Source organism: Bos indicus x Bos taurus, chromosome 7 (genome assembly GCF_003369695.1).
Source record: "Bos indicus x Bos taurus breed Angus x Brahman F1 hybrid chromosome 7, Bos_hybrid_MaternalHap_v2.0, whole genome shotgun sequence".
NCBI lineage: Eukaryota > Metazoa > Chordata > Mammalia > Artiodactyla > Bovidae > Bos > Bos indicus x Bos taurus.
Genome location: NC_040082.1, coordinates 66,863,713 through 66,996,802, shown reverse-complemented (window position 1 = coordinate 66,996,802; position 133,090 = coordinate 66,863,713). Strand labels below are relative to the sequence as shown.

The 133,090-nt window shown below is 57.0% G+C and overlaps 11 protein-coding genes and 2 non-coding genes across 45 annotated transcripts in view; 8 read left to right on the top strand and 5 right to left on the bottom strand.

Moving 5' to 3' along the window:
* The window catches only part of PWWP3A (PWWP domain containing 3A, DNA repair factor), a 17,423-nt gene extending 8,431 nt beyond the window's left edge, over positions 1–8,992 (top strand). For 3 of the 4 annotated variants that reach the window (XM_027546599.1, XM_027546602.1, XM_027546601.1), the window contains 7 exons: positions 933–1,009; positions 1,464–1,524; positions 2,796–2,871; positions 3,136–3,186; positions 3,644–4,080; positions 5,081–5,169; positions 7,633–8,992. In XM_027546599.1, coding sequence (XP_027402400.1) covers positions 933–1,009; positions 1,464–1,524; positions 2,796–2,871; positions 3,136–3,186; positions 3,644–4,080; positions 5,081–5,169; positions 7,633–7,687 — 846 coding nt within the window. In that variant the 3' untranslated portion in view covers positions 7,688–8,992. The remainder of the gene's footprint in view (positions 1–932; positions 1,010–1,463; positions 1,525–2,795; positions 2,872–3,135; positions 3,187–3,643; positions 4,081–5,080; positions 5,170–7,632) is intronic. The other variant, XM_027546600.1, reaches the window with a different exon arrangement.
* A 2,881-nt stretch (positions 8,993–11,873) lies between these two features.
* TRNAF-GAA lies at positions 11,874–11,946 on the bottom strand. Its single transcript has one exon. It is a non-coding gene; the product is annotated as a tRNA-Phe (tRNA).
* A 96-nt stretch (positions 11,947–12,042) lies between these two features.
* NDUFS7 (NADH:ubiquinone oxidoreductase core subunit S7) lies at positions 12,043–18,533 on the top strand. Of its 2 annotated transcripts, none has more exons than XM_027546597.1 (9): positions 12,043–12,177; positions 12,331–12,430; positions 14,070–14,103; positions 14,989–15,057; positions 15,434–15,551; positions 17,013–17,192; positions 17,277–17,323; positions 17,783–17,871; positions 18,370–18,533. In XM_027546597.1, exons 2-9 carry the CDS (start codon positions 12,415–12,417, stop codon positions 18,465–18,467), a joined length of 651 nt encoding a protein of 216 aa, XP_027402398.1. In that variant the 5' UTR covers positions 12,043–12,177; positions 12,331–12,414; the 3' UTR covers positions 18,468–18,533. The 2 variants fall into 2 exon arrangements, with proteins under 2 accessions (XP_027402398.1, XP_027402399.1); XM_027546598.1 differs by having other exon boundaries at positions 12,075–12,124.
* On the top strand, positions 12,079–12,152 carry TRNAN-GUU. The gene has a single exon. It is a non-coding gene; the product is annotated as a tRNA-Asn (tRNA).
* A 414-nt stretch (positions 18,534–18,947) lies between the features above and the next one.
* On the bottom strand, positions 18,948–21,987 carry GAMT (guanidinoacetate N-methyltransferase). The gene is made up of 6 exons (XM_027546596.1): positions 21,742–21,987; positions 20,616–20,761; positions 20,435–20,498; positions 20,085–20,152; positions 19,771–19,881; positions 18,948–19,294 (listed from the first exon to the last, which is right to left on the bottom strand). Exons 1-6 carry the CDS (start codon positions 21,920–21,922, stop codon positions 19,154–19,156), a joined length of 711 nt encoding a protein of 236 aa, XP_027402397.1. The 5' UTR covers positions 21,923–21,987; the 3' UTR covers positions 18,948–19,153.
* A 7,203-nt stretch (positions 21,988–29,190) lies between these two features.
* DAZAP1 (DAZ associated protein 1) lies at positions 29,191–48,199 on the top strand. 5 transcript variants are annotated; one of them, XM_027546591.1, is made up of 12 exons: positions 29,191–29,373; positions 35,568–35,608; positions 36,068–36,234; positions 36,514–36,579; positions 37,879–37,989; positions 38,777–38,825; positions 41,779–41,861; positions 44,006–44,159; positions 44,975–45,004; positions 45,101–45,241; positions 45,850–46,026; positions 47,285–48,199. In XM_027546591.1, the coding sequence occupies exons 1-12, from the start codon at positions 29,345–29,347 to the stop codon at positions 47,455–47,457; spliced, it is 1,221 nt and encodes a 406-aa protein (XP_027402392.1). In that variant the 5' UTR covers positions 29,191–29,344; the 3' UTR covers positions 47,458–48,199. The 5 variants fall into 5 exon arrangements, with proteins under 5 accessions (XP_027402392.1, XP_027402394.1, XP_027402393.1 ...); XM_027546593.1 differs by lacking the exon at positions 47,285–48,199 and adding an exon at positions 46,612–47,263 and having other exon boundaries at positions 29,195–29,373; XM_027546592.1 differs by having other exon boundaries at positions 29,203–29,373; positions 37,882–37,989.
* Positions 48,200–50,572: 2,373 nt separating this feature from the next.
* Positions 50,573–52,427, top strand: RPS15 (ribosomal protein S15). Its single transcript, XM_027546589.1, has 4 exons — positions 50,573–50,767; positions 51,152–51,237; positions 51,966–52,200; positions 52,282–52,427. Exons 1-4 carry the CDS (start codon positions 50,765–50,767, stop codon positions 52,393–52,395), a joined length of 438 nt encoding a protein of 145 aa, XP_027402390.1. The 5' UTR covers positions 50,573–50,764; the 3' UTR covers positions 52,396–52,427.
* Positions 52,428–56,247: 3,820 nt separating this feature from the next.
* Positions 56,248–82,377, top strand: APC2 (APC2, WNT signaling pathway regulator). 3 transcript variants are annotated; one of them, XM_027546586.1, is made up of 15 exons: positions 56,248–56,378; positions 63,005–63,163; positions 63,319–63,409; positions 63,503–63,683; positions 64,506–64,614; positions 64,741–64,854; positions 65,429–65,506; positions 65,662–65,760; positions 66,250–66,640; positions 67,432–67,527; positions 70,029–70,168; positions 70,511–70,588; positions 70,729–70,845; positions 71,137–71,351; positions 75,302–82,377. In XM_027546586.1, exons 1-15 carry the CDS (start codon positions 56,325–56,327, stop codon positions 80,208–80,210), a joined length of 6,831 nt encoding a protein of 2,276 aa, XP_027402387.1. In that variant the 5' UTR covers positions 56,248–56,324; the 3' UTR covers positions 80,211–82,377. The 3 variants fall into 3 exon arrangements, with proteins under 3 accessions (XP_027402387.1, XP_027402386.1, XP_027402388.1); XM_027546585.1 differs by having other exon boundaries at positions 64,738–64,854; XM_027546587.1 differs by lacking the exon at positions 56,248–56,378 and adding an exon at positions 59,850–60,090 and having other exon boundaries at positions 64,738–64,854.
* C7H19orf25 (chromosome 7 C19orf25 homolog) lies at positions 82,341–87,364 on the bottom strand. The gene is made up of 3 exons (XM_027546588.1): positions 87,212–87,364; positions 86,981–87,119; positions 82,341–83,770 (listed from the first exon to the last, which is right to left on the bottom strand). The coding sequence occupies exons 2-3, from the start codon at positions 87,108–87,110 to the stop codon at positions 83,544–83,546; spliced, it is 357 nt and encodes a 118-aa protein (XP_027402389.1). The 5' UTR covers positions 87,111–87,119; positions 87,212–87,364; the 3' UTR covers positions 82,341–83,543.
* A 5,321-nt stretch (positions 87,365–92,685) lies between these two features.
* Positions 92,686–98,971, bottom strand: PCSK4 (proprotein convertase subtilisin/kexin type 4). Of its 15 annotated transcripts, none has more exons than XR_003511831.1 (16): positions 98,728–98,971; positions 98,407–98,511; positions 96,949–97,041; positions 96,746–96,874; positions 96,585–96,661; positions 96,400–96,488; positions 96,040–96,212; positions 95,734–95,946; positions 95,310–95,410; positions 95,128–95,231; positions 94,937–95,054; positions 94,437–94,646; positions 94,142–94,266; positions 93,964–94,067; positions 93,684–93,806; positions 93,410–93,538 (listed from the first exon to the last, which is right to left on the bottom strand). XR_003511831.1 is itself a non-coding variant. In XM_027546582.1 (16 exons), exons 1-15 carry the CDS (start codon positions 98,959–98,961, stop codon positions 93,756–93,758), a joined length of 1,926 nt encoding a protein of 641 aa, XP_027402383.1. In that variant the 5' UTR covers positions 98,962–98,971; the 3' UTR covers positions 93,447–93,538; positions 93,733–93,755. The 15 variants fall into 15 exon arrangements, 13 of the variants coding, with proteins under 13 accessions (XP_027402373.1, XP_027402374.1, XP_027402375.1 ...); XR_003511832.1 differs by having other exon boundaries at positions 93,964–94,042; XM_027546582.1 differs by having other exon boundaries at positions 93,447–93,538; positions 93,733–93,806.
* Positions 98,972–100,227: 1,256 nt separating this feature from the next.
* Positions 100,228–105,681, top strand: REEP6 (receptor accessory protein 6). Its single transcript, XM_027546571.1, has 5 exons — positions 100,228–100,622; positions 103,756–103,849; positions 103,940–104,078; positions 104,249–104,417; positions 104,942–105,681. Exons 1-5 carry the CDS (start codon positions 100,508–100,510, stop codon positions 104,980–104,982), a joined length of 558 nt encoding a protein of 185 aa, XP_027402372.1. The 5' UTR covers positions 100,228–100,507; the 3' UTR covers positions 104,983–105,681.
* A 5,712-nt stretch (positions 105,682–111,393) lies between these two features.
* Positions 111,394–119,812, bottom strand: ADAMTSL5 (ADAMTS like 5). 9 transcript variants are annotated; one of them, XM_027546565.1, is made up of 13 exons: positions 119,712–119,811; positions 118,556–118,876; positions 118,090–118,288; positions 117,891–117,982; positions 117,598–117,658; positions 117,345–117,453; positions 115,896–116,023; positions 115,473–115,584; positions 115,056–115,142; positions 114,766–114,929; positions 114,368–114,557; positions 114,223–114,294; positions 111,394–113,875 (listed from the first exon to the last, which is right to left on the bottom strand). In XM_027546565.1, exons 2-13 carry the CDS (start codon positions 118,609–118,611, stop codon positions 113,574–113,576), a joined length of 1,572 nt encoding a protein of 523 aa, XP_027402366.1. In that variant the 5' UTR covers positions 118,612–118,876; positions 119,712–119,811; the 3' UTR covers positions 111,394–113,573. The 9 variants fall into 9 exon arrangements, with proteins under 9 accessions (XP_027402366.1, XP_027402362.1, XP_027402364.1 ...); XM_027546561.1 differs by having other exon boundaries at positions 114,766–115,142; positions 119,712–119,812; XM_027546563.1 differs by having other exon boundaries at positions 114,766–115,142; positions 118,090–118,237.
* Positions 119,813–131,824: 12,012 nt separating this feature from the next.
* The window catches only part of PLK5 (polo like kinase 5), a 4,396-nt gene continuing 3,130 nt past the window's right edge, over positions 131,825–133,090 (top strand). Inside the window, exons 1-3 of the mRNA XM_027546560.1 lie at positions 131,825–131,991; positions 132,596–132,709; positions 132,861–132,977. Of these exons, the coding sequence (XP_027402361.1) occupies positions 131,881–131,991; positions 132,596–132,709; positions 132,861–132,977 (342 nt within the window). The 5' untranslated portion in view covers positions 131,825–131,880. The remainder of the gene's footprint in view (positions 131,992–132,595; positions 132,710–132,860; positions 132,978–133,090) is intronic.

The following is a 133,090-nucleotide window of genomic DNA, read 5'->3' as shown; positions in this document are numbered from 1 at the left end:
ACACCCTTAAACATGGTCGTACCTCCTCCAAGTGCCTGAAGGGTGCACACAGTGGGTCAGGTGGAGAATTTTTGAGCCAGGGCACCACCCACCTGCCTTTGCCCCTTCTATTTTCGCCTGAATTTATCCTGTGTCCTCTTCCAGCAGGGACAGGATTCTCAGGGTTCTAGCTATAGGTCTTTAATTTGGGGAAGAGGCAGTGAATTGGAAGGTCTCTGCCCTGTGGAGCAGCTTTCTTTGCTGTAGTGAGTCTCGGCTCACGCAGTCAGCATGGCCTCCAGGCACGTGACTGGCAGTCTTGGGAAGGACAGGATTAAACCTGCATGGTGTCTGTGGAAAAAGCTTGGCCATGTAGGTGAACCTGGCTCCCCTGCAGCTCCTCGGCAGTTGGGACCTGACCGTCGGGGCTCCTTCCCTTCCTCTAGCGCTTGCTTGCCGGAGGCACCATGTCCCCCTGTGGTTGGCAGCCTTCTCCGTGCCCCTCCCTGTTTACCAGTTCCCAGGGGAGCTTTTGGTTAACTGGGGCCAGCACTGTAAATTCCCAGTGAGTACAGGAAATGGGGTAGTCAGGCCAGCCACCCCCTGGCTGTGGACCTCCCCAAGCTCGCTTTACTTGTCCCCCAGAATGAGGAGGAACGTGCCCTGAGCCTGAAAAGACTCAGCGGGAGGAAGGGCACTCACAGCGGCTGGTTCCTCTTTTATAAAACTGACCAGAACCCACCCCACCCACTTCTGCTCAGCTGTAACAGTGCTGGGAGCCGGGTAGTGCTTGCTGAGCATTTCCTCGTGTCAGCTGTGCCCTGGTCACCCCGGGCCAGCCACCTTTCTTGTCACACACTTGACAAGGTGACACCACGAAAGTGTTGAAAACACAAACACAGCCTCCTGGGTCCTGGGTGCTGGACACCTTGTGTTCTTGGGTCTGCCTACAGGTCAAGAGCGTCAGGCGGAGAGATAAGAAGGCGAGCGTGCTCTTCATTGAAGGGAACATGAACCCCAGAGGGAGAGGGTAAAGCACCGTTATCTGCTCTGCCCAGTGCTCTAGGTGGGGGGGCCCTGAGGTTGACCCCTGATGGAGCACCCCCACAAAGGCTGTATTGAGACACCTGGCCAGACAGTTGGGTTTTCCAGACTGCTTGTCGGCTTCCAGAATCAGCCCTGCTGGATGGCCATTGGCCCCCACAAACCACAGCACAGTTCACTCCCTGAAGGCCTGTGAGCAACCCCCTGCCAGGTGACCATTTGGTAATCCCCACAGACCTTTATCGTGGGACAGAAGCACCGTCTGCCCAGAGCCAGTCTTAGAAACACCCCACTGCCAAGGAGGGGGTGCCTAGGGACCCCTGGAGGTACACCTGGCTCCCTGGGGCCTCCTCCCCCATGAGTGGGGCTCTCCCAGAGGAGGGCTGCTTTTGGGTCATGAGATGGCACCAGTCCCATTAATCTCTGCTTTCTGCTCCTAGTATCTCAGTGTTGCTCCGACGACTGAAGCACTTTGACTGCAAAGAGAAGCAGGCGCTTTTGGTGAGTGGGTGATTCCTTATGCTTCTCTGAGCTGCTGGCTTGGTGGTTGGTAACCCTGTCCCCTGCCCCGATGTGTACTTTCAGACACTGGCCATCGCAGGAGTGGCACTCGGCCCCGCCTCCTCTGCTGGAGGTCATCACCCTAGAGTCTCAGCCTCCAGGGAGGCTGCCCACCATTCCCCCTGACCCTGTGCAGGGTGGCTGTTTGGTAGTGGACAGGGTGCCCCCTGGAGGGGAGGTGGTAGGGCTCAGGCTGAGGCCAAGGGCCCTGAGCTGCCCCCAGATGGGGTTGTGATTCTGTGGACTGCGCTCCTCAGGGAGGCCGCCTCATGGCCCTGTGACCCGCCTGTCTGCGCCCTGGGAGCTGGTGCAGGCAGAGCACTGTGTCTAATTTGAGATAGTGCTTTGTGTCAGCTCCACCTTGATGCCAGCGTCTGCTTGGCCCAGTCAGAGGGTTCAGGCTCTGTATGGGATGAGGCTTCCCTGCTTGGGAAGCAGCGTCTTGGACGTGGACAGTGAGCTAGGGCCTAGGGTATGTGGGGGCTGTTTGGAAGGCCGGCACCTATGTGGCATCCTTGGGCTTTCAGGAATGATGGTGGGGGGCAGGAGGAGAGCAGGAATTGAGGTTGAGATCATGTGCATTAAATACCAGGGGGATGCCTAGGTTTGCAGAGATGGCATGTTGTCCATAAATGACCTGATATCTGGGCATCCCTCGCTATTCTCCTATTTCCTGGAAATGGGCTGTGGGAGTGGCTGTCTGTCCTGGGGCCAGACCCCAGTTGTCCCAAGTGCCTGTCAGCGAGCCTGGCCACGGCCCAAGCACTCTCCTCACCCTAAGTTTCCTGCCTGCTCCCATCAGACACCTGTGGGTCTTGGGCTGGTCTCGCTGGTCCTCCCAGCTCAGGGGTGTCCCACCCTGGGGGCAGCACCCTCCTCCCACCAACACTCTGGGAGGAGTGTTTGTTTGGAGTCGCAGGCGCAGAGGCTTCTCCTGTGGGCTTAGTCTCACACACCCTATGTCCTCTCCTTCTGCTGGCCCATCGGCTGCAGTGGGGTGGGGTCTCTCCGTTCCTGTTCTCAGGTCTGTGCTTCTCTCTTGGCCCTGAGGGCTCGGCCCATGAGTGACCATTTTCTGAGCAGCCTCGGCCTCAGACGTGCCTCGGAAGCCCTGCTCAGGTTCCTTCCTGGCCGAGGGACTGAGGACACAGGATGAGGGAGGCGCTGCCTGCGGCCTCCTGCTGACAACCGCCGTCCGGGTCTCATTGCAGGACGAGGCAAAGGAGGACTTCGCCCAGGCCATCGGCTGGTGTGTCTCCCTCATCACTGACTACAGGGTCCGGCTCGGTGCGTGGGGCTGGGGCAGTGATGTGGGCTTCCCTTCATGTCCCCAGGGTGAGCACAGCCTGGCCCTCAGGTGGGCTTCTCCTCTCCATCCTGGCTCCAAACAGGACAGTTTCCTTTGCATGCAGGTGGTTTCCATCCACAGGGGCTCACTGCCCGGGGCGGGGTAGGGTGCTCTGCCAGTTCCTGATCGCAGTCGAGGTGTACACCCGGCAGGCAGCTTGGTACCGTCAGTCCTGTGTAACCAGCACCCCTCCTGCCCTGCAGGCTGTGGCTCCTTCGCCGGCTCTTTCCTGGAATACTATGCGGCTGACATAAGTAAGTCACCAACTCCTTCAAAGCAGGATTTGCTTCCTAGCCATCGAGAAGCGGCAGTTTCTCTGTCTGATATCTGGATGGGCTGTGCAGTGGGCAGCGCGTCTCGAGCCTGAGGCTGACCGTGCAGCCGCCCCCGAGTCTCCAGGCCCCACGGATCCCCCTGCTGAGGGGCCCCCACCTACCGTCTGTACTTGTAGCCACTCGCCAAGTGTGCAGAGCTGGGGCATCTGGGTGGCTCATCCCCTCTGCCTCGTCCTGGGCATTTTCAGTGGCACTGGTCCTTATGGAGCAGTGCAGATGAGCTGATTTTGGTTCTGTGGGGTGGGCAGTAGGGGGCAGAGCTGGGAAGGGCGGTGAGGGTCCTGTGGGGGTTCCTGCCCAGATGGGGTGTCCTGGCCCCTTCCCACATGGTTGCTGAGGGCGCCCAGTTAGGGGAAGTTTTCTGCTTCCTTCACAGGCTCCCCTGTCCGCAAGTCCATCCAGCAGGACGTCCAGGGGACGAGGTTCCCCCAGCTGAGTGGGGGAGATCCCGAGGAGCCTGTGGCTGGGAGCCCACAGGGCAGGAGGCCAGCCTACAGGAAGGTGCTGCCCGACCGCTCGCGGGCCGCCCGGGATCGGGCCAACCAGAAGCTGGTGGAGTACATTGTGAAGGCACGGGGCGCCGAGAGCCACCTGCGGGCCATCCTGAGGAACAGAAAGCCATCCCGGTGGCTGAAGACCTTCTTGAGCTCTGGCCAGTACATGACCTGTGTGGAGACCTACCTGGAGGACGAGGAGCAGCTGGACCTGGTGGTCAAGTACCTGCAGGGTGTGTACAAGCAGGCAGGCTGCCAGCTGCTGGCACGTGGGCACGGAGACGGCATCCGTTTCATCCTGGACGTGTTACTGCCTGAGGTGAGTGGTCAGTGGGTCCTCCACGTGCAGGGTGTGTGTGGGGGGGGAAGGTCTCCCAGGGCGTGCAGCGAGGTGGAGGGGCCAGGTGTCGTTTTCCATCCTCTTCCCTGAACCTGGTGCCACCTGAGCCTCAGTTCAGAGAGGGCACTGCGGATGGGAACAGAACGTGTGGGACTGCCAGAAGGCTCAGGAACACTGAGCTTTGTAACCGCAGAGAATTTCAAGTACGTTAAAAAATAAAGCAACTCTGTGAACCCTCATGTGTCCATTCCCATCTGCAGCAGTGGCCTTGCTCCATATGCTCCTCCAGCCCCTTCTTCTGGACACACTGTAATGTGAGTGTAGGAAGGGTGACCCTGCCCCCTGGGGACACTGAGGGTTTCTGAGGTTGTCACAAGTCGGATGCTTCTGGCATAGAACAGGACGCTGCTCTACCCTCTACAGCCCAGGACGGCCCCATGTCAGCCGTGCCCAGGTGAGGGATCCCTGGTTGGAACGAGAAGGACTTTGTAAGAATTTTGAAGTGACTGCAATACACTTTCATCTGGAGTAACTAACAGTGATCCTGTGATACCAGACATCTAATGTGTATTCAGTTTACCACTTTGTGTTTTTTGTTTGTTTTGGTTCACTCAGATTTTTACAGCTGCTTTTTGTTTGGCGGCCTGCCTTTTTTGGAGGTGGGGGAGGGCGCTGCTTATCTTGCTTATGGAATCTTAGTTCCTGACCAGGGATTGAACCTGGCCTTGGCAGTGAGAGCACCAAGTCCTAGCCACTTGGCGCCAGGGACATCCTGGGTCCTGCCTTTCTCTGCTTTGAGTGCCATGAACTCTCATCTTGACGATTTCACTGGGAGCAGAGATTTCGCAGATGGTGTGCATGTGTGAGTCCGGTGCTGGGAGGGCCCTGGCGACTGGACTGTCCACCTTTGTGGTCTTCTCCAAGCCTGGTGTGAGTGGCCACACACGGCCCAAGCCTGACCCGTGCTGCCTCTTTGCAGGCCATCATCTGCGCGATCTCAGCAGTAGATGCAGTGGACTACAAGACGGCCGAGGAGAAGTACATCCGAGGACCGGCGCTGAGCTCCCGGTGGGTGGGCCACACACTGTGTCCCGAGGGCTCTGTCTCTGCATGCCGGTGGCTGGGCCTTTGGGCCGCTGGTCTGAGTGGGCAGAGCTGCTCCCACCTCATCTGAACTGATCCTCAGGGCTGACGTCCACCTCCCCCTTGTCCTCCCCTGTCACCTCGCTGCCATGGCTGTTTGAGGAAACCTTGAGATTAAGCGGCAGCTGCCGCCTGCCATCCCTGGCTGGCAGGAAGAATGCAGTGATCAAGATGTTCCTCTACATCCATGGTGAGCCGCCCCAGGCTGGCCTCCCAGCCCCTAATCCCGGCTCTGGGCCTGCTGCCAGGCTGGCTGGGAGCAGGCCGGCCGCGTGGCCCTGACAGGCTGAAGACTCAACTAGGGTCTTGGGCCAGGGCCGAGCAGGCACTCACAATGGAGTCTGTCCCTGGTCTCAGTGGTCAGCTGGCCATCCATGTAACCGCATAGAGAGCAGGTGCTCTCGGAGACCGAGGTCCAAGTGGCCCCTCACCATCCAGTGCCTCCCTCAAGCTCAGGCGCCAGTCAGAGGGTGTCCTGTCTCAGGCGGCGGGGTGGGGGGTGCTGTGTGCTGCACAAGTCACTGTGTGCTGCCTTGGGGACACAGTCCAAGCGGCTGAGCCTGGGCGGCCAGGGTTCCATTGGGCTGGGTTTTAGTTGTCCAGCAGGTCCATCCCAATGTACCCACCTCCCCCATCTTCTCACACCATAGTTGCGTTTAGTTCTTATACACAGGTCATTGAACCTTCACACAGAGACAAGGTCAGGTCTCCTTGTGGGGTCCTTAGGCTGCCGTGTCCCATTTCCCTCAAGGGCATCCCCTTCAGGGTCACGTTTCTTGTTTAGCCTGAGAGGAGCGGCCACTCACCTACCTGATAATAGATAGTCACTTAAGGCCGACTTGATACTTCATCTTCTTTCTTTGTAGTTTATTTTTTTTCCATTGTGGTGAAATATACATAATATTCACCACGTTCCCTACTTTTAAACATACATCGTAGTGGTATTAAGCTCATTCATATTGTGTAGCATCCGCGCCATCTCCAGGACACTATGAAACCGTGTCCCCACTGAACACTCACTTCTTGTTTAAGGGATGACGGAGGTTGTTCGTTTTTAATAGACATGTAGTTGATTTATAACGTTACATTATTTTCAGGGAAACAGTAATTCAGTATATATGTATGTTTGTGTATATATCTTTTTTTTTTTTCAGGTTCTTTTCACTACAGTTTGTTAGAAGATATTGAGTGTAGTTCCCTGTGCTTTATAGTTAATCTTTGACATTTATTTTATACATAGCAGTCTGCATCTGTTAAACTCCTGATTGATCCTTCCCCTAACCCTTCCCCTGTGATGACAATAAGTTATGTCTGTGAAGTCTGTGTTTTGTAAAGAAGTTCTTTTGTGTCATATTTTAGATTCCACATATAAAGTGATATCACACAGTATTTGTTTTTCTCCATCTGATTTACTTCATTTAGCATGGAAATTTCCTGGGTGGTTGGGACACCACATTCTCTCTACTGGGATCAGGTTCCATCTGTAGCTGGCAACTAAGATCTGGCACAGCATGCTGTGTGGCAAAAAAAAAACTACAAATATTTCACTTAGTGTAATAATCTCTAGTTGCATCCATGTTGCTACAAATGACATTATTTTATTCTTTTTCATGGCTGAGTAGTAGTCCATCGTGTATGTGTATACATCTTTATCCAGTCATCTGTTGATGGACATTTGAGTTGCTTTCATGCGTTAGCTGCTGTCAGTAGTGCTGCTATGAACATTGGGGTGCATTATCTTTTGAACTACAGTTTTATCTGGATATTTGTCCAAGAGTGGGACTGCTGGATCATACGGCAACTCTATTTTTAATAATTTTGAGGGGAGCCTCCATCCTGTTCTCCACAGTGGCTGTACCAATTTACATTCCCACAAACAGTGGAAGGTTCCCTTTTCTCCACACTGTCTCCAGCATCTGTTATTTGTAGACTTTTTAACAGTGGCCATTCTGACCAGTGTGAAGTGAGACCTTATTGTAGTTTTGATTTGCATTTCTCTATAATGAGTGATGTTGAGCATCTTTTCATCTGCCTTTTGGCCATCTGTCTTCTTTGGAGAAATGTCTATATAAGTCCTCTCCATTTTTCAATTGCATCATTTGTCTTCTGGTTTTGGAGTGGTATGGGTTGTTTGTATGTTTTTTGGTTATGGAGTGGTACGATCTGTTTGTATATTTTGAAGATTAAGCCCTTGGCAGTCACATCACGTGCAAATATTTTCTCCAAGTCTGTAAGCTGATGGTTTCCTTTGCCTTGCAAAAGCCTGTAAGTTTGATTAGGTCCCATTTGTTTATTTCTGCTTTTATTTCTGTTGCCTTGGAAGATTGTTGACGTTTATTAAAACAAAATTACTGAGTAAAATGAGGTGATCTCCTTTTGTTTTTGCAGGGAAAAAGAAATATTTGATAACCAGCTCCTAGAAGAACGGAATCGGCGATGCTGAAGCAGGCGGTGGCAGTGCTCCATGCCTGCGCTCTGGGGGCCGGGCAGGCCGTTTGCCTCCTTCTGTCTGTGGGTTCTGTTTTCCTGGCTCTTGTGGAAGGTATACTTCCCAACAGAACAGGCTTTTAAAGAAAAGAAACACTTTATTTTTTATTTTATTTTTTTTTAAATTTCACATCATTACCTGTGACTGTACTGTGTAGGTTCATAGAAGGTGCACATTTGTTTTTTATGTTAAAAAGCATTGTATCTGACATTCAACAGGAGTTTTAAAGACATACGAGTGTGCTGCTCCCGGCACAGTGTGTTTTTCCATTTGTTTCTCTCTTCTGTGCGGTTCCTCTCACACTGGCTCCTGAGTTTGCTGTGCCTCTGTTCTGTGTTTTTGAGAAAACCCGGTGTTTATGAGAGGCAGCCCAGAGACCAGCTGCCGTCCGCACTCTTGCCTCTGCTGGCACTCGGGCAGGGGAGAGGCAGACCTTGAACCTCTCCAGCCACTTCCTCCTCGGTCTCTCTGTGGGTTTCTCCACCCAGCCCACTCCTGGGCCGGTGTGACAATCCCTAGTGGTCATTGCTCCCATCCAGCCTGGCCAGGGTCACTGTGCATGTGGCCTGGGCTGTGGGGTTGTGGCCTGGCACCTGCGGAAACCAGCCCTTTGTTTTAAAGCCAGAGCATGGATAGGTCCCCTGCCGCCCGAGGGTCCCAAGCTAGGGGCCCCCACTTCGGAGACAGTTGCCTGAAGGCTGGGTCCTCTGTGCGGTCACAGAAATTCTATACACCACAGATTATGTATTCTAAGCTGACGGAGCTGCTTGTGGAAGGAGACAGCCAGGTCCCCACTGTGATGGCTGCACCACAAAGTCTGAGCCTGGCCAGTGGGGAGAGGTTCTTGTGGGGGTTAGGGAGTTGGAGGGGTGAAGGAGTGGGCCCTGACCAGAGTGGAGTGGTCCAGGAGGAAGGAGGTATAGCCATCACTGCAGGCACCAGGAACCGGCATGTGACCTCTCTGCTGGTTTTGCATGACCCTGAGCAGAGGTGCAGCCGCTGGCCCGAGGTCCGGCTGAGCCACCCTCCAAGGAGACCCCAGGGGTGTCCTGGCTGGGCTGACGTGGAAGGACTCACCCGCTTCTGGAAGGTGCTTTGACAATGAGCCTTCTTGAAACAGGTCCGGGTGGAGAGCAGTACGCTCTTGGGGGCAGGGGACCACATGAACTATTCCATTACCGTTGGGTATTTTTATATATCTGTTCTGAGGTCTGCTTGTGGAACTGAACTGTTGAGACTGGAATTAAAGGCCGTTTTGCAGCCCTGCTTATTCTTTTCTGGGATCCGCCTGCAGCCCACCATGTACAGGCACTCAGGCAGCCACATTGTCCCCAACAACTGCTTCTGGAGGCCCTTAACCCTGCTGGGGAGGGGGTTCCCACACCAGGCCGAGTAGAGCAGGTGTCTATAGATGCACTGTGCCCTGCTGAGCAGATGTGTTGGGGGCTTCTGCCCCCCCCCCCGGTGTCTCAGCTCTCACTGTGTCTTGTGTTCTGTGGATTCTGAGCATGTCTGTCTTCAAGCTTTGTCCATCCACCAGGGCAGGCGGTGGTGGGTGGGACCTGCTGATGCCCCCAGGTGGTATCAGGCAGCGGTAAGGAAGCTGGAGCCAGCTGACCCAACTGGCTCACCAGGTGAGGGATGTTCAGAAGGGCCTGCCAGCTGGCCCCAGCTCCCTGGGGAAGTCAGCACACGGATTGCTTCTGAAGCATCAAGAAGACATACCCAGCACAGCACCCAGCACAGGAGTGCAGGCAGGGGCCCCCACCAGCTGGCCTGTGGCCTCCTGCATCCCTGTCCTCCAAAGCCCCAGATTCCCTGCACCCCGTCACCTGCGGTCCCCCCTCAGCCGTCCTGGGCTCCAGCCAGCTAGAAAAAGCTGCCTGCGCCTCTGCACGGCCACCTTGCTGCCCCCAGGTCTGGTCATCTCCCACGTGGTCACACTCCCAGTCTGCCCTCCCTGACCCTCCTTCCACCCAGACCCCAGAGCTCATCAGTACGCTCTTGCTGCATTTGCTTCACCTGTCTGGCTCCAGCCCGGATGGCGTGAGGGGGTGATCAGACCCCCAATGGAAGGAGCAGCACATTTCAACAAAACTGCTTCCTGGGGAGGAGTTCCCTGCGTTTACTTGGGCACTTCTTTAAGCCCATCATCATTCGGGAAATTGATTAAAACGAGGAATGCCTGGCACACGCGAGCAGGCTGAGAATCTCAAATCAGCTATGCATGTCTGGGCAGTGTGGTCATGGCCTCTCAACTCTGAGGCGGGGCTTCTCCCTCCAGGCTTTCCTGTCAGGGCACCCCCTCCCCCAGCCCCTGCTCGCGTTCCTTCCCCGCCCTGCAGCTTCCCTCTGCCTCTGGCCCCTCTGCCTTCCTCCCTGCTCCTCCTCTAGCCCTGCTCCCCACCCCCACCCCCCCTCCCTGTCTTCTTCATCCCTCCTCCCTGCCTGCCCTCTTGTTTACTCCCTGCCCCATCAGACCTGCTTCTGGTGGGTTGCCTGTTTGAAGGTTCTCCCAGGACACCCCAAGCTCCTGATCAGGCTCTTCCCTCCCCATCCAGTGCCTGAGTTGTCCAGCCCTGCATCAGCAGTGAAACCGGCCCCTGCTGTCCAGAAACTACATTCTCCTGTGCGCCACTCTGTGGTCTCAGATCTCCGTCTGGGGCTGCACCATCTGAAGGCTTGGGTGGGGCTAGGGGCTCGGCTCCCAGGTGCCTGGCTCACAGGACTAGGACGTGAGGAGAAAACGAGCTCTTTAAAGCTGTGACGTGAGGGCGATGTATCCACATTGGTTCCTGAATCGTGAACGTGAGTGTAAGATGTTAGCAATAGGGGACACTGGGTGTTGAGCATAGCAAGCTCTGTACTATGTTCACAACTTTTCTCTGAATCAACAGTTTATTTATGGCTGTGCTGGGTCTTCTTTGCTGTGTGTGCTTTTCTCTAGTTTCGGAAGCAGGGACTACTCTAATCGCAATATGTGGTCTTATCACTGCAGTGACTTCTCTTGCTGCTGAGCACAGGCTTTAGGGCCCCCTATGTCAGTAGTTGTGGCTCTCGGGTGCTAGAACACAGGCTCAATAGCTGTAGCACAAGGGCTTAGTTGCTCCAGGGCATGTGGGATCTGCATGGACCAGGGATTGAACCCGTAACAACTGCATTGACAGATTCTTTACCAATGAGCCACCAGAGAAGCCTCCCGCCCCCCACCACCACCGTAAATTTTTTTTTTTTTTTTTACTTATTTGGTTTTGGCTGTGCTGGGTCTTCATTTTTTAAATTAATTAACTTATTTGGATTTATTTAAAATTTTAAAACAAAAAGCCAGCTCCACAGCCTGGCCAGTCTTGGGAACTGAGGACTTGTAGGGTTCCCCTCGGCCCCACTTGCTCTTTACTCCTGCATGTGCTGGAGATGGATGGTGAGGGCGGCCAGATCCCACCTGCCCCTGCCCGGACCTCTATCGCCAGGCTCCCCGACACCCCTGGGCTGGTCCTCGCCCGCCAGGAGGAGCCCTGCTGCTCACCTGAGTTCCCCCGTTTAAGAATCAGTTTCCCTATACGTAAAATGGGTAGAACAGGTGCCCCACAGGATTGTCACAATTAAACCACATAGGAGGGACTTTCCTGGCAGTCCACAGATAGAGTCTGCCTGCTAATGCAGGAGTCACGGGTTGGATCCCTAGTCAGGAAGATCCCACATGCGTTGGAGCAACGAAGCCCCTGCGACACAACTACTGTCCCGCTCTGCGAAAACAGAGAAAAGCCTGTGCAGCAGCAGACTCAATGAAGCCAAATATAAATACTTAACTTTAAACACACACACACACACACACACACACACACACACACAAACCGGAGACAAAGATGTTTTTGCAAACTCCCTTTTGCCGCTTTTGGTGTTTAGCAGTGTTTCTTTTTACAATTAGCATTCGTTCTAATCCTACCTACTTAAAATACATTGAAAATCGAGGTAGGAGAGGGCGGTGCTTTGGGGCTGGATTCACAGTTTTGGGGATTGGCGAGGCGGGTTTGAGGCCTTTTTCCATTCAAGCCCTCCCGCGTTGGCATAAGCCAATGTCAACATCCACGTATCAGCTCTGAGTCAAAGAGAAGGATGATGCTAGCAGCGCCAAAACTTTTGCCGAAACCCGGGATCGAACCAGGGACCTTTAGATCTTCAGTCTAACGCTCTCCCAACTGAGCTATTTCGGCTGGATAGCAAGGGCCGTCCTCGCGTCCTGACTCCGCCCCGCTCTGTGCGGCTCGCACGCAGACGTAGCTCGGGCCGCCCATGCGGGCCGCGCATGCCTCGTAGGGTCGCGCCTGCAACTCAGCCGCAACGCCGTCTCTGTGGCGCAATCGGTTAGCGCGTTCGGCTGTTAACCGAAAGGTTGGTGGTTCGAGCCCACCCAGGGACGGGCCTTACACTTTTTGCTTACCCGGGTAAGAAGAGAGTGGGCTACCCTCTTCCTTTTGCCAAGGCTCTCCGCCCACGCCTCTGTGTTCTATTTCCGCGTGGGGTGTCGGAGTCGCGCGGCGGTGGGGCGTCCACAGAGGCGGAACGTCCCCACTCGAGTTCCGGTTTTTCCTCACCAGCCGAGCCGCTTTGGGCGACGGCCCGGGGCATCCGGAGCGCTACAGAGGACGGACCGTAGAGGTTGTCTGAAGGCCGAGGCCAAGATGGCGGCGCTGGCGGGTGAGCGGGCCGGGGCGGCGGGGTCGGGGTTTAGGTCGCTCCGGGAGCCTTTACCCTCAGCCGCTCGGGCAAGCGGAGGCCGAGGGTGATGCAGGCTGCCATCTTTGGGAGGAATTCCAGGCGGGGGCAGAAGGGGCCCACATTTGGCCCGGGATCCTGCCCCTGAAATTCCCGGGAAGAGGCGGCGCTGGTGGGTACGGCCCTGACAGGGAGAAAAGTGAGGCCCAGAGAGAGGCTGGGACCCCCTGGAGGTCACGCGGCCTGGCAGGGCTGGAACGCGACCCAGGGCAGCCTGCCACCCTGGGAAGGGGTCGGTCACCCGCTGAGCAGGCGTCCTAACCCTGGCTGCTCCAGGGCCCTTTCCTTCTCCGATTAGCGATTAAGCGCCTAGGATGGATTCCCAGGATTGTAAAGAAAAGTGGGTATACTGACAGCTGTCAAGATAGTGTCTGGGAACCAGGGATCTGTTCGCAGTCCGGGTGCTTCATTAGTCATGCCTGGAATGTCAGGGTCTAGTGGCGGGTCTGCCAACTGCTGTGTCCTTGAAGGAATGGAGTGGGCACCTTCCTTTACACAGGGTTGGCAGCAGTCCCTGTGGCGTAGTTAAGAAACCACTGTCATTTCTGTTGGTGAAATGCCTGCATCCTGCTAGTACTGCTGCAGTTTGGGCTATACTAAGGAAAGGCCAAAATTTTAGTAAGACGTGGGTGACCATAAAACGGGTGTTTTTCCTTTCCGTGCAAGTTCGCCGGCCTTCTGAATCCTTACCAGCAGCCTCTTGCTAAGTCTGGACCAGAGGTTGGAATTCCCTCACCTTGAAGGTGAAGGGCATTTACTGTGCTGTGAGCTTACCCCAAACCCTAACTAAGGTCAGGTTGGGGGGCTGAGGCTGAGACAGAGGCAGCTTACACAGGAGTCTGGAGTTGCCCAGCCTCTGGGACTCCGGAACTCCCAGCCCAGGGCCTGGAGCCTCGCTGAAGTTTATGGATATGTTAATTTGACACACACCTGTCAGTCTGAGTCAAGGCCATGACAGACACTAAGGGAAGCCAGGGAGGCCATCGCATCTGAGGCAGGCAGGCACCATACAAGAACATGCAGATGTGGCAGGATCAGGAGGGCCTAGGAAGCTAGTGTAGACCCAGGCAGTTGAGCTGAAACCCACAAGAAGGGCCAAGTGCTCCAGGCAGAGAGCATGGCAAGCGCAAGGCCCTGAGGTAGGTGGGACACTGATGTGCCTGAGCAAAGGATCACTGGCCTCCAGTGTGGACTGTGTCATTGGAAACAGAGGAATGACACTGGACACTGTCTGGTGTCTGCTTCGTATTCTGAAAGATGGCTTTTTTTGGGGGGGGGGGTGCTATACCTCACAGCTTGCAGACTCTTAGTTCCCTGCCCAGGGATCATACCCGGGCCCCTTGCAGTGGAAGCACGGAGTCCTGACCCCTCGACCACCAGGGAAGTCCCCTGAAAGATCGCTCTGTACCAAACACTTGTTAAATGGAGTCTAGATAGACTGAGGGTGAGAGAGAGGGGGTGCTAGGTCCTGGCAGGCAAATGCCTGGCTGGACACTCCCAGCCAGTGTGGCCTCTGATGCTGCCTCAGCTCACTGCCTCCACCCTGTGGTTCTCTCTGCAGCTCTCCGCCTGCTCCACCCTATCCTTGCTGTGCGGTGAGTGCCTGCCTCGGGCTCTGATCCTGTCCCTCTACCCACAGCAGTGAGGCCCTGGCCGGGAGGGGCTTAGACAGAGCCATTAGGGTGCCTCAGACTTGGGAGGGCCCTCCAGCAGCGCCAGGTTGGGGGTCGCCTGGCCTGCAGACCCATGTCTCCCTGCCCTCGTGCCCTCAACTCAGCCATTACCTGGCACTGGAAGGCTTCTGGTGCATTTGCTGAGGCAGCAGCCCTGTGCAAACCTCCTTGGGACGGGAATGCAGGTGGCTGCTAGGCCCTTGGTGCAGACAAAGCCCAGAAATCCAGCCCCAGCCCCAAGCTTTCAGGGACACAGCAGATCTCAGGGGAGGGTCTTTTTTTTTTTTTTAATACCAAAAACATTTTGTTTTGGGTTGCAGCTGATTAACAATGTTGTGATAGTTCCAGTGAAGAGACTCAGTCATATATATACATGTATCCATTCTCCCCCAAACCCCAGGGAGGGTCTTCTTAATGGAGGGGAGTTGGGGGCTCTGAGGACGGTGTGGATTTGGGCTGATTTTATTTTGATAGGCTTTTCCCCTAGGAATAAAATAAATAATGCAAAGCAAAGGGAAAATGGGAAAACAAGGAAAATTTCAGATGCAGAGCAGGCACTCTCTAGACCAGGGATCAGCAGATTTGTTTCCGGAAAGGGCCAGATAGTGGACATTTTCGGCTCTTTAAAAACCTCCACAGCCACCAAGAAAGTGAATGGGCATGGCTGTGTGTCAGTAAAACTCAATTTACAAAAAACAGGTGGAGGGCTATATTTGGCTCCTGGTCAGTCCCCCCACGCTGGTCCCGGGGTGACCCTGTCAGCAGGCACCCTGGGCTCCCTGTCATGTGTGATCCATCTCCTGACAGCTCTGGCGTGGGTGCCGCTCTGCAGGTGCGAGGGGTCCATTCTAGCATGGCCGCTGACAGCCCGAGCAGGTAAGGCCAGCCTTTCTGGGAGCTATCCCCCCAGCCACTACCCCCCTCCCCCCCACTGGCACAGCAGTGGCCCATGGCAACCCTGGGGCCCTCCCACCACCCAGTGGGGCAATACCAGGGATCCTTGCCCTCAGAGTCCTGCCCAGCCCCCTCCTGCACATCCAGGCTGATGGCTGCACATGTCCAGACCAGGAGCTTCCTGACAAGAGTGTGTCAGCCAAACCCATTTTCCAGATAAGGAGACCAAGTCCCTGAGAGGACAAGGTCTCACTGGGACTGTAGCAAGGCATGTCCTGCCCCAGGCCTGGGCAGCAGGTGGGGGCAGAGGGGACGCCTGCCTGGCTGACGCCTCCCCATGCCATGTGTCCATGCCCAGCACTCAGCCCGCCGTATCCCAGGCAAGAGCTGTGGTCCCCAAACCTGCCGCACTTCCCAGCAGCCGGGGCGAGTATGTGGTGGCCAAGCTGGACGACCTCATCAACTGGGCGCGCCGGGTGAGCCCCTCCCTGTCTCTGTCCCTCAGGGCCCTGCTGCCAAGTGGCCACAGAGTGGGCCAGGCTCCTCTGTGTGGAGACCTGAGGCTCTGATTCTCAGGATCTCTGCCCTTCCTCCTGCCACTTCCCAGAGAGAATGACCCACCTCCTTCCTGTCCTTCTGTCTTCTGTTCCTCTTTTCTCTTTTAATGTAAAGCCCATGTTTTTAACTGGAAATGGGCATGAAAACAGTAGCTCCTTCCCAGGAGGTATCCTAACTTCCACTCACCCCCCATGTTGGCCTTGGGACAGTCTGGGTATCCTCGTGCTCATCTGTGTCTCCTTAAGACACATGTCCTCTGTCCTAGGACAGGGGCTCCTTTCAGTGCCCCTAGGGCGCCCCCCTGGGGAACAGGCCCCCATTGATGGTGCTGTACAGTGTCCATGCAGTGAACACCCGTCCAGACCTGCAGCTCCAGGGTGGCCATGTCATTGTGGCCAGGCACTGTGGAGTCGGCCACTGTGGGCACTGCTCGGGTACCCTGCCATGTTGGGCTGCCCTTGCCCTCTGGATGGCCCAAGCCCTGTCACCTGAATTAGCACATCTGCAGGGCAGCAGGGACCTTGGCCAGATCCCCAGATGGACACAGACAAGCAGAGAGAACATCTGGGGTGGTGGGGGGCAGGGGGTGGTGAGAATCAGACACTACAAGTCGGAGGGAAGTCAGGGTGCGTCCAGGAGGGCTTCCTGGAGGAGTTGGCCCTTTGAGTTCAGGCACTGTTGGGAACAAGGCCCTGCAGGGGCTTAATTGCAGGCTCTAAATCTGTGCCAGGAGTGATCACTGGGCACCCAGAGCAGCATGTGCCATGTTGGAGGCCAGATTTAGGGGAGACTCCAGTACTCTTGCCTGGAAAATCCCATGGACGGAGGAGCCTGGTAGGCTGCAGTCCATGGGGCCGCTAAGAGTCGGACACGACTGAGCGACTTCACTTTTCACTTTTCAGTTTCATGCATTGGAGAAGGAAATGGCAACCCACTCCAGTGTTCTTGCCTGGAGAATCCCAGGGACAGTGGAGCCTGGTGGGCTGCTGTCTATGGGGTCGCACAGAGTCAGGCATGACTGAAGCGACTTAGCAGCAGCAGCAGTGGTTGTGTGCACTGTATCATTAAAACTATTTGCAGTTGGTTTTAGGGCTTTTCTGTTTTTCTTTTTGGTAACGTGGCTGCTGGGAAGCATGGACCCACTGGCCAAACTCACTTTGCCCTCCTGGCGGGCAGTCCTGGACTGGGGCAGCATGCTCAGGCTGGTGACCAGCATCCAGAATGTCTTGGGGGTCTGGAGGTCATGTAGTCACTGTGGGCTAAGGGATCATCTTTGAAGAAAGGCTAGGCATCTGGATTTTCCTTTGTGAAATTGCCCAGTTTCTTTAAACACAGGGGGCCCCTCAGTCTGCTCACTGGCCACCTACCCTGCCCTGCAGAGCTCGCTGTGGCCCATGACCTTTGGCCTGGCCTGCTGTGCCGTGGAGATGATGCACATGGCGGCACCCCGCTATGACATGGACCGCTTTGGCGTGGTCTTCCGTGCCAGCCCGCGCCAGTCCGACGTGATGATTGTGGCTGGGACGCTCACCAACAAGATGGCCCCTGCGCTCCGCAAGGTGGGCCCAGCCCCAAGGCTCACCCTTACTCCCTGTCCCCCACCCCCCAGCCTTGAGCTGCACACAGACCCCTGTCTCTTCCAGGTCTACGACCAGATGCCGGAGCCCCGCTATGTCGTATCCATGGGGAGGTGAGTGCCCAGTGGGGCAGGGTCGGATGGCAGACGCGCCAGTGACACACTGGCCTCTCTCCTGTCTCCTTTCTGTGCTGCCTTCTCACTGGGGTCATCCAGAATGTCCCCTTCTGCCCGTGACAGTCGCGCCCCCACCCCAGCAGCCTGTCCAGTTCCTGTCTGTGTCTGCGGTAGGACCATGGGAGGGACGTCCTGCTCTGGGGGGGCTGCAGCCTTCTCCCCATCTGGCCAGCTCCTATTTCTCCACGCCGTTAAAGGCTGTGTAGTCATCTAATTTCTTGGTGGAGGTGAAATTCACATACTATAAAGTTCACCCTTTCAAAGTGGGGTTTGGCACATTTACAGTATTGTGTACCCATCATATCTATGGAAGAGGTGTGGGTTGGGGTTGGGAGAGGGGAGAGAGGTGGCCACGGTGGTGGGAAAGGCCCTCACAGCCCCGCTCCCCACCCCCAGCTGTGCCAACGGAGGTGGCTACTACCACTACTCCTACTCAGTGGTGCGGGGCTGCGACCGCATCGTTCCAGTGGACATCTACGTCCCAGGTGAGCCCCTCTGGGCGCACAGAACCCCCTCTTCCCCCACTGAGAGGGCTCACCCTGTGAAGCATGAGCAGACCCAGGGTCCCAGAAGAGTGACACCTCAGCCTTTGCCCTCGTTATCCCTGGAAGGTCTCCTCAGCTGTGTGTCTTTGACTTCACCCGGATTCAGCTTGCTCCAGTCTGCCCCCACCTCTTTGCAAGGGTCCTGGGGGGCGGGGCAGTGTGGCCTGGGTGTCAGCAGGCTGCCCATACTTGTCTCCTGGGTCCCGAGCCAGGTCACGTGGGGGTAAGGGACGTGGACAGGAGAGCTCACCTGGGCGGGGCCCTCCCGGCCTTCCCCCACCCACGTCTTGGCCTGGAGGTCCAGTCCTGGGTTCATTCCGTCTGGCTGGCGGACCCCGAGGGTGGCCCCGCCCACCTGCCCACCCTCAAGCCCATCCCAACCGGCATTGGTTGGAGGGGTCAGGAGCTTGAGGCACCGCTTGCACCGCTCCTCTCTAGGCTGCCCGCCTACGGCCGAGGCCCTGCTGTATGGCATTCTGCAGCTGCAGAAGAAGATCAAACGGGAAAAGAGGTTGCGGATCTGGTACCGCAGGTAGTGCTGGCGCCCGGCCGCCCTGAGCATCGTCCCTCCAAGAGGCGGTCAATAAACCCGATCAACCCTCCTTGCGTTCCCGCCCAGCGTGCTCTGTGGGCCTGGGCTGGGGAGGGCGGGGCGGAGAGGGGAGCCTTGCTCTCGTGTGGGGCAAGTTGAGGCCCTGGGAGGGCGTCGAGTGAGAGGAAACAGGATGACGGTAGAGTTGGGGTGCAACCTGACTGGGTGGGAGCAGAGGGGCTGGATCTTGGGGCTGCCACCCTCTGTGGCCCTGACCTAGTTTTGCCTCTTCTGAGGACCCTAGGTGCCCACCAGCGGGCGGGTGGGAGGGGCCATCGGTGATTGATTGTCAATGTCTGCTGAGGGCGGGACGGGAGATCGGAAAATAGTGGGGAATGACCACCGGCTCCAAAAAGCCCTTGTAGCAGATTTTTTCCTTTTACCATTCTTTGGAGAGGCAGGAAAAGTAAAAGCAAACACACACTTGTGTCCCACTGCTGATGGGCCAGACCAGCATTAGCGTTTATTTCATCCCTAGGTCCTCTGGCAGAGAGGGGTAGGGAGGCTAGCGTGGGTCTGGACCAGGGCTGAGGGTTGGAGCCCTCAATTCCGGTCACAAAGGTACTGAGTAGGGGTAGGGGTTCCCGAAACCCAGGGCCCCCAGGTGGCGTGGGCAGCTGGCCCTTGGGCTCAGTGCTTGGTGACCAGGGGCGTGATCATCCGCGGGAAGGCGTAGTAGCGGCAGTTGGCTGGTGGGACCAGCTCCATGACCTGTGTGCGGATGTTATCCCGCCGGAAGCCCGCCTCCAGCAGGGCCGGCACCTGGGTCTCCTGGCCAGAGGGAGGCGCCACGTCATGGGGAGTGGCGAGCAGGGGTGACGCTCTGCAGCCGCCTCTCTGCCAGGTACCCTGGGGGCTAGGCGGGGTCTGAGGCCTGGGTGTGGGTGTCTCCAGGTGTTCAAACACCACTTCCAGGCTGTTAGGGGGTATCGCCTAGTACGTCCTTGCAGATAGAGGAAACCAAGTGGGCAAAGGCCTGAGACAAAGGTGGCCAGATCAATAAAGAGAAGCCTGGGTGCAAGAGGGCAGAGGGAGGGGTGCGGGAACTCTGGGCTGCATCCCTGTATCCCCAGGGCCTCGGGGAGCCACCAGATGTCAGCATGGAGAGACTGACCTCTCCTGATGTACAGGTGGGCACTGAGTCCACCGAGGAGATCAGCCCGTAGGGCTGGCGGAAGCCAGGGACCCTCCCCAGATCACAGCTGCCTCCCCACCCAGAGTCACTTCCCGGGAGGGGGGTGGGGCACCTCAAACATGGTGGTGATGTCTGAATACTTGGTCTTCATTAGCTCTCCCCAGGAGGTGAGGTTACAGTAGGTGAGGACACCCCCTGGCTTCAGCAGGCGGAAGGCATGGTCCTGGGGGTGGGGGTGGGGGTGAACAGTGGTCAGGAAGGGATGTGAGGGTGGGCAGAGGTGTTCCCAGCGGACCTCCCACCTCCTGGCAGGTCAGGGGAATGGTGGAAGGAGAGGTGACCCCTGCATGGACAGCAGGTGCCCCCCACAGGGCTTGCCCTCCATCCTGTGGCTGGTAGCCCACATTCCACCATCAGTGGCCCTACCCGAATGAAGTTGAACTGGTGAGTGTGCCAGGTCTCCTCCGACAGCGGGTATGTATCGTACAGGATCCCTGTGTGGGAGGATGGAAGTCACATGGTTGGGGAGGGAGCCTCACCAGGCAGGGCTGCCAGTGGGAGCCTTGGGGAGGCCCCAAGTGCCATGGCCACTTATACGCATCATGTCTCTTCCATCCTTGAGGTATATGCGCACCTGCATGCAGGCTCCTGGACGTGCATCCGTCCGTGCCTGCCTCTTGGCTCTATGCCCCAGTGAAACATCAAGGCTTCAAAAGCAGGCAGAGGGGCTGGCAGGCCCTGCAGAGCAACACCCCCCAGCTCCCAGAGCCCCTCACCATCAAAGTGACTGTCTGGCAGGGTGGGTGCCACCTCCTCCCACAGGCCTTTCAAGGGAACCACCTTGGGGCAGAGGAGAAAAAGAAGGCTAGGTCAGAGGGGGCCCAGAACTCCATCTGTTACGAGGGAGGGGGCAGGGCCTTCACCCTGAAGACAGGGGCCAAGGGCAGAGAAAGGCACCTTGTGTGGCTGCTGCAGGGCCCAATCCTGGAGCCGCTGGAAGACGCCCTCGTTGCACTCAATAATCCAGTGCTCCTCGATGGGAGCCTCCTGCACCTTTGTGGCTGCGATGGCCATGCCGAAGCCCACTTCTAGCACCCGGCCCCCTAGGCAGACAGAGAGCCCAGGTGTTACCCGCAGGGTGGGGCTGGTGAGGCTACCTGGAGGAGGGGGCACGGCTTTGGCGGGGATAAACATTTGCCACAAGGACCGGGCGGCACAGCATAGCAGAGGTGGGACAGAACACAGCAGCTCTGAGAGGGAACAGCGTGGGCCCGGGCCAGTAGCCAGGGAGGGTGGCCTGCCAGGGAGGCCATGGACAACGACTACTGGGCTGGCCAGGCCAGGGAGCAGGGCAGACCCTGGACCTTGAGCCCTGGCCCAGGCTGTTTACTCTGAGGGTGCTTATCTGAGGATTTGGGCAGTCCCCAGCCCCGCAACAGTGAAGTCAACAAAGGACAAGGAAGAACCAGGATTCGAGGCCCAGGCCTGGAAGAGACGGGGGCGGGGATTGATCCCCTTTGGGTCAAAGACGGAAGCAGAGAGAAATACCCTAACCAGGCAGGGACGCTGGCTGTGCACATTTGGTAGATGGGGACACAGAGGCCCAGAGGTGGCACGCACAGCCTCTGGGGTCGTGGGGATCTCTCAGCACCCCACGGGCTCTGACACCTGGTGCAGGGCCACCTCCAACAGCTGTCTCCTGGCCTTAGCTTTCCCGGAGCTATTCTTAGCTGAGGCGGGCCTCCCGCGACTCCTAGGCAAAAGTCCCCACGTGGGCTTGGGCAGCACCTCGCCAGGCTGCTATTCCCCGTCCTCGGCCTCGCGCGGGGTTGGGGGGGAGGGGCGCTGAGTTCCGCGTCTGAGGACCCATCCCCCGATTCACCCCTATCCCCGAGTCGGGGCGTCAGTGCTCCTGGAGAGGGCGTTCCTGGTACTCAAGGCGCCCGGAGCGCCCCCAGGACAACACCGCGGCCCTTGCGAGCGGCCCTACATTCCGGGCGAGGAAAGAAGGCGCACAGAGACTCCGCCGCGTCGCCGGAGAGCGGGTTGGCCTCGGTCGGCCCCGCTCGCCGGGCCGGGCTACCTCTGGAGGCGGCGGCGGCCGCCAGCGCGTGCATGTAGGGGGTCTCCCAGCGCTCCATCACCGGCTTGCCCAGGATCTGCAGGTGCGTGTCCGACGCGTCGTAGGCCGCGGGCGCAGCCCGCCATGCGGGGCTGCAGTTCTCGCCGGGCGCGAAGATTGGGGTCGCGGCGGGTGCGCTCATGCTGAGGGATAGACCGCGCACCCTGCAAGCTCCGGAGTGGCAGGGCCCCGTCCCTGCAGGGCCTTCTGGGCAGGGGGCGGGGTGGGGCGGGGCGGATGGTGGGCGGGACGGACGGCCCAGGGCACGGGGCGCGAGCTCTTTGCGCGGAGGCACGAGCGGCCTCTAGCTGCCGTAGTGGAAAAGGCGGCCCTCGGTGGGTCCCGGATCCCCGCGACGGTCCCTCCTCCCGAAGCCCAGGCATTGGAGCCCTCGGGGTCCTCACCTTGTCGCTTTCCTGCCTCAGTTTCCTCATCTGTCACCACCGACCGCATCAACATACCCCTCCTTGCTGGAGTGTGAAGGTCTAAGGATTTTCCAGACAGGGTTGGACGTGCTTTAGTATTTACAATTACTCATCCTTCAGAAGTGTTGCAGCGGCTTATTTTATCCTCATCATTTTTATCTTATTTATTAAATTTTTAGTTTTGGGCGTGCCACATGTCTTATGGGATCTTATTTCCCTGACCAAGGATTAAAACTGGGATGCGCAGTGAAAGTGCCACCAAGTCCCAACCACAGGACCACCAGGGAGTTCCCTTATCCCTCCTCACTTTACAGGTGGGGAAACTAATGCTCCACAGGCAAAGCTGGCAACCTCATGGCTGTGAGTGCAGGGGTGCGGGGACCCAGAACAAACCCTGACCACCCTTCCTGAGCTCAGATGACTCCCCCACGCCACCTGAGACCCCAGAGGCCTGATGAGCAGCTCAGGGCACAGAGGCCTCCAGTGCTGGGCCTGAAACACCCACCCCAGCAGTCAGGAGTTGCCAGATCCTCCTCCCCAGGACAGTGGGCAGGACAGCCCACCCCTGCTGTCTCGCCCCAGGGCAGCCTGGGAGTCAGCTATGTCCTCTGTCTGCCATGCTGGGACCCGGCCCCAAGTGGAGCTGGGATGTCCTCCAGGCTGTTCCTTTTCCTGTCTGTCTGCACACAGGGGCCCCCGGGTGTGAGTCTGGAACACTCCATCCCTGCCAAACCTTTTGCACATCCCAGTGAACATGTGGGAAAACTGAGGCCCAGAGAGGCTGAGGTCTGAACAAAGATCCATACAGCCAAAGCTATGGTTTTCCCAGTAGTCAAGTACAGTTGTGAGTTGAACCATAAAGAAGGCTGAGTGCGGAAGAACTGATGCTTTTGAACTATAGTGCTAGAGAAGTCTCTTGAGAGTCCTTTGAATTGCAATAAGATCAAACCAGTTAATCCTAAAGGAAATCAATCCTGAATATTCATTGGAAGGGCTAATGCTGAAGCTCCCATACTTTGGCCACCAAAGAGCTGACTCATTGGAAAAAAATCCTGATGCTGGGAAAGATTGAAGGCAAGAGAAGAGAGCGACAGAGAATGAGACTGTTAGATAACATCATCGACTCAATGGACATGAATCTGAGCAAACTGTGGGAAATGAGGACAGGGAGCCTGGCATGATGCAATCCATGGGGTCACAGAGAGTCAGACATGACAGCAAATGAACAACAACAAGCCATGCCCTTCTGTGTCCACCTCTGGATGGCTGTTAACAGCCCTGACCTGGCTCCAGACTCCTCCCCACAGTCCCTGCCCACCCCCTGCAGAGCTCCTGTGTCCCTCCTGCCCCCAGTCCTTTGCACACACTCTTTCCTCTGCCTGGACAGCTTCTCCTCTCTCCTGGCCTGGTTGCCTTCTCTTTCTGCTTCATGGCTACAGCCACACCTCCCCTGGGAGGCAACCCCCTTCCAGGCTGAGTACAGCCCATTTGAAGCTGTTTTATCTCTGGTACCTCTCTTTGGTATTTTACTCACTGAAGGTATTTCTTTAAGGTGGTATTGTCTGTCTGACCCACCTGGTACACAGAAAGTGCTTGATTAAATCTTGGGTTACTTCGGTTCTCATGTGGTCTGGATGGAAGAGACTCTCAGGAAGAGGCACGGTAAATAGATGTCCCAGGCATCAGGCACCAGGCACTAGGGCTCAGCTCACACTGCTTTTTGTCTCATGTGAGTTCATATTGTCTGGTTATGGCTGTGCTGGGCACTGTGGTGGGGGCTTTGCAGGCATGCACCCCAGTATCCTTAAGCCACCCTTGTACACAGGAGGCATTAATGTCACCCAATTCAAGCGATGCCCCAGAATGCCCAGCCAGAAACAAGGGAAGGCAGGCTGTATTCATTAGCTATTGTTGTTGTTGTTCAGTCAAAGTCATGTCTGATTCTCTGACCCCATGGACTGTAGTCCGCCAGGCTCCTCTGTCCATGGAATTTTCCAGGCAAGAACACTGGAGTGGGTTTCCATTTCCATCTCCAAGGGATCATCCAGACCCAGGAATCGAACCCACATCTCCTGCATTGGCAGGTGTGTTCTTTACCACTGAGCTTCCAGAGAAGCCCTCTTTGCTATCGCTATATAACAGATTGCCCCAAATGTAGCTGCTTAAAGCAACCCAGTTTAGCATCTTTCTGTGGGTCAGATTCAGATGCAGCTCAGCAGGTCCTCTGCTTCACAGCCTGTGGCATGGCTGTAATTGAGAGGCTGCCCAGGGCTGGGAGACTCATCTGAAACCCAGCTGGGGATGTGTCCTCTTCCAGGGTTGCTCACTGGCAGTTGGCTGCATTCAGTTCCTGGCCGCGTGGGTCTTCCTGAATTTTCACCTTGGCTTCTAGCAAGACGGAAGTCAAAACTGTTTACAGTCTGGTCACAAAAGGACATCCCCACACCCTGGCCATGTCCTATTGGTTAGAAGCCAGGTGCACAAGGGTAGGGACCCCAGGAGCCCATGAAGTAGGGGTCATTCTCAGAAGCTGCTGCCCACTACAGACCCTAAGAGGAAGTCATGGTGGCAGAGGAAGGGAGTGAAATGGTACTGTCACCTGCAGCTTTGCTGCCAGGAGATATGGAACCTCCCATGTCTGTCTGGTCAAGCTGCCACCTACCAGTGGTTGCCAGCAAACAGCCGGGACTCCATCCCCAAGAGTGGCTGAGAGCATGGCACAACCTGGCTGGTAAGTCAGCACAGGGCTCTCTGTTCCAGCCTCGGCGGCTGGTGTCCTCTTCTCTCAGTGGAGTGACCACTCTTTCCCCGCTGATGTCTTCAAATAAATGACACATGGTGGTTCCTTGTGTCCACTTTTCTCAAGAGAGCCTAGCATGCATGCCCTGTTATCTGCATTTCGCACACTTGGACTCAGAGAAAGAAGGTGACCTTCTCGGACACAGTGAATCAGTGGCAGAGAGGATGGGAACAGGGGTGTACCTGACTCCAGAATGCAGTCTTCAAAGATGTTTTAAAAGAAAGAAAATATTTATTTTCTGATTAGAAAGGTGACACCGTTGATCAAAACATTCCAACTTATAGAGTTGGCAAACTCTGGCCTGTGGGTCACATCCCCTTTCTGTGGTTTTGTTAGAGGCTCGATAGATAAAGAATCTGCCTGCCAGTGCAGGAGACACAGGAGATGCAGGTTCAATCCCTGATGGGTAAGATACTCTAGAGAAGGGAATGGCAACCCACTCCAGTATTCTTGCCTGGGAATTCCCATGGACAGAGGAGCCTGGTGGGGTACAGTCTATGGGATCGAAAAGAGTCAAACACAACTGAGTGACTAAGCACAAAAGGATGTATGTGAGCTAAAAATGTTTTTTTTACATCTTTAAATGGTTGAACGAAAATCAAAAGTATTTTGAGACACACGGAAATTATATGACAGTCACATTGGTGTGTCTGTAAATAAAGTTGATAGTCACAGCTATTTGTTTCCATATGAACTCTGATGCTTTCCGATTATAGCAGCACAGAGTCATTGCCACGGAGCTTCAGAGCCAAAAACATTTACTGTGTGGCCCTGAAGAGAAAGCTTCCCAAGCCCCCTTCCAGAGCAGCCGGAAGCTCCTTCCTGGAAAATGAAAGTCATCCAGTTATTCAGCACATATCAAGTTCCTCACCCCAGGGGTCCTGCCCTGGCCCCACCCAGAGCTCAAAGCATATTGAGGGATGGACAAGAAATAAATAATAAGTGCATGTCACCTGGCAGCTATGACAAAACAAAATCCCCATGACCCCTGCCCCCTGTCCAGGTCTCTCCTCTACCAGGCAATGTCCATGCCATATATTTTCTCTGTACACAATGTTACGTATAGTTTTTAAATTAAAAGGGTTCAATGGGCTTCCCACGTGGCACTAGTGGTAAAGAACCCACTTGCCAATGCAGGAGACATAAGAGACTTGGGTTTGATCCCTGAGTTGGGTAGATTCCCTAAAGGAGGACATGGCAACCCACTCCAGTATTCTTGCCTGGAGAATCTCATGGACAGAGGAGTCTGGTGGGCTACAGTCCATGGGGTCTTGCACAGAGTCGGACACAACTGAGCAACTTAGGACACACAAAAGGCATTTGTACACCCATGTTCATAGCAGTATTATGCACAATAACCAAAGGGTAGAAATTACCCAAGTGTCTGTCAATGGGTGATGAATAAACAGTATGTGGTCCTTCCACACACGGGGGACTATCGCTCAGCCATGAAAAGGGGTGAAGCACTGACACTCACTACCACATGGATGGACCTTGAGGACATGATGCTCAGTGAGACAAGCCAGACACAGAAGGACACACACTGTTTGATTTCACTCACAGGAGGTCCCTAGAAGTGTCAGATCCAGAGACAGGAAGTAGATGATGGGGCCAGGGACTGGGGGAGGGGATGGGGAGTCAGTGTTTCATGGGGACAGAGTTTCAGTTCGGGAAGATGAGAAAGTCGGGAGATGATAGGGGGTGGGGGTGGGGGCTGCATGACAGTGTGAATGTGTTTAATGCCACTGAGCTCTGTACTGATACATGGTTACAATGGTAACTTGTATATTTTACTGCAATTGAGAAAAGGGCAAAACTGTATTCTGTGTTTTGGGTATGCCTGAACCAACCCATGTTAGGAGTTACATTCAGCAAAGTGTGGACATACCTGTTTTTGATTCACTGTTCACCCTGGGGTGGGGAGAAGGAAATGAATGGGGAGGAGGGAAAAGCAAGCTGTCAAGTTCATCTCTTTAAAAAGATCTGAAGCAAAAGTTACAAAAATGCTAGAATGTGTTGGTTTCAGTGACAGGTACATGGCTGCTTGTTTTATCTTGGGTAAGTGTCTGTGTTTTTATTTTTATTTATTTATTTATTTTGCTGCACTGGGGATCTTAGTTCCCCAACCAGGGATTGAACCCCTGCCCCCTGCAATGGAGGGGTGGCCTCTTAACAATTGGGCTGTCAGGGAAGTCCCTAAAAGTACATTATTTTAAATGATTTATGTCTGCCTTCCTTCATTTGACCACATCCTGTGCATTTCATTCACGCCCTTGTGGTTTATGTATCCAGTCAACAATGGACGGACATGTGAAGTGAAGTGAAAGTTGCTTAGTCGTGTCCAACTCTTTGCAACCCCATGGACTATACAGTCCATGAAATTCTTCAGGCCAGAATACTGGAGTGGGTAGTCTTTCCCTTCGCCAGGGGATCTTCCAAACCCAGGGATTGAACCCAGGTCTCCCACATTGCAGGCGGATTCTTTACCAGCTGAGCCACCAGGGAAGCCTGGACGGACACATGGGTTGTTTCAAATTTTCTGATCTTCTAATAGTGGGGTGTGTGTATTAGGGCATGTCTATCTGTTTTCCCACTTGGGCCATGCTCCTCCCACTCCTGCTAAGCATTATAGGTTTCTTGAGCTGAAAAACTCTGCAAAGTCCCAGGGGAAAGACAGAACACCTCCCTGATGCTACCTGAGCTCACTGCTTTCCCCTCTGCTGAGCCTCTGTTTCTTACCTGCAAATGGGGACTGATAAGTTACCCTCCTCCAGTGGAATCGATGATGCCAACGAGCTTAGCAAATTGTAAAGTGACCTAAGTGAGGTGTATTATAAATGTTTTATGTTATACTGTTGGCCTGACGGAGAAGGCAATGGCACCCCACTCCAGTACTTTTGCCTGGAAAATCCTATGGACGGAGAAGCCTGGTAGGCTGCAGTCTATGGGGTCGCTAAGAGTCGGATACAACTAATCGACTTGACTTTAACTTTTCACTTTCATGCATTGGAGAAGGAAATGGCAACCCACTCCAGTGTTCTTAACTGGAGAAACCCAGGGACGGGGGAGCCTTGTGGGCTGCCGTCTATGGGGTCGCACAGAGTTGGACACGACTGAAGTGACTTAGCAGTACCAGCAGTTGGCCTGACACCTGTTCCTTCATTCCTCACAGTTCATTTGATTTTATGGTGAATCAGTTATATTGTTAGGCTACCAAGAGGCTGAGAAAGTGAGTGAAAAGTCACTAGGCAGCAGGAACCACCATCTGACAACAGCGTACAGGTCAGTTTTTATTATATCATGGTCAGTGGATTGCTCCACCTCCCTTGTTGACACGGTGGGCAGATTATTCTTTGTTGGGGAACTCTCCTGCCCATTGTAGGGTATTTAGCAGCATCCCAAGCCTCCACCCACTAGGTGCCAGTAGCCCCCACAGCCAGTGGTAACCAAAACTGTTATCTCCAGACATAGCTCAGTGTCCCCAGAGGAGGCTGAATCACCCTGGATGAAACCCACACCTGTCGACAAACGAGGGCAGGACCATCCTTGGCACATGGCAGGGGCTCAATGTGTTTTCATAATCTTTGGATCTACAGCCAACTATTGGGTTTGATTCCAGTTTTTCCCCTGAGTGAGTGACCTTGGGCCGGTGATTCAGCCTCTCTGACCGTCGGTATCTTCTTCTGGGGCAGCTGGAGCAGCTGAGGCGCGGGAGCTGAACGTAGGGCCCCTGCTTCCTGCGGTCCGGCGGCGTGAGAGCGTGGCCTCCACCGGAGCTAACTCCACCCGCGTCCGCCGGCCCCCACTCAAGACTGAACAAGGAAGCCGCAGCCGCGCCTGCGCCCCGCAGTGCCTAGTCTGGAGCGCCCCGTCGCGCGCGCGCCCCGCGCCGCTGCGCATGCACACACGCTCTCAGCACGCGCACGCACGCGGCTTGGCCCGCGCGCCCCCTCCGCGGGGCGGGATCGGAGCCGGGGCGCGGGACTCCACTTCCCAGTGTGCCCCGCGGCGACGCTCGCAGCCGCTGAGGAAGAAGGCCGAAGCGCGGCGGCCGAACGGCGGCGGCGCGGGTCCCGCCGCACGCACGCACGCACGCACACGGGTGCACCCCTGGCCCCGCCCCCGGAGGCCCCGTGCGGGAGCGCGCTCGGGCGTGCGCAGGGCGGCGGCGCGGGCGCGGGGGCGCGCGGTGACCGTTGGCGCTGAGGGGAGGAGGCAGCGCGGCCGCCGCCGTTGCGCAGATCCGGGCCGCGGCTGTGGGGAGGGCGCCGGGGCCAGTGACCTTCCGGAGGCGGGAGCGAGCCAGGGGGCCCGGACTCCGAGCGCCGCCGCCGCCGCCATGAACAACTCGGGCGCCGACGAGATCGGGTGAGGACGCGCCGGCCCGCGCCGCCGCCTCGGCCGGCCCCCGCCCAGACCGGCCCGGCCCGTCAAGGTCACGCCGCGGGGCCGCGCCGAGCCGGCGGCCGGGGGTCCGGGGGCGCGACGGGCCGGGGTCCCCTGGGGTGCCGGGCGCCCTGCTGCCTCATGGCCTGGGACCCCGAGCGGGAACCGGGGATCCAGGGAGTCCTGTGGGTCTGGTCTCCCCGTCGCCTCGTGGTCGGAGACCCCGAGGTTCAACCGGAGAGAATCTGAGGAGTCTTGGAGGTCCAGGCGCCCTGCCGCTTCCTGACCAGGAACCCAGAACCTGACCTGGGGGTTCTTGGGGGTCCCCTCTGTTTCATGCTTGAGGGAGACCCCGCCGCCTGGCCAGAATTTACCGTCGGGGCCCCTCGGTCGGAAACCTAGGGGGTCCGGGGCATCCTGTCTGCCCCCGCGCGTGTATTTCCCACTGGCGGGGTTCAGAAGCGTCCCCGCGCCCGTGTTTTTCCTCGGGGACCTCGAACAGGAACCTGGGGGGTCCAGGGCGCCCCCTGCCCGTGCGCGAACTTGGCGGCTCAGCGCACGTGGCGGCCCGGTCGCGGGGGGTTCCAGTGCTGCCGCCGCCCAGCTTTTCCCACCCAGGACTCACAGCGGCGGCCCCTCCACCATCCACTCCACTACCAAGAGAAGGTTTGCAAACCGAGGGCCCGAGGGCCAAGGTCATGGGGGCCTGTCCCCGGTCTGCTTGCCGCGCACCCTGAAGTGACCACCATCTCGGCGCCTCCGCGCCACCTGATGGGTGTCTGCAACTGTTGTTTTCATGTTGCTCGAGCCCCTTCCTGCTCAGCCCCCATCTAAGCCCCATCGGTGTGTTTGAAAGATAGAGACCTGGAAACTTGGGCGGTGGACTGACGGTGGTGCTTCTGAGGTCTTTTTTCTCCTTGGTGTAGCTATTAGCGAGAGGAGGTTTGTTATAGCTAAGTTTTCCCTTTTAATTATAGCCTTGCCTAATGCTAAACGAGCGGGAGAACAGGGAAGCGCTCCCAGAGGAACCAGAAAATCCATTTCTGCCCTAGTCTAGGGGTTTGGTCTAGTTTTCTTTGCAGAATGGCTCCTACAGCATCAGCATAATTTTATAGTTAAATCCTTTTTGCAAAGATGGCAAAACAGCCTGGGCTGGGTTTCCGTGGCCTTGTGTACATTTCTGAGTGCCCTTCGCTTTGAACAGATGCCGTGTTTACAAAATGTTTGATTTGGTGAGTAAGGCATTGTTTGCTGCTGGGTGGCTGGCCAGGCTCTGGCAGCAGGTTACACCAGAAGACAGAAAATGTGTTTGTGGGGTCCCAGATCCAGAGTCCCCACGGCTCTTAGAGCGCCAGAAAGAAGGCACTTAGCTTCTAGCCTGGTCTGGGAGAGAAGTGCAGGCAGGCCCTGGCAGTCTGAGCTGTGTGTAGGGTAAATGAAAAGTTGCAGCACTTCCGATGGGAAACTAGCCTGTGGGCAGAATGAAAGTTGTAGCCCCAAAGGGCCAGACTTGAGGGGGGCCAGCAGTCTCCCTCAGCCAAAGGGATCTTTTTCTGACTTCCTTAGGCCTGGAGGGGAGGGAGCCTCCAGATCTAGGAGGCCTGCCTCTTGTTCTTGAGGAGATAGTCAGGCTGGGCTCCCTGGCAGTTCCCCTCTCCAGCTTGTACCAGCCCCTGGGTGAGGGCGGAGCCAGGATCCCCACTGGTTCTGGAAGGTCCCACCCTCTGTACCGTAGACCCACCCCAGACCCACGGGCAACCTGGAGAGGCCTCAGAGTTGGTAGCAGGATGGGATCAGGGACCTGCCTGGCTGTGTTCCCTGCCCTGGCACCCCAGCAAATCCAGCCAGGCCACCTGACTTCTAAAGCTGTAGATCTTGGGTGTCCCAGGAACTGGTCATCACTTTGCCCCACAGCATTGCTCAGTTTCTGTTTCCTGCGGGAGCCTTGTTTCTGGCGGCTATGGGGAGTGCAGGTCCACCTTAACTTCCTTGTTCTGGTGGCTGTTCCGGTGCAGTACTTGTGACGCCGCCGGCTCCCTGACCACGGGCCCTCTTGTTTGTGGGGGGGACCGCAGTTGCCCACTCAGGGTGGTTGCCACATGGTGCTCAGAGGAAGCAATTGCCTGTGTTGCTGGGATATGACGGTCTGACTGGTCACTGGTGGCACCCACTGTCCTCTCTTGACTGCCTTCACTGTGGTGTCCAGTCAGCCTCTCTGAGTGGCTCTTGGAGGGAGGTTGACAGGCCATGGGGCGGCTCCCCTCCTGGATGGGGATCCACATCCTCAGGAAGTGTGTGATGCTTGGATGCCACCCCACTGGGGAACTGTGCTTCTGCACTGAAGTCCCTGAAGGCAGGCCTTCCCTGCATCTGGATGTGATGGGCTGGGCTTTCAGCATCCTGGTTGTCATAATGGCCCGGTGGCCAGAGTGGAACCAGGGCGGGTCTCAGGGCAGAGAGCCAGGGGGAGCAGCCACTGTTACATGTGGCCTCGCAGGGAGCCGTTGATGTAGTAGCCTGGTCTCTGCCATGGCCTTGGAGAGTCAAGTTGAAGGAGGGTCTTCTGACTGAGGTTCCTGGAGCTGACAGGTTGTGGAGACAAAGAGGAGTGAGTGGGGCTTTCATCTGGCAGACGCGGTTCTGCTGGCGGCCCACGGGCTGGTGAGGAAGGACCCTGATGTGTCCGAAGAGAGGGTTCTAGAGGGACCTGTGAGGGGAGCAGCACTGGGTGTGGGTCTCTGGGAGAGAGACCTGGGCAGGTTGGGGGGTGGGTAGTCAAAAGCTGGAGGTGGGTGGGGGTGGAGGCCATGTGGGGCTCAGGTGACTTAGCTCCGAGGGGTCCGAAGGTAAGCCGACAGTTCCGTGGGCCAGCTCTCTGTGGAGTGGTTGGTGTGGACCTGGAGCATCCCAGGCCGACTTGCCAAGGCCTAAGGGAGGGAGAACCCGTGGCGGGGGTCGTCCGGTGGTGGGAAGGAGGTGTCTCGTGTTCTGGACCTGTGAGGTGGAACAACATCCCTGGCTTGATGACCCTGGGGGCAGGACTGTCCTGTTGAGGTCTCCTGTTTGAAACAGAGTGCTTTTTGAGGCCTGGTTCCCAGTGTGTCCAGGCTGCCTGCTTCTGGGGACTAGGACACGGGTTCGGGGCTGCTTGGACACCTGCACGGTTGGCCATGAGGGTTGGGGGCTATTCCACTTGACCCCTATCTGGTTCCAGACATTGGGCAGAGCCTCCTTAGTGGAGCAGACTGAGGCTTAAGAGGGTCAGGGGACCTGGTCAAGGTCATTCCTGGCATGGCTGAGCTAGAGTGGGGAGCCGGCACTCCTGGTGAGCTGGCCTGCTGCCGCTTGCACCCCTGATGCTCCTGCAGTGCTTCCTCTTGGGGAGTGGTGCTGTGGCCAGGTTTTGGTGAGAGATCACTGTTGGCGGGGGCCAGCACTCTGGCCGGCGAGAACACACTGGTCCTGTCTCGGGGCACTCAGTGAAGGCCAGGCTAGGGTCTCGTGTGTGCAGCCCCCATAGTCCATGAGAGGTGATCTCATCCGCAGGTGAAGGAAAGCCCAGACTGGGAAGAGACCCCCGCCTCACCTGTTGTTTTCGGGCATTCAGTCTGTCACAGAGGGCTCAAAGTGGGATGGCTCCCTGGCTGCAGGAAGGCGTGAACACAGGCTGTAGAGGAAGAGAGGGCCTGCCAGTTCACCTGATGGACCCGGCCTCAGCCCCCTGCCCTCCGTCTGGGGGTGCCTGCTGTCCACTGGGTGGCGCCTGCTGTAGGCAACCCGGTTGAGGAAGCCCCCGAAGGCTGACTTTCTGGCATAAGTGGCACATGGTTGCCCTCAGGAGCCATCCAGGACTAGATTTCAGGTCAGCAGGCGGAAGACGGGGCATGCTGCCCAGAGCCTGCCACCCAGTCACCCCTCTACTGTTGGGGTACAGGCCCAGGAGCCTGCGCTTATCACAGACCACCTGACTCTGGTCCCAGGGGTAGAGGAGGTGGGGTGCAGGGTCTATGGGGGCCCCCAACTTCAGCTGCAGCTGAGGGATGAATGACACTGTTCAGAGTAGGGCAGGGTTGGAGAGGGAGCCACTCAGGGTTAGCTGATCCTTTCACCTGCTGAGTTGCGTATAAATGCTCAACAAGGCCTCAGGTCACCTGGTGCTAAGCAAGTCTGGGCTGGAGGGTGGGCACAGGCCAGTTCCCATGCAGGTGTGTCCGGCTCATCCTGTCCAGGGCCCCTGAGACCACCACGGGTCAGTGAGATCTCCCAGGACCTCCTGTCTGCAGATGGGGAGCAAGAGGAGACAATATAGATGAAGCCCCAACACAATGCTGGGCCTGGGGCTCTGCAGTTCATCCCCAACATTGTGCCCTGTGCCAACCAGGCCCTGGCGCTTCCTCAGTTTTTACCTCCTAGATCTGTAACTTGGGGCCCGTAGAGCAGTGACAGGAGCAGGAGTGCAGTTCCCTGCCCTCCTCGCACGGGCCAGCGTGCCTTTGCGGACGCGCCACCGTGTCCTGTTTTCCAAACACAGCGAGGTGATAGCATCAGAAAGCCCCATGTCCATGTTGGCTCCCTGGCCAACTCGGAGTGAGAGTTCTGGTGGATGTTGTCAGCTGCACAGAGGACGGCCTTTCTCGTCTTTTTCCACTAATGTCTGATTTTGAAATTTAAACATGGGCTGGAGCGTGGACTGGTCAGACCAGTTCCACCCTCTGCAGCAGCGGGGGGTTGGGTGGCTCGAAGGGACACCACTTAGGCCTTCCCATCTTGGTCAGATGCAGGCTAAGCAGGCAGGTATTCCTCTCAGTTGGGGTTTGTCCTGGGTGTTCTGAGAATGCTCAAGATTTTTTTCCTCTCCAAGCTGCTTTTCCATAGCAAACCCATTTGTGCCTATGCCAAAGGCCTGAGCAAAGAGGCGGTCCACACTGGCCTGGGGCAGATCAAGTCCTTCTGTCATTTGCCCGCCTTGGTGTCAGGCGCTGGGGGAGCGGGGCACAGATGGGATTATGCTCCCCAGGGTCTTAGGGAGCAGGAGGAGCCTGCCTGCCCTCCCAGGGGTGTGTAGGGGACGGACGGAATGGTCAGGAGGCTGGGTGTGAGCCTCCTGGCCTCCATCCAGGAACGTGCCCTGAATGTGTATGGGGGTGAGGGGCTACCACCCCGAGTGGGGTGGGAAAATTGTTTCTTCTACACTGAGCCTCTCGACCCCAGGGAGAAAGCCGCAGTGGGAGGGACCCCTGAGTACAGCTGAGGCCACTGCCTTGATGGGTCTGTCCCCGTGCCCCGGCTGCCGGTTCTGGGGCCTCAGTGCAGCCAGCTTCAGGGGGCTGTTTTGTGTCCAGGCTGTGCAAGGGGGGATTGGCTGTGGACCGGATAGCGCCCAGGTGCCACTCTGAGAGTGCCAGTTTCACTCCTTTTTCTGGGGCAGCACGCGGGGTGGAGAGTGCCCTGCCTTGCCTTCTGGTCACACCTGCCCCAGTTGAAGTCCACAGCACGGGGCATCTCTCCTTTCAGCCAGCCCAAGCATGGCAGGCACGGAGGCTCTGGAAACGGTGGCCCCAGGGAGGCCACCAGTACTTTTCCTCTCACATAGTAGGGCTCTAGCTCAAAAGTATAACCTAAGCCATTCAACTGAGTCCAAGCTCCAGGAGCCTCCCCAGCGATTGGTGGTGCTTACTCATGCCCATGTGCTGGGTACCCCTGCTTTGTCCTAAAGCCCCACCACTGCTGCCCCTTGAGTTTGCCATGTCTGGTCTCAGATGTTGAAGTCTTTGGTGTTTGCAGAGCAGTTGGGAAGGGGCTCCGTGATCCCACTCCCGCACTGGCAGGTTTGGGGGTGGCAGTCTGTCTTACTGTGGTTGAGGTCAACATTGTGTGCGGCTCTGGACATTGTGACTCATACTCCTGCCATTTGGGCAGATCCCGGTGGCATTTTTCATGCCGTACCATGGCCGTGCCCCCAGGTGACCACCCCAGGGTGAGCCTGATGGGCAGCACCGCAGGCAGATCCCTCTGTGGTCATTGGCCGTGCCATGCAGCTTGTGGGATCTTGGTGCCCTGATCAGGGGTTGAACCCAGGCCTTGGCAGTGAGAGTGTGGAGTCCTAACCACTGGGCTGCTAGGAACATCCTGGGCAGAACCCTCCTGACCCTGAATGTTTTCTTGTTGAATTGCAGGAAGCTCTTCGTGGGCGGTCTTGACTGGAGCACCACCCAAGGTAAGGGCAGATGGGCTGTGGGCATGTGATCTTGTCTTCAAGTTGTGAGAATTAGCTTTTCAATTCTTGACTTACTGTCTGGATTGCGGCGGGGGGCAGGGGGCACTTGATTGGGAGTAGACTGGGGCAGCGCTTTGGAACTTGATCTTGTGCTGATGCTTCTGGTCAGGGAGGGTGGAGACGGAGCCAGCAGAGTTAGGCGTTTGTGGTGGTTGCTGTGTTCAGCCTCAGGCCTTGCAGGTGTCCCTCCTTTGGCAGCTCATTCTCCTTCCCAGGGAGACGTGGTGCATATTCCCTTCCCTGGCACCTGTCCTTCCCCCTCTCCCTATCCGCTGCCCCCATATCAGCAGGTCAGCTGGCGTAAAGGTTACTGGCTGCACACTCTCCAGGTCAGGCTGCCAGGCTAGTAGCCTGTGACCTGCCTGACGCCTGGCTGTGTGTGTCCTGATCTCTGAGCAGAGACGCTGCGCAGCTACTTTTCCCAGTATGGAGAGGTCGTGGACTGCGTGATCATGAAAGACAAGACGACCAACCAGTCTCGAGGCTTTGGCTTTGTCAAATTCAAAGATCCAAACTGCGTGGGCACGGTGCTGGCCAGCAGACCACATACCCTCGATGGCCGAAACGTGAGTGCCCGACTCTGAGGAGGCACCTGCCGCCTTCCTGCTTGGTGCCCCTGCGCCCCAGCGCTGTGTGGGTGCCGAGGATGGCTTTCCCCTGGGTTGGGTTACAAGAGTTATAACTCCGGAAAAAAAAAGTTACAGCTCTGAGCTTAGACCGGACGCTGGGCCAGGATGTGGCCCCGGCGACCTGATGGGCCTGTACCCCTGACCCTACTGCCGACACCTTCTCTTGTTGGGAGACAAGCCTCCTGTTCACAGCTGGTCCTTTGAAACTTCCGACAGATTGACCCAAAGCCATGCACGCCTCGGGGGATGCAGCCGGAGAGGACACGGCCGAAGGAAGGCTGGGTAAGGGGCGGGGGTTTCCTCCTGCTTGCTTCCCTGGGGCCCTTGCTCAATCAGACTGAGTGACAGCAGGCCTTCCCGTGTGGCGCTGAGCAGCCAAGCTCCTGAGCACTTGGATTGATTCAGTGCTGGGAGCTTTTCATCTTGTAGCCAAGAAGTATCTTATTAGTCTACCTTAGAAACGATGGCTCTTGGCTGTTTGTTGTCAGGAACCTCGTGTTCATCCACACTGACCGCTCCCACTGCCCCACTCAGCACTCTGCTGGCTGTTCCCCTCCAGGGCTGAGGCCTGTCTATTTTCGCACCTCGGGGACCCTGTGAGCCTCCTGTGCCCCCAGGGCCTGGCCAGCTATCACCAGAGTGTTCCGTTCTCAAGGAGAGCCCTACCAGACATGGTGGACTGGTGCTGTTGAGGGCTGGGACCTGGGAACCTTCATTTCTGGCAGGATTCCCAGCTGTGATGGTAGACAGGGCCTCAGACCAGGTGTGTATGTTTCTGAGTCTGCTAGGAAACATCAAACACAGAAACAGTGGTGCAGCAAACACGTGGGTAGAAACACTGCCCAGGTCCTTCCGTAGTCTGCACAGCCGTGCCTCTGTGTGTTTTGTGGGCACTGCGTCCAGGATGCCCGAGGGGACCAAAATCCGTGGGCGCTCAAGTCCCTTCTATAAAATGGCTGTGACGGCGCACATCCTCTGTGCATCTTAAATCAATTCTAATTGACTGCGGTTGCCTGATACAGTGTAAATAGCTGGCTGGCATGTGGCAAATTCAAGGTTTGCTTTTGAAACTTTGGACTTCTTTTTCTCCAAGTGTTTTTGATCCATGGTTGGTCGAATCCCAGATGCAGAGCCTGTGGCTGTGGAGGTCGGTGTGTGCGTGTGCATGCATGTGTGTGTGCACGTGCCCACCTCTGCTCGTGTCTCTGCCACCAGCACCCCCAACGATGTAGTCTGAGTTCCTGGCTGCGGTGCCTAGGGGAGGCAGCTTCAGGGGTTGTCTGCAGAGGGCAGGATCTGGCCCTGAAGGTGAAGAAGGTGGCGACTGTCCTCGGTCTTAGGAACTTCCCACCACCCTTTGGTCACCAGTGGGGTTGGTGCAGGCCCTGCTGCTCCTTCTCTGAGCCGGAGACATGCTGTTTGGGGCACTTGGGCCCCTGGCCCCTGTTGGCCTGTGAGGCACTCCTGGACAGCCTGGTCCCCTACAGTGTCTGGTCTGCCTTCATGGACTGTGCCCTGAATAGCAGGGTGTGTTTGGAGGGTTCCCTACATGGACTAACCATTTTCTCTTTGTTGAAATAGCAGAAAGGACCCAGGAGCGATAACAGTAAATCAAATAAGATATTTGTCGGAGGAATTCCTCACAATTGTGGTGAGACAGAGCTCAGGGAATACTTCAAGAAATTTGGAGTGGTGAGTCCTTGCCCTGCCCACAGCCGCGATTGGGGCGGGAGTGGCAGAGCCCTGTGTCCTGGGGAGGCAAGACAGCGCAAAGCACCCCACATGGCCAGTCACCCGCAGGGGAGTGCTTGCTGCAGACGGGGCCAGCTTCCCTCCTGGGAGGCCCTCGGCTGGTTGTAACCCTGCAGTCAAGAGCACTTGATCACGTCTGGAGAAGTGCTGGACATGGCTGGGTCCCATTCCCTGCCCCCCCCACACACACACCCTAGGACAGGGTGTGAAGGGATTGTTTTCCAGAAGAGCCTAAAATCTTTCAGAACTTCATGGGGGCTTATACAGGAACTGAATTCTAATAAGGCAGACAGGAGGCAGGCAGGGCCTTGGTATTGGGGGTCGGGGAAGGAGGCTATCCCTTGTCCTAAGCAAAAGCACGAGGTCATCTCCAGCTTCCACCGAGCACGTGTTCTCTGGCTGCAGTGTGCTTGTCTAGGGGGTGCCTATGCGTACCCAGGGCCTGGCAAGGAACTTGTGCTGCAGTGCACAATGCAGGAGCATGGGGAGGATGCGGGCCCAGCCAGGCCAGGGGCACCGACCCTGAGTGGGAGGTCCTGGCACATGGAGCCCTGGGCCCCTGGTGACCCACCACTGGTCCTGCCCCGCCTATGAGCACCCCTCAGCCTGCTCACAGCCCTGAGGGTCTCACACCCCAGGAAGCGGGCCTTTTGCCTCGGGACCTCCTGGCTGTGGGCAGACGTGCTGCCTGCCGACCTGGGCCCTGAGACCCCTGTCTCTGTTACAGGTCACAGAAGTGGTCATGATCTACGATGCGGAAAAGCAGAGGCCTCGAGGTAAAAGAGATCGAGTTTGTCCTTGTCCTTCCCCCTCAGATGGCAAACTATTTCACACTTAGGTGGTGGTTGTAGCGAGCCTGGCCTCAGCACAGGGTGACTCGAGACTAGCGTAGTCCTTCCCACGCAGCCCCGGCCTGTCTGCTTCCAAAGGTCAGGCGGTACAGTCTTGGGGTTCTTTCATTTTTGTTTTGTTTTTTAAGCTCATTCTTTGGAAGTTTTTCCAACTTGACATGAATTTCAGCATGGTTTCTGTTTTTAAGCGTGTCCTGAAAGATGAGTGGTTTTGTTAAATGGTGAACTTCCTCAATTATGACCATCTTCTGTTTGAAGTTCACTCAGTGAAGGCGGGGGTTTCATTTCATGTTGTCAGGCTAGGTCTCCCCCAGCTCGGCTTGAACATGGAGTTTCTTTGGTGTGTCCCATGCTTTTTTCTTGTTTTCCTGTTCTTTTTCCTGAAGTCTGTGGGACTGAAGTCTGTGAGGCGCGAAGCTGCCCCAGCTGCCCACACCTGCACGGCCACATTGGTTTGCAAGGCTGGGACACTGGGCACCCAATTTGCGAGCCGTTTTTTTTTTTTTCCTTTTTTTTTTTTTTTTTGGCTGCTGCTATTTGTCCCTGCCTCTGTGTTTTGGTTCCTGAACCGCTTTTGGACCGGCCTCGTGAGCCGAGTGCGTCCAGCCCGCGGCCCCTGCCCAGCCCCTGGAGGCACTGCACCAGCCGCGCGCCCGCAGCATGCGCCCGCCATGCTGGAGAATAGTTTGCCATTTGAACCTCACCCTCCTCTCCCTCCATGGTTAAGTAACGTACTTTCACCTCATGTTAATTAAGCTGTTAAGTCTTAGTCTTAACTTTACATAGACGTACTTGCTTAGTGATGCACTTAAGTGTTTTCATAGAAAAGTACAGTAATGTTAAGTAAGTTGTTTCTCCTTTTCTCTCTGTGAATTATTTGTGATTAACGATATCTCTTTAGATTTCTCTTCTCCAGGTGCTAAATTATATCACACAGGTACAGGCCAGTCCCGCAGTCAGAGGAGGGAGCGGGCTTTGCTCCAGTGGGGTGTAAACGAAGTTTCAGTGTGTTTCTGTTCCGCTTCCTCAGCGGTGATGTCGCCTCTTGACAGACAGACGCATCCCTAGAGGGCCCGCCCCGGGGCTCCCTCCCCACGACTCACCGCCTCTTGCACTCTAAGGACCGCGAGCCCTGTGGCTTCAGACCCTCCTGCACTTGGAGAAAACGTTCACTTTCTCACATGCCGCTCATCACCCATGTTGTGCTCCACCACTTGCCTCCGATCTTGGGGCATCTTGGGACATGGGGTCCTGAGGCTGCTCTTAGATCCCCTGCAGGGCTGCCTGCTGTCCCTGCAGGGCTGCCTGCCGTCCTTGGCCTGGGCCCTGGGGCGTGCCGGGCTGCCTGGGCCGGGTCTGGGCAGGAGGGGTTGGCAGGAGGGCACTCCAGGCTTGACCTGCAGATCCGCGTTCTGTGTGGGTCCTGCCATCCTCAGCCGTGGGCCTTGGCGAGTCCCCGTGGGTCCCCCAGTGCTAGGTGGGCGGAGGGTGGGCACCACAGCAGGAGCAGCAGTTGGTCAGCAGGTGCCCCAGATAGCTTGTCCCCAATTTCTCTTCCTGAGCCTTCCATGCAGCCCCTGTTTCTTCTCCCTGCCTGTCCCACAGTCCATCTGAGCATCCGTGCCCTTCCCAGGGCTTGGTCCCCATGCACCTGGCTCTGCCTCTGCTCCCTCACACTGCCCCTCCACCCCCCACATCCCCATTGCCTGGCCTGTCTTCTCTGGTCTGTTTCTTGTTTCTTCTCATGTGGTGTGTGGGCTCAGGCTATGTGCGTGTGTCATGCTTGGACACACGTATGTGCTAGAGAGCTGGCCCACCCCACGAGGCTGGCGCCCACACTTCTGAGCTAAGCTGCTTTCTTTTCCCGTCTTTGTCCTCTTCCCACCTCGGTTCTGCCAGGAGTCTTTCCCCACGGTCCCTGCGACCATGGCCCCACATCCCTCTTTGTTCAGCCTGAGAGGCCGGGATCCCAGGGCTGCCCCACCCTGTATCCACATCCCTGGAAGCTCTGTGCCCTGCCCCTCCCCTGCACCCTTGTCCCTCCTCTGCACCCCTCTTCTGACCCTCCTCGGCCCTTCCCTGGCCTGTCCTTTGTTCCGCGGGGTTTTCCGGCAGTTGCTGCCATGAGTGGTCTTAGTGCTCAGTGCAGATGGGCCCCCGGGGACGAACAGCAGCCCGAGGGCTGGACACGCAGGCTAGCCGGGTGGCCCGCCCACCAGACCAGCAAACTTCGTTTATACTGCACTCTCTTGTGTTTGGGAAACACTAAATTGTCTTTCCCGTTAAAATTGTCCTTTTGATGACATGGTGCCTCTTGCTCTTGCTGCTGACAGCAGTGTTTGAGCTGCTGGAACCCCTTGTGGCCTGTATCTCTGTGTATTTAGTCCATAGATACGTACAGATATAGACACTGTGTGCATACGTATGGTACTTGGGCAGGACTCCTCGGGCTTACCCAACAGTGTTGGGCAAGCTTGGCGAGGCTCTCACTGTGGTAGAGACGTGCCTCCGTTAACGCTAGAGCAGTGTACGGCTGCTGTCAGCACTAGCGGCCGAGCGATTGCCAGCCGAGGGGGAGGACCCTGGGTTTCAGAAAAGCACAAGTGCACCCATGACACATTTGGGGCTGCCTGCCCGCTGGGCCCTCACCACCCCACTGTCCAGACGGCGGCTAAGACGCACCCAGGGGTCCCAAGGTCGTCTTTGATTTATAACTGGCCACAGCGTCTGGGCTGAGATCAGCTCCTGCCCCGCAGCCTCACACACCGGCTTCGCTGAAACCCTTGGTCGATCCCTCGGCCCGTCCCTAATACTGTTCATCATCCTGTTTTGTGTCACAACACCCTGCTACCTTGATTCACTCTTCGTCGTTGGCTAGGTTTTGGATTTATTACTTTCGAGGACGAACAATCAGTGGACCAGGCTGTCAACATGCATTTTCACGACATCATGGGCAAAAAAGTGTGTAGTTGTAGTTTTATTTTACCTTAAGACCAAACCAAGTCTTAGGCAACCTAGGGATTTCACTGGAGAGGAGATCCCTTGGCAGGAAAAGGGCCGGGCAAGTGGTCCTAGGACCCCTCCTGTGGGTCAGACCTGATTCAGGAGCCCCTGGCTCTAGAGCCCCTGGGGATGGCCGGGGGGTGGGCGGGCTGCGTCCAGTGAAGTCGTGGGTTGCCTCAGGCTTGGTTTCAGTGACCTCTCCTTCAGATGTGTGTCCCCTCCCTGACTGTCCCATGCCGGCCTGGAACGTGCCAGGCCGTGAACCTTTGAGAACTGGTTCCGTGTAAAACTGACGGCAACGTAAACATCCTGAAGGATTGGTTTCCAAATTGGGTCACTTACTGTGAACTCGGTCCGACCACATGCTCCTGGTAGTTCTTAACTCCATGCAGTCAAGTGACCTCTGGTTGTTTCATCTTCATACTGTGTTGCTGCCTCGGAGGGAAACTCAGAAAGTGGCCTGACCCCTCCTCGCCCCGTCTCCCAGGCCCCCGGCTCCTCGTCCCAGAGGCAAGCCCAGTCCCCCCTGCCAGAGCCCCGGCCACCCCATCAGCTGAGACACAGAGGGAACGTGGCCCAGGGTGGCCCCTCTGTCCCTCACATCACAGATGGGCAGCTGGGTCAGCTCCACCTGAGCCTGCTGTGCAGGAGACACAGGCTGTTCTAGGTGCTCATCAATGGCTAGTTTAGGGTTGGCATGCAGGTCTCCGGGGTGCGTGCCATCATGAACACAGGTTCCGAGGTGCCTGTGTACCCTGCTCAAGGTCCTGTGATGGCTACAGCTGGGGAGCAGTGAGGGCCTTCTCAGGGCGGGGTCTGCTCCCAGGGGCAGAGTCCAGCCTCAGTCCTGTCTCAAAGGGCAGGAGCCCACTTTGTAATTAAAACCTGAGTACAGGCCAGGAAGAGCAGATTTTTTTTTTTTTTAAATCACAAGGGCTGCTTTGCTTTGTAAGCAGGAACCATATTCCCTTAAGGAAAGTGTGTGAAGACTCATTAATTTGAGTTCTTTGAAACATCCTGCTGCCACACTGCCCGGAGCTAGCAGGGGTTTTGTTCCCCTCTGTGGAGCGTCCTTGGGGCATCGGAAGGTGGGGTCTTTGTGCCTTTGTGCCCTCCTTGTCCTCTCACAGAAAGGGGTTTAGGCCAAGTTGACGGGGTTCTGAGTACACAATGTTTGCCAGGCTCCGAGACCCCAAGGACGACTCCGGTGAATTCATTGTCTCTTTCTCATTAAAATTTATCCTACAAACAAGAGCAACTTGGGATTCTTGAGTGCTGATGCAGCCCTGGAGTTGGGGGTCTGCTTTCAGTCGGCCCAGACTGAAAAGGCTGTGTGAGGGGGGCATGCAGCCTGGTGGGGCGGGCACCTGGTCCTCCGCCCGCCCTCCGCATGCAGTGGCTCCTGGCACCTCCAAAAGGGAAGGCTCCTGGGCTGCTGACCTAACACAGTATGAAGATTGCTTACTGATTCAAATGTCCATTTTATTGCATGTTTGTTTACTTTTTTGTTAGATGTAATGTAAGATTCTCTTATCACATCCATCCCCTCTGACATTATTTTGAGTTAATTGAGATTCTTTAAGCGTTAGCCTGGGGAAGGTAAGTCTTTTATCTTCCATTAGACATTTTAAATACAAAACCTAAGTAAACCAACTGTGTTTCTCAGGTATGAGCTGGAAGCGCAGGCAGGTGGGGGCTCTGGAGAGGGCCTGACCGCCGGAGCGGCCAGGAGGAGGGCTGCGCTTGTGGGGAGGAGCCTGGCCTCTGTGTCCCTGGGTCTACACTGTCCCTTAACTTGACCCAAAGACCCCTTGTCATACACAGAACTCTGCAGACTCTTGGTCCTCAGCCCAGTCTGCAGTGGGTGGGACCTCACATGTTTTATAGTTGGATCTGTTGTACCTGAGAAACATTTTTTTAGACAAAAAAATTAAAATTTTTAAGAAAAAAGTTACTAGTCTAAATAAGGTTTATAGTTAAGTATTTAGTTTTAAGTCATAATAAGATGCTAAGTGTAGTCGTAAGTTACCTGAGGGTGTGTCTGAAGGGAAGGGGGCTTGAGACCCTTGGCGTCTCCCTAAATCAGAGTTTGGTTTGTCCAGGTGGAAGTTAAACGGGCCGAACCTCGGGACAGCAAGAGCCAAGCGCCGGGACAGCCAGGTGCCAGCCAGTGGGGCAGTCGGGTTGTGCCCAACGCCGCCAATGGCTGGGCAGGCCAGCCCCCGCCTACGTGGCAGCAGGGATATGGCCCACAAGGTAAGGGTGTTTGCCTGCCCACCAGCCCCAGGAGCTTCCTGCAGCTCTGGCACCAGGGTGGGCCAGGTGGGATACGGGAGCCAGAACTGTGGAGCGTCGTCACCCGGGGCCAAGTGGGTTTGTCCCCTCAGCTACCCCCAGGCACCAGGGGTGCTGGGGCGGTACCTTCAGGGGAGGTCAGGGGTCATGCCCAGCAGCCAGCTTTGCCCCCAGGGCGAGCACTGAGGCTGGAGTGGATGTGGGCAGGTCAGGCTGTCTTCAGAGCTTCACTTGGATGCTCCTCAGAGGAGCAAGGAGGAAATATGAGCCCTGCCTTGTGGGCCCTTTGGGTCTGTTCCAGCTCCCCTGGCTTTGCGCTTGCCATGTAGCATGGGTGGACCTTTTACAGACCACTTGGGATGGCCAGGAGCCTCCATGCCCTTTAGAGACCTAGAGAAGGGTGTCCAAGGAAGGATACCAGTACCCTGAGCTGTAGAGCTGTTTCTACCTGGCTCCAAGTTTCACCTGGTCTCTTCAGAGCTGGCTTTAAAAGTGTTTTTTATTGCAAAATGAGCCACAGCTATAGGAAACTGGCCAGTGAGACCGGATGCTCTCACGCCCATCGCAGGGAAAGAACCAGCACTTGGCCGGAGGACACCCTGGGTCCCCGCTCTCCTGGCTGACAGCCTCCCTGTTGGGTGTCCCTGGAGCTGCTCTGACGTCTTTGCCCTGCACCTGAGATGTGTCAGGAAATTGGGTCCCCTGGGGGGGCAGGGTCCCCCAATCCATACCTGGTGCTGATGTGGCACGCCCCACTCCTCCCTGTCTCCCTGCAGGAATGTGGGTGCCGGCAGGACAGGCGATCGGTAAGTCCCTGTTGGAAAAAAACATAGAAAAGCAGGATCTGAGCGGGGTGGGGCAGGGAAAGGGCTTCTTCACCTCACCTGTATGCTATGTTCCAGGTGGCTATGGACCGCCCCCCGCAGGAAGAGGAGCCCCCCCGCCGCCCCCACCCTTCACCTCCTACATTGTGTCTACCCCTCCTGGAGGCTTCCCGCCTCCCCAGGGCTTCCCCCAGGGCTACGGCGCGCCCCCACAGTTCAGTAAGTGCCTTGGGCCCCTGGGGGTGGGCCTGGGGCATGTCAGCACAGAGAGCCGACTCCCCACACCTCAGGTGAGGGCTGGACTCACCTTGTCCACTCGGCTGGATTCTCTGTCCCCAGCAGCCTGTGTCCACCAAAAGAGGAGTGCCCCCATTGACCCCATTGGGCCGGCAGGTGGGGGTGCTGGGGCATGTCATTCAGCCGGCAGGAGTCCTCCTCCCCCTTCCATCCCTCTCCGACCCTGCGCTGCGTGCTGAGTGGCCATCTGTGACCAGGGTCCCAGGACACTGCAGTTTTGTAGCCCTGCCATGGCATGCAGGCCACCTGACAACCAAGTCAGGCTGCCACTCCCGGCCCAGGCCTAGATCACTTTCATTTCTAATAGGAAAGAGCAGGTCTTTCTTCATAGATGCCCGCACTTCCTATCCTCCTGGGACCCTGGGCTTGGAACGCAGCCCCACCTCACTCTGCCAGGCCACTGGCTGGTCGCTGTCTGCCCAGCAGGGTTGTTCCCTGGGCTGCAGGCTGGTCAGCTGGGGTGGATGCATGTGGTCCTGGTGGCAGAAGAGCATGAGCACCACGTCTGTCTGTCTCCTGTCTGTCCACAGGTTTTGGCTACGGACCTCCACCTCCCCCACCAGATCAGTTTGCCCCTCCAGGGGTTCCCCCACCACCGGCCACTCCCGGGGCCGCACCTCTGGCCTTCCCACCACCTCCATCTCAGGCTGCCCCAGACATGAGCAAACCACCGACCGCCCAGCCCGACTTCCCGTACAGCCAGTATGGTGAGTGCCTTGCTCCCCGTCCGCCTGGGGGTTGGGTGCCACAGGACTGTGGGATTGCTTGCAGGGCCCAGACTAGAGCAGGCCTGAGGTGGGATCTTGGCCAGGGTGCTGGTGTGGAGGAGCATTCACAGCTCGGCACCTGTGTCTGGAGCCTGTGGGTGTGGGGGCCCCAGCGGGCCTGCGCCGTGTGTGTCTGAATCTGCCATACATAGGGTGGGCTTGGGGGCCATGCGGCATCAGTCGGCATCCAGCTTCACCAAGGGGTGCTCACCAAGTAGGTGCTGGAGACCAGGGTCTGCGCCCGTGAGAGCAGCTCGAGTGGGGGCAGGGTGGCATGGGGCTCTCTTGTGCTGAACAGATGCCCCCCCAGCACCCCCATATCTCAGGTTCTTGTGCCCTCGGGGCCTTGCCCGGCTGTGGTCATGTGGGTTCTCGCCTCGCCCAGAGCAGGACACCACGGTGGTGGGTGCAGTGTTGCTGACCCCTAGAGGGGATGTACGAGCGACTGAGCAAGCATGTGCCCCCCACCCCCCCTCCTCTGCCAAGGCCGCCCGGGGCAGTTACCCTGGTCTCATCTCTCGCCAGGCCTGGGCACCTCTTCTCCAGAGCCGCCAGGCTTCGGCCCACACTTTGTTTACACTCTTTTGGTCAGGCTGAGCAGTGATGTGGCCTAGGTAGGTGGTGCCTCCTCCTCCATGGTCCCCCCTGTCTGCGCCCGGGCCACGGACGGCACCTCCTCTGCTGTTCTGGGCGGGGGTGGACTCGGCGGTGCCCTCGGGGACGGGCCCTTGCCAGGGTGAGGATCTCAACTGGCCACCACCCCACTGGCCCTGGAGCTCTGCCCCCACGGTCGGCACCACTGACCCAGGGGGCCTCATGGGGCGGGTTGGCCCTGCTCTAAGGAGGGGCAGCACTGTTGGGGTCCAAGCTTTGCAGCTCAGCCTGATCTGTAATGTTTCTTCAAATCCTGGAATCTGCCACGTCCACCCTGAGTTCCACTGGAGAACAAACCTTGTAGGAGCCTGTGGTCCCCCAGGTCTGGCCAGGTGTCTTGTGTTTCCAAGCTCGAAGGCCTCGCCAGCCGCGAGGGTGCGCCGCAGGCCCCCAGCCCGAGGCAGGGCAGTAAGTGGGGGAAGGGGTCTCGGAGCTGCTCTCCTTTCTGTGAAGATGGCTGCCTGGGTCCCAGCAGGGCTCCGGGGGGGTCCCTCCATCCACTGGGTCCAGGCCCCACCCCAGCTCACTGGGCTCTTCCCTGCAGGTTACGGACAGGACTTGGCCAGCTTCGGACAGGGCTTCTCAGACCCCAGCCAGCAGCCTCCCTCCTACGGGGGCCCCTCAGTGCCTGGCTCGGGGGGTCCCCCCGCTGGCGGAAGTGGCTTTGGACGCGGTCAGAACCACAACGTACAAGGATTCCATCCCTATCGACGCTAGCTGCAGCCCCTCCTTGCGGATGGCAGGCGGCTGAGACCAGGATTCAAACTTGTGAACTCGTGACAATCACAAACTTGGTGGAAATACCGACTCGACCGTGGGGGGAGGGGGGGAGGCTTTTGGCGGTGGCTGTGGGTACCTGGACTGAGGTTTTTAAATATATTTCTTTCTCTAACCCATCAGCACAATAAAAAAAAAGTCACTGGTTCAACAACAGGGTTTAAAAAAAATTCTTCAGCTTTAATTCAAAACTTCAGGTTTCTTTTTCTTCCTTTTTTTTTTTTGAAATTATTTTCTTGAGCCTTTATTTTACCGTATATTGTAAACTTTTATGTTAAAGAAAAAAATATACATTTACAAATTGTGAGATTTTTAAGAGAAATTTTCTACGATGTATACTTGCTTATTTTTTAATTTAAAACAGGGTTTCCGTCGGCACTGGTGGAGGTGAGGGGCGTTTTTAGTCCCTTGCTCCTGGCTTTGAGGGTTGGGACTTGTTGGTCCAGAAACTCTGGGAGCATAAAGAAGAAATCTACTGAGTGTGTTTTGTTTTTTGTTTTCTTCTCTGCTTTTGTCGACTGGCGTGCCTGGCCATATCTGCAGGAGCGTTGTGGGGCCGCGCCTGCCTGTGTCCACCCGCCATCCAGAACCAGGGGGCCAGGCTGGCCCATCTCCCGTGCTCGGGGCTTCAGGGCATCCGCGCTGACCAGTTTGAATAAAGAAAGTGCGTTTGGACTAGAAACCCACGTTGTGTCCGTCTTTCCCTCTGCTGGGAGTAGCCCCTTCCCGTGCAGGAAGCTGGGCCCTCCTCAGCAGGTATGGGGGTCTTGGGGTCTGGAGCCTGGGGTTGGGGGCCTGCTCAGAACTGCAGGCCCCCTGTGAGGGGCCTTGGGCACTGGGGTCCATTGGCCACTTGCTGGGTGCCGAGGAAGAGGAGTTTAGACAGATCTGGGTGGGGCTCGCCAGGCCCCTTCCACCCCTGCAGAGGTGACACCTGGACTGTGGCTTCGGGCAGGCTGCTCACCTTTCCAGGCATTGGCTGTGGGCAGGGCTGGTGGGACTCCCAGTTCAGGGCTGGTTGGGTACAGCCTTATGGAGCTGAAGGTCGTGGTGGTGGGCCAGGAACCTGGGGGCAGGGAGGTGGGGTGGGACGAGCTCCCACCTGCAGAGTTCCCCCTGCCATGTGAAAGGATGGGGCTGTCACTTCACTGGAAAAATCACAAGCAAGATTTTAGGGGGAAAGTGATTTGAAAATGTCTGGATGGCTCCAGTGTGCTGGACTGGAGATAATGTAATGAACTCAAATAGCCAGAAAGCCCTGCCCCAACCAACAGACCAGCTCAGAGAGCCGGGGAGAAAGGCACCTTCTCCCCTAGACCCAAAATGCCCCTCGTCCTGTCCCTTCTACATGTCACATCTCTTTTAGTCCTCAGACTACTGCTTTCTTTTGCATTAAACGAATATTTTCTAGTGTAATATTTTAATTCTTTCAATGATTTTTTTTTTCATTGTAGTTTTTGAGGTTTTTAGAGTACCATATGCACCTGTTTGGTTGCTTTTTATTGTGACAAAATTTAAGATTGGTCGTTTTTAACCATTTCTAAGTACACACAGCTCGGTGGCGTTAAGCACCCAGTCACGTTGTGCAGCCATCCCCACCATAATCTCTAGAACTTCCTCATCTTCCCAAACTGAAATCTCACTCACCCTCCTCCAGCCCCAGCCCCCCAAGATCTACTTTCTGTCTATGGGTTTGAGTCCTCTAGGGACCTCTTCTGAGTGAAGTAGTGCAGTATTTGTCCAGTGTTTGGGTTCTCACACTGATGTCTTCCAGGTCCATCCACATTGTAGCAGGTGTCAAAATATCCTTCCTTTTCAAGGCTGGATAATATTTCACTGTGAACGAACCACATTGTTTATCCATCATTCATGGATGGGCACCAGTTGTTTCCACCTCTTGTCAATCATGCTGCTGTGAACAGGCATGTGCAAATCTGCTTGAGTCCCTGCTTTCAGTTCCTTGGGGTGTGCACCCAGGAGTGGAATTGCTGACATCATGGAACCACATACATCTTAGTGTACCAGAATCACCTTCGGATGGACACTGTTCCACTGAATATTGACAAAGTATGCCTGGCGTGTTGTGGTTCATGGGGTCACAGAGTCGGACACAACTGAGCGACTGAACTGAACCCCTATATAGTTCTTGTCTCTTGTCCTGTTCTTGGTATTGTTATATTACCCCTCTATGTGTTGCAAACCTAACACTGCAGTGTTACAGTTGTTACTTTATATAATTCTGTCTGTTAAAGGCTTGCAGGCCCTTATCAGGGATGCCATTTCTAACCGTCTGTGCAAAGCCAGTGTCCCACCCTCTTGGGTCAGATATCTGTATGACCTTGTCCCTTACAGGTATGCCTCGACCGTGCTCCCTATGGAGCCAGCCAGAACCCCAGACAGCGCCTCCTGCCAACAGGCACTCCGTAAACACTTTTTAACATGGGTTTTATTATAGAGGTTATGCAGCAACAATATGAGTTTTCAAAATGGGCAGTGATGAGTCACGTGCCCAAGTTGAAGAAGGGGCTCCCATATACTAGGCAGCCAGCTCCAGCCTGGGGGTTCCAGCAGTGGAGGGCAGCTGTTGTTCAGTCACTCAATCGTGTCCGACTCTGCAAACCCATAGACTGCAGCACGCCTGGCTTCCCTGTCCTTCACTGTCTTCTGAGTTTGTTCAAATTCGTGTCCATCGAGTTGATGGTACTATCCAATCATCTCCTCCTCTGTTGCCCGCTTCTCCTGCCCGCAATCTTTCCCAGGATTCTGATGCTTTCCCAAGAAGTGGGCTCTTCGCATCAGATAGCCAAAGTACTGGAGTTTCAGCTTCAGCATCAGTCCTTCCAATTCAGGGTTGATTTCTTTAGGATTGACTGGTTTGATCTCCTTGCTGTTCAAGGGACTCTCAAGAGTGTTCTTTAGCACCACAATTCGAAAGCATCAATTCTCTGGCGGTAAGCCTTCTTTATGGTCCAACTCGCACATCCGTACATGACTCTGGAAAAACCATAGCTGTGATTATACACATCTTTGTCTCTGCTTTTTAATTCGAGGTCCAGGTTTGTCATGGCTGCTGGGCTCTTTTATTCTTCGGAGACGGAGTTCTGACCTCCGGACAGCAGACGGCGCGCGTCCTGTTGGGAAAGCGGAAGCGGAAGCGCCTGCGCGCGCAGGCCGGGGGCGGGGCATTGAGACCCCGCGATAACTGCGCTGGCGCAGAACGAAAAAGCCTTTCTGAAGAATCGGCAAGATGGTGAGTGTTACGTTCTCCTTGTATGTTCCGGGTTCATCCGGTACCATCCGAGCTCTGGCCCACAGCGGAGGCCGAGGTCAAGCCGCGAGGCTGCGGCCCTCTCCTGCAGGCCTCTGGAACTGCCGGATATGGGGGTGTGGGGCGGGCTTGCTGGTTGTCAGGATGACTCGGGGCAGGGAAGGCCTGTGTCTGCCCGCTTGTCCCAGCCGAGCCCCCGTAGCCGCGCGGGCCGCCCTGGACCGGGTGTGAGGTGGTGCGTGCCCACGGGCTCCCATACCGGCAGCGCCGCGCGGTTTTCGGCGGGAGCCGCGGGCCCATTGACCTCGCCGTGGGGACTGGGGGTGGATCTCGGGGACCCGCTCACCCCCGGCCCGGCCCGCGCAGGCGGAAGTGGAACAGAAGAAGAAGCGGACCTTCCGCAAGTTCACCTACCGCGGCGTAGACCTCGACCAGCTACTGGACATGTCCTAGTAAGTGGCGGCAGGGCAGGGGTTTGGCGGCTGGAGGGGTCCCCAGGGTGGACTGAGAGCTGCAGCCTGACCTGCGGTCGGATAAAAATGAGTCCTTGAGGATTGAACTGGCTTTCCACGAGTCTCTCTCGGACGTTTTGGCGTCCACTCGGACACGTAAAGGTCGCTCTAGACCGCGAGCCTTACAAGATAGGGCAGCCGCGACTGGGATTTGGCACGTGGGCAGGAGTTTGGCGACCCTTGCTCTAAGGTTTGGCCGGAGCTGGAAACATCTGGGTAGGGTGGGTGCGAAGCCCGGGCCCCGGATGGGAAGGGAGGCTCGTGACGCCAGGGACGCCCTTTCTCTTAGAGGTATGCGCGGTCTGGGGCGGAGGGGCCGGCTTCCTAGGGGGCACAACATAGGGTCCTCATCGGCCGGGGGCTTCTCAGGGTGGCCCCACTGCTCGTTTCTTGAGGCTAGCAGAGCAGAGCGGGGTGTCCGCGAGTTTGCAACTCCCCGAGTCACCTGTTTTCCCGGCTCGGCTTCCTCGTTTGTAGATAGCGGAGCGGGGATTCTCGAACTGGAGAGCTCCCGCTCGAACGTTCGGAGCGGGTACTGTGGGCCCTGGCCGGGCGGGGAACGTTGCTCTCATGAGGAGCTCGGAGCTCCTCGTGAAGCAGGAGTGTTCCTGGTGGGCTGTGGGGCTGGGCTGGGGCTCAGACCGCCCACTCTGTGCCCTCGCCCGCAGTGAGCAACTGATGCAGCTATACAGCGCGCGCCAGCGACGGCGGCTGAACCGCGGCCTGCGGAGGAAGCAGCACTCGCTGCTGAAGCGGCTGCGCAAGGCCAAGAAAGATGCGCCGCCCATGGAGAAGCCCGAGGTGGTGAAGACGCACCTGCGCGACATGATCATTCTACCCGAGATGGTGGGCAGCATGGTTGGCGTCTACAACGGCAAGACCTTCAACCAGGTGGAAATCAAGGTGCGTGTGGGATGAGCTGGACCCGGGGGTGGGGCCCTGCCACCGTGCCTCCGCTGACTATCCCCCACCCTTCCTCTGCAGCCTGAGATGATCGGCCACTACCTAGGCGAGTTCTCCATCACTTACAAGCCCGTGAAGCATGGCCGGCCCGGTATCGGGGCCACCCATTCCTCCCGCTTCATCCCCCTCAAGTAACCTGCTGGCCAATAAAAGCAGAGATTTCTCTAGTCCTGAGTGCGACCTGTTTTTACTTCCCGTGGGTGCTGTGACCCATCAAGGCTCCCAGGAATGGGGCTGGGCATGATCATAAAATCTGGAGGCTAAGGTGAAAAACGGGCCAGAGCCAGGCAGAATGTGACCTGGGCTTTCCTACTGTAGACACATCCGGTCTCAGGTAGGTTGAAGCTAGAGATCAAGCATACTGGGTTCTGTGACAAGTCCTGGGATGTCCAGGGACCTGTTCTGCCTTCCCTATGCCTCAGCCACTCCTGGACTGAAAGCAGCATTTCCCCTTTTGGAGCCCCTCTTCCCGAGTTGCCGCAGTGGGCCCACCTGCGAACAGTAACCTGACCTCCCTCCCCCCTGCTCCAGCTTCTCACACCTTGCCCACGGTTCTTCAGTGCCCTGGGCAATCAACCATGCTGCCCATGTCTGTCCCTCTTCTTGGCTTCCCTTGTGCTCCTGATCAGCTTCTAAAGATCTTCCAAAGTAATTCCAGGGCCCAACCCTTGCATTGAGCTTCCTGGGGTGTTGTGTGGGTGGGATCACCCCCATCTACCATGTTCCCTAAAGTGTTCCTGTCAGGTGTTACTTCCTTCACGATGGCAAAGATGGCAGGTACATCGGTGAATAGACAGGGTGGGTAACTGTCCAGGGAGCAGTAAGGCCCTAAGGGGTCTGCAACTGGCAGGATGGGGGAGAACGTGGACAGGATTCCCAGGCTGGAGCCAGAGCTGGTGGAAGGTGAACACAGGGGTGTGTCTTGCAGATACTGAGGTGGCCTTGAGACATCCAGGTGTGCTTGGGTTTGGTATGTGAGCGATGGCCGGAGTCTGGGTGTGGAGATAGAGCACACAGGTGCCTTCCTCTCCCCACAGTGGCCACTGCTCTGAGCTCATTGATCTCTGTTTTAACATAATTTGTTCTTACCGTTAATGTCTGGGGGTGGGGTTGGCACAGCATTGTGCGAGCCTAGTTCCCCAACCAGGGATCTAACCTGCTCCCCTTGCAGTGGGAATGTGGACTCAACCACATGACTGCCACAGAAGTCCCCATACTGTTGATATCTTGATCTGGAGTTTAGTTGAACAGAAAGCACGGGTCACTGTTTATAACCTATCACGGAGAAGGCCGGAGACAGTGTGACAGCACTGAGACTAGGCTGTCTGCAGTTTGTCTAGTAGTGTCCCTGATTCACAGGGTGCTCCTATAACCTGCTAGGGAAAGGGGCAACCTGGAAGGAACAAGGCTGATAGAAGTAAGCAATGTCAAAATGCTGCTGGACGTCCAGTCCATGCCCCCATCCCACCCAAGCTCCTGCTGGCTGAGTGGGGACCAGTGGGCCTGACCTAAAGTTGGCTGGAGGGAAGGGTGAGGGGAACAGACACCTGGGTGGTTGTAGTGAGGAGCAGTGAGGCTGCCCACTGGTTCATGGGGTAGAACACTCTGGATGGCCCCCTGCACCCAGTCAGGCTTCAAAGGGACCAACTAGAAACTTGTGCCCATCATGTGAGGCTTGGGTGTCAGGTGAGATTGTTAACTGTCTGCTTATTGGGCTATATGGGCCAAGTTCACTTCAGACCAGGAACTGCCTGCCTGGCCCCACAATTCAAGAGGGAGGGCAGGAGTGGGTGAGCGTTTGCTATACCCTCGATTGTCTATTTTGGGGGTTTCCGTAATTCAGAAAAACACATGTGCTGAAGTAAGCATGTTTTTCACATTGAATTCAAAGTGTATATAGAGGGGTAACTAAGTCACTTAGTTGGGCCCAACTTTTTGGGACCCCATGGACTGCAGCCCACCAGGCTCCTCTGTCCATGAGATTTTCCAGGCAAGGATACTAGAGTGGATTGCCATTTCCTTCTCCAGGGGCTCCTCCCAACCCTGGGATTGAACCTGGGTCTCCTGCACTACAGGCAGATTTTTTACCGACTGAGCTACAGGGAAGCCCCATATAGAGGGGTACCTTAGAGCAAATTTGCCCCTTTTTGGAAAGGAGTTTTTTGACCCTGAACTTGTACAAGTACAGTTTTGGAGCCTCCAGGCCCCTGCAGGTGCAAAATGCGGGTACCAAGACTGTGAGGCCCTCCACCCTGCTGGGTGAAGAGGCCCTGGTAGAAGTGGTGATGGGTGTGGTGTCGGGGTGGGCAAGCATTGCCATCTGGCTTTGTAAATAAACTACACGTGTGATTAGGGGACAATGCAGATTAATACCGCAAGGGGAACACCTTTTCCTACGCAGCTAATGGTGCGCGCAGCAGCAGCCAGGTGGCGCCCTACTCCGGGAGAACTTTTGGAGGTCCAAGGGGCGGGGCAGGAGTCCTTGTAGACTCGGATGGCCTCTCTCCGGTCCGCTGGCTCAGGCCACGCCACGCTCGTGGTTTGTCCCGTCTCCTGAACATATCCTATTGGTTCTGTACCCCCAACCCTGCGGGCCATCTGCACCATCTCAAAGGCGGTTCCGTTGCTCGACCCTCGGCTCCCTGTCGGTCAGAGTCAGCTGCCTTCAGAACTGCTTCCCCAGCGCCCCACTGCTACTACCCTGGCCGTCAACCTAAATGCGTATCATCCTCCTGGAACCTCCCCAGGTTCCAGAAGAATGCCTAGGGTCCTCCGTGGTCCATGAAGTCCCTCCTCCCCGCTGCTCCTCATCCTCTCCTGACTAGCTCCCCTCTCCCAGCCTTCCCCCGGGCTCCGCTCTCCGCCCGACGCCCTTCCTGCAGATTCCCAGCACCTGCTTAATGAGGCCAGCCCTCAGCATCCTGGCCACAGCAGCGCCCCTTACTCTACTTCCAGGAGTACACTAGGACCGATTGTTCTCTACTTCCCAAAACTTAACAGAGCTCGAGATAACGTCCCCTCCACCACCCTCACCATCCTCCCTTCTCCACCATCCTTCCCCAGCTTCCACTTATCTGGTACCCCCCGCAGTCCTCCGTCTCCCAGCGCCACTCACGGCCGTTTTCCCTGAAGACACCAGAGGGCGCCTATGAGCCGCGGGCAGGGGCGCGTTCCTGCTCTGACCATTGCCCTGGGGGCTTGCGCGGCCTCACTCGCCCCTCCCCCTCAACCCCCTCAGCTCCAGCTCCCTCTTTGTTTTGGCTGTTCCACCTGCCCGGATGCTTACCCTTCGAGTCTCCACTCAAGTGCACTTTCTAGCAGCCCCTCAGCTCCCGGGCTGTTTCCTCCTCGGCACCCTCCTCTACGAACATGTTCTCTTGTTGACTGTCGGCCCCTCTCCACCCAATGTCAGCTTCCCACAGACGGGTTTTCACTGTTTTGTTTCATGCACAGGGCCTAGCACACAGTAGGTGCTTAATAAGTATTTGGTAAATTACTGAAACCTTGTTTACTAGTGGTGTCGTCACACCAGTTCCCCACCCCGCCCCGGCCCGTGCCCAGCGTCCAACTCAGAGCTCGCAGCCAATGTTTGTTGAATGACTAATGAACGGAACGCGCGGCCCGGTACGAGATCTCCATCCGTGAGACCACTCCTACCCCCGGCCCACTTCCCAACGCCGGACTTCCTCCGCAGCTCCCGCGAGAGCTCCTCCTCCCACTCGCCCCGCCGGAGCCCCTCCCGACCTCTAGGGTTCCCCAACCCCGTTGGACCCCCGCCCCTCCCCCCTCCTCCGCTCACGCTGGTCCCCGCCCCCACCTCCCTCCCTCCGGATCTCACACCACCCCTCCCAAGTCCTCAGCCCTCGAGACCCCCGCCGCCTGCGCGAGTCCTCCAGGCCTCCCCTCTTTAGCCCCCTCGGCTTTAGAGACCCCCGCCTGCCCGGATGTGTGACCCCGCTCCGCCCCTTGCTCCGCGCAGGCGCAGACGCCCTGGTCCGCTCCTCCCACCCCACCCCCAGCAGTCGAGGGGTGGGGCGCGGGCTGGTGGAGGTGGCCACAGCTCCATGGGGCTCCTGGGGCTGCTGAGCCTGCTGCACTCGGTCTTCTTTGGGGACCAGGTAGGCCGCGGGGATCCAGGTCTAACGGGTGGGGTCTGGGCGTTGGCGCGGCTGGGGCGCGTAGAGCCGCAGCCGGGAATGCAGTGAGGACCGCGAGGACTGTGGTCGTGGCATCAGGAGGCACCGGGGCACGCGCAGTGAATCTCCGCGGGTCTGGGGTCTTGCGCGATCGCTGTGGAGACCGTTGCCAGGGAAACCGCCTCAGGTCGTTCGCAGGGCTAGAAGCCCCTCCCCCGCGCCGCAGTCAACCTCCCCCGACTCCCGGGTTTGCGCAAGCGCGGTCACTCGTGCCCAGCCTAAAGCCTCTAAGAAAGACTCCCTCCAGACCCCTCCTCATCGAGCGGACCAGGAGACTGGAGGGAGAGGGAGGCTGCGGCGGGGGCGAGCTGTGCCGAAGCTCGTCAAGCACAGGCGGGTAGAGGGACATGCCACGCTCCGTGCCTTTCCAGGCCTCAGTTTCCCCCTCTGGACGCCAAGCGTATGACTAACATCACCCACGCTGATGTTAATACTAATGTCCATCCCACCGGGCCCGAGCGCTTTGCTACCTCTGACATCCGAATCCTGGAGCCATCATTCCCTCCTTAGGAGGAAACTGAGGCTGGGGGATGCAGCGGGGAGCCCCCAGGGTCATGCCTAGAGCTGGGCTGGAGCCTGAGCCCGGAGCGGATACGCCCGCATGTGACACAGCCAGGAGGCCGGCGGGAGCTATCCATGGTGCTGACGGGCCGCGCGCCCGGCCCCTCCACTCCCGGGAAACTGAGGCCCAGAACCGCGGTCAGGCGACTGGGATTCGGGGACGCGGCCTGGCCCGGCCGGCTCCACCCCTCTCCCACCTCCAGTGGCATTTTCTCCTCACCTGTCAGGGCCCTGTTCAGTCACCCAGCCTGAGCCCATCTCTGTGGTCTCATGACCATCTGGTGTCTTCCTGTTCCCATGCCCCCATGATCCAGCTCCGAGTCAGGGGCCACTTCTGGTTCCGTCTCCAGCCCCTGACACAGCTGAGGCTCAGTAGGGGAGGGCAGAGAATCAAGGGGGCAGAGATGCTCGAGGTCAAGCTCAGAAGGCCCAAGAGTGAACGGACCAAGTGCTGGGGTGGGGGTGGGGAGAAGACAGCCCTGTGCACTAGGAGGTGCAGATGATAGCAGGGATGGAGACTGGGAGGGGACCCCCCTCAGACCTGGGCACTGCTTCTCAGCACCTCCCAAGACTGAGCCTGGGGTTCTGGGAGCCTCTGAGGGTTACGAAGGCTCTTGTGGTTATAGAATTTCCAGTGATGCCACATTCTGGCTGTGCCTCAGAGATTTACAGGGTCAAGTCTTGGGCGATGTCAGAGACATGATGTTCCAGAGGCTTGGGGACAAGGGCATTTTGCCTTGGGGTATCAGCCCTCAATACATCGGCCACCTGATGCAAAGAGCTGACTCACTGGCAAAGACCCTGATGCTTTGGAAGTTTGATGGCAAAATGAAAAGGGGGAGGCAGAGGATGAGATGGCTGGAGGGCATCACTGAGTCAATGGACATGAGTTTGAACAAACTCCAGGAGACAATGAAGGACAGGGAAGTCTGGTGTGCTGCAGTCCATGGGGTCGCAAAGAGGCAGACATGACTTAGTAACTGAACAACAACAATCTAGCCCTCATGTGCTCTAGCCTTCCAGGTCAAAGACACACCCAGAGTGGTGAGAAATGCCCAGGGAGGATCTACTGGGACTCCTGCATGAATTTAGGCAACCTGCTCCCTGCCCTGAGCCTCAGTTTGCCCCGTGTATGAAGATAGGACTAGTCACTGGACCCTCCAAGTCCCTGCCAGCTCTAATGTTCTGGTTAAGGACAGTGCTATTTGAAACTGGGTGGGGGAGCTAAGACTTCATCCCATGGGAGTGGGGGCAGTGATTCTCCAACCCACCTCCCAGTGAACAAAGTGAGAAACTGAGGCCAGAGAGAGACGTGCCCAAGGTTGTACAGGGGAGTCAAGGTGGAGCTGAAGCCGAGGCCCTGGGCTCTGTTCTCTCCCCACCCCCACTCAGCCCCAGGACTCCTCTATGGGGACTGCCCTTGCTCTAAAGGCCTCATCATTTTCCTGGTCCAGCCCCACCACCCTCTGTCCTCTGTGGCCCCACCAGAAGCCTGTATGCCTCGAGTGGGCTCTGATTTTCCCTGGTTCCAGGCATCAGACCTGCTGTTTCCTCAGCCTGGAAGGCTTTTCCCTTCCTTGATCCCATGCCCAATTCTGATTCATTCTGAAGGGACCCAGCACCCATGTCCTCTTCTCAGTGCAGCCTTCCCAGCCTCTGGAAGGACTTCTTCTGCCTGCTGCACCCCCTTCTGAGCCCTGTAGGCTGGGGACAGCAATGTCCAGCTCTAGAGGCTCTGGGACAGTCAAGGTCTGTGTCCTCTCAGGGCCCTCAGCACTGTCGTCCCAGGATGGGGCACACGGGGCCTCCTGCAACTCACCCAACAGGAAACAACGTGGTCCTTTTGTCCTTGGCTGCCCCTCCTGTCCTGGCCTTCCTCGCACCAGCCCTTGCAAGGGCTGCAGCCACCTTCCCATTTTACAGAGAGAAATGGGAGGGTCTCCAGGTGAATGATTGTTTGCTCTGGTCCCCCAGCCAGGAGAAGACGGAGGCAGGTCCTGAAGCTGTGTCTTGTGGCCCTAGTGCTTCCTTCATAGCTTTGGGCACCAGGCAGCCTGAGCCGCAGCTACAGATTCGGCTTCTGGGTGTCAAACCCTCAAGTGGCCCCCAGGGACTCATTGAGGATCTGATACAGCTGGGGATGGGTACTTTGGGGACCCCAGACCTACCCCTCCTCCGGCTTCCCTTATGCAAGGCTGAATTGTGGATTCCACCTGGGACAGAGTCAGAGAGATTCAGAGAAAGCCAGGGATAGAGGAATGTGGGGAGGGATATGGAGTCACGGAGGCGCTGACACACTCTGCCAAGGAAGCGGGGAGAAATGCAGGGTCCCAGGTGCATGCCTGCCCATCCCCCAGCTCACCTCCCTATGCTAGTCAGGACCCTCGAGGCCCTCCAGCTGTGTCCCAGCTCTGGCCTGCCCTGACCCATCGGAACAAGGCCAGGCTTGATCCGTGGGGAAGGGCTTCCTGCCCCACCGTCCCTGGGCTGCCCTCCCTCCACCCTGAGATTCTGATGTAACACCCAGGACTGGATGCTTTACTCTCAGATTCTTCAGATTCAGCCACTTCTAAGAGCAGGTTCTAAGAGGCCATTTCGCCCCGAAATGGAGTGGAGGACAAGAGGTCATGGTCATTGGGGCGTTCCCTTTCCTTATAGGGGTTCACCCACACACATACACACACCCCCTGAACCCTAGCGAAGGCCCGACGCCCCGCAGCCAGAGGCGGTCCCCGCCCCGGGCCGCCATTGGCTGTTGCCATGGCACCAGCCATCTTCCCGAGCCGTCATTGGCCGCCGCGCCTGCATCCATCCCGCATCCTCCCCCGCTCGCGGTGGTCTCGCCCAGCGCCCTGAGAGGCGGCGCCGCCTGTCGAGGCCCAGACCGGGCTTTGTCCGCCCTGGAGCCCCCTGCCAGACCCGCCGAAATCCCGGAGCCCTGGAGCCTGGGCCCCGCGGCCGCCCCAGCCCTGGAAGACTGGGAGCTTGGGAGGGGCTGGCGTAGCTGCGCGGAGGGAGGAAGACCCAAGCTCACAGCACTGCACCGCAGCCAGCCCAACCCCAATGAAATAGAGTAAGCGGACGCCTTCCTTGGGTGGAGGGCAGGGAGGGCAGCCTTCGCCTCGCCAGGAGTCTCCATCCTTTTCTCTCTGCCTTGCCTGTAAATACACAATGTGGAGACTCCATTTCTTCAGGGTGGAGCCGGAGGAGAAACTGTGTCCCAGGGAGCTGGACGTCTGCGTCGCTGCAGCTGGTCCCATGCAAACACCCACCCACAGGTTTCAACACCCAGGCCTCCCAGAGCCTGCGGGCTGGCCAGTGTGCCTAGGGGGATGCTGCTGCGTCCCTCTGGGTGTCAGCTGAATCAGAGGAAATGCGGCCCCTTGCTGCTCATTCAGACAACCCCCCAGCTGTAGGTCCTTTCTTATTGGTGATGGAGATGTCTGATGCAGTTCCTCGAGGCAGCCTGGGATGAAGGGCAGGCAGGAGGGCTTCCAGGAGGAGGCTGCACTGTGAGGGATGGCAGGAGTCAGGAGAGGTAGTCTGGGCAGGAGAACTGCATGTGTCAAGGCCTGGGGTGGGGGGAGAAAGAGCTGCCAGTGGCAGTGACGTGGGGCCTCTGTGAAGGAGTCACAGCTTATGCTGAAGGCCCCGGGGAGCCCTGGAGGCATTGGCGCAGGGGAGAAATGGAGTCCAGCTTGTGATTTTCCAAGTTCCCTCTGACTGTGTGAAAAGTGGATCGTGGGAGGCTAGGAAGGGGCTGGTGAGGCTGCCCTGAGAGGGTCCCTCCAGGGCAGAGCTTGAGGTGGGTGATGGGAGTGTGGGGTTAGAGACCCAGGTTGGGATGAGAGGGGGGAGCCCGGGGGGTGGCCCAGCTGCCAAGTTCAGTCTGATGGGGACACAGCAGTAACTACTGAGTGTGAGGGGGGTGAAAGGTCTGAAGTTCCACTGGGCCATTCCAGAAAAGCTCATGAGGGCAGCCTGGGGAGGGGGCTGCAGGCAGGGCCTGGGTTTGGGGAATGGGAGGATTATGCCTGGGACTACTGCTCCCCCCTGGGTGGGCACGTGTGGTGGTCTCTGCCAGGACACAGGGCCCCCGCTGGACCCCAGGGGTCTCACTGCAACTCCAGTCCATCCTGATGCCCAGCTGGGACCCCTGGCTGAGTCATAGGCAGGATCAGTACTTCGGTGGAAGGGGAGGCTGTGGTCTTCGGGCACCAGTCTCCCCCACCTGGCATGCTGTCTCCTGTAGGACTGTCCTGTCTGCCTGTCACTTGTGGTTTGCTCCATGACAGCCATCCCACCTGGCCGTCTAATCTCCCACAAGACAGGCCTGGCAGATCGAGTTCTCCCCATTTGTCAGATGTGCAAACTGAGGCCTGCAAAGAGGGCGGGGCTGGTATACCTCCAGCACTGCCTGGACTTGTGAGCACTTGCAGGGCAGTGTCTGAGTTCCATGCATGCCTGGTACATCCCCCTTGGCTCAGCTTCTCTCTCTGGGAACAGTCTAAGGGTGGTCACTGAGACTCTAGGCTCAGGACTGTGACAAGGTGTCAGATGACAGGGCCAGGCATGCAGTAGATCCTCTGAATGATTAGAAAGGACTGACTCCATGTCATGCCTGGGGCCAAGCCCCTGCACCGCTACTCCAGGCTCAGCTGTGCCCTTGGGATCCCTAGGGTGAGGGGGTCTCCTTGGTGAGGGAGAGAGAGGAGAATGAGTGAAAAAGCGAATGAATGGGTGCGGCCAGGTGGGAGAGGGGGAGGGGAGGGGGCAGGTGCGCGGCCCCCCCTGCCGTGGGCAGGGGTGGCTGACTGATTGACTTGGGGAAGGGGCTCCTAGGGAGGAGGTGGCAGAGGAGATGGGCTGCCATTGGTGTGCCTCAGACAAAGGCGGAGGGAGGGGGCATGGGCTGATGGGAAGGGAACAAAGAGGGAAGGGGGCTGGTGGTGGGATTGCACCGTCAGGAGGGCCAAGCCGAGGGAGGAGGCACTGGCCAGCTGGACAGACGGAGGAGGTTGGGCCAAGTGAGGAAGGACAGCCAGACACACAAAGAAGCAAGCACTGGTGGCCATGTGCTGGGGATGGGGCAGGAGGCCCCGGGGGCCAGAGGGGCTAGCAGAGGGCTGACCGGAGGGGCACCGGGCCCAGCAGGGAGGTACTCTGGATCCAACTGCTGCTTGAATGGGTGTGGGGGCTGCAGGTGTCCAAGTTCCAGACCCCTAGGTGACCCCCATGGTTCTGGGTCTCTCTAACTGTACAGTTGCCAGGGCTCCACCATCAGCTTGTCCACCACTTTCTTAGAACCTTCATGGCATTCTTATTGTCCATCATCTGGACCAGCTGGCAGTCTGTCCACCCAGCCTCTGGGCAGTTGTGCTCATTCAGGAGAAGGTCTTGGTTTATCATCTGTCTGTCTGTCTGTCTCTGTCTGTGTGTCTGTGAGCCTGGTGGCACTGGGCTGGAAAGCCCACCTGCAAGTTTAAATTGTCAGATTGGGGACTACCTCGGTGGTCCAGGGGTTGAGACATATGGCCTTGAATGCAGGGGGTGTGGGTTCAATCCCCAGTTGAGAAACTAAGGTCCCACGTGTCATGGATGTGGCCAAAAATTAATAATAATAATAAAATTAAATTGTCAGGCTATCTGTCTGTCTAGCTGGCTGTCCGTTTGTGTGTCCAGAAGCCCCCACAGTGAGGGCCAGCATCTGTCTGTGTGTCTTGTCTATTGGTCACTTTGGCTGTCTGTCTGAAAACCTGTTCAATGGCTCTGTCCCTCTGTCTCCTGTTGTCCCGGCCTGCTTGTGTCTGTCACTCCATCTGCCAAGTCGTCTGTCCCCCAGACTCCCTGGGCCAGCACCATCCTGCCTGCAACATCCAGCCACCCTGCCTGAGACCCACCCAGGGCTGGGTGGGAGGGCCAGAACCTAGGTCAGAGGCTGCACCCTCCCCAGACCCTTAGATGATCCCTCTCTCCCGTGGCCCCAGGCACTACAGGCGCTGAAGATGACGAGCTCAGTGGCAGCCTATGAGCAGCTGGTGCGGCAGGTGGAGGCCTTGAAGGCCGAGAACAGTCACCTGCGGCAGGAGCTTCGGGATAATTCAAGCCACCTGTCCAAGCTGGAGACAGAGACGTCGGGAATGAAGGTGTGAGGCGAGGCGAGGCGAGGCGAGGCGAGGCCTCAGCCTTCAGCGCAGGGACAAACAAGGCATGGGTGGGCAGGACGAGGGCATCTAACAGATGGCCAGACCTGGAGCTCCCAGGCCTCACCGACCACTGTCTTTCCTGCCTCCATTTTCAGGCGGTCCTGCAGCACTTACAGGGCAAGCTAGAGCAGGAGGCCCGTGTGTTGGTGTCCTCCGGGCAGACTGAGGTGCTGGAACAGCTGAAAGGTGAGGCACTGACCTGGGACTTCCTCTGAATACTGCAGGGAGGGGAGGAAGGGAGAGGTACTTATTTTCACCTCTCTCTCCATGCCCACCAAGCCCTGCAGATGGACATCACCAGCCTGTATAACCTCAAGTTCCAGCCCCCAGCTCTGGCCCCTGAACCCACTACCAGGACCCCTGAGGGAAGCCCGGTGCACAGCTCTGGGCCCTCCAAGGAGAATTTTGGGGAGCTGAGCCGGGCCACCATTCGGCTCCTAGAGGAACTGGACCGGGAACGGTGAGATGGGGGGGATCTCCACCCACCTTGTGAGCCCTCCTGCCCTGCCCCCACCCCACCCCACCCCACCCACTGTCCCCAGGGGGGCTGGTACCTCAGCCCCCTTCCCTGGCCCAACTGACCTCAACCGGAGGACAAAGAGGAGGGGGGTGTTCCTGCTGAGGGGAAGACTCCTGGGAGACGTCCCCAGGGGTCCCGGACACACAGGCATTGCCAGGGACAGGGCTGTGTCCGGTGCCAGGGCTCAGAGTCAGGCCTGGAGCCAGGGGGACTCAAGGCAATCTTTATGGAGAAAGGGCTGCTGCCCAAGAAACCTGGGCCTGAGGCCAGGAGGAGGCAGGGTCTGGGTGCCTAGCTCAGCTGGGTCGTGTAGGGTCAGGTAGAACAGCTCTGGAGCAAGCTGGAGTTAACTCTATGCTTTGCTGTCTGACCTCAGGCAGGAACCCTAGCCCCTGCTAGCCTCAGACTTCTGCCCTGTAGAATGGGAATAACAGTGTCTCCGCACAAGTCATGAAGAAGTCTGAGCCTCAAGTTTACCCTGTGTAGGCTAGAAGGTGATTATCCAGTATTGGAGAGGTGTTAACCTCCTCAGAGCCTTTCTCCGAGGATTACAATCTACAAATGAGTTGCCTTTTTAACTTTCAATTAATTTCTGCACCCCATCCCCACCCCAGTCCCGGGAGTGCTATGGACGCTGAGATTTTGCCACACTGACTTTTTTAACATGACACCCAAGAAGTGATCATTAATATCAGGGTAGACAGCACATAAGCCTCGGCTCCCGCCCTGAGAGCCCGCGCCCACCAACCTGCCCTTCCCCAGGTGTTTCCTGTTGAATGAGATTGAGAAGGAGGAAAAGGAGAAGCTCTGGTATTACTCGCAGTTGCAGGGGCTATCTAAGCGCTTGGATGAACTCCCGCACGTGGAGACGGTGAGCTCCCTGGGTTGCCCCGGGGTCGACAGGGCCCCGCCTATGGCGGGAGGCATAGAGCGGAGGTGGAGGCCTCTCCCTCTCCCGGGAGCCCCCTCACCGGGGCCCGTCCGCTCCTCCCAGCAGTTCTCAATGCAGATGGATCTGATCCGGCAGCAGCTGGAATTCGAGGCCCAACACATCCGCTCGCTGATGGAGGAGCGCTTCGGCACCTCGGACGAGATGGTGCAGCGGGCGCAGGTACGGCGCGGGCGGGGCAGTGGGCGAATTAGAGCGCAGATCTTGTGGGAGGAGTCTGGGTTAGAGGGCGGGGTTATATGCCTGAGGGCGAATCAGAGAGCAGAGGCTCCTGTGGGTGGGGCCTGTCGCAGGTGGCAGAGCCACAGCTAGAGCGGGTTGTGAACAAAGCCAGAGGGGGCTTAGGCCGGACCCAGCACAGAGGGCAGAGTCCCCGGGCGATGGGGACGGGGCCGACAGTGCGAGGAACTGAGTCTGAACAAGACTTGGGCGTTGCCAGTCAAATGGCGGGACCAAGTCAGAAAGTTGAGTGTGCCTGGTGGGCAGCCAGGGGTCTAAGTTTTGAGCGGGTCCAGAGTCCGGGGTTAAGGGTGGGGCCAGGAAGTGAGTGGAGACAAGTAACTGGGTGGGGTTTAGAGTGGGAGGGCCACATTAAGGAAGAAGCCCAGGGTCAGAGCCCAGGGTGGGGCTATGACAGTGGGTGGGGCCGATTTGAGCTGAGGGTGGGGCCATATTGGGACGTGGGCGGAGTCGGGACGGGTCAGGATTTCCACAGCATGCATTTTCTCCCACTCAGATCCGTGCTTCCCGTCTGGAGCAGATCGACAAGGAACTGCTGTCCGCGCAGGACCGAGTGCAGCAGACCGAGCCCCAGGTACCAGGGGGGCGGAGCTAGGGCCCTAGTGGATGACGACTGCCAAGGCATTAAGGGGACCCCCAAGACCCTGCCCCCACTACTTTGTCATGGCAGCCTGAGAGCTTTGTATGGTGCCCCTGGGCGGAAACTACAGGCCTGGCGCTCTCCCACAGGCCTTGCTGGCAGTGAAGTCGATGCCCATGGACGAGGACGCTGAGAATGAGGTCCCCACGCACCCTGAGGATGGTGCCCCTCAGCCAGGCAACAGTAAGGTGAGGGGAGTCCAGGTCGGGGGATGCTCACAGGCGAGGTGGAGGGATGGCGGTGGCTTGGTTGGGATACATAGTGAAGTGGGTCCTGCACCCCTACTGCATTTGAAGGCCCTTCCTCTCCAGGCGGCTATAAAGCTTATCCAGGTGTGGGAGGATCGCCCTGAGGTGGAGTGCTTGGTGAGGCTGGGTTGTAGTCTGGAGCCTGGCGTAGGTGTGGCTACCTGTCCTGTAAATTTGGAGGGCATGCTAGACTTAAGAGTACCCGTGATACCGGTGGGGTGGGCCTTTGGCCCTCACGGACTGGGGGCGTCTCTGCAGTAGCATGTATGTGTGTGCTGTTCTCTGGGAGGATGCAGGGTGAGGGTATTAGGGTGAGCGAGGGCTAACATGATGGGACTCCCTTGTTTAAGGGGAGTCCCCAGAAGCTGGGGGACTGTCCCTGGCTGGGAAGTGCAGCCTCCCCACCCTGACATCTCCTGCCTCTCGCAGGTGGAGGTGGTCTTCTGGCTCCTGTCCATGCTGGCAACGCGGGACCAGGAGGACACGGCGCGGACGCTGCTCGCCATGTCCAGCTCACCCGAAAGCTGCGTGGCCATGCGCCGCTCAGGCTGTCTGCCGCTGCTGCTGCAGATCCTGCACGGGACTGAGGCCGGGGCCGGGGGTCGCAACGGGACCCCCGGGGCTCCGGGAGCCAAGGACGCGCGCATGCGTGCCAACGCAGCGCTGCACAATATCGTCTTCTCTCAGCCCGACCAGGGGCTAGCACGCAAGGAGATGCGCGTGTTACACGTGCTGGAGCAGATCCGCGCCTACTGCGAGACCTGTTGGGACTGGCTGCAGGCCCGGGATGGCGGGCCTGAGGGCAGCGGCACTGGTGCTGGTGAGTGTGCATCCTGGGCTCCCCGAGGGGCAGGGCAGCACCCTGGGGTGTCAGGGGCCTCTGGCTTCTCCTGGGCACCTGCTTTGTGCCTGGTGCTGGCTGAGGTCTCATGGGAACCTGGGAAGATAGACTGGCGAAGGGACAACCAGGAACAACCCAGGCCGCGGGATAGATGTTCAAGAAACCATGGATTGTAGGCAACCCTCCAAACGTGAGTGCGGAGTTTGAGATTCCTAGCTTTGGTGGCGGAGAAGGCAATGGCACCCCACTCCAGTAGTCTTGCCTGGAAAATCCCATGGATGGAGGAGCCTGGCGGGCTGCTGTCCATGGGGTCAGCGCTAAGAGTCGGACACGACTGAGCGACTTCACTTTCACTTTTCACTTTCATGCATTGGAGAAGGAAATGGCAACCCACTCCAGTGTCTTGCCTGGAGAATCCCAGGGACAGGGGAGCCTGGTGGGCTACCGTCTATGGGGTCGCGTAGAGTCGGACACGACTGAAGCAACTTAGCAGCAGCAGCAGCAGCAGCTTTTGTGGCTGATTGCAAAGTTAATATCCGATGCTGAGCACCAGGCTGAGTGAGGCAGGTCGCTCCTTGTTCACTTTAGAGGTTCTGTAAAGGAGGCCCCTCTGCTCCAGGAGTGACTCCCACAAGCCCAGCGCACAGCACTTTCAAAAACTCTGTGGTTTTGGCAGGCCTGCAGAGTGCAGACCACAGGGAGGGGCGGGGACCCACCAGGTCACATCTCCGGGAGTGGGAGGGCTCTGACCATGGTCCTCGTGCCCACAGCGCCGGTGCCCATCGAGCCACAGATCTGTCAGGCCACCTGCGCCGTGATGAAGCTGTCCTTTGACGAGGAATACCGCCGAGCTATGAATGAGCTGGGTGAGTGTCCCTCATCAACCCCCGCCTCTGATCTGGTCCAAGGTCTCCAGGCCTCCTCCAGTGCAGGGCAGGCTCTGGGCCCTAGTGGTTCTGGGACTCAGACAATGGGGGCAGGGCAGGGAAAGTCAGGAGCTGAGGTGAATTGAACCTACCAGTAGTCAGGGCAGGGCGACCCTGTGAAATTTTAGGTTTGGGAATATTACATCTTTTTCCTAACGAAGGTCAGTTGAAATGTTGGAAACAGAAATACCAAGGGTGCAAATGACATTCGTCTGCTCTGTTTTACTCTAATTAATACAAAATAAGGCACATACTTCTCACCTGGCAGGTGGTCGGAGCACTCAGAAGTTCCCTAAGGTCTCACATGGTCCGACATCGTGGGGTGAGGGGCGGGGGAGCAGCTGGGCGCAGCCTTTCTAGGGCAGGGCGGGGGGCATCTGGAGCAGTGGCCACTTTACAAGAGCGCATAGCTCTTGAGGCTTTCCTCTCTTGGCTGTTCCACAGACCCCTGGGGGAGGGGGTCTGTGGAGGCCCTCCAGGAGGCCTGAAAGGTCACCTGTGTTGATGAAGTTAAGATATGATTTGCCTTTTCCCCTCTTGTGGGCATGGTGTGTTCAGTGCAATTTAACAGGCACGTAACAACTCTGAGGACCCCTGGGCTGTGCTTTCTGGGGTTATAAGATTTCTCCGTTTTAATTTATAGTATGGTAAATATTTGTTATAGGAGTATAGTTGATTTATAATGTGTTGGTTTCAGGTGTAAATTGATTCAGCTATATATATATATATTTTTATTCTTTTCCATTATGGCTTATCACAGGGTATTGAATATAGTTCTCTGTGCCATAGAGTAGGACCTCGTTGTGCATCCATCCTGCACATAATAGCGTACATCTGCTAACCCCAGCCCCCCACTCCGTCCTTCCCCGTCAGCAACCACAAGTCTATTCTCTGTGTCTGTGAGTCTGTTTGGGAGATAGGTTCATTTGTGTCATATTTTAGATTCCACATAAGTAACATCATATGGCTTTTGTTGTCTTTCACAGAAAATCTCCAGTTGCATTCATGTTGCTGCAAATGGCAATATTTTGTTCTTTTTTGTGGCTGAGTAATATTCCACTATATGTATATATGAGTTCCTGGGAGTGGATTTTTAAGAAGCAAAAAGGTTTTGGATACCCTCCTTAACTTTGAATTATGTATCTCAACATTTTTTTCAAATTGTAGTAAATTATATATAACATAAAATTTACTGTTTTAACCATTTTTTAAACAATTATTTTTATGGAAGGATAATTGTTTTACAGTATTGTTGGTTTCTGCCATATACTGCCATGTATGAATCAGTCATAGGTGTGTGTGTGTATATATATATGTATGTCCCCTCCCTCTTGAACCTCCCTCCCACCTCCCACCATTCTAACCATTTTAAATCATATTTTCTCAAACTGAAACTCTGTCCCCATTAACCTCTCACTCCCTCTCCCCCAGCGCTAGCCCCTGGCAACCAAGAGCCCACCCTGTGTGTGTGTGGATTGGCCTGTTCTAGATGTTTCCCATAAGTGGAATCACATCCTGTGTGTCCTTCTGTGTCCACTTCTCTCACTCAGCAGCATGTTCTCAGGGTCCATCCACGTGGTAGTGAGTGTCAGGGCTTCTCTCCTTTTCAGGGCTGAGTGATGCTCCCGGGTGTGGAGGGACCATATTGTGTTTATCCATCATCTGGTGATGGGCACTTGGGTTTTGTCCATCTTCTGGGTATCGTGACTCATTCTGCTGTGTACACACATACAAAGGGTCACTTTGGAAGCTTGTGGGTTTGTGTTGCCAAGCCCCTCCCCAGGGTGGCCCCCACTGGTGTGCTCATGAGCAAAAACGCTTCACAGCCCTGAGAAGGATCCCGTTGCTGAGCGAGGGGAAGGGCCGTGTGTGTCTGGGTTCCTGCACCTTTTGACCATCACCCTCCACATTCATGAGAACCCTGTGTCCTAGTGAACAGAAGATTGTGTGTGTGGGCCATCAGCAACGGCTCCTGAGCATATGCCATCTGGTCCGTCCTGGGGACGTGGCGGGGCACAGCCTTCCGCCCTGCCCTCAGTGGTTCTCCGTCTAATGGTTTTGAGGCTTCTTGTTTGGGAATTTGGGGGCCTTCCCTGAGGAAGTGACTCTTGAACAGAAGGGGACCCAGGAAACTGGGTGGACAGTGGGGAAGAGCACCTGGGCAGAGGGAATAGTGCATGCAAAGGCTCTGCAGTTGGACCAAGTGTGACTGGAAACTGAGGGTGGAAAGGAAGCAGGCGTGGAGGCACAGGGCACTGGGGGAAGGCCCAGCCTGCCAGCCAGCCATCTGGAGGAGGTGTCCTCAGAGTCGGGCTTCAAAAGTAGGTTTAAGGAGAGCAGATTGGGGGTGGAACAGAAGGGAGGGTGTATAGTCGAATGACCTGTGAGGCGGGATGGCTGGGGGCATCCGACCACCCTTGCGCTCCCGGGTCCCCCTACAGGTGGGCTGCAGGCAGTGGCGGAGTTACTGCAGGTTGACCATGAGATGCACAAGATGACCCGGGACCCTCTCAACCTGGCCCTGCGCCGATACGCTGGCATGACCCTCACCAACCTCACCTTCGGGGACGTTGCCAACAAGGTGCCTGGGTGGGTGGGTCGGCCTCACCCGGCCCGGAGCAGCGCTGAGCTGTGGGACAGGCGGGGAGACTGTGGCCCAGCTTCTCCCTCGACCAGCGTCCTCTTGGCCATTCTGCCCTGTGGACTGGGGGGCCTCTGGGCTGTGGATGGAGGGCTGGGGGGAGGCCAGTGTTTGCATCTGCCTGAGCCTCAGGCTCATCTGAGCAATGAAATGACTGCTCCCCTCCCTCCATGGTGGTGAAGATGGGGGTGGGGTTCAAGCTCCAGCACATTGCAAGTGCTTGCTTAACACTCGCCCCACCTGTCCTCCCTATATGGCATGACTTCCCTGTGCCCCCCACAGGCTGCACTGTGCGCCCGCCGGGGCTGCATGGAGGCCATTGTGGCCCAGCTGGCATCTGAGAGTGAGGAGCTGCACCAGGTATCAGGAGGCTGTGGGAACACTGGGGGGCGGGGGAAGGTGGAGGGCATCCCCTGGGCTTTGCCGTGTGCCAGCTGCTTCAGGCCTTAAGGGTGGGAGCCTGGCCCAGGCCCACCCTGCCTGCCCTGCCCCGCCCCCAGGTTGTGTCTAGCATCCTGCGCAACCTGTCCTGGAGGGCCGACATCAACAGCAAGAAGGTGCTGAGGGAAGTGGGCAGCATGACTGCCCTGATGCAGTGCGTCCTGCGAGCCACCAAGGTGGGCATCGGGTGGGTGGCTGAGGGGCGGGGCAGCCAGGGCAGTCAGGAGGCCCCTCCACCTAGGGGGAAACCAAGTCAGACAACCCACTGCTTCGTAATGGGCCCACACCTGGGGCTTCCAACATTGCCGCTCAGAGAACCTGTCATGGCTGATTCCATTACTTGTTAGTTAAATTTGAAAATGCATCTGGGTACCTTATGTGGGTGCCTCCGGGGAGAGGGCCTGGTGAGTAGGATGTGTCATCCCCCCCACATTGTTGACCCCCTGCCACTCCTGCCCCGCACCCAGGAGTCCACCCTGAAGAGCGTGCTTAGCGCCCTGTGGAACCTCTCGGCGCACAGCACGGAGAACAAGGCGGCCATCTGCCAGGTGGATGGTGCCCTGGGCTTCCTGGTAAGCACACTGACTTACAAGTGCCAGAGCAACTCGCTAGCCATCATTGAGAGCGGTGGTGGCATCCTGCGCAATGTGTCCAGCCTCATCGCCACCCGCGAGGACTACAGGTCAGCTGGGGGCAGGGGAAGGGGATGGGGGGGAAGGGAGTAGGGAATGCTGGGGTCAGAGGAATGAGGTGTGGGGGGCACTGGGGTGGGGCTTGGGGAAAGAAGTGGCGGGGGGAAGGAGAGGGGGTGCTGTGGGGTGGAGGAAGGAGGTGTAAGGGGCACTGGAGCAGGGCTGGGGGTAAAGAGGTGGGGGAGGGAGTGGGGGTACGGGGGTGGGGCTGGCAGCTCCCCCTCTGCAGTAAACTCCCGGGGGAGCCTTGCCTTCTCCTGCCAATGAGTCATCTAGATGACCCCCAGGTGCTATTTTTAGTATAAATACATCCCCAATACTGCATGGGATATACTTGTACTACATTTTAAACTAGTTTTGTAGAAATAAACATAATATTCAAGTAATAATAATAATACTTGTTATTTATTAAAATGTTATTCACTATGTAATAAGTAACTTACTAGGTAACATTAACAATAAGCAATACTTCAATATGTGAACAGAGATAACTTTTAAAAGTATATCCCAAACTCTGCATGTGATATACTTGTACTAAATTTTAAATTAACTCAGTAAAAATATACATAATTTTCTAAATAACATTAATAATAAATACTTGCTCTTTATTAAAATATTCATTAATATTAAGTAAAACAATACCTATTCTTCATTAGCATATTTATTTCCTACTATGTAACATATTGGATACTTATACTGAATTTTAAATGAATTTATTAAAATAAAAATGCATCATTTTCTAAACAGCAATAAAAACTTATTATTTATTAATATCAATTATTAATATTACTAATAAGTAATGCTTCTGATGTATGAAAGTACATAACTTTTAAAAAGTATATGTCTCAGTATATCCCAAATATTGCATGGGATATACCTGTGCTGAAGATTTTATTAGTTAAAACATTAAGAAACAACACTTAGATTTGTTTCCTTTTAATACTATCTGTGTGTGTGTGTGTGTGTGCTTAGTCACTTAGTTGTGTCTCACCCTCTAGGACCCCATGGACAGAGGAGCCTGGTGGGTTACAGTCCATGGGATTTCCCAGGCAAGAATACTGGAGTGCATTGCCATTTCTTTGTCCAGGCTCCCAATCCAGAGGTTGAATCCACCTCTCCCATATTGGCAGGTGGATTCCTTACCACTAGCGCCACCTGGGAAGCCCCCAATACTATTTTCAGTATATCCCAAATATTACATGGGATAAGTAAGTGTGTTAGTCGCTCAGCTGTGTCTGACTCTTTGCAACCCCATGGAGTATAGACCTCCAGGCTCCTCTGTCCATGGAGTTTTCCAGGCAAGAATACTGGAGTGGGTTGCCATTCACATCTCCAATTACATGGGATATACTTGTGCTAACGATCTTACCCCAGTAGAGAATTCCCTGGTGTGCTTTCATTACCAAGGGCCCAGGTTCAGTCATCCCTGGTGGGGGAAATAAGATCTTACAAGTCATGGAGTGGACAGAAAAAAAAGTCTTATCAAGCAAAATAAAACATTTCATCTACTACTAATGCTATAATAAATAGAAACAAAAACCTCTAGCATAGGTATATAATGAAATATACTACACACTACTATATGTAAAATAACAAGGACCTACTGTATAGCACAGTGAATTCTACTCAATCTAGTAGATGCGAAAAGAATCCAAGAAAGAATGTACAAAGGTATAACAGAACCACTTTGCTGTACGTCTAAAACTAACAACATTGTAAGTCAATTATACTCCATTATAGAATAAAAATTTTAATAAAATGAGTTAACTAAATTTCATTTTAAATGAGTATTATTAATGAATTAATAGTAGTTTAATCAGATCAGATCAGTCGCTGAGTCTTGTCGGACTCTTTGTGACCCCGTGAATCGCAGCACGCCAGGCCTCCCTGTCCATCACCAACTCCCAGAGTTCACTCAGACTCAGGTCCATCGAGTCAGTAATGCCATCCAGCCATCTCATCCTCTGTCGTCCCCTTCTCCTCCTGCTCCCAATCCCTCCCAGCATCACAGTCTTTTCCAATGAGTCAACTCTTCGCATGAGGTGGCCAAAGTACTGGAGTTTCAGCTTTAGCATCATTCCTTCCAAAGAAATCCCAGGGCTGATCTCCTTCAGAATGAACTGTTGGATCTCCTTGCAGTCCAAGGGACTCTCAAGAGTCTTCTCTAACACCACAGTTTAAAAGCATCAATTCTTTGGCGCTCAGCCTTCTTCACAGTCCAACTCTCACATCCATACATGACCACTGGAAAAACCATAGCCTTGACTAGACGGACCTTTGTTGGCAAAGTAATGTCTCTGCTTTTGAATATGCTGTCAAGGTTGGTCATAACTTTTCTTCCAAGGAGTAAGCGTCTTTTAATTTCATGGCTGCAGTCACCATCTGTAGTGATTTTGGAGCCCAAAAAATAAAGTCTGACACTGTTTCCCCATCTATTTCCCATGAAATGATGGGACCGGATGCCATGATCTTTGTTTTCTGAATGTTGAGCTTTAAGCCAACTTTTTCACTCTCCTCTTTCACTTTCATCAAGAGGCTTTTTAGTTCCTCTTCACTTTCTGCCACAAGGATGGTGTCATCTGCATATCTGAGGTTATTGGTATTTCTCCCGGCAATCTTGACTCCAGCTTGTGTTTCTTCCAGTCCAGCGTTTCTCATGATGTACTCTGCATATAAGTTAAATAAACAGGGTGACAATATACAGCCTTGACGTACTCCTTTTCGTATTTGGAACCAGACTGTTGTTCCATGTCCAATTCTAACTGTTGCTTCTTGACATGCATACAAATTTCTCAAGAGGCAGATCAGGTGGTCTGGTATTCCCATCTCTTTCAGAATTTTCCACAGTGTATTGTGATCCACACAGTCAAAGGCTTTGGCACAGTCAATAAAGCAGAAATAGATGTTTTTCTGGAACTCTCTTGCTTTTTCCATGATCCAGCGAATGTTGGCAATTTGATCTCTGGTTCCTCTGCCTTTTCTAAAACCAGCTTGAACATCAGGAAGTTCACGGTTCACATATTGCTGAAGCCTGGCTTGGAGAATTTTGAGCATTACTTTACTAGTGTGTGAGATGAGTGCAATTGTGCAGTAGTTTGAGCATTCTTTGGCATTGCCTTTCTTTGGGATTGGAATGAAAACTGACCTTTTCCAGTCCTGTGGCCACTGCTGAGTTTTCCAAATTTGCTGGCATATTGAGTGCAGCACTTTCACAGCATCATCTTTCAGGATTTGGAATAGCTCAACTGGAATTCCATCACCTCCACTAGCTTTGTTCGTAGTGATGCTTTCTAAGGCCCACTTGACTTCACATTCCAGGATGTCTGGCTCTAGGTCAGTGATCACACCATCGTGATTATCTGGGTCGTGAAGATCTTGTACAGTTCTTCTGTGTATTCTTGTCGTCTCTTCTTAATATCTTCTGCTTCTGTTAGGTCCATACCATTTCTGTTCTTTATCGAGCTCATCTTTGCATGAAATGTTCCTTTGGTATCTCTGATTTTCTTGAAGAGATCCCTAGTCTTTCCCATTCTGTTGTTTTCCTCTATTTCTTTGCATTGATCGCTGAAGAAGGCTTTCTTATCTCTTCTTGCTATTCTTTGGAACTCTGAATTCAGACGTTTATATCTTTCCTTTTCTCCTTTGCTTTTCGCTTCTCTTCTTTTCACAGCTATTTGTAAGGCCTCCCCAGACAGCCATTTTGCTTTTTTTGCATTTCTTTTCTATGTACTGTTTAATAGTTTGATACTAGTAAAAGCTTTGGCACAAGTACATCCCATCCAATGTTTGGGATACACTTACACTATGAATTTAGCCCTGTTTTTGAAATTCAAAGTTACCTGGGCATCTTCTGTTTGGATTTTCCCCATCCGGCCGCGGAGGGTGGTGGGCGGTGTCCAGGTTGGGCGGGGCCTGATGCGCTCCGCCCCGCCTCCCGCAGGCAGGTGCTGCGAGACCACAATTGCCTGCAGACGCTGCTGCAGCACCTGACGTCGCACAGCCTGACCATAGTGAGCAACGCGTGCGGCACGCTCTGGAACCTGTCGGCCCGCAGCCCCCGCGACCAGGAGCTGCTGTGGGACCTGGGCGCCGTGGGCATGCTGCGGAACCTGGTGCACTCCAAGCACAAAATGATCGCCATGGGCAGCGCCGCCGCGCTGCGCAACCTGCTGGCTCACCGGCCTGCCAAGTACCAGCCAGCGGCCACCGCGGTCTCCCCGGGCTCCTGCGCGCCCAGCCTGTACGTGCGCAAGCAGCGGGCGCTGGAGGCCGAGCTGGACACACGGCACCTGGCTCAGGCACTTGACCACCTGGAGAAGCAGGGCCTGCCGGAGGCCGAGACCGCCTGCAAGAAGCCCCTCCCGCCCCTGCGCCACCTGGACGGCCTGGCCCAGGACTACGCCTCTGACTCGGGCTGTTTTGACGACGACGATGCGCCCTCCCTGGCTGCTGCCGCCACTGCCGCAGAGCCCGCCAGCCCCGCAGTGCTCTCCCTCTTCCTGGGCAGCCCCTTCCTGCAAGGCCAGGCGCTGGCCCGAGCCCCGCCCACCCGCCGAGGAGGCCTGGAGGTGGAGAAGGAGGCCGGTGGAGAGGCAGCCGTGGCAGCTAGGGCCAAGGCCAAGCTGGCGCTGGCGGTGGCACGCATCGACAGGCTGGTAGAGGACATCTCGGCCCTGCACACCTCATCTGACGACAGCTTCAGCCTCAGCTCCGGGGACCCTGGCCAGGAGGCCCCACGAGAAGGCCGTGCCCAATCCTGCTCACCTTGCAGGGGGCCTGAGGGGGGGCGGCGGGAAGCAGGCAGCAGCCGGGCTCACCCACTGCTGCGGCTCAAGGCAGCCCACGCCAGCCTTTCCAATGACAGTCTCAACAGCGGTAGCACCAGTGATGGGCACTGTCCTCGCGAACACTCTCGGCCCTGCTCGCTGGCTGCTCTGGCCGAGCACCGAGAGGGGCCCCCACGTGGTCAGGCGCGGCCCAGCCGGCTTGACCTCAACCTGCCTGGAGGCCAGGCTGAGCCTGAGGCCCGGGATGCCAAGGCCACAGATGCCCACGTGCGTACCATCAAGTTGTCGCCCACCTACCAGCACGTGCCGCTGCTGGAGGGCACCACTAGGGCGGGTGCGGGGTCCCTGGCCCCTGGGGCCCGGAAACAGGCCTGGCTGTCCACAGAAGGCCTGAGCAGTGTGCCTGAGAAGCTAGTGGTTGAGAAGGCACCCCTCTGCCTGTCCCGCTGCAGCTCGCTGTCCTCACTGTCCTCAGCTGGCCGCCCGGGGCCCAGTGAGGCTGGGGACCTAGATGAGAGCGACTCATCCCTGGAGGGGCTGGAGGAGTCTGGCCCTGGTGAAACAGAGCTGGATGGGGCCTGGCGGGGCCCAGGGGCCGCCTCCCTGCCCATGGCCATCCCAGCGCCCCAGAGGGGTCGGGGCCTGGGGGTGGAGGATGCCACGCCGTCCAGCTCCTCTGAGAACTGCGTGCAGGAGACACCGCTGGTGCTGAGCCGCTGCAGCTCAGTCAGTTCACTGGGCAGCTTCGAGAGCCCATCCATTGCCAGCTCCATCCCCAGTGACCCATGCAGCGGGCTGGGCAGTGGCACGGTCAGCCCCAGTGAGCTGCCTGATAGCCCCGGGCAAACCATGCCTCCGAGCCGCAGCAAGACACCACCGCTGGCCCCAGCACCACCGGGCGAGCGGGAAGCCACCCAGTTCAGCCTGCAGTGGGAGAGTTACGTGAAGCGCTTCCTGGACATCGCCGACTGCCGGGAGCGCTGCCGGCTGCCCTCCGAGCTGGACGCAGGCAGCGTGCGTTTCACTGTGGAGAAGCCCGACGAGAACTTCTCGTGTGCCTCCAGCCTCAGCGCACTGGCCCTGCATGAGCTCTACGTGCAGAAAGACGTGGAGCTGCGGCTGCTGCCCCCTGCCTGCCCAGAGCGCGGCAGTGGGGGAGGCGGAGGCCCAGGGCACCGCCGACGGGATGAGGCCAGTGGCTGTCTGGAAGGGCCGGCGTCCACCGACCAGGAGCTGGAGCTGCTGCGTGAGTGCCTGGGTGGGGCCGTGCCTGCCCGGCTCCGAAAGGTGGCCTCAGCACTGGTGCCTGGCTGCCGCACGCTGCCCGTGCCAGTCTACATGCTGGTGCCTGCCCCGGCCCGTGAGGACGACTCCTGCACTGACTCGGCTGAGGGCACTCCAGTCAACTTCTCCAGCACCGCTTCCCTCAGCGACGAGACCCTGCAGGGACCCCCCAAGGATGGTGGGCGTTTGGATGGGAAGAAGCCCGTGGGTCGTGCTGCCTCCACTAGGCAGTCTGCTGGGCAGCGGCACAGGGTGGGGGGCATGGGCCGGAGCACAGAGCAGCCCCGGGGGGCTGGCAGTGGCAGGGCAGGGCTGGAGCTGCCCCTCCGGCGGCCCCCGAGCACCTGCAGGGACACTGACAGCTCCCGCCCAGGCCAGGAGCATGGGGATGGGGCTCTGCAGTCTCTCTGCCTCACAACGCCCACCGAGGAGGCTGTGTATTGTTTCTATGGCAATGACTCGGATGAGGAGCCGGCCACAGCAGTGGCAGCAGCACCCCCACGGCGGGCATCTGCGATCCCCCGGGCGGTCAAGAGGGAGCGCCCGACTGGTGCCAGGAAGGAGGTGCAGGCTGTGCCCAAGGCTGCACCCAAGGCGGCACCGCCTGCCCGGGCCCAGCCCAGCCTCATTGCAGATGAGACACCACCGTGCTACTCCCTGAGCTCCTCCGCCAGCTCCCTCAGCGAACCTGAGCCCTCCGAGTGCATGGCCAGTCGGCCCCGGGTCCACAAGCCAGGGCTCACCAAGGACCTGGTCCCTGGGGGCAGGAAGGATGGCTGCCCCAGCCCTCGGGCTGAGGCAGAGCTGCTCCGGCGTTGCATAGGCTCAGCCTTGCCCAGGCGCCAGCCCCAGGTGTCCGGCCCAAGGCGCCGCCCACCCCGAGAGGCCCAGCCAAAGGCGCGTGCAGCAGAAGGGCCCCGGGAGCGCGGTGAGGAGGCGGCCAGCTCAGACCATGCCTCAGACCTGGACAGCATCGAGTGGCGTGCCATCCAGGAGGGTGCCAACTCTGTTGCCACATGGCTGCACCAGGCCGCAGCGGCGGCTGCACGTGAGGCCTCCTCAGAGTCTGATTCTGTTCTGTCCTTTGCAACAGGGCAGTCTGTGGGTTCCACCCTGCAGCCCACTGTGCATAGGAAGGGGTGTCGGCCAAGGGCAGAGCGCCAAGCGGGTGGTGCCCTGCGGCCAGAGAAACCAGAAGGGGCCCTCACCCAGCGCAGCAGCGGGCCGGAGAAGCCGCGTGGCACTCAGAAGGCCCCAAATGGGGTGCCGGCGGTGCTCCGGGGACATACAGTGATCTACATGCCCACCCCGGCCACCCGGGCACAGCCCAGAGGTGCCCCTGGTTCCCGCATTGTGGCAAGAAAGATGGGAGCGCCCAGCCCCGTGCAGCCGGCAGCCCCCACCAAAGCCCCCAACCCAGGGCAGCAGCGGTCTAGGAGCCTGCACCGGCCTGGCAAGATCTCAGAGCTGGCAACACTCAGCCCCCCGCAGAGAAGTGCCACACCACCAGCCCGCCTTGCCAAGACCCCATCGTCAAGTTCCTCTCAGACCTCACCGGCCTCCCAGCCTCTGCCCAGGAGGTCACCCCCTGCTGCCCAGCCTGCAGGGCCCCTGCCCGGCCCCAGGGCCTCCCCAGTGCCCAAGACTCCAGCAAGGGCCCTGCTGGCCAAGCAGCACAAGACGCAGAAGTCACCCGTGAGGATCCCCTTCATGCAGAGGCCTGCCAGGCGGGGGCCGCCGCCCTTGGCTAGGGCAGCCCCGGAGCCAGGCCCCAGGGGCCGGGTGGGCGCAGAAGGCGGCTCTGCAGCCCGAGGGGGCCGCCTGGGCCTGGTGCGCGTGGCCTCCGCCCGCTCCAGCGGCAGCGAATCCTCCGACCGCTCGGGTTTCCGGCGGCAGCTGACCTTTATCAAGGAGTCGCCGGGCCTGATGCGGCGCCGACGCTCGGAACTGTCCGCACCCGAAGCCACCAACCCGACCACCCAGGCTGCCTCGCCCTGCCGCGGCCGGCCAGCACTACCCGCTGTCTTCCTCTGCTCCTCGCGCTGTGATGAGCTGCGGGCAGGCTCCCGGCAGGCCCCGGCCCCGCAGCGGGCCCACACGGCCCGGCCCCGCCCCAGCGAGCGGCAACCTCGGCGCACCAGCTCCGAGAGCCCGTCCCGCCTGCCCGTCCGCACGCCGGCCGCCGGGCCCGAGACGGTCAAGCGCTACGCCTCCCTGCCTCACATCAGCGTGGCCCGCAGACCGGATGCCACCATCCCCGAACCTGCGGCGGATGCCACCCGCCGCAGCAGCGCAGGGGAGGCCGGGCCGCTGCCCAGGGTGGCCGCGCCGGGCACCACGTGGCGCCGCATCCGGGACGAGGACGTCCCGCACATCCTGCGGAGCACGCTGCCCGCCCGCGCCCTGCCGCTGCTGGGCTCCCCGCCGGAGGACGGCCCAGCCGGCCCACCACAGCGCAAGACCAGCGACGCCGTGGTCCAGACTGAAGACTTCGCGGCTGCGAAGACCAACTCCAGCACGTCCCCGAGCATGGAGAGCAGGGCGCCCCCCGAGGCCACGGCCGGCGGCCCCACCTCCCTTCTTGGCAGCGACGTGGACGGGCCGCCCTCCAAGGCGCCCGCACCCATCCCCTTCGTCCCCGCCAGCCGGCACGGCTCCCCCAGCCGCTCCGCCCGTGTCCCCCCTTTCAACTACGTGCCCAGCCCCATGGTGGCGGCCACCGCTGACTCCACCGTGGAGAAGGCCCCCACCCCGGTCCCCACCAGCCTCCTGGAATAGTGGCCGGGACTGGACTTCCAGAACATCTTCTCCTGGCCCAGGACCGTCTGGCTGCCCCTAGGGTGGTCCCAGGACCCGCCTGCCACCCCCAAACCCAGGGCCCCGCCCTCCGAGCCTCACCCCTGCCCACACGGGCCTCGCACTCCCGCGTAGACGCTTGCTTTTGAGCCGAGGCGGCTTCGGGAGGAAAGTGAGCTACGAGCTGGAGCGCGCGTCACCGCAAGGGGGCGCCCACGAAGCCCTGGCGCCCGCGCGGAGACCATCCTCCTGGCTAGGGCCGTCCTCAGCGGTGCCCTTTTGGGTTCCTCGCCCTGCCGGGCCCTGCATTAGCACCACACTTGCTCCCCTCTCCTTTGGGGAACGCATGGGGAGGAGGGGGCGGGAATGACAGTGCCCGCCGAGGTGGGGAAGGGGCTGGGAGGGTGGCGGCAGCAGGAGCCTGCCAGCCGAGGGCGGCGGCTGCGCATGCGCAAGAGAAAGCCTGTAATTACGGGCAGGGCCGGGTAATTGGTTAACTACGGCTTAGCTGGTTTGTTTGCGGTCTCGGCCTCAGCTGGGGGCGTGCGAGAGGGGCGTGCTGTGCCAGACAGAAAGGCCGCCCCAACCCCAGACAGACACGCGCAGGGAGCCTGGAGCACCCCAAAACTGGTCGGGGGAGCTGGGTACACAGGGCGTCCCCGCAGCCTTCGTAAGGAACCAGGAGAGGCAGGCGTGCCGGGAGCGCCGTGGCTGAGGAGAGCGAGAAACGGAGGGGAGGCCGGGGCCTAGCCACCGCCCGGTAGCCAGGCCTGGACTACGGGACCTGGATTGCGCTCTGCGGGAAGTGGTCCCCGCGGGCGCCTGCCTGGTCCCAGGTCTTTGCCTTTTCACCGAGTCTCCTGTTCTTTGGATCTGCGGGCTCCGTGGGGCGTGGCCTCCTCCCAGGGGCCAGCACACCTGCCCGAACAGCCGATCCCACTTCCCTGAGGAGCCCGGCTCTGCTCTCAGCCGCCCTAAGGATCTGCAGTCACACCGCCCTGCCGAGCTGCTCTGGGGGCCGGGAAGTGTGCCGGTTCCTGTCTCTTCTCTGGGAGGAGGGGAGCAGAGCCAGGTGGAGAGGACGTGCTGAAGGAGCCCTGCCTCTGCCCCCCTCGGACGCTGTGCTGCCGCTCCTTAAGATACACACGCTGCGACATCGCGTCCCGCAGGCCAGGGTTCGGAAGAAGGACGCAGGAAAGGCTGCACCACGTACTCCTCCTGGGGAGAGCGAGCCTGGGAAAGCGGTGGGGACTGAGCAAGCGCTAGAACAGCCACTGCTGACCCTAAGGCCCCTCTCCAGGGCGGATAAGACACCTCTGCAAACGGCTGCTCCCATCCTATCAGCAGCCAGAAGGGGGGAGTGGCCTTCTGAGCTCCTTCTCAAATGTGGGGGCTGCAGAATGTTGCACCCCATCATCACAGGCTAGCCACCCCTGGAAATGGAGAAATGCTGCCAGCTTGCCAAGCTGTGGGGGCCTGGAGTGGAAGCCCCCGTACTGAGTCCCAGGCTGTGCTCTGGCAGCTGTGTGCCTGCTTCCCCACGTGGGCCGTGGGGAGCTACCTCTGGGTTCAGCAGGTCGGCTGCCATGACGGGGCAGAGGACCCTCCCGGTTGGCTGCCCCTTGCCATTCTCTCCACAGGCAGGGGCAGGGCCCGAGCCATCCCATCCTATCCAGCGCCCACCCTGCCACCTCCATCTATCACAGCAGCGGTCCACACAGCCGCTGGGCTGGTGGGAGCCCGAGGTCCTGATTAGAGTGGCTTCCTGGAGGAGGCAGTGCTGGCCACCGCTGGACAATCAGCCTGAGGCCGGAGCTTGGAGGAACAAAGTCCAAGGACCGCAAACACTCCTGTGAAGCCCTGACCCGAGAGACACAGGGCACCCAGGCCAGACCTCGGCCCGGAGCAGATGGACACTGCGAGCTGGGTGCTGACTTTGGGGCACTACCTCACCACGCTGCCGCAGCCTGAGCCTGGTTGTCTTGGCTTGTTCCCTCCCCGCCGTCTCCATCCCAGGTGCCACAGGACACCTGTAAATACGTACAGCCCCCACCTGTAAAGCCCCCACCTGTAAAGCCATCACCTGGCGGAAGGAGGCCGCAGAGCCAGGCATCTCACTGCACCTTTAATAAACAGCTGTTGAATCGCGCTCCAACTGGCTGCACCTTAGTCTCCAGAGGGGTGAGGCAGGGTGGGGGTCAGGAGGGGGCTTTGCAGACCTTCCATCCGAGTCCATGTGCTGCCTGCATAGCCTCGCTCCCCAAAACCAAGTGTACTCGAGGTTGACACAGGGTTTGTTGTGTGCAAGAGTGCCCTCCCTTGGATGAGGAGGCTGCTCAGTGTCCACTGCTTCTTCTGACGCCGCATCCACACTTTCTCAACACCTGGGCCCCCAAGTTTCCAGTTTTAGGGTCTCTAAGCGTGAAGCAGACACCTTTTTCTCCTGGGATATGTGAGGTCTCCTTTGTCTGCTGTGCGGGGTCCCAGCGCTGCCCTGAACTTTTGGGACCCTGAAAAGGAGGGGCCCATGGGGGGACTGTCGTCGAAGGTACTCAGTGGCCTCATCACCTCTGCTGCTCTGGTCTTCACGGGACTGGTTTTTTAGGGTGAGAGCCCTTTTCACGGTCCTCACCTGGCCCACTACCCACCTGTCTGCAGGTGAAGGTGGAAGGAGGGAGGACACTGGGTGAGAGCTGGGGCAGGGACTGCCTGCCACGTCCTCTCACGGTACCCCCATGTGACTGCATCCCACAGGTGACAGACAGACGAGAGCCTGCCCTGGGGGAGCGCCCAGGCCCAAGATGGGGTGCCAGGGGCCCAGAGAGGTGGCACTCACCCTGAGGGCCACTGCTCCTCACACAACCAGAGCCACCATGGGCTGGGGAGGACACTGAACACACACACTCTTCTGGAACCTCTGGGCCCCCACCAATTCACATGGAGATGGCAGAACCAGAAGGGTGGGTCCCACCAGCTCAGTCTGATTGGTCAGTGAAACAGGGTTGCCAGAGGAAGGGAGGGGAGGACGGATTGACGGCCCTGGGCCCCCGAGCCTCGAAGGAAGTCCAGTCTGTGCTCCTCAGGGCAAGGGGCCTGTGCACAACCCAGATCCCATCCTCAGGGAGGGGTCTATGCACAGTGAGGCCCCACATCGACTGGACAAGCTGTGAGCCCTGGAGTCTCTGGGTGCCAGGGCTTGCCTAGGCCGCAGAACAGAGAGCCAGAAATCTGCTTCTGGGACCCAGGGGCCAGATGTCAGGTGAGGTGTGCCAGGCCAGATGCTGAGTGGAGGACCCGAGGTTCCAGTGGGCCAGGTTATCCCAAGGAGGCGGCTGCAGTGCTGGGCAGAGCCACGTGGCCCACCTGGCTGATGTCCCGCTCCAGTTCCTCGCCCGCCTGCTGCAGGTCTGCACGCTTCTGCTCCAACTGGGCACCCGCCTGCTGCAGCCGCTGGTTCATAGCCACATAGATTCGGCTCTGGAAGTAGAGCTGCTCTCGCTGGGCTTCGGCATCCTCGGTTCTCCCAGAGGGGCCCAGGGGGTCTATGGATAGGACACGGCAGCATCACTGCCCGTTAACCAGAGGACTCAGTTTACCCTCCAGAGAAAACAATGGACTGGAGGGGACAGGTCACAGGAAAGGCTGGACTCCACTGAACCACAGTCCCTCCAAAGGGTGGGCCCTGGCTCCTGGAAAGAACTCTGACCCTGATCACGGAGCAGAATGGCTCTCACCAGCACTCTGAGCACTCAGGGGGATGGGAAGAGGACAGGATGCACACTTCCCAGTGACCACACTTCCTAAAGGGTACAGGAGAAGAGGGGAGTCAGGGCGGAAAAGGCACAGGCTCCAGGGTCACATGGACACACATCAAGGTCCTCCTTGCTCTGCCTGGTCCCCTTGTCCACAAACTGGCCAGAAGCTCTGCATTTGATTACAGATCACTTTATCACCTGCCTGACACCAAGGTGGGAAAGGCCAGACAGTGCAGGTGCACACAGAGGCAGACACAGGCCGGCAGGGGCAGCCCCCTGCTCCCTGAATGGCCCCAGGACTGGCCATGCCTCATGGCCCCAACCTCCAAGTGCTGGGGACCTAGGCCTGTGACCCTTAAGCTGGGGCTCAAGCAGCCGCCAAAGACCCAGCTGCAGGCTATGGATAAATAGGTGCTGTGGTTCCTCAGGCGGCCCCATCCAACACAACGTTCTAGGCAACAGAAACGTCCCCAGCTGAGCCCCTCAGCGCAGCAGCAACAAGGGTCTCCTGAGCCTGTAAAATGTGGCCATGTGCAGCAAAGAACAGAATTTTTACTGTTACTTAATTTAAAAACAAATTGTCCCACAGCCACATGTAAGTCAATGAAATTAGAACACTCTCTCATACCCTACACAAAAATAAACCCAGAATGGCTTAAAGGCTTAAATATAAGACATGACACCATAAAACTAGAGGAGACCATAGGTGTAACATCCTGTGACATGGATCTTACCTATGCTTTCTTAGGTCAGTCTCCCAAGGCAACAGAAATAGAAGCAAAAATAAACAAATAGGACCTAATCAAACTCACAAGCTTTTGCCCAGCAAAGGAAACCAAGAGCCTATAGACTGGGAGAAAATAACTGCAAATGATGTGACTGACCAGGGCTTGATTTCCAAAATATGCAAACAGCTCATACAACACAATATCAACAAACAAAACCCGGTTGAAAAATGGGCCAAAGATCTACATAGACATTTCTCCAGAGAAGACATTACAGATGGTCAAGAATCACATGAAAAAATGCTCAGCATTGCTAATTATCAGAGAAAAGCAAATCAAAACTACAATGAGGTACCACCTCCTACAGGTCAGTATGGCCATCATTAAAAACTGTACAAATAAGGACTTCCCTGGTAGTCCACTGGCTAAAACGCCATGCTCCTAATGCAGGAGGCCAAGGTTCAAACCCTGGTCAGGGAACTAGATCCCACATGCTGCAATTAAGAGTTTGCATGACACAACAAAGACCTGGCACAGCCAAATAAATAAATATTAAAACAAACAAAAAAACTCTACAAATAACAAATGCTGGAGAGAGTGTAGAGAACAGTGAACACTCCTACACTGTTGGTGGGAATATAAGCTACTGCAGCCACTGTGAAAACAGCACAGAAGTTCTTCAAAAAACTAAAAACAGAGGTACCATATGATTCAGCAATCTCATTCCTGTGCAAATATATCCAGATGAAACCATAATTCAAAAAAACACATGCACCCCAATGTTCAAGGCAGCACTAGTTACAACAGCCAAGATATGGAAGCAAGCTAAATGTCCATCGACAGATAAATGGATAAAGAGGAATAAAAAAGGTACGGTAAGAAAAGAAAAGGATATGGTGTATATATACACAATGGATTACTACTCAGCAGTGAAAAAGCACAAAAATATTGTCACTTGCAGCAACATGGATGCAACTAGAGATTACCATACTAAATGAAGTCAGAAAAAGACAAATACTGTATGATATCACTTATCTGTGGAATCTAAAATATAATGCAAATGAACTTATCTATGAAACAGAAACAGGGTCGGACATAGAGAAAAGACTTGTGGTTGCCAAGGGGGAGGGACAGCAAGGAAATCAACCCTGAATATATACTGGAAGGACTGATGCTGAACCTCCAACACTTTGGTCACCTGAGGCAAAGAGCTGACTCACTGGAAAAGACTCTGATGCTGGGCAAGATTTTGGGCAAGAGGAGAAAGGGGCAACAGAGGATCAGATGGTTGGATGGCATTAGAAACTCAATGGACATGAGTTTAAGCAAACTCCGGGAGATGGTGAAGGACAGGAGATGGTGAAGGGCAGGGAAGCTTGGCGTTCTGCAGTCCATGAGGTCACAAAGACACGACTGAGCGGCTGAACAACAAACACAAAGGGGAAGCGGGATGGTGGAAAGAATGACTGGGAGTTTTGGATAACCATATGCAAACTATTATATACAGGATGGATAAACAACAAGGTCCTGCTGTATAGCACAGGATTTTCAATATCCTGTGATAAACTATAATGGAAAAGAATGAGTATGTGTAACTGAGTAACTCTGCTATAAAACAGAAATTAACACTGTAAACCAACTATACTTTAATTTAAAAAAAACAAAAAGACACAAAGACGAACCCCCCAAAAAAGTCCCAACGTGTTTCTCACCTTCTGACATCCCACAAGCCTTATACTGATCCTCTCTACCCATTAGAATGGCCTGAGGACAGGCACTTTCATCTTTTTTTTTTTCCCCCTTTTCTTGGCTGTGCCACGTGGTATGTAGATCTTAGTTCCCCGACCGGGGATTGAACCCATGCCCCCTGAAGTGGAATCGCAGAGTCCTAAGCATTGGACGGACAGGGAAGTCTCAGGGACTTTCAACGTTCAGATCTACCTCACCACCTCAGTGATTAGAATAGAACCTGGCCCATAAGAGGTTCTCAATAAAGTTGAACGAATAAACGAAACTCATAGAGAACACAATATTCAGACTACAACTGTATGTCGGACCCTGCAGTCAATGTTCTCCGTTTATCTTCTGAGCAAAGGGTGGACACTCTTTCTCTGCAAAAGGCCAGACCTAAGTATTTTGGGTACTGTAGGGCCAGACAGTCTCTGTCCTGACCATTTAACTCTGCCAGTTCGTCTCAAAAGCAGCCAGGTGCTTCCCTTCTCGCTGGGGTCTCCGGAGCGCCCCTCCCCTGCACGACCTGGGCTTCCCCTACCTTCCCGGGCCAGTGCAGTGAAGACGGGGTCCTCGGCGGGCGCCCCCCGCACGTCCTCCAGGATCTGCTCTACCGTGGGGGGCGCCGGGCGGGTGGGCAGCACCACGCGCTTCTTGGCCTTGGAGCCCATTCCTGCAGGCTGCAGAAAAGAGCGTTGACCGCGCAGTTCCTGCCGCCCGGCAAACTCCCACACACGCTCCGGAGCCCCGCTCCCGGGGAAGCCGGCCCTGCCTCGATCCTCCCAAGGCGGAACAGCACGCGGTCTGGGGCTTCAGTGTCCGGCTCCACTCAAGACAAGTTTCCAGCAGAAGATCCACCTGGCCGCGGGTACTCAGCCGCCACAGCTGCCGAGAGGCCACTTCCGCTTCCGGTCGGCCTGCGGGCCCGCCCTATAGGCACGTGATGCGCACTTCCGGCCTTCTCGGGTTCCCGCCCGCCGCGAAGCCAACCCCCCTTTAAAGGGGCCACGCCCGAGAGAGTTTCGGTACCACTGGACCAGAATGTGTGGGGCTTCTCTGATAGCTCAGTTGGTAAAGAATCCAGCTGTAATGCTGAAGACCCCAGTTCTATTCCTGGGTCGGGAAGATCCCCTGGAGAAGGGATAGGCTACCCACTCCAGTATTCTTGGGCTTCCCTTTTGGCTCAGCTGGTAAAGAATCCACCTGCAACGCAGGAAACCTGGGTTTGATCCCTGGGTTGGGAAGATCCCCTGGCGAAGGGATCTTAATACTCCAGTATTAAGAATTCCATGGACTGTATAGTCCATTAGGTCGTAAAGAGTTGGACAAGACTGAGCTAGTTGAAGTGGGGTTCAGTTCAGTTCAGTCGCTCAGTCGTGTCCGACTCTTTGCGACCCCATGAATTGCAGCACGCCAGGCCTCCCTGTCCACCAACTCCCGGAGTTCACCCAAACTCATGTCCATCGAGTCGGTGATGCCATTCAGCCATCTCATCCTCTGTCGTCCCCTTCTCCTCCTGCCCCCAATCCCTCCCAGCATCAGTCTTTTCCAATGAGTCAACTCTTCTAATGAGGTGGCCAAAATATTGGAGTTTCAGCTTCAGCATCTGCCCTTCCAATGAATATTCAGGACTGATTTCCTTTAGAATGGACTGGTCGGATCTCCTTGCACTCCAAGTGACTCTCAAGAGTCTTCTCCAACACCACAGTTCAAAAGCATCAATTCTTCAGTGCTCAGCTTTCTTCACAGTCCAACTCACATCCATACATGACCACTGGAAAAACCATAGCCTTGACTAGATGGACCTTTGTTGGCAAAGTAATTTCTCTGCTTTTGAATATGCTATCTAGGTTGGTCATAACTTTCCTTCCAAAGAGTAAGCATCTTTTAATTTCATGGCTGCAGTCACCATCTGCAGTGATTTTGGAGCCCCCCAAAATAAAATCTGACAGTTTCCACTGTTTCCCCATGTATTTCTCATGAAGTGACGGGACCAGATGCCATGATCTTAGTTTTCTGAATGTTGAGCTTTAAGCCAACTTTTTCACTCTCCTCTTTCACTTTCATCAAGAGGCTTTTGAGTTCCTCTTCACTTTCTGCCATAAGGGTGGTGTCATCTGCATGTTTGAGGTTATTGATATTTCTCCTGGCAGTCTTGATTCCAGCTTGTGCTTCTTCCAGCCCAGCATTTCTCATGATGTACTCTGCATATAAGTTAAATAATGAGGAAGGAAGCGACATCAGCCTCCTCGCGCAGGGCCTAGAAGCACAAAGGGTGGGCATCTGGTCCAATGCTGGCTTCTCTCACTGCCTAACAAAGCATCCTCCAAGCCAGTCTTCAACAGTACAGGTTAACAGTACATAAACCGTGAACTTCCAGATGTTCAAGCTGGATATAGAAAAGGCAGAGGAACTAGAGATCAAATTGCCAACATCCGTTGGATCATCAAAAAAGCAAGTGACTTCCAGAAAAACATCTACTTCTGCTTTATTGACTACGCCAAAGCCTTTGTGTGGATTACAACAAACTGTGGAACATTCTTACAGAGATGGAAATACCAGACCACCTTACCTACCTCATGAGAAATCTGTATGCAGGTCAAGAAGTAACAGTTAGAATCAGTCATGGAACAACAGGCTGGTTCCAAATTGGGAAAGGAGTACGTCAAGGCTGTATATTGTCACACTGCTTATTTAACCTATATGCAGCAGAGTACATCATACTAAATGCCAAGCTGGATGAAGCACAAGCTGGGATCAAGATTGCCAGGAGAAATATCAGTAACCTCAGATACACAGATGAAACCACCTTTATGGCAGAAAGCGAAGAACAAAAGAGCCTCTTGATGAAAGTGAAAGAGAAGAGTGAAAAAGTTGGCTTAAAACTCAACATTCAGAAAATGAAGATCATGACATCTGGTCCCATCAATTCATGGCAAATAGATGGAGGAAACAATGTAAACAGTGAGAGACTTTATTTTGGGGGCTCCAAAATCACTGCAGATGGTGACTGCAGCCATGAAATTAAAAGACACTTGCTCCTTCGAAGTAAAACTATGACCAACGTAGACAGCATATTAAAAAGCAGAGACATTACTTTGCTGACAAAGGTCCATTTAGTCAAAGCTATGGTTTTTCCAGTAGTCATGTGTGGATGTGAGAGTTGGACTATAAAGAAAGCTGAGCACCAAAGAATTGATGTTTTTGAACTGTGGTGTTGGAGAAGACTCCTGAGAGTCCCTTGGACTTCAAGGAGGTCAAACCAGTCAATCCTAAAGGAAATCAGTCCTTAATATTCATTGGAAGGGCAGATGCTGAAGCTGAAACTCCAATACTTTGGCCACCTGATGCAACAAACTGACTCACTGGAAAAGCCCCTGATGCTGAAAAAAGATTGAAAGTAGGAGAAGGGGATGACAGAGGATGAGATGATAGGATGGCATCACTGACTTGATGGACATGAATTTGAGCAAGTGCCAGAAGTCGGTGATGGACAGGGAAGCCTGGTGTGCTGTAGTCCATGGGGTCACAAAGACTTGGACAGGACTGAGCAACTGAACTGGACTGAACAAGGCATTTGAGGCCAAGTTTTCTGAAAAATGGGGACATGACCTCCAACCTACGTGGCTGTCATGGGAACACACCAGGTGACGGGCACACAGGGAGCACTCAGTAAATGCCAGTTGTGCCAGTCCCACTGAGGTAACCAGGGGTGTAGCATTCGCATCTGGGCTCTCCCAAATCCACCTCATGGTTGCCTCTCCAGTCTCTAAAACCCCCTCCCCTTAGGAGGGGACTGATCTTTGGCTTTGCCCCTCTTAAGTAGGGTGGGAAGACCTGCTCAGACCAGGGAGGTTTTTCTCTGTTTAAGCAACTTTATAGAAAGTAAGTTAGGGCTTCCCTGGTGGCTCAGTGGTAAAGAATCTGCCAGCAATGCAGGAGACCACCAGAAGTGCAAGAGACTCAGGTTCGATCCTTGGGTCAGGAAGATCCCCTGGAGAAGGAAATAGCAAGGAACTCCAGTATTCTTGCCTGGGAAATCCCATGGACAGAGGAGTTTGGTGGGCTACTGTCCTTGGGGTCTCAAAGAGTTGGAGAAGACTTAACGGCTAAACCACCACCACCACCTACCAGTGGTTAGGATTCCTTGTTCTCACTACCGAGGGTTTGGATTCAGTCCAAGGTGGGGAACTAAGATCCTACATCCCACAAGCTGCCCTGGCACAGTCAAAAAAAAAAAAAAAGCAATTTACATACCACGAGTAGTAGTATTAGTCACTCAGTCTATCAGACTCTGCGGTCCCATGGACTGTAGCCTACCAGGCTCCTCTGTCCACGGAATTCTCCAGGCAAGGATACTGGAGTGGGTTGCCATTTCCTATTCAAGGGGATCTTCTGGACCCAGGGATTGAACCCGGGTCTCCCTCATTGTGACCAGATTCTTTACCATCTGAGCCACCAGGGAAGCCTACAATACCATAAAGTCTGTTTAAAGTGTACAAGTCATTGTTTTGGGAATATATAGACAGTGGACGGTTCACATCAGCGGGATCACACACCCTGTGTTCTTTTATGTCCTGCTTCTCTCACTGAGCATTGTGTTCTTGAAGTTCATCTGCAGTTGTTGGGAGTGTCAGTGCTCCTCTCCTTTTCATGGCTGTGTGACGCTCCCGGGTGTGGAGAGACCACCCTGCATTTATTCATTCACCCACGTTAGTGGACATTCAGGCTGCTTCCGCATTTTGACTGCTGTGAATCATACTGCTGTGAACTTCCTAGCATAGTTGTTTGTGTGAATGTGTCTTTAGTTTTCTTGGGCATGTGCCTAGGAGTGGAATCGCTGAATTCTTCAGTAACTCCATGTTTGTCTGTGGAACTATTTCCCAAAGTGGCTGCCCCAAACTGGCATGATTTGGGCACTTACCATGTGTCAGGCCAGAAAACTACTTCTTTGGATCCTGGAGAGTATTTGGTGAGGTAGGTGCCAGGTTTAATGCTGTTGCACAAGTGTGGTCACTGAGGCTCTGAGAGGGAGGCCAGATGGCTCTGGATTCACAGCCTGGAGCTAACTCTGGAAGCAGGGGCTGAACTGGGTGGGACTCTAGGGGCGTGGCTGGGACTGCACTCGGAGGGCAGCTGGCTGCTGCTCTTGCTTCCAGTGGGTCCAGCTTCAGCCCTTGACCTCATTCCCATTACTTTCCAGCTTGAGGCTGCCCAACCTGAGCCTAGTGGCTCAGCAGGTGCCCAGGGTCCCTGGGGAGGAGTATCTCTGGGGCTCCTGCAACAAACCAGGACTGACTCCATGGAGTTCAAGTGAAGCCTGTGGTCAAGGCACAACCAACCAGGACAGCCTCCACTTCCTTGTAGAAACTGCCTCCCAGCTCTGAAAATCAGAAGCAATGAGGAATGTGTCTCCACCCCATAGATGTGTGTGAGGACAGAGGAAGGACTCTCAATAGCTCCATCCATGCCCTCCCTACCCCAGCCCCACCCTCCCTGCACTTTGGGATCCTCCTTCAGTTCCAGAGAAGTGGAGAACCCACTTTCCAGATGGGGAAGTGGAAGCCTGGGGGAGTGAGAGCATTGTATCTCCAGTTCATGATTCCCTCAGCCTCCCAAGGACCTCAGAAAAACAGAGAAAAGTGCAATTATTGGAAGCCAGTAGACAGGCCATGTGGGTAGATCTGCAATTGTCATTTGTGGATAACACTTCTGTTAGTTCTCGGCCTTAAAGAGAAACTCATGCATAAGGGTGGCAAAGGTGGGACTTCCCTGGTGGTCCAGTGGTTAAGAGTCTGCTTTGCAGTGCAGGGGACACAGGTTCAATCCCTGGTCCGGGAAGATCACACATGCCATGGAGCAACTAACCCCATGTGCCACAACTACTGAAGCCCGAGCACCTAAAGCCTGTGCTCCACAGCAAGAGAAGCCACCACAACGAGAAGCCCACGCACTGCAACTAGAGAAAGCCTGTGTGGAGCAATGAAGACCCAGTGCAGCCAAAATTAAATTAAAAAAGGATGGGAGAGCAGTAAGAGCAGGCCAGGACACTTCCAGGGCACTCAGAGGCTTTGCCACAGCTGTCATTCAGGAGCCCACCAGCCCCCACCCCCCAGGACATGGGCTCTGGACTCCACTGACCCCGACCCTTTCTCCAGGGATAGACATGGTATGCATGGGACACCCCCACCCCCAACAGCAATCGCACCGTGGGGAAGAGAGTGGTGCTCTAAGGACCCCACAGACTTCCACCTTCTATTCAACCTTTATTTGCAAATTCTGCACAGTCAGAGGATGAGGTGCCCGAGAGGAGACTCTGGACCGTGTCGTCTGCTCCACCTCTCCCTCCCTCCACTCTGGGACAGGGAAGGGATATCGGGGTATCGGCCCCCCGCCTGGTTCCCGCCCCCCCAACCCACACCACCCAAACTATGCAATGAGACTTCTCTCTCTCTCTTTGACCTTGACTTGCCAAGTCCGGGGTGCAGGATCCCACGTGGCCACCCCTGGCCTGTGCCTCCGAGGCTGCCAGGACCTTCCCGGGGCAGGTTCCTATGGGGCGCCAGTCTGGACAGGAGGATGGGGGTGCCCACCAGGGCTTGAGCAAGGTGCATGCTGGCTGTCCTTGTCAGCTGGCTCTGGGTTCCAGCCTGCTGCGGGCTCTGGAGTGGCAACTGGAGTGGCCCCCTGTCCTAGGGGGTCCCATCCATGGCAGCAGGCAGCCCGTGAGGAGAACATGGCAGAGGAGGGGGTGTCCCAAATGCCATGGCCAGCAGGGACAGTACCACGGCCTGGGCTGGGCCATGGGGGTAGGGACAGGCAGTCGCCGTGGAGTGGGAATGGCCCTCAGCGGGGTGGAGGCCCGAGCAGGAGCCCTGCTGCTCGTCCAGCATGGACTGTGGAGGGCAGGCAGTGCAGTCCAGCGGGGAGCTGCCTCGGCAGGTGTAACAGGATGAGTGGCAGCTGGAGCAGACCCGCATGGCAGGCACAGCTGAGTGCCCGGGTCCAGCGGTCACCGCCTGCTGGGTGTGGTTGAAGTACCTTGGCGGGCAGTAGGCGAGGCAAAGGTGGCCCAGGATGTAGGCGGGGCTGTGGCACTCTGCATGAGGGACAGACACGTCCATGGGGCTGTGAGGCTGAGACCTGCCACCCCGGCCTGCCCGCCCCTCCACCCCAGGCCGCACACGCACACTGCCCCTGCTGCCACCTCCCTGCAAATGGGCCATGCCACGCCGGGCACTCACCCTGGCACAGCCCCTCTGTGTCCCTCTGCACACACGCGTTGCTGGTCACCTGGGGGCCCGAGGGCCGCGCTGTCATGTCCTCAGCCGTCCCGTAGAGCAGCAGCGTGTAGCGGTACAGCGTCCCTGGGCAGGGGTCGTGGTGGGTACGGGGCGGAGCGGGAGAGGCTGTCAGCAGCCTGGTCATGCCATTCCGGGCCCCCCTCCCTGCCACCCACATCCCATCCTGGACACAGACAGTGCAGAGTTGCCCAATACCCTCTGTGGGCTGGGAACCAGACACCTGGTGTATGCTGGTAAGTGAGCACCTACTGAGTGCCAGTTCCGCCTGCTCAGTCTCTCCCAGGAGACCAGTGGGAGCCCTGTAAGGTGGGGGAGGGGGGGCAGCTAAAGAGGCCCTGGGCTCCAGTCTGCAAGGTGGGTAGGGGTGGAGCCCCAGCCAGCACCCGGCCGGACCTCACCTGTGTTGAAATAGTAGCCCTTGTTCTCCAGGCCCAGGATCCACAAGCCCCGCGGGTCTTCGTCCCAGAAGTGGGTGGACATGAAGATCCAGTTGTTGTAGCCTTGGCTGCTGACGTCAAAGGGTCTGAGACAGACAGGTGAGAGGGGTTCATAACCAGAGTCCTGACCAGCATGGCCAATGTGGACAGGGCTGGGGTCCAGCCTGCCTGACCTGGGGGTGCTCAGGCTCCTCCCCATAGGGGCACCCAGGAAGGAGGGAGAGTTTGCACCTAGGGCTGGCCTCTGCCCCTGCACCTGATGGCCACGAGGGTGGAGCGGGTGCCCATGGGGCTGGTGAGGGAGATCTCCAGGTCCCCACGGCGGCTGTAGGACAGGGACAGCTGCACCTGCACGTGCTCCAGCGAACGGATGGAGTTGGCGTGGCCGGCGCAGGCCGACACATTCTTCCTCACGTGCATGACCGGCAGGATGGGGATGGGGGCCAGGGCCTCTCCTGCTGGCCTGCTGGTGGGGGGCCAGGCAGAGTTTGGGCTCAGATCCTGAAGCCTACCTTTTCCTTGTTCAGATGGGTAAACTGAGACCTCAGGGCAAGCCTCCCTGTGTCCACTCCCCAGGTAGCAATGGGAGGTGGAGGGAGAAGGCAGGTACAGAAGCAGGTGGAGGAGGGCTGGGGGAGGTGGCAGGTAGGGGGAGGGAGGGATAGGCAAGATGGCAGGAGGGAGAAGAGCTGTGGGGAGGTGGGCATAAGGGCTGAGTTGGATGCAGGCGTCCTGCGGGCAGAGGGGCGCGCTCACGTGCGGGTGTGCACGATATGAATGACACATTTCTTCTGGGGCTGCGTGGGCAGCCAGGAGCGAGCCAGGCCCACCAGCAGCGCAGCGTCCAGCAGCCCGTAGCCATAGTGGTGGCTCACTGCAGGGGGAGGGGCCGGCGTTCACGGCCCTGTGCTTGCGGCGGCCCCGCCCCCCGCCCGGCCCTGCCGCACCTCGGCGCCCAGCGCCGTTTGTCCTCCAGTCCTCCGCCTGCAGCTGCGCGGGCCTGGACGCCCGGACCACCAAATGCTGCATGTCCCTCCATGTCAAGAGCGGGCTGCGAGTGGGCGAGGGTGGGTGAGCCAGGGCCACGCTGTGGGGCGCAGGTGGCTGGTGGGACCCCACCGTCACCTACTTGGCCTCCAGAGCCAGAGCGATCATGCCCGCAGCCAGCGGGGCAGAGGCCGAGGTCCCCGTGTGCTTGTCCGTGCACTGGTGGTGCAGGTCTGTGGTGACCTGGGGGTCACAGACAAGGGTTTGGGACCAGTGCCCGTAGAAACCCCACCCTGCTTCAAAAGCCCCAAGGGCTTCAAGAAAGAGGCACCACAGAGCACAACAGCAGGGCTGGGGCACTGAGTAGACAGGAGGGTGCGTGAAGGGGTGCCAACCCATGGTCTGGGACCCCACTCTGTGTCAAGTGCCAACGGGGCAGCCCTGGGAGGAGGCCAGTTGGGGGACAGGAGGGAAGGTGAGAGACAGGCGGCTGGGTGGGGCAGGCAGAGGCAGGAGGCCTTGGGAGTCTGGCCGTGGGAGGGTGCAGGGGGCGGGGGAGCACTCACGATCTGGGGGTCCGTGGCTACACCGCTGCTGTAGGTGGTGGTGAGTGTGGAGGCGCAGGCCTCACTGTACCAGGGCACATGGCCCTGCTGGGTGGTGCTGCCCACTGAGAGCGTGTGGATGCTGTTGGTGTAGCCGTCGCAGTTACAGTTGTCATAGTGCAGGCCGCCATTGCCTGATGCCCAGATGAAAAGGGTGCCCAGCCCGCCTCGGCCCTGCAGGAAGGGACCAGCACAGAAGTGGGAGTTGGGGTGGGGCGGGAGCCTCACATGTAGGCCCCAGACCCGCCATGACTTGTACCCACTCACCTTGGTCACTCCACGCCTGAAGGCTTCTCGGGTGAGGATGCCTGGGCCGTCCACCGTGCGGCCGTCATCCTCGGGGCCCCAGCTGGCGCTGTAGATGTGGATGTGCTGTGGCTGCAGGCTCAGCGACTGGGCCTCAATCACGTCGGTGATGGTGCCATCCAGCATGCGCACACCTGCATGGGCAGCAGCTGCAGCCTCGCTGGACACCCTGCCTGTGCCCCGTGCTCTCCCCGCCTGGGGGTGAAGGCGTCGACGATGGGGGGTGCTCAGTTCTCCTCCACCCTGGGCCTGGCACCCTGGCACCACCGTTCAGCAGCAAGGGCGTGAGGCTGGGAGGCTCCCCACCCCTAGTCTGAGTACCTCCAATGCGGGTGTTGTAGGCGACGCCCGCACCACAGAACCTGTTGTTTGCCATTGCCGCCACTTCCCCGGCACAGCGGGTCCCGTGCCTGGCACCAGGGCAGAGACAGGAGCCCATCACATCCTCCTGGCTCCTCGTAGGGAACCAGGGGCTGCCCCCACACCCCTGGGGATGCCAGGCTTACCGGTTCTCATCACTGGGTGTGTATCGAGGCTGGGGGTCTGGGTCGTAGTCATTGAAGTCATAGCTGGCCAGGGGATCCTGGGGGAGGTAGGTGGAGACATGAGGGGGCTGCCACCAGCTGGAAGACCTGAGGCAGCCCCCACCCCATCCCTGCAGGCTCACGTAGTTGGCCCAGAGGTCTGGGTGGTCTTTCTCGATGCCGTCATCCAGGACAGAGACCACGACACCCTGGCCCGACAGCCCCTGGCTCCAGACCTGCAGGATGTTCAGGTCTGACTGCATCTCATTGTTCTGTGCAAGGCGGGGGCCAGGGTCAGGAGGGCTCTGAGATGGCCAGGCCCCGCTGCCCGGCCCAGCCAGCTCACCATGTACCACTGCTTGGAGAACCAGGGGTCTGTGGGCACCACCAGGGAGCGCTTCACCCGCCTCTGCACTGTCTGCTGTTGGAACCACTGCACCTGGTGGTGGGTGGGGGGCAGAGGAGACCACACTGTGAGAGGGGCTGGACCTGCGAGCAGCCTGCCCAACTCCCACCTTCCTGTCCTCACACCAGGATGCTTTAGAGGGCCCTGCCTCTTAGCGCTTCTGCAGATTCTTGGCCAAGAGGCCAAAATCTGATTCCAGGGTCTGGGCGGGCCTCTTACTGGGTCTGCCGGGGTCGGGGGACAGACGTGTGTGGGGGCTGAGGGTTAGGAGGCTGTGTATCTGGGCTGTCACCTACTTGTCCAGGGACCCATGTGATACAGGATGGAGCCAGGGACCCTGTATTTGCTGGGGCTGCTCTAGGAGGTTCCCATGTGCCTGAGGCTCTGCCTTGGGAGGACGCTGAAATCCTCAGAGCACCCATCCCCAAGGGACCCCCACACATGTGGTAGCTGCTGCCCAGGGCCACTGTGGCTCACTCTGCCTCTGTCCACATTCTAGAATCCCTCTCCCCAAGACACGTCCATCTCCCCTTGCAGCGTCCACTTCTCTCGACCACACTCTTCCAGGTGCAGGACACACCTGTATGGCCATACCCACCTCCTGCCTGGTCATCTAGCTGCCCCATCCCCGCCACCTCTCTGCAACTCATTCTAGGCATTCTGCAGCATCACTGTCTATGAGCCCTCCTGCCCCACCCTCTCTGAAGCCCAAGAGGCCCCCTGCCTGTCTGGCCCCCACCAGCCTTCCTCTGCTGCAACCACAGTGGCTGCTGCACCCAGGGCCTTTGCACATGCCCTTCTGCCTGCCTCGGGCCACTCTTCTTCAGACCTTTACCCTTTCCCCCTTTTCCTTGTTCTACTCCCAACCTCTGCCCAAACTGGCTCATGTTCCCCCTCCCACCTCTATCTCAGCAATCAGGTCCATCTTCTGCCCATTTGCTTAGCTCCAGACATGGAAGCTGCCCCTGAATTTTTCTCTGCCCCCCACACCCAACCCATCAGCCAGACCTGGCCTCTATCAAGACCACATCTCCAACCAGCCTCTTCTCTTGGTACCAGTGCTCCTGGCGGGTTTCAGGCTGACTCTTGTGAATCAGTCCCCTAGGCCGGCCTCTTTATACCTGGGGACCTTGATCTTTCTGGGTGAGATGCAGGAGAGAAGGGGGGTGACAAGAAATGCTGACAGGGCACCAGGCCCTGGGATGAGTGCTGCACTCACACGTTATCTGTTGCTCTCCACAGATCTTCCCCATCTGGCTCCCCACTGTAGACTAGGGAGCCAAATTGATACCAAGACTCAGAGAGAGCTGGTGACTTGCCCAAGGTCACACAGCCACTCATTACAATTACAAGGATAATAGGAGGTGGCAGAAAACTTTGAGGGAAGGCCAGGCTCACCTTAGGGTCTTTCTTTAGGCGCAGGCGGTGGCCCCAGTGCGGGGTCAGGGACTGCTGGACCACGCCCCGGTGCCGCAGATGGAAATACTGCCCGTCAGGGAAAATCTGGGAATGAAGGGGAGCATGGCTGAGACCTGGTTCCCCTGATGGAGCTCTTCTCAGGCCGGGGCCAGTCCCCTTCTTACATCTTCCCCCAACCAGGTGGCCTCTGGGGGCCCCAGAATCTGAAGTTAGACAAGGCAGGGGTGAGCTGGGGGTCCTTGATATATGGGGAACAAGGGGCCCCCCTCCCATCTGCAGAGATCTGGGTCCCCTTCTTACATCTTCCCGCCTCCTCCCGTCAATCTGGGTCCCGCCCACCTGCCCAAAGTTGACAAAGCCGAATTTGCGCGCCAGGCGATCGACCTCCTGGTAACCCTGGGACACCCGCACTGCCCAGCTGCTGACATAGATGGGGGCCCGGGCCGAGGCCCACCCCACAGCCATGGGGCCAACGAGCGCCAGGCCCAGGGCCAAGGTCAGGCGCAGACAGAGCGCAGTACGGGCGGGCCGCATGGCGGCGGGGGCGGGGCCGGGGCGGGGCCTCAGAAAGCCCCTCCTCCTGGCCAAACCGCCAAGACGGCCCAAGCGCCCGCCCAGCCCCCGGCGCCATAGCAACCCCTGAAAAGCTTCAACTCCCAGGGAGCCTTGCGGCTCCCCCACTGGAAGGGCGCAAAGCTCTAATAGAAGTGTGGGGGAAACACATGCTCAGACCGGTCTTCTGTAGACTCAAACCCTCTGGAGCTTCAGTCTCCCCATTTGTACAAAGACCCGCAATTCTTCTGACCTAGAGGAGCGAGTTCACTGTTGCTATAATTGACCCCGCCCCATGTTGGCCCCGCCCACTTCATATACACCCCTACCCCTAGAATAAGCCTTGCCTCCTTCCTAATCCAACCAGAATTGCGCTTTTGAATAAACCCCGCCTCCTATATTTAGCCCCGTGTTCTTGGGCTCCAAAATCAGTGCAGATGGTGACTGCAATCATGAAATTAAAAGACGCTTCCTCCTTGGAAGAAAAGCTATGACCAACCTAGACAGCATATTAAAAAAGAGACATTACTTTGCTGACAAAGGTCCATCTAGTCAAAGCTATGGTTTTTCCAGTAGTCATGTGTGGATGTGAGAGTTGGACTATAAAGAAAGCTGAGCGCCAAAGAATTGATGCTTTTGAACTGTGGTGTTGGAGAAGACTCCCTTAGACTTCAAGGAGATCAAACCAGTCAATCCTAAAGGAAATCAGACCTGAGTATTCATTGAAAGGACTGATGTTGAAGCTGAAACTCCAATACTTTGGCCACCTGATGCAAAGAACTGGCTTATTGGAAAAGCCCCTGATGCTGGAAAAGATTGAAGGCAGGAGAAGGGCATGACAGAGGATGAGATGGTTGGATGGCATCACCGACTCGATGGACATGAGTTTGAGTAAGCTCCGGGAGTTGGTGATGGACAAGGAGGCCTGGCGTGCTGCAGTCCATGGGGTCGCAGAGTCGGACACGACTGAGCGACTGAACTGAACTGAAGCACCGCTTTTCCGATTCTGTCCCTCCTCCTTTATGTTCGGCCCCACTTCCCCTCTGTTTTCCCTAATAAATATCTTTTTGTTTCTCCAGTCAGCGCTGAACTTTCTCCAGCCCCGCCCACCAGCTCCGCCTCCCCAGCACTCTTCTCTCCGCCCCAGCTCCACCCACAACCGCTCAGCCAATAATCCCCCGGCCATGACCCCACCCCTCCAATCAGCTACGTCCCCCTCCAGCTCAGCCAATCGGTGTCCTCAGTCACCGTGCCCCGCCCCCTTCCTCCAAAGTCGCGGCTGCGGCTGCCGCGGCCCTCCAGAGGGCAATGCGGCGGAGGAGACGGGGCAGGCCCCACCTCCTTTGTCCGCCCTGCCCTCCCATTGGCCAGAGCGGAGGGCAGGAGGCGGAAACCAGCCCGGGGGCGGAGACCCGTCCGGGAGTTGAGCGGTGCGGTTCGCGCCGAAGGAAGGCGGCGCGCAAGCAGTCTAGCCGGTGCGCGGGGAGACGGTCGAGTTCAAGCTGCCAGTCCCGGGCGCCCAAGTGCCATGGACGGCCTGCGCCAGCGCTTCGAGCGCTTTCTGGAACAGAGGAATTTGGCCACCGAAGCGCTAGGGGCACTCGAAGCCAAGACAGGTGTCGACAAGCGGTACTTGGCCACGGGTGAGCCGTCGAGGGCAGCGCTTGGGAGTGCCGCCCATTTTGCCGACAGGCACAGTGAAGCCCTGGGCTATCGGGGCCTCGGACCTCTCCCTTCCTGCCGCCCCTGCTGCGGGTTCCAACTCAGGCGGCGGGGCGCTCCCACAGACCAGCGAGGAGACCGAGATCCTGGGGAGGGGTCGTGGACCAGGACCTTGGTTCTGGCCGCAGTCTCTTCTCGACCCCGCCGTGCGACCTCAGTCGAGGACCAACCCCCTCTTGGCCTTGCAGCCGTCCTTTGCCCCCTCCTCCCTCCTGGCCCTGGGTGCCCTCCAGGCAGAAGTCCGGTTCTTCCGGTTGTTCTTCTGGTCCCGGGGGAGGAGAGGGCAGGTAGGTAGCAATGCCCTGCCAGTCTCGCCACCCTCTTCCCAGATGGACTGTAGCCTGGAAGCAAGTGTAGAGATCTTCCCGTTTTCCCAGGGGATGCTCCAGACCAGGAGGGGAAGCGTCACTCCCACCTCCCCTCCCGAGGTTTTCCTGCTAGAATCACCCCACCCCAAGCTCTACCTCTTGGCCTGCCCTCTCACTCTGCCCTACCCTGAGCTGGATTGTTTGCTGCGGTGGGCTTGCAGAAACGTTGGCTGGGGCCCATGGAGAGGGAGTCCAGTCACCCCTGATTGTCACTTCCATTACAGTCCCTCCCCTGCCTTTCCTCCTCAGTGACCTTGGGTGGCCTCTGCCATTCTCTGAAACTGTCCAGTCCCTTTAAGTACCGCCCCTATTTTTTGGTGCTTCTGACCCAACCCCCTTCTGCCACCTCTTCCAAGAAGCCCGCCTAGAATGAGTCTCGGGACAGTTAGTTCGGACACTGGGGTGCGGCTCTGGGTGAGGACGTGCCAATGTGTTTTAAGCACCTGTGTACAGATCCCGAGAGTCTGCTTTCCTCCTGTTTCCGCATCAGCTGGGGGATTGTAATGCCAGGCAGCCCAAGGAAGAATCCAAACCTGTCCCTCCAGGTTGCTGGTGCCCAACCCGTGTCCGGTCAGCCAGGGACCTCCCCTGGGAGCAAGCCCTTTATCCCCTGCCTGGCTTTCCACATCCCTGTCACCAGTGGGTGGGGAATTTAGGTCATAGAGCACTGGGGAGGGGCCCGTTGGGAGAGGCCTGCTGAGGAGTCTGGGGGTCACAGGGCAGAAAAACGGCCCAGAGCAGTAGGGGCTGCATGGGAGGCTGCCCCTGCAATCTGCCCTGTCTGGAGCACCCCCCCACTCCATCTGCTGCTGATCTCGGGGATCACCCCCGCCCATGCCCCAGGTCATCTTCCTGTTGCTGAGGCTGCAGAAATCCGGATTGAGGGAAGGGGGGCCCTGGGAGAGCTACTGCTCCCCAACTAGCAATCTCCAGGGAAGGAGTGCCACTCCCCAACCCCCTTTCCCAGATGTAGAAACCCTCAGGCCCCACTTGCCTGAGATTGTCTAAACCCTCCTCCCCTCCCAGCTACCAGAGGAGGAAACCCAGAGGAAGCAGTGAGCAGGCTGCCTCGGGCCAGCCAGGGATTCCTCCATTCCTCTCCTGACGCCAGACCCCAGGGATAAAGGCTAACAGGTGGGGGTGGAGGGGGAAGGGAACTCTGCCCTCTGGTCCACTGGTGGCCTCTGTTTCTCTCTGCAGATAACAGCCTGGAGGTGGGGGAGGGGTTGTAAGTGCTCCCAGAAATCAGAGGCTCCCCAAGTGACCTAGTGTGAGCCTCACCCCCACCGCCCCACCCTCTGCCCGCCAGCTTCTGTTTCATCCTGGCTGTTGAATGAGATAGAACAGGGGGAGGATAGAGCCCTGCATACAAGAGCTTAATAAATGCAACAGCAACCATTCTGATTTCAGAGTGGCTAACACTTGTGGTTCCCACCCCCCGCCCCACAATGTCCTCTGAACCCTCATTGCTCGGAGTGTGTTTGGACCACCATAGGGGCTCACTGTGTAGGGAGGGGTCCCCTCTTCTATCTTATTTAGTTACCCCCACACCAACCCTCAGAGACTGGGCCACTACTGCCCCATTGACAGATGGGGAAACTGAGGCTCCAAGCAAGAGACACTCACTAGGGGTCTCATAGTGGGTGAGAGTTCTCCATCTGAGGGACTCTGAATGATGCTTTGCATCCTGCCACGAAGACAAAGGCTCTCATGGTGGGGGGGGGGGGGGTCCTGTTGCCCCCCAGGGACACTGGACAGTATCTGGGGACATCGGGTGGTCACGACTCGGGGTGCTCCTACCATCAAGCAGCGGGGGCAAGGATGCTTCTCCCTGCCCCACAGTGCCCAAGATCCCCCAGGAGTCAGCAGTAGCAAGGGGAAGAGACCCTTGACTAAGATCAAAGTTACAAACTCTGTTGCCTTTCTCCGCTCTCCAGGAATCAAGTATTAACAACAGAATGGCCTCATTTTCAGGTTCTTCTCCCATTGTTATTTTTGTTTAATTGCTTAGTCGTGTCTCAGTCTTTGTGACCCCATGGACTGTAGCCCACCATGCTGCTCTGTCCATGGGATTTCCCAAGCAAGAATACTGGAGTGGGTTCCTATTGACCCAAGGATCAAACCCATGTCTCTTACATATGCATTGTCAGGTGGGTTCTTTATCACCTGCGCCACCTGGGAAGCCTCTTCTCCCACTGAGAGTAGAAAGTGTTAGTCGCTTAGTCCTGTCTAACTCTGCAACCCCCTGGACTGTAACCCACCAGGCTCCTCTATCCATAGAATTCCTTGGTGACTCAGAGGATAAAGAATCTGTCTTCTCCCATGACTTCTATTCAAATTCTAGCCCCTTCGGCTCAGCCACTCCTATAGGGCCTGGAGTGAGATAGTTACAATTGCAGAGATCCCATATTCATTCAATAAACACTGGGCAGGTACTTGGTACAGACCAATCCTGAGGTGCCCACCTGCCCTTGGCGAGCTGGCAGTCCTGTGGGGGAGATGGACATATTAGGGTATTACAGACACAAGAGTCAGGGTTCAGAGCCATGATGGGGGTACCCAGGTGCTACAGGGGCTGTGAGGCTTCTAGGAGGAGAGATGGTGCAGGGTGCATGGGCCAGGCCCAGGGGACGCTGGGGTCAAGGCTCAGCAGGCGAAGCCCACGCCTACTGCATTCTGTCTGCAGGAGCCGCCACTCTGCTAAGCCTGTATCTTCTGTTCGGGTACGGGGCTCCTCTGCTGTGCAGTCTCATCGGCTTTGCATACCCCGCATATGCTTCGTGAGTGCCTGCTGGGGCAGGGCTGGGGGCGGGGTGTGGCGCGCCGAGGCACTCTCTGGGCAGCCTCTGACCCTGCCATGCCTCTCCCAGGATCAAAGCTATCGAGAGCCCAAGCAAAGAGGACGACACTGTGTGGCTCACATACTGGGTGGTGTACGGCCTGTTCGGGCTAGCCGAATTCTTCAGCGATCTACTCCTGTCCTGGTTCCCTTTCTACTACGCGGGCAAGGTTGGTACCACCCGGGAAACACCACTCTATCTTGGGAGCGGGTACCCAAAGGGGTGTCTGATGGGGGAAGCCAGGTCCATCACTAAGAGTGTCTGATGGGGGAGGCCAGGCCCATCCCTAAGGGTGTCTGATGGAGGAGGCCCAGTGTGACTCCTGACCTCTGCCTATAGTGCGCCTTCCTGTTGTTCTGCATGGCTCCCGGCCCCTGGAACGGAGCTCATATGCTGTACCATCGCATCATACGTCCTCTGTTTCTAAAGCATCACGAGGCCGTGGACAGCATCGTGAGCGACATCAGCGGGCGGGCCCTGGACGTGGCAGCCGGAATGACGAAGGACGGTGCGTGCATGCAGGGCGAGTGGTGTCCATATGTCTGATCTCTGTCTCCTGGCTTCCCCCGCCCGACTCAACTTCACTCCTGCCTCCTGTCCTCCTGACTCTGACTGGCCTCCATCTGGCATCCCTGCTGCCTCTGACGAGCACTCCTCCTCCCCATCTCACTGTCCGCCTCTCTCTCCCATGCTCTCGGGAACCAGTCCTGCAGGCCTTGGCCCGCAGCCGGGCTCTCATCACCCCGGCAGCCACAGCAGTGGGCCCCTCACTGCCCTCGGAGTCGACTGTATGTAAGCACCCACCCCTGGAAGGGGGGCGTCCTAGACGTGTGTGAGTGCACATGCATGTGTGTGAGTGCCTGCACCTGCCTCTATCCCAGCCAGGGCTGGCTGCCGGTCCCTCAGGTGGGCCGCATGCTGGTCGTCAGTGGCCTGAGCTCAGGTATTACTGACTGAGCATGGCCTCCGGGCCCTTGGGCTCTCAGCACAGGCAGACCCACCTCACTTACCCCTGGCGTGCTCTCTCCACAGCAGGGAAAGTAAGCGTGAACCAGCTTCAGAAGGCCAAGTAAAGCCCCCAGCCAGCCCGAACGCAGACACGCCGGACCATGAGACGGAGGATGTGCCACAGCACAAGTCGTCTGCGCAGTCCTCCACTGACTCACCAGCAGAGCCCACCACCAGCCCCTCGCTCCCTGCCAAGTCCGTCCTCAGGAGTTCTACCAGCCTGGGCCAAGCCCAGCCTCAGGCCGTGGCTGCCACCACAGCTGCCAGCACGCAGCTGCCTGGCAAGCCCCGGGGTGGGCTCCGATCTCGAGCCAACTCTTCCAGCCAGCCCCAGGCCCCCAGGCAGCAGCGCGCCCGGCCCTCTACCACTTCCTCAGGCCCTTCCCAGGGGCCCTCGGGCCCCACACATTGGCCCAGCACCACCTCCAGCCAGGGCCCCGCCCTCGGGCAGTCTCCCAGTGGCACCACCACCCCCACGCAGCCCCCCAACAATACGCCCAATGGGCTGGATGCCTCCGCCCCCAAGTCCAGCAGACGGCACCAGAAACGGCCCATGACAAAGGCCACCAGCAGCACCTCGGTGCCAGAGCTCCCTGCTTCCTGCCAGCCTGAGTCCTCCCCAGAGTACAGCTCAGAGTGCACCACCGAGGTCACCTATAGCTGGCCTGACTACAGACACAGGCTCCGCTGCCTGCAGCACTGCTGGCGGATGAAGCACCTGGCCTGCTAGGGAGGGCTCAGTAAAGCTCTCTGGACCAGCCTCATCTCCCCTGTCTGTCTTCTGGCTCTGGGGAGGGGCTTCCTGGGGGCGGGTGCTGGGCCAGCCCCACTTTACAGATGAGAAGACCAAGGCTCAGAATGGAGGTCTCACCAAGTGGCCAAGATGGACTCTGAGCCCATGTCCTTAAGCTTTCTCTCTCCCCTTCTTCAGGAGCTCTCAGGCCTCTTCACCACAATCCCCTTCTTTTTTGGCCACATCAGGCAGCATGGGGGATCTTTGTTCCCTAACCAGGAATTGAACCCATGCTCCCTGCAGTGGAAGCCAAGGAAGCCCCCTTCTTTGAAAACTCTTCCAGAGGAGCCAGCTAAAAGCAAAGTCCCACCTCACAAGAATCTGAGTTCAAGCTCTTTATTTGGGAGGGAACCCAGGAGGAGCCTATAGAAAGAGATCAAAGTAGGAGGAGAAAGAGGCTGAGAAGGCAGGGGTGGCTAAACCCAGCACATCTGCTGGCACCTGGCGCTCTGTCCCCTGTTGAAAGCACACCTGAGATTTTTCTTGCCCAGGAGCTAAGAGAGCTGGGTAGGATCCACCACCCTGCTGGTCACTGGGGAAGTAGTGGCCATTCACTCCAGCCAGCGCCCCTTGCAGGCACCTCTGCAGTAGGGCCAGGCGTGCAGTTGTTCAGTGGCTAGTGAAGTGAAAATGGCTTAGTCATGTCCAACTCTTTGTGACCCCCATGGACTGTAGCCTGCCAGGCTCCTCTGTCCATGGAATTCTCTAGGACAGTATACTGAAGTGGGTAGCCATTCCCTTCTCCAGGGGATCTTCCCAATCCAGGGACTGAACCCAGGTCTCCCCACACTGCAGTTGGATTCTTTACCATCTGAGCCACCAGGGAAGCCCTGTTCAGTGACTAAGTTGTGTCCAACTCTTTGTGACCCCATGGACTGCAGCATATAAGGCTTCCCTGTCCTTCACCATCTCCTGGAGTTTGCTTAAACTCGTCCATTGAGTCAGTGATGCTGTCTAATCATCTCTTCCTCTGATGCCCCCTTCTCCTCCTGCCTTCAATCTTCCCCAGCATCAGGGTCTTTTCCAGTGAGTCAGCTGTTTGCATCAGGCGGCCAAAGTATTGTAGCTTCAGCATCAGTTTTTCCAATGAATATTCGGGTTGATTTCCTTTAGAAATGACTGGTTGGATCTTCTTGCAGTCCAAGGGACTCAATAGTCTGCAGCACCACAATTGTGAAAGCATCCAGTTTTTGGCGCTCAACCTTCTTTATGGTCCAACTCTCACATCCGTACATGACTACTGGGAAAACCATAGCTTTGACTGTATAGACCTTTGCTGGCAAAGTGATGTCTACTTTTTAATATACTGTCTAGTTTTATCGTGGGTTTCCTTCTAAGGAGCAAGCATCTTTTAATATCATGGCTGCAGCCACCATCCGCAGTGATTTTGGAGCCCAAGAAAATAAAATTTGTCAGTGATTCCACTTTTTCCTCTTCTATTTGCCATGAAGTGATGGGACCAGCTGCCACCAGGCGACCTTCACCAGAGAGGCCGGGAGGCTGGCCGTGGATGTCCGCCTGGCCTCCTAGGAAATTGGGGGGCAGGAGCTGGGTAAGCAGGGACAGGACCTCCTACAACCTGCCTTTGGTTTCCTCTGTGAGGCCAGCACCACCCTGATCATAAAAACAGGCAGAGACAGGACAGGTAAGGAAGGTGATGTGCCTGCCTGTCGTGTGGATATAGGTGCAAAAACATATGAGCAAAAAGTAGCAAATCCAATCCAACAAGAGAGAAAGCCAGGACACCCTCCCTCTCCCACTTGTTAAAGTTCACATTTCCTGGAAGCACAGCCTAAGTCGGAAGGTAGGAGGTGAGGGGAGCTGAGTGAGGCAGTGGCCTCAGGGGAGCCCCTGGAGCAGATATTGTCTCCTTTTCATGAAAACTGTCTGTGATGGACAAGCCACAACCAGCTGGGGACAGACTGGGCCTATAAGGTGGGAGAGGGATGATGTGTCCCGGGATTGCAAGGGGCTTCCCTGGTGATCTCCCACAAGGCGGCTGCAGCCACAGCTGGAAGGACCATGGTGTCCATCACAGTCTGCCCCTCACTAGAGCTCTGCGCACCCCTGATTCTGGTCGGTCACACTTCTGGTGCAAGAGGAGGTTTAGGAGGAGAAACCAGGGACCCCAATAGGGCGGTGGCTCCAGGAGCAGCTCAGTGGTTCCCAACTGGGGATGTTCCTGTCCCGGGGCCATTGGGCCATGTCTGGAGATATTTGTTTGGCCATGCTGCAAGGCTTGTGGGATCTCAGTTCCCCGACCAGGGATGAAACCTGCCCCCTTGGCAGTAGATTTGTCTTTGGATGACAGCAGGTATCTCCCTGGAGATGCCCTGGAGGTTACAGCCCCCTTCTTGGGAGTGGGCTGGAGTCAGTGACCAACAGCTGTGGGGGCACAAAACATGGGCCCCTGGGCTCCTGGTGGGGTTGATTCAAGGTGGGGTACCTGCTTCAGGGGCTCCCCTGAAACCACCACATCGCTCAGCTTCCCCCACCCCCCACCTTCTGATTCAGGCTGTGCTTCCAAGGACCTGAACTTGAATGGCTGGGAGAGGGAGGGTGTTCTGGTTTTCTCTAACTGATACACCGCCAAGGAAGTTCCCTGCAATCCCGGGACACATCCTCCCTCTTCCCCCTTGTCGGCCCAGTCTGCCTCCAGCTGGTGGTAGCTTCTCCACCACAGACAGTTTTCACGAAAATGAGGCAGTTCTGCACAGCCCCCAACCGGGCAGCCCTGAGTCCTCATCCTTGAGAACTCCAGCAAGGCAGGAGGAGGAGGTACTGCATGAGTGCCGCCAGTGAGCGGTAGGTCCATTTCATTCAGTCAACCTCTCAGCAAACACTGAACGTACGCCCGGCCTTGCTCCAGGAGCCTAGGATAGATTAACGACCCAGAGAAACTAAAACCCCTGCTCCTGAGAATTTGGGGAGGTCACAGTTGACAGGATAAATGCATAACAGGTCAGAAAGAGAAGAGTGTCATGGGAGAATATGCAGTGAGGAGCTAGGGAGCTGAGGGCAGGAAGCTGGAAGCGTTGGAAAAATGCCTCTCTATGGCAGTGATTTTGTGTGTGTGTGTGTGTGTGTGTATGGCCATGCAATGCAGCATGTGGGAGCTTAGTTCCCTGACCAGGGATTGAACCTGTGCCCCCTGCAGTGGAAGCGCAGAGTCTTCACCACTGGACCATCAGAGAAGTCCCTGGAAGTGACTTTTGAGTAGAGACATGAAGAAAGTGAGGGCATAAGTTTTATGAACAGGGTGGCGGGACTGGGCCAGGCACGGGGGGTGTGCAAAGGCCCTGAGGTAGGACCATGCCTGGCAGGTTAGAGGGAGAGCAGAGAGACCCATGTGCCTGGAACCGCAAGTGCCAGGGCAAGACAGGAAGTGGGTCTGGCAGGGGGGCCACGCAGGTCCCTGGAAGGTGTGGGTGAGGACTTTGGCTTTTACTAGAGGGTGTTGGATTTGTTGGGAGGAAGGGATGAAGGCTAATTATTAATGAACCCCCCACCCTACTGAGAAGTCCATGTTGGCTCTAGGGTTGCGGATCTTATCATCTGCTTATCACTGGCCCAGGTGTTTGATGTTGGTGGTGTGGCCTGGGTCTGGGGCAGGAGACAGGGCCTTGGCTCACTCTGCACCTGGCCTTGCCCTGCCCCCCGTGCCCCTTGAAGTTTGTCTCTGGGCCTTGCCTCCGCCACCACCCATTAGCTCATCTGGGAGTACAGGTGAGCGGATACACACACCTGTCTCCCAGGTGGAAGCACTGATATTTATTTAGCTCTTCAGACTTGTTTTTAATTTAAATGTACGGAAAAGTGTAACCAGCAACTTGGGGGCAAATAACACAACAGGACCAGCCCCACCCAGTCACTTCCCACCCAGGGAGCCCCCACCCTGCCTTGGTCCCCTCTGTCATTGAAGGTCACTTGCATCATGTCCATGATATCTTCTGTCCCCTCCTGTCTGACTCGGACTCACCCCGCTGCTGCGGAAGTGACCTGGGTGTCATTCTTTGTCATTGGAGAGGAGAGCATGTCATTTTGCAGGAAGGCCAGAGAATGATCTGGTCCCCTGCTGATGGGCATTAGAGTTGTTTCCAGTCCGGGCTATTGCGACGACAGCTGCTCAGAACATTCTAGAAGCAGCCTTTGGTGAGTGGAGCTAGCGACTCTCTTATCTGTCAGAGACTGCAGGGTGTGGGGTGAACTTCTGAGTCTCAGGGGCTGCTGCCACCAATTACCACAAGTGAGGCAGCTTGGGACAACCAGAATTCTCCCTTTCACCATCTGGAGGCTGGAAGTCCAAGATCAAGGTGTCACTGGCCTGTGCTCCCTCTGGATGCCCCAGCAGAGGGTCCTTCCTCCCTCTTCCAGCTTCTGGGAGTCCCCAGGCATCCCTGGGCTTGTGGCCACCTCCCTCGGATCTCTGCCACTGTCTTCACATGGGTATCTTCTCTTTCTGTGCCTCCTCAAGGTGCTTGGTCATTGGATTTAGGCTTCACCCAGGTACTCCTTTGAGACCCTCAATTACATTGCAAAGACCCTTTCCCCAAAGGTCCTGTTCACAGATGCTAGAGGGTAGGACACGAACATGATAATTCAACTTTGTACACGAGCATTACTTCAACTATAGCAGAAACAGCCAAACTGTTTACCCAGGTGGTCATACCATCCTAACCCCCATGCCCTCGACTAACCCTCTGGGTGTGAGACAGTTCGGGGGTTTGGGGCAGCCCCTCAACTGGATATGTGTTCTCCTGTGGGCCAGCCAGATGGTACAGGGTCAGTGAGAGAGAAGCTCAGCCAACAGAGGGGTGATCTCTGCAGAGAATTCAAAACAGTAAGAAAAGCATCTCACCCGGCTCCCCACAGCTGGCATGCTGCAAGACTGCTGAATACAATCTTTTGTGGGGAGGATGAATTAGCTGTTGTGATTACTACAGTTTTAACAGGAACGCAAGTTCCAAACTTCCTGTTTCCATTCTTTGTGTGCTCAGTCGTGTCCAACTCTTTGTGGCCCTCTGAACTGTAACCCACCAGGCTCCTCTGCTCATGGAATTTTTCAGGCAAGAATACTGGGGTGCGGTGCCATTTCCTTCTCCAGCGGATCTTCCCAACCCAGGGATAGAACCTGCATCTCTTAAGTCTCCTGCATTTGCAGGCAGATTCTTTACCATTAGCACCACCTGGGAAGCCCTGTCATAGCTCCTTATTTATCTCAAATCTGCTAGATGAAGTCCAGCTGGCTCCAGTATTAACCTCAAAATATTTCTAGGAAGTTGAAGTCCCAAGAACTTAGCTTTAAGTTACACAGAACCAAAGACCAAGGAGTTGTTATTGTTTAGTCATTAAGTCGTGTCTGACTGTGACCCCTTGCACTGTAGCCCGCCCAGCTCCTCTGTCCCTGGGATTTCCCAGGCAAGAATACTGGAGTGGGTTGTCATTTCCTTCTCCAGTTTTCATCCTTTAATAAACATTGCCTCCTGCAGGAAGTCCATTTGAAGAATTCCCAGGGCGGGAGGCTTGAGTGGACTCAGTTGTGCATGCCTCCCTGGAGAGGGAGTTTCCGTCTGTAATCACCTGCGGTCTCTCCGGGCAGCGATCCAGTGGCTAACCCAAGTGGACAGTCAATAATAAACCCGAGGATGGTAAAGACACAAAGAAACAGATCTTGAGTCACTCATTTCCTTTGTTGCATGTAACCACCTGGCCTTTTTATTCATGTTTAAAAAGAAAGTGTCAAAGCGGTGTGGAACTTTTGCTGGGCAAGTGCTAATGCTAGTTTGGACCTCAACTACGTTGCTGAATTCGAGTATCTAAAATTGCAATGTGTTCTGTCTTTAAATGGCTCCATCGATCCCTGGTTACATGGTCGTTTCCGGAAACAATGTTGCCGCCTGAAGGAGCGGCTGCTGGAAGTCGCGGCTGGTGGGGTCACAGGCCATGCTGTCTGATAGTGAACCCCGCACTGGCGTCTTTCTCCCCCCACCCCCAATCCACCCCGGGGCAGGCGCCTCGCCCTGGACAACCGGTCCAGATAGCTGGTGAGTAGATGGCAGCGCTATTCCACAAAGCTCCGGGGCGGAGGAAGCCGGAGACTCAACTTCCCCGATCCATCCCCGCACTGTAGTGAGGCAGAGGGGCCCATCTGGGCCTTTCGGGGTCCCTTGGGGACTGCAGGTAACACCCGGAGCGCGGAATCCCTTCTTCCCCGTCCTGCCACCAGGGGGCGCGCGGGCCACACGCCTCCCTCCAGAGCTGCGACCAGCTCGGCCTCGCGGGAGGGGGCGGTCCTGAGATCCTCCGGCTTCATCACTTTTTGCAGAAGACTGGGCCAGGCCTGGGCTGCCCCAGGCGCTGCTGGTCCCAGGCGTACAGTAGGCGCTCAATAAATAGTCTTTGGAGGAACGCACGAGTGAACCGAAGGGGTAGGGCAGGAGTCCCGAAGGGTGTGCTTCCCATGGTCAGGGCTGAGTGGGGCTGAAAGAGTACTCACGATGGGGAAACTGAGGCCCAGAGAGCTGCAGGGCTTGACCGGAGTCACCCCCAAGGTCAAGGGTTGAGTCCACTGAGACCTGCATGTCCTGCACCCCTTGAACACTCCCACCATCCTGCGGCCCAGAGGAAAACAACCACAGACAGTACAGATGAGCAGGTTGTCTCAAATGATGGCATGAGCCACCCCACTCAGGGTGGAGAGGCAGGAGAGGTTTGCTGGTACCCCGCAGACACTTCCAATCCACATGACCTAGGCCTACCCTCCTGGCTCTAGAAGCTATGAGGAGACCACATCCAGAACACCAGGACAGGGCACAGGCTGAAGGTGGGGCACTGACCTGCCTACTCTGCTGGAGGGGTCCCCCCCTCGAAATGGCCTGAGATGAATGTGTGGCCCCAAGGGGCATGGGGATGGGGTTGGGACCTAAGAAACCCCCACCTTCCCATATCATCTATTTCTTGTCATCACAATGCTCCCAGGATCAGTCATGCTGGAGAGAGTTGGAGGCTGGACCAGGAGGGACAAAGGGCACATGATCACATGTGCACACAGGGGTTGGTGGGGGGGGGGTGGGGGTGAGCAGGGAGCATGACTGTAGATCTCATTACCAGCGCATTCCAAAGTGTCTGCGGCCAAGTGTGTGTAATTGGGCTTGTTTTTTGTTTTTTGTTTTTTTTTTAAACAGCTCTTGTAAAAATTAAATAGGAATAAAAAAGGGATGAACAGCAGGGTTGCCTGGAGGAAAGCCCACCCCACGCTCAAATTGCTGAAGCTGTTAAGATTATCTGTGAACTTCCTGGTGGCAAGGGCAAAAGGGGACATTGGTATGTTACAGTGCCTGGGTAGGCATGTTTTCTGGGGGTCATGCCTGTTTGTGACAGTGTCTCTGAAAATGTGAGAGTACATGTGTAAGTAGCAGCGTGAAAGGAGAGAGTGTCGGGGGTTAAACAGTGATGAACTTTCTGGTAGGCAGGACAAGAGGGAAAACCATTACAACATCTCTTTAGGCATGTTTTCCTGGGACCAGGCTTGTGTGTGACAATGTCTCTGAGCACATGAGTGTGAAGCAAGGGGAATGAAAGCAGACACAAAGTCTCTGAGTGTAGAACAGCTATGGGTTTCCTGGCAGCCAAGGTGAGAGAGGAAACCAGAATTAAAAGTCTGTTCAGTGAGTCCCCACCCGTGTGGGCCTGCTGGTGAGAGCGGCTCTGAATGTAGAGGTGTCTGAGTGTGATGATGGGAGAGTCATAGAGCTGCAGGTGGAAGACAAACAGTGCCTAGCTCCCTGGAAACTATGGCAAGAGGAGACATATGCTGACTTTAAGACTAGTCACCCATGTGTGGCCAAGGTCTAGTCCGGGGGCTCAGAGAGGGCAGTGCCGGGCAGCCAGGCGCACTCGGCTGTCCTCGGCAGGGCTCCAGAGCCGAGCGTAGCCAGCATGGGGGAGCAGCAGCCGGTCCTGGGTGCCATCAGGGCTGATGAGGCGCCGCGCAGCCAGCAAGTAGTCCCGATGGAGGGCCAGCGGGGGGCAAGGGCAGCGGCTTGGCGCCCACACGTACTCCAGGGCCCGAAGTGGAGAGCGATTCTTGTAGATGAGCTGCACATGCACCTCATAGCGAGTCTCCTGAGCCTGGCGGACGCGGCCCAGCACACGGGCCCGGAACACTGTGGGTGGGACCATGCTGAGCCCTGCTGGACAGGGTCTGGGTCCCAACCATGCACCCATTGCAAGACGACAGAACTGGGGGTCAGGTGGGGCAATGGAGGCTCTTGGGGACTGTGGTCAGCTGTGGCCTGGGGTCAAGATCAGCTTAGGGATCAATGAGGGGTCAGGAGTCAGATTAGGGCAAAGGATCAGATCAGGGAGTCAAAATTAGGGTCACAACGGGTCAAGTTGTAGTCAGGTCAAGGAGTGAAGGGTAAAGTTGGACCAGAGTTACAGGTCAGCAAGACAGGGGTCAAGTTCAGGTCAATTGGGGGCCAGGTGAGGGATGGGGTCAGGGACCTCTCACCGAAGTCACTGCCGCAATAGTGGAGTAACCGGTGGGCACGACCGCGGGTGTCAGGGCAGGGTGGACAGGGCTCTGCAGGGGCAGTGCGGTCAGGGGTGCGGGCCTTGCCCCTGCTGGCCCCCCACCCAGGCTGTCCCCAGCTCACCTGGAGTGGGTATCGGGGTCCGTGGAGGGATGACAGTGGGGGACTCAAGGGGCTGAGGTTCTACCTCTCGAGGCTGAGGCTGCCGCGGGGACCAGCCCAAGACCTGAGCCTGCGCCTGGAAGGGGCCATAGCGCTCCCGAGGGAGCCAGAACTCGAATTCAATGCCTGGGTTGGGCTCCTGCAGGAGGACCTGGGGCGGAGGCGGGGCGGGGAGAGTGTTACACACTAGGGCACTGCCTCGGACCGGGGAGTGGCCGGCCACTCCCCGCCACGCACACTCTACCCTGCCTCCTCCCTCTGACCGGTAGTCCCCAGCCTTCCCCCTCTGACCCCTGCTCCCTTCCCAGATTCTTTGACCCCACCCCAACGCCCAGCTACCCTCTCAGGCCCGCCCCCACCTGCAAGAGCAGATCTTGGGAGGTGGGCCCGGCGGCGCGCAGCGTCTCCTCCGGCCCTGTGGCGCGGGTGTAGACCACGCGGGTGCCCGCTGCCTCGTAGGTCCCGGCCGGGCTGACCGCCCAGTTCCCGTTGAGCACGTAGCGCCCGTCGCCCCCCATCAGCGCTGCAAGGGAAGGGTCAGCCCGGGCTCCCTGGAAATGGCCTTGCCCATCTCCCCGACCCTGCCATCTCCCTCCCCGGGGGATTCGGGCGGCCAGCGGGGCGCCTCCTCCCTCGGACCCTGCGATACCCAGGTGGTTCCGGCTCCGGTGGGCGGCGCGGATGTGTCTGGCGCCCTCGGGGATCAGGGTCACGTTCCAGTACCCAGCGAAGGCACCTGGGCGGGAGGGAAGGAAGGTGTTGGGGAGCAGCTAGGGTGTATTTGAAGGCTGGTTTGAGGATTAAGTGAGATGCTGCGGTAAGGAGATTAGCCAAGGCTCTGGTCCTCCGAAGACCAGTACTGATCGATGGATTGGAGTTAACGATTATTACCACCTTTTAAGTGAGGCAGCAAAAGAGTTAAACCCACGTCTGTTCAGGGAAGGGCGGGATAATCTGGCAAAGACCAATCAGAATGACGAGGGGGGGGGCTGGCCCGGAGACTGTCCAATCAGCGCGGACATCTTAAAGGGCTCTGGGAGAACTCGAGGACGGGGCAGACGGTCACCGGCGTCGCGGAACACGCGCTGCACGAAGAGGCACGAGTCGTTGGCGCCGCCGCAGCGGCCGCAGCGGTCTTCGCGGGCGTCGGAGCCCAGCAAACCGTCACAGCCGGCACTCTAAAGGGGTGGGGTGGACACGCGCGCCGTCAGACGGTCCCCGCCCGCCTAGGCCAACGAAGGGGCGGGACCCTGGAAGAGGGCCGAATCAAGACCTAAAAGGATGCAACCTTGGGGGCAGGTCCTCGTGGGAGGAGGCTGGGGATGGAGTCTAGTGATAGATGGGACAGGGGAGGGCGTGGACTTGATAAGGGGCGGGGCCTAGGGAAGAGAGCAGGACCAGGAACTAAATAAATGGGGTTTGGGGGCGAGGTATGGAGGGAAGAGGCGGGGTGGAGTTTAGGGGGCGGGGCGGGGCCTGGAATCCTCACAAGGCAGCGGCCAGCCACACAGAGATCTTGGGCGCCCGGACTGCAGGGGGTACCGTCCAGTACGCGACCGAAGCTGTGATAGAAGTCGTGCCCCACCGCTAGGCAGTTGAGGTCGCAGTGGTTGGGTGCTGGGGATGGGAGAAGTCGGTGGAATGTGGGGGGATTTATATTTGAATTCCAGCTCCCTCCTTGCCAGTCTTCCCCAGGCAGCCATTCCCTTGGGCATATGAGGCTCAGAGATTCAGCCAAAGCCACACATGGAGGCTGAGGCAGAGCATGGACTGGACCTTAGGCATTTCTGCTTCCCGTTCCCTGGGATTGTCCCAGACTCGTATACTGGGCCAGAATGTATTCATTCATTCATTCATTCATGTTAAGTCTTAATACTAGGGACCCATTATTAACGTCATCCGGAGAAGGAAATGGCAACCCACTCCAGTATTCTTGCCTGGAAAATTCCATGGACAGAGGAACCTGGCGGGCTACAGTCCATGGAGTTGCAAAGAGTTGGACACGACTGAGCATGCACACACAATATTAACGTCATTACCTATTCTTCACTCATTCTTTCATATGTTCATTCCACAAACAGTCATCAAGCACATTTCCCAGACAATGTTCTAGGCTCTGGGTAGAGTGGTGGGCAGAACTTACTCAGCAGTTGGACCCTACACCCGGCAGGTGCTCAATAAAAAGTATTTGTTCAGTGCTGAGCCCTGCATATCCTGAATATGTTGCTGTCCCTCCTTGGGACTCTGTTTCCCCCTCTGCCTGGCAGCGGGGCACAATGGATAGTCTGATCACACCCACAGGCTCACAGCCCTGATTCCTGCTCCCTCACCCCACCCCCACTCAAACTCCCTCCATCTCCCAACTTCCTGAGGCTGGCTGGCAGACCCTGCTGGAATAGAGCCTAAGCTGGCCCTGGCGGGCCTCTGTGGGAGTGAGATCATGGCAAATTTCCTCCAATTCTTAGGGTGAAGGAAAAAAAAAAAAAAAACATGAGTTGACGGTTGGAACTTTCTCCATTCCAGGATTTTCTTATCTGTGTCTACCCCCACCGTGGCGTCTGAAGCTGCCTGTTTCCCTTAAATCTGGAGGCACGCTGCCCTGGGCACACAGTTATATAACTCGCTATTTTCAGCTCAACAACATTTCCTGCTACTGGTATAAGTTTGAGAACTCTTGGCCTCTGGATACAACTCCCAGTAAATCCTCAGCTTGGTGTTCAACCCTATGCAGGATAGACCCTTCCTCCTCCTGCCCCTGCTTCACAACTCCACATGCTTTCTCTGCTTCACTTCACCAACTCCTACATATCCTTCAAAGCCCCAGTGCTAATGCCCCCTTCTTGCAACCCTCCAAGTTCCTCTTCCTTTTTAGAAGCCAACTTTTCCTGGCCAGTTTTGAGTTGTTCCCTCTGGACTAACAGGAGGCTGGGCTACTCACCACCATAGAAGGGCACCCACTGGTAGGTCTTCTGGGTGCCTAGGACAGGGTGGCCATTGTAGAGGGCACATTGGAGGTCTCGAAAGGGCATGGCCCCTGGAGGACAGTCCTGGGGACAGAGATGGGTGCAGCAGAGGCTGGGACAGCCCCAAGAGCACCTGGTATGGTGCTAAGCATATTTGGGGGCTTGAGCAGGGAAGCAGGAGGGCTTCTGGGAGAACTGAGTTTAAGAGATGGGTGGGGTAGAACATACGGGCTGCTGGCAGAGGCGGTACTCATGGGTGTCCCCCCAGCACAGCTCTTCCCTTGGAAACCTATGAGGAGCAAGGGGGCCAGACTGTTGTCAGCACCTCTGGGAACCCCTTCCCCAAAATCAGCCTGCCCATCAGTCTACCCTTGCCAACCCCACCCACATTCCAGCTGGATCAGTGGGATTAAAAGTCACAGCATGTGTGGGCAGGCCAAGGGTGCGGCCAGGGGCTGGGCTGGGCTGGCAGGAGAGGAGGGGCAGGGACCCCCTCCCATTCTACTGGGCAGCCTCCTCACCGGATACATCTCCGGCTGCGCACTGAGAGCCCTCGCCCACAAGAGCTGGAACAGCGACTCCAGGAACCCCATGGCGTCCACTCACCCGGACCCTACTTGGGGAGAGAGAGTCACAGTCAGCCTGGAGGGGAGGCTGGCTAACCCCATGCCGCAGCCAGGTCCCCATCCCTGCTGCCCCCGGGCCTATGTCCCCTTTTACCTGAGCGTTGCCCCCCAAACCACAATTCAGGAAGGTCCACAGCAGGAGCAAGAGGTTCCAGAGGGAGCGGGGTCTAGGGGGGCAGAGGGTGCACGGCAGTGGGGGTGCCAGCAAGCCAGGGGTTGAACCCCAGCTCTGTCCCGACTGGCTGTGTGATTTCAGATAGTAACTCAACCTCTCTGAATTTCCCTTCTCATCTCTGAAAAATGAAGTCATAATACAGCCCACCTAATAGGAAAGTTTTAAGGGCTCCGTCAGATTAGGTGAGAAAAATGGGAGGCACAGAGCCTGGTATGGAGAAGGAAAATGTAAAAATTATTATTATTGGTTGTTTACTGTCATGATGCACACAGTAGGTGCTTATTTAGTGTCTCATCATGGAAGGAATCATTCATTCCAGGGATGTGCACGGGTCTCTCTAGGGTCCTAGGTCCTTCCCCACTCTCCCCACCATCTTTGCGCCTACCTTCTGGTATGGCAAGGGGCCAGGTGCTCCTCTTTCTCTGGCCTCAGTTTCCCCATCTGTGCAATGGGGACCAGCTGGGTTCTGTCCAGTATTCTATGAGACCTTGCAGAGGGTGTGGCTGGTGGGAGCTGGGGCTGGTGCCTGGCAGAGGCACCCCCTCACAGGCAGGCCTTCAGCCTCCAGGGTTCCCTCAGCTCCCAGATGTGGGACAGCAGGGAGCTCCTGGATGGGGTGAGGGGCAGGGAGGAGTGACCTGGCCCTGGTCCAGTGGGTGCCTCATGGCCTATGTGCGGAGAGTGTGGGATGGAGCCCCCAAGCCGCCTGCAAGAGGGAAAGGGGCCACCAGTAAGGATGATGGAGGGAAGAGGGAGGCAGCTGTGTGGGAGTAGGGGAGGGGGTGGCAGAGAGACTTTGCCTCCTTGGGTCTCAGTTTCCTCATTTGTCAGGGAAGGATGGAGTCACTTGTCATCCCCACCCTCCACGTGACCACAGCACTGGATGAGGAAGGGGGAGGGAAGCAGCCACCTAGTGAGTCCTTTCTCGGGCCAGGGCCATGGCACCCGGCAGCCAGCAGTGCCCAGAGGTCACAACAGGACGTTGGAGGCCTGCAGCCTGGAGGTCCTGGCGCTGAGTGGGGGCAGGCCGGCTCACTAGACCCCCCGAGTCCCTGTTTCTCTGGTTATCCGATTCTCCTGGCTCAGAAACACTGAGGAACTGGGTGGGTGGGGGGCAACCCCGGGGTGGGACCCCGTCTGATCAGAGCCGTGTGACTCGCTGCATCTCTAAACGCCAGCCCTGGCTGGCTTAGGCAGCAGGAAAAAGACCCGGCTGGGGAGCAGACGGAGGGAAGGGGGCTGGCCCTTCTGACAACTGCTCCCTATTTAGCACTGGCTTGTTGCGGTGGGGGGTGTCTAGGTGATGCAACATGAGGGGCCAGAAGGACCACCGTTCCCACCCTCCAGGGTTCCCTACCCGAGGAGCCGCACGGTGGGTACAATCTCAGGGCGGCCACGCCTCCGGGCCTCAGTTTCCCCAGGAGGAAGTGGGGATGGGCTTCCTCCCACCCTATGGATGGTTGCCTCACCCCTCAACCCCAGCTTTGGGTTGGGGAGAAGACGCCGGCCGCGATAGTGGGGGGATAGAAAGAGGGACTTACCGGCTACGCAGAGCCCAGGCGGCTCGTCCTGGCTCCCCGGGCGGCCCCTGGGCGAGCGGAAGCGGCGGGGCCCTTGAGGAGGGGCGGGGGGAGCCGGGCTCGGCCCCTCCCACCCGGCCTCCCAGGGCGCGCCCCGGCCGGGGTCCGGAGGGGCGGTGGCGCCGTGCGCCCCCGCGCGGCCGTAGCGCGCCTGGGCACGGATCTGCGGCAGGGGACTGCCCTGCACGAGCGGCGCCCCGCCCCCCGCCCCGGGACTGCGGCCTGGTGTCCGACAGTCCGGGTCCCGGTGACCTTGGGAAGCCCAGGGAAGGGGAGCCACGCGGGAACTGACCCCCACCTCGGGGCTGCTATTCCGGGCGCAGCGCTCAGGGCCAGGGAATGTGCGCACACCGAGAGCGCCCTGCTGTGGCTCCTGGAGGGTGCTGCCCTGTCTCCACCGACGCCCAGATCGCGTCGCCCCGAAGGTTCCTTTTCGCGGCCACTACCCCTCCCCAAATCACTCTCCCTACCCCTCCCTCAAGGTCACTCGGGGTTGCGGTTGCGGGGTTCCCGCCCCAGGTCCCGACCACCCCCAGCGCAGGGCCCCAGAGCACTGGGGAAAAGCTCGGCCCCGGGGGCCGGGCGTGGGGGGCGGAGAGCCCCTTCCCAGCCTGGCGCATTCCCGGGCGCTGCTGTCACCAGAGGACGCGCCCCACCCCGCCTCCCGCCCTCTTTGCACGGCCTCGGGCGGCGAGCCGTGGCTTCGACGCTAGCCCTGGTTGAGGAGGTCCCCTTCTCATGTGGCTGCGGCCGCGCCCTCCTCGACCTCAGGTTCCCCAGCCAAGCAATGGGGCCCGCCGGGACCTGTCTCCACCGCGATATTTTGTGCCGACCGGCAAGGACAGGGTTACCCCAGGGCTCCCCACCATCCCACCCTTTCCTGGTTTAGCATCTGCGTACCCTCCATCTCCCGCCCTGACAGGGACGCCGCAGGCGCCCTCCACTCACCCCCTCCCCCTGGCTCCTCCCCGTCGCCCCGGGATGCCCCCTGGCGAGCGGCTTGAGGATACTGGGTCACCAAGTGGGCGAAGGGAGGACGGCCCTTCTTCTTCATGGGCTCGGCCCGGGCTCAGCTTGAGTGCCGCCTTCTCCGGGGAGCCCGCTGTGGGGTCTCCCAGCCCAGACCACAGGGAGGGCGCATTGCAGGTCCCGCTCTGTTCTCCAGCCTGGAGCAGCTCAAAACAGGGCTGTCCAATGCCATTTATTTGTCCAGAACTTATTGAGCACTTACTGTGTGCCACTGAGGGCTTCCTGCGTGGTTCAGCGGTAAAGAATCTGCCTGCAATACAGGAGACTCTGGTTGGATCCCTGGGTTGGGAAGATTCCCTGGAGGAGGGCATGGCGAACCCACTCTAGTATTCTTGGCTGGAGAATCCCATTGACAGAAGAGTCTGGAGGGCTACAGTCCATGGAGTCAACAAGAGTCAGACATGACTGAAGACTGATCACACACATGTGCTGCTGCACCTGGAAACAACCCCACCAATTAGGCTAGTGAGGTAGGCATCCCCTAGAAGGGTGTAAGGCCACCTTCTGACCTAGAGGCTCTGAAAAAATAGCCCAAGCTCACTGCAGATGGGGTTGGGGGTCAAGAAGGCCCTTCCCTAGAAGGTGATTGCCACAGGGAGGTGGCAGAAGGGCACCTGGAACAGCATATGCAAAGGTCCTGAGTCTGGAATAGAGAATAAGATACCATAGGGAAGTTGGTGTGGTTGGAACAAATAGCCAGGGTTGGGGTGGAGGTGTGGTCAGAGAGGGGTTAGGGTTAGGGGGGTGGCAGCCATGGGAGGTGGGGGGCGCTCTGGTTTGGGAACACCTGTCTCTGGCATTCTGGGGGCAGGAGGGGGCTCCAGAAAGCAGTGGGGAGGCAGCGGCAGGCATGGTGGGGACAAGGGCTGGGGTGGGGGAAGGGACAGCACTGGATGGTTCCCAGCAGTCTGGGAGTAGTCTGCAGGCTGTGTGACAGATCCCAGGAGGACTGGATGGGAGGAGGCAGGCAGGAGCCTGGCATGAGCAGCCAGGGAGGGGCCCTCTTCCCTGAGGGATGGGGGTGGCAAGTTCAGAGGTCAGCTGGGGATGGATCTAGGCATAAGGCACGGAGAGGCTGGGAGTCCAGGGGCCACATCTGGCCAGAGATGGACACGTGGGCATCCACTGCACACAGTGGTGGTGAGAGTGGTGGATGAGGTCATGGGGTGTGTGTGTGGACAGAACGAAGACTGGGGTCCCCTGAGGTCTTCAGAGAATGGGCGTCTAGGAGGCGGGAGTAACCTGTGTGAGTGAGCTAAGGATGGAGCTGGACCAGTGGCTGGTGGATCAGCATCGATGGAGGCAGTGACCTTGACAAGGCTGAGCCTGGTGGGTCAGGGCTCGAGAGGGTGGCAGGAGGAGGGGGGTGGTGGTGAGGACAGGTGCCCTCTGCAGAGCACCTACTGTGTGCAAAGCTGGGACCTGGGGCCTGGGCCATGTCAGAAAGAAATCAGGCTTGACCAGGAGTGCCACCAAGTGGACAAACTCATTCCTCTACCATGTGCCTCAGGCCCCAAGCCCCAGGGGGTGGAGACAGTGTGCCTGCTGGAAGGTATACAGAAGGCTTCGAGGACTGCATATTCCAAGCATTGTGCCCAGCAGAGTGCATACAGCAGGCACTGTGTTCTGCAGGGAGCATATACAGCAGGCATTAGGCTTTGGAGGGGATATACACAGCAGTCACTGCATCCTAGAGACACGCATCAAGTAGGCCCTTTGTCCTGCAGGGAGCATATACAGTAGATACTGCAACCTGCAAGGAATGCATTTAGTAGACGCTGAATGTCCCAACGGAGAAGGCGATGGCACCCCACTCCAGTACTCTTGCCTGGAAAATCCCATGGATGGAGGAGCCTGGTGGGCTGCAGTCCATGGGGTCTCAAAGACTTGGACACGACTGAGTGACTTCACTTTCACTTTTCACTTCCATGCATTGGAGAAGGAAATGGCAACCCACTCCAGTGTTCTTGCCTGGAGAATCCCAGGGACAGGGGAGCCTGGTGGGCTGCCGTCTATGGGATCGCACAGTCGGACACGACTGAAGCGACTTAGCAGCAGCAGCAGCAGAACATCCCAAGGAGTGTATGCAACAGTCCATGTAGCCTGCAAAAAAATGTATACAAAAGTCATTGCAAAAAAAAAAAAAAGTCATTGCACACTGCAAGGAGTGCACACAGCAGGCACTGAGTACAGTGTCTATGGCAGGCATTGTATTCTGCAGTGAATGTATACAGCAGACACTGAGTCCTGTAGAAAGAGCATACAGCAGCCCTGTGTCCTGCAAGGACAACACACAGCGCTTACTGGGTCCTCCAGGGAGCGTATACAGTAAGTCTGTGCCTGGCATGAGGACATAAGCGCTTGAGGGCTGGCGAGATATGACTGGGGTGAAGGTGTGGAGTCATGTGCCTGCCCATGCCCCCCAGCCTTTGCTGCCCCCCAGGTTTCCAGCCTCGCATCCCCAGCCGGGATGAAACTCAGCTGGGTTCAGCTGATTCCCGGAGGGGAAGGCTGAGCTCAACTCACAACACCTGCTGCAGGGGAGGTGTGGGTTTGAGGTTTGGCGGCTCCAGGTGCGGTGGCATCTCACTACCCCCAACTCATGCACTGGCCCAGACCTAGGCCCAGGGGTTATGGGGTCTCCCAACACTGAACTCTACCCTGAACCCCATCCTTGAAGCTGGGCTTGGACAGGATCAGGCCCAGTCAACATGGGTCCTGACGGATGTGGATCAGCCAGGCTCCCTCTGTGGCCTCACAAGCTTGAACTTCCCAAACTCCCTCCCCAACACTCTGCAGCCTCCCGTGATCCCTCAGGCCTGGCCACGTGGTCCACAGGACCCTCCAGCCTCCTGTGTAGATTAGGTGGGAGGGGTCCTGTCATCCCGCCTCAGAACTTGGGTCTCTGAAGCTGCCCAGCTGTTCCTGGCCATGAGTGGAGCAGGATTGGGGCCCCACCATGGCCAGGGTGGCCCATGTGAGCTGGGATGGTACTGCTTCTCTGTCCTAGAGAGATGCCAACAGAGGCCAGAAGCAGAAAGGGCTGGACTTCTGAGACAGTTGTTTGAGTCCCTGAATAAAGCCACACCTGAAGCCATCCATTATGTTTCACTTGAGCAATTTTGAGTTTCTGTGACTTCTCATCAAGGGGTCCCCACTAATAGAGAACAGCATCTTTTCTATCACCTTCACTCCCCAGATGAGTCCTGTTTCTTAGGTCACTGACCCTGTGATGGAGTAGTTCACATCTACAGGTCACCACTGCCTTGAAGGCCTCCATATCTGATGTGACATCCCCCACGGCCCCCATGAGAGAAATCCTCACCCCACCTCATGGGTCAGGACTCTGGGGAGCAGAGGGGAACAGTCACACACAGCAAGACTTGGAGGGCGAGGGATGACTTCACACTCATATCTGAATGGGTGTCCTGAGCTCCTTTTTTAATTTTTTCTTTTTTTTTAACACAAACTATTTTCTTGACATGTACACACTGCTTTATTTATTTTTGGCTGCAGCGGGTCTTTGTTGCTGCACATGGGCTTTCTCTAGTTGGGGAGAGCGGGGGCTACTTTCCAGTTGCGGTGTATAGGCTTCTCGTTACACTGCTGCTGCTGCTGCTAAGTCACTTCAGTCGTGTCCGACTCTGTGTGACCCCATAGACGGCAGCCCACCAGGCTCCCCTGTCCCTGGGATTCTCCAGGCAAGAATACTGGAGTGGGTTGCCATTTCCTTCTCCAATGCATGAAGGTGAAAAGGGAAAGTGAAGTCGCTCAGTCGTGTCCGACTCTTAGCGACCCCATGGACTGCAGCCTATCAGGCTCCTCCTCCATCCATGGGATTTTCCAGGCGAGAGTACTGGAGTGGGGTGCCATTGCCTTCTCCGCTCGTTACACTAGCTTCTCTTTTTGCAGAGCACAGGCGCTCAGGCTTCAGTAGTTGTGGCATGTGGGATCAGGTGCTCTGAGGCATGAGAAATCTTCTCAGACCAGGGGTCAAACCCTTGTCCCCTGCATTGGCAGGTGGATTCTTATCCACTGTGCCACCGGGGAAGTCCCTAATTTAATTTTTGGCTGCACAGCAAGGCAAGCGGGATCTTAGTTCTCAGAACCCAGGCCCCCTGCAGTGGAAGCCTAGATTCATTGTTTGTTTAATTTAATTATTTTATTTTAATTGAAGGATAATTGCTTTACAATATTGTGTTTGTTTCAGCCATACATCAACATGAATCACATAGTATACATATGTCCCCTTCCTCTTGAACCTCCCTCCCACCCCTTCCTACCCCTTCCCACTCCTCTGCGTTGTCCCAGAGCACAGGGTTGAGCTCCCTGAGTCATATAAGAAGCCTGGATTCTTAATCACTGGACCACCAGGGGAGTTCTTCCTGAGCTCCTTTTGAGGCAGTGGGGTGGGGGGACACTCTTGAGCCAGGGGATGCTGGAGGCAGGACCTGGAGAATGAGGAGGAACTGAACAGAGGAGGGTGTGAGAGAGAGGGTGCTCCTGGCTGGCAGAACAGCACGTGCAAAGGCCGAGGGGCCAGAGAAGCCGGGTGAGGACCAGGCCCACTGAGGAGGCCTGTGTAATGGGGTGAACAGGAAGCCGGGGAGGTGGGGGACAGGGGCCTCACAGCGCCTGGGGGCTAGGAGCATGGGAAAGTTACACAGAAACAGCAAGAAGCATTAGGTAAGAAAGTTAGAAAAGTTATGCAGGATCCAATGGCAGTTATATAGAAGTATCTATGTTAGCCTTAACTCAGATAGGAAGGGGACAGGAGTAAACCCTCATGGTCACCCACGATGATCTGGGGGTGGAGGTTAGAGGTGACTCTGAGTTACTCACTGCCTTTGAGGTTTTAATTTCTTGTCACCTTTTAATTATTTTTTAAAGAGAACTTTAAAAAAATTTTGGCCACACTATGCCGATTATGGGGTCTTACTAACCTGACCAGGGATTGAACCTGCACCCCCTGCAGTGAAAGCACAGAGTCCTAAGCACTGGACTGCCAGGGAAGTCCCTAAAGAGAAATTTTATTTTGGAATAATTTTAGATTTACAGAAAGTTACAAAAATATTACTATCAGTTCTGTCTATCCTTTGTCATCAGTAGTATAATCCCCACCCCACCCCTTAGGATGTCCACATCCTGGTGCTGGGGCCTGTGATCATGTAACAGGGCAGAGGGGACCCTGCAGGTGGGATTAATGCCCCTGAGATGGGGATGACCTTGGATTCCCTGGAGGGCCCAGTGGCATCACAGGGTCCTTATAAGAAGGAGGGAGAGGCTCAGAGGCAGAGAGATGGGAGATGCTGTGCTGCTGGCTGTGAGGATGGAGGGAGGGGCCACAAGCCAGGGATGTGGTGCCTTTAGAAGCTGGAAAAGGGGGGACCTAGTGTTCCCCGACAGCCTCCAGAGGGACCAGCCCTGCCCATGCCTGAGCTCCAGGACATGAGATAATATATGTGTGCTTTCTTTTATATTTATTTATTTATCATGGCTGTGCTGGTCTTCCTTGCTGCTCAGGCTTTTCTCTAATTGTGGCGAATGGGAGCTTCTCTCTAGTTGTGGTGTGTGGGCTTCTCTCATTGCAGAGCACAGGCTGCAGGACCCTCAGGCTTCACCAGTTGCAGTCCCAGGCTCTGGAGCACAGGCTTAACAGTTGTGATGCACTGGGCCCCATAGCGCCCCGTCGCTCTGTGGTACGTGGGATCTTCCTGGACCAGAGACCGAACCCATGTCTCCTGCATTGGCAGGTGGATTCTTCACCACTGAGCCACCAGGGAAGCCCCATGTGTGCTTTCTTAAGCCAAAAAGTTTGTAACTCATTACAACAGCCACAGGAAACAATGACTATTGTGATGTCTGAGGAAGTGACATTGGAATATCACCATTTCTAATTAATAATATTAGTAATTACTATAACGACTGACTAAACTCCAAATGTTATTTGGATTCCTTCTATGTTTTTTTCCAACTAATTTCTTTTTTCTGTTCGAGGATCACATCCAGGAGCCCACATGACACTGAGCTGTTTCTTTCATAATTGCTCAAAAGGCCCAAGCAGATAAAATATGAATTATTCTTGTGGAAATTTGGCTGCTTCTGATGCTCACACAGCACTCTGCTTGCAGCCGGAGTTGATCAATGTCCCTGAACAGAGGTTGAGACGGCATCCAGCTGAGGACATGGTGGGAAGGGCCTACGCCCGGGGTGAGCAGCACGTATTTGGGACCCTGAGGGTGCCCACCCAGCAGGTGGGGTCGGGGCAGCTCGGGGGAAGGTCTGAACTTGCCCAAGGCCTCCCCAGGGAGAGGGTCAGCACCTGCAGGGAACACAGCAAGGAAAACCACAACATGTTTCTACCGGAGCCCCTGGTCCTTGGGGGAAAACCCAGCAAACCACAAAGGAAACAGCATGATTTCAGGTTGTGTGGGAACCACAACAGGGCTCTTGGGGTGTGGGGGGGCCCTTGCTTGGAACTCAGAAGATGAGAAGGAGTTACTGGATGAAGACCAGGGGGCAGGGAGAGCTTTAGGCTGAGAGAATGGTGTGTGCGAAGGCGCTGAGGTGGGATGAGCTTGGTGTGGGATCTCAGACCGACAGAGAGGCCAGCGTGACTGGACCAGGGTGTGTGTGTGGGTGTGTGGGAGAGCCATGGAGGCCCACTAGCAGGCTTTTAGATGTGATCCAATTTAGTTCTAGAAGACTTCTTATTGTCAGGAAGAGGCTGGACTGTCCTCTGAGTCCAACTCTCAGCCAGCATCTGGTTCTGTGAGCTTCAGATGGCCCAGACATATTGTGTCCCCTGCCCTGGCTGTGGCTATCCTTACTGCTCCTGACCCAGGGCCTTGGCTGGTCCTGAGCATCACGACAGGGAGCACCCACTGGTGTCTTCAGCTCCATCTCCTCCTCTGGATATCCCCTCTCTGACTCTGTCCACTCCCCCACTCTGGGTGCGGACATGTATCTTAGTGTCACAGGTCAAAGGGGAGAGGTTGGAGTGACTGAGTCCAGGCTCTGCTTTGCTCTGGGGTAGGCAGTGAGCCCCTCAGAGACTCCCACCCCACACCCTTCCTGTCCCAGCAATACTTCATCACTCTCCAAGCTGCAGTCAGACCACGTGTGGGAGACATTCCAAGTTGCACGTACAGACAATGAGCATCCAGGGTGGAGGCCCCAGCTAATGAGGGGCTGAGGCCAGGGGTCCACACACTCCCCATCCTCCCCGTGGACAGGCAGCTCTGGGGAACCATCTACCCCTTTCCTCAAGGGCCCATAGTGGCTTCCAAGTCCTGCCCTGACTCATCCTCCTGGGCCCATCGCTCCTGCTCTTCAAATCAACTCATTGCACTAAACCCTTGCTTCAGGCTCTGCTTTTGGGAGAGGCCAGACTGAGACAGGGGAGGAGAGACAAGCTGCCCATGTGAGTCTCCTGCTGGCCTGGACCAGGCCAGAAAGAGGGAGTAGACAAGGGGTATGGGGGCCTCTGAACTGAGCCCCAGGCTCTAGGAGAACAAATAGGGGCCTCAAAGGAGAACCAGAAAGATGGGGTGAGAATGATGGGAGAAAAGCCTACAGAGACATGTCTGGAGGACGTGAGAGGACAGAGCTTCTAGAAGGAGCCAATGACAGTGGTCTTTGGGAATCTGGGAGAGACAAGGATGAGGTCTGTTCCTGTGGAAACTCAGGGGACATGGCAGCTAGCCCCCATCACCCCTGCCAGCTGGGCCAGTCTCAAGGCAGCAGGCACTGCAGTCATGGGGTCCCCTCCTGCCTGCTCTGCTCATGGGGACTGTCCCTGGAGACCTGCAAGGTCTGGCTGAGGGCTCCCAAGTACAGACAAGCAGGAAGAAGGGAGTCCACTGCACTTCAAAGTCCAGGAGACCAGAGGCTAGAGAGGGACCTATGAGCCGGGCTGAGTTATGCCTATGCCTGTCCACCTGCTCCCGCTCTGGTTCTGGAAGGAATGAGTCACACCACTGTGGACCCCAAAGCCGACCCAGCCCACCCTCCAAGGAAGGCCTCCCTAGCCCAGCCCCAGTGCTGTCTCAGCAGCCAGCCCCTCCACCTGCAGCAGGTATTATATTTTGAGCAAGGCTCTGTGGTGCTTCTCCCAGGAAATCTGCTGAGTCTGGGGAGTTATCTCAGGTCAGAGAAAGAACAGACTGGAGACAAACCAAGCCTGTGGCCTGGAGCGAGGGGGCTCAGGGGGCTGTGTGGCCAGCCTGGGGCCCCAGCCCACAGCTCCTCAGCCTCCTGAGCCCCAGGCAGGTGTTAGCATGGGAGGGTCAGGCTGCCCCACTGAGCCCCCTACCCCAACACTGGCCCCTTTGCAAAACTACAATTCTTAGCTTGCCATACACATGAGGCTTCAGTTTGCTCATCAGTAAAATGTGGGTCTTAACCCCTAAGGCTGAGGGCTTCTTGGGGTGTGGTATCTAATATGGTTTTCACTTTTGATTGTGGCAAAATATACATCACGCAAAATTCACCATTGTCACCATTTTTGAGAGCACAGCTCAGTGGCATTAAACACATTCAGACTGTTGTGTAACCAGCCCCACCATCATCTCCAGAACTTCTCATCTTCCCAAATGGAAACTGTGACCCCATGAAATGCTGACTCCCAGTCTCCTCCCCCACCCCCTGGCCCCACCATCTACTTCCTCTCTCTGTGGCTCTGACTCCTCTAGGGACCTTCTATGAGTGGAATCAGAAAGCATGTGTCCTTCTGGGTCTGGCTTCTTTCACTGAGCATCTTGTCCGCAAAGATCACCCATATTGTATCAAGCGTCAGGATTTCTTTCCTTTTTAAGGCTGAATAATATTCCCCTGTGGGCTTGGAGCATGTTTTATTTATCCATCACCTTTTGATGGACACCCACGCTATTTCCACCTTTTGGCTGTGTGAATATGGCTGCTATGAGCATCTAAGTTTTTCCTTTTATGATAAAGTTTTCCACTCTAGAGTGCTGAGGGAGGGCATCCCTGCTCAAGGGGGTGCAGGCTGAGGATGGAAAGTCTCTCTAGTCTGGTGGAGGAGGCTTAGCCAGGAAAACAGCAGGCTGCCGGGCGACTGGGGCAGAGTTGCTGTCTGCAGAGGGTGTCAGCTGACAGCCCTGCTGGGAGGCGCCGGGCCAAGAACTTGGGATTTCTTTTCCCAAGGAGGCTTCTAGGGGTCCAATGGGCTCAGCTTCCTGCCCCAGTGTGAGAGCTCTTCCTGTGCTCCTGGGGCCACCAGGGAAGGAGCCAGGGGGTAGTACTGGGGGGTCAGGGGCTCCGGATCCCCCAACCTGCACTCCAGGCTGAGCACGGCCACAGTCCGGTGACTGGCTCCCATATGCCTTCCTAAGCCTCGGTTTCCTCATCTGTAACATGGGGCTAAGAACAGCCCCAGTCTCCGGGATGAGCCACTGTCTGGAAGGGGTCTGGGTTTCTGACACTGGCCTCCAGAACTGGCTCAGACCCCTGACTTTGGTTAAGTCTGGGTGATCTCCTGTCCACATATTCCTGAGGGCTAGGCAGGTCTGTCTTGGGCACACAGAGCCCAGCACAAGCTTCACACACTAGTAAGTGCTGGACAAATACCTGAATTAGCAGGTGGCAGAGGTGTGACCCTGAGAGGAACCTGGATTCCTGCCTGCCCATGCAGATTCCAGGGCAACAGTGACGTGACAGCTCAGACCCACGGGCCCCCCAGCTGCCCTCCTCCGGTCACACTGCACCTGATTCTCATTAGCAGGGGACTCGGGCTCCCCAGCCCCAGTCAGCTGGGCCCCCCCCCCCCGCCCCGCCCCGCACTGGCCTGGAATCCTTGACCCTGGCACTGAGGCCAGCCCCCCTGGAAAGGTGCCAGAGGCTGGCTCCCATCAAATGCACTGAGGCACCCTTAGAGTTCCCCATGCCCTGGGCACCCCCATTTGACATGCCAGGTGGACATCTGACTACACAGAAGGTGCTTTCTATCCCTGGTGGCTTGGCTGGGCCGGACTCTGAAATCTGGTCTCTGGAAAATTCCAAGGCCTAATTCCAGCCAAACAGAGCCCTCCTAACCCCTCCCCATTCATTGTGTTATGTAACGTATGGGTATTAATTCTGAAGCATCTGGAGGCAGCTGCCTGGATTCAAACCCAGCATTGCCCCTTCCTGGCTGGAGAAGTGAGTTTACCTCCCTGGGCCTCAGTGTGTTCATCTGTGAAATGGGGACAAGGCCAGTACCCGGGTCTCAGGATCAGTGAAAGGGTGACTTGAGACAGCGAAAGTATGAGGCACAGCTCAGAGGTGCCACCATAGTTCCACGGGGCTCAAGCCTGCCCTCTTGTCCTCTATCCGCTTGCCTCTCCATGGCTGCCCAAGCCAGAGCCAGTAGTCACCAACCCTAGTGCCTCTCCTTTAGTCCCCAAATCCTGCTCCTCATGCCTAGTGTCCATTATGCACAGCAGCTTCCTAGCAGTGCCCCTCTGGGCTGCACTGCCCTCCCCACCAGCCCCAGTCCCAGAGATATTAGGCTTCTTCCCCTTCCTCTCTCTTCCTCTGAACCCTGCTGTGGCTCCCCAGGGCCGAGATGATCAAGCTTCACATTGTCATACAGGCAGGCCCCAGGGACCTACCTATCTGCAGCAGTCCCATGAGTGTATTCAGGACGACTAGACTCGAACCTCAAGTGTACCTTGAGGGGAGCCCCGCTAAGCACTCATTCCCACCCACCCTTCCTTTTGAGGCCTCGAGAGAATGAGACAAACCTTCTGACTTCAGTTTCCTGCTCAGAGAAATGGGCGCGTGGACAATTCACAGCTTGGCGGAAGGCGCAGGATTGAAGAAGCCAGCGAGCCGAGCGCGCGCGACTGGCGCGGGGTTTACGTGCAGGATGCCAGCGCCGCTCTGGTCCCTGGAACTCCCGCCAGCCCGGCGTCCCCGCATGCCCACAAGCCCCCACGCGCCCGCCCCCTCCCGTACCGGCCGCCCGGAGCGTCTGGACTCCACCCCTCCCCCCTCGGCCAATAAGAGGCGCCCCAGTAGCGCGCGGCCCCTGGAGCAGCGCTGTGCGCGGTGGTCGCGCCGGAGGCTGCGCCAGTGCGCCAGCCAAGGCCCCCAGGGAGGGATGGATCCCCGGCCGCGGCGGCGGCGGCGCAGTTGCTGCCCGCTGGTCTCCGTCTTCCTGCGCGACCCAAGCTCGGGGCGCGTGTACAGGCGCGGGAAGCTGATCGGCAAGGTGGGGACTCCAGCACTCCAAGTCCGCGGCAAGGGGGCCGGGCGGAGCGGGGGTCCCAGCCCGGCGGAGCGCAAGCGAGATCTCGACCCGCAGATGAGCCAGTGTGTGCCCTGGCTTTTGTCTCTGCGTGTCCGCGTGTCTGCGGGAGTTTGGAGGCTGGCGCGGGGCTGGCGTGGGTGGATGCCCGGGTCTGCGATGTACTCGCTGTGCGGCGCGCGTTGTGTGGCGGGAACCGGTGTTGGGCGTGCAGTGCTGTGTCGTGGGTTATGTCCAGGGTATGGGTGTGTTGTGTGTTTTTGAGCCTTGGTGCGGACTCAGACTCTGTTTTGTTGTCCCTGTGCGTGTGTGTCTGCGTTTGTCATAGGTCTGTGCTTTCTGTGTGCGGGCGTTGTAGCGTGTGTCTGGGTACTGTGTTGGGGTTCTGTGGACTCAGCGTGTCCAGGTATGGAGGCGTCTGTGATGTATCTGTGTGCCTTCGTGTTCATCTGTGTTGTGTTGCTTTGGGGATCCAGGTAGGAAGGTGTGAGCTGTGTGTGTGTGTGAGGAGGCCTGGCCATCTGTCCTCACACCTGTATGCACCCAGCTTGACTCTCCTGCCCTGCAGGGCGCCTTCAGCCGCTGCTACAAGCTGACCGACATGTCCACCAGCGCTGTGTTCGCGCTCAAAGTGGTGCCTCACGGAGGGGGCGGGGCTGCGCGGCTACGCGCCCGCTGCAAGGTACTCTCTGCGCGTCAGTGCCCAGGAGCCCCAGAACCGAAGCGGGTCCCCAGAGAGGTCCCTGGCCTGGGGTGTGGAGCTCGCCTGTGGGGCATGAATGCCTCGGGTGTGGGTGCCTACCGGGTGTATACACATGGTGCCCTGCCTGCAGGTGGAACGCGAGATCGCTCTGCACAGCCGCCTGCGACATCGCAATATCGTGGCCTTCCACGCCCACTTCGCTGACCGGGACCACGTATACATGGTGTTGGAATACTGCAGTCGCCAGGTGCGGGGGCGGAGTGAGAGGGAGGCATGTCCCCTCCCACCCGTGTCTGCTGAGCTCATCTGTGTCCCCCCACCCTTGTCTGTCTCTCCTTACCTGTTTTAACCTGAGACCAC

Excerpts from the sequence above, each read along its gene's own strand:
- NDUFS7 (XM_027546597.1), top strand. Across the intron at positions 15,552-17,012 it reads TCATCAACTGGGCGCGCCGG|AGCTCGCTGTGGCCCATGAC; the intron begins GTGAGCCCCTCC and ends CCTGCCCTGCAG. Across the intron at positions 17,872-18,369 it reads AGTGGACATCTACGTCCCAG|GCTGCCCGCCTACGGCCGAG; the intron begins GTGAGCCCCTCT and ends GCTCCTCTCTAG.
- GAMT (XM_027546596.1), bottom strand. The coding sequence starts at position 21,922 with ATGAGCGCACCCGCCGCGACCCCAATCTTCGCGCCCGGCGAGAACTGC. Across the intron at positions 20,499-20,615 it reads CCCTGCAGCAGCCACACAAG|GTGGTTCCCTTGAAAGGCCT; the intron begins GTGCCTTTCTCT and ends CTCTGCCCCAAG. Across the intron at positions 19,882-20,084 it reads ACCAGTTCAACTTCATTCGG|GACCATGCCTTCCGCCTGCT; the intron begins GTAGGGCCACTG and ends CCCCACCCCCAG.
- DAZAP1 (XM_027546591.1), top strand. The coding sequence starts at position 29,345 with ATGAACAACTCGGGCGCCGACGAGATCGG. Across the intron at positions 36,580-37,878 it reads CACGGCCGAAGGAAGGCTGG|CAGAAAGGACCCAGGAGCGA; the intron begins GTAAGGGGCGGG and ends TTGTTGAAATAG. Across the intron at positions 45,005-45,100 it reads GCCGGCAGGACAGGCGATCG|GTGGCTATGGACCGCCCCCC; the intron begins GTAAGTCCCTGT and ends GCTATGTTCCAG.
- RPS15 (XM_027546589.1), top strand. Across the intron at positions 51,238-51,965 it reads CAGCTACTGGACATGTCCTA|TGAGCAACTGATGCAGCTAT; the intron begins GTAAGTGGCGGC and ends CCTCGCCCGCAG. Across the intron at positions 52,201-52,281 it reads TCAACCAGGTGGAAATCAAG|CCTGAGATGATCGGCCACTA; the intron begins GTGCGTGTGGGA and ends CTTCCTCTGCAG.
- APC2 (XM_027546585.1), top strand. The coding sequence starts at position 56,325 with ATGGGGCTCCTGGGGCTGCTGAGCCTGCTGCACTCGGTCTTCTTTGGG. Across the intron at positions 66,641-67,431 it reads GGGCAGCGGCACTGGTGCTG|CGCCGGTGCCCATCGAGCCA; the intron begins GTGAGTGTGCAT and ends TCGTGCCCACAG. Across the intron at positions 71,352-75,301 it reads GCCACCCGCGAGGACTACAG|GCAGGTGCTGCGAGACCACA; the intron begins GTCAGCTGGGGG and ends CGCCTCCCGCAG.
- C7H19orf25 (XM_027546588.1), bottom strand. The coding sequence starts at position 87,110 with ATGGGCTCCAAGGCCAAGAAGCGCGTGGTGCTGCCCACCCGCCCGGCG. Across the intron at positions 83,771-86,980 it reads CACTGCACTGGCCCGGGAAG|ACCCCCTGGGCCCCTCTGGG; the intron begins GTAGGGGAAGCC and ends TCCTATCCATAG.
- PCSK4 (XM_027546572.1), bottom strand. The coding sequence starts at position 98,961 with ATGCGGCCCGCCCGTACTGCGCTCTGTCTGCGCCTGACCTTGGCCCTG. Across the intron at positions 95,947-96,039 it reads TCAGGCGTGGAGTGACCAAG|GGCCGAGGCGGGCTGGGCAC; the intron begins GTGAGTGGGTAC and ends CCCTTCCTGCAG. Across the intron at positions 95,411-95,733 it reads TAGCCACGGACCCCCAGATC|GTCACCACAGACCTGCACCA; the intron begins GTGAGTGCTCCC and ends TGTGACCCCCAG.
- REEP6 (XM_027546571.1), top strand. The coding sequence starts at position 100,508 with ATGGACGGCCTGCGCCAGCGCTTCGAGCGCTTTCTGGAACAGAGGAAT. Across the intron at positions 100,623-103,755 it reads CAAGCGGTACTTGGCCACGG|GAGCCGCCACTCTGCTAAGC; the intron begins GTGAGCCGTCGA and ends TTCTGTCTGCAG. Across the intron at positions 104,418-104,941 it reads AGCCGGAATGACGAAGGACG|CAGGGAAAGTAAGCGTGAAC; the intron begins GTGCGTGCATGC and ends CTCTCTCCACAG.
- ADAMTSL5 (XM_027546561.1), bottom strand. The coding sequence starts at position 118,611 with ATGGGGAAACTGAGGCCAGAGAAAGAGGAGCACCTGGCCCCTTGCCAT. Across the intron at positions 117,454-117,597 it reads ACCGCCTCTGCCAGCAGCCC|GACTGTCCTCCAGGGGCCAT; the intron begins GTATGTTCTACC and ends CTCTGTCCCCAG. Across the intron at positions 116,024-117,344 it reads GTGGGTGCCCTTCTATGGTG|CACCCAACCACTGCGACCTC; the intron begins GTGAGTAGCCCA and ends TCCCATCCCCAG.